General features: G+C 36.5%; 10 protein-coding genes across 27 annotated transcripts in view; 5 read left to right on the forward strand and 5 right to left on the reverse strand.

Annotated features, from left to right (window-relative positions):
• Positions 1 to 3,871, reverse strand: part of LOC127164253 (gastrula zinc finger protein XlCGF49.1-like) — a 30,531-nt gene extending 26,660 nt beyond the window's left edge. The window contains exon 1 of the mRNA XM_051108095.1: positions 3,850 to 3,871. The gene's annotated coding sequence lies outside the window, so the exon portion shown is untranslated. The remainder of the gene's footprint in view (positions 1 to 3,849) is intronic.
• LOC127164246 (gastrula zinc finger protein XlCGF7.1) overlaps positions 1 to 3,883 on the reverse strand; it is a 5,250-nt gene extending 1,367 nt beyond the window's left edge. Inside the window, exons 1-2 of the mRNA XM_051108081.1 lie at positions 3,742 to 3,883; positions 2,406 to 2,539 (exon numbers count right to left, since the gene is read on the reverse strand). Coding sequence (XP_050964038.1) covers positions 2,406 to 2,490 — 85 coding nt within the window. The 5' untranslated portion in view covers positions 2,491 to 2,539; positions 3,742 to 3,883. The remainder of the gene's footprint in view (positions 1 to 2,405; positions 2,540 to 3,741) is intronic.
• Positions 1 to 16,415, forward strand: part of LOC127164203 (gastrula zinc finger protein XlCGF7.1) — a 240,762-nt gene extending 224,347 nt beyond the window's left edge. For 2 of the 6 annotated variants that reach the window (XM_051107991.1, XM_051107990.1), the window contains exon 3: positions 7,786 to 12,395. In XM_051107991.1, the coding sequence (XP_050963948.1) occupies positions 7,786 to 8,861 (1,076 nt within the window). In that variant the 3' untranslated portion in view covers positions 8,862 to 12,395. Of the gene's footprint in view, positions 1 to 4,371; positions 4,447 to 5,779; positions 5,936 to 7,785; positions 12,396 to 12,728; positions 12,877 to 13,223; positions 13,502 to 14,739 lie in introns of those variants that run through there. The other 4 variants (XM_051107996.1, XM_051107992.1, XM_051107997.1 and 1 more) reach the window with 4 other exon arrangements.
• The window catches only part of LOC127164190 (gastrula zinc finger protein XlCGF57.1-like), a 93,598-nt gene extending 67,283 nt beyond the window's left edge, over positions 1 to 26,315 (reverse strand). Inside the window, exon 1 of the mRNA XM_051107972.1 lies at positions 26,311 to 26,315. The gene's annotated coding sequence lies outside the window, so the exon portion shown is untranslated. The remainder of the gene's footprint in view (positions 1 to 26,310) is intronic.
• LOC127164202 (zinc finger protein OZF) lies at positions 18,389 to 23,875 on the reverse strand. Its single transcript, XM_051107989.1, has 3 exons — positions 23,717 to 23,875; positions 23,015 to 23,252; positions 18,389 to 20,331 (listed from the first exon to the last, which is right to left on the reverse strand). Exons 2-3 carry the CDS (start codon positions 23,181 to 23,183, stop codon positions 19,250 to 19,252), a joined length of 1,251 nt encoding a protein of 416 aa, XP_050963946.1. The 5' UTR covers positions 23,184 to 23,252; positions 23,717 to 23,875; the 3' UTR covers positions 18,389 to 19,249.
• Positions 26,316 to 43,827: 17,512 nt separating the features above from the next.
• Positions 43,828 to 63,274, forward strand: LOC127164159 (NACHT, LRR and PYD domains-containing protein 12). Of its 2 annotated transcripts, none has more exons than XM_051107927.1 (12): positions 43,828 to 43,995; positions 47,127 to 47,249; positions 47,351 to 47,395; positions 47,965 to 48,018; positions 48,266 to 48,313; positions 49,807 to 51,628; positions 51,735 to 51,905; positions 55,593 to 55,766; positions 55,849 to 56,022; positions 56,783 to 56,956; positions 60,874 to 60,920; positions 61,006 to 63,274. In XM_051107927.1, exons 2-12 carry the CDS (start codon positions 47,147 to 47,149, stop codon positions 61,554 to 61,556), a joined length of 3,363 nt encoding a protein of 1,120 aa, XP_050963884.1. In that variant the 5' UTR covers positions 43,828 to 43,995; positions 47,127 to 47,146; the 3' UTR covers positions 61,557 to 63,274. The 2 variants fall into 2 exon arrangements, with proteins under 2 accessions (XP_050963884.1, XP_050963883.1); XM_051107926.1 differs by having other exon boundaries at positions 43,829 to 43,995; positions 47,965 to 48,090.
• Positions 63,275 to 65,069: 1,795 nt separating this feature from the next.
• On the forward strand, positions 65,070 to 69,556 carry LOC127164206 (gastrula zinc finger protein XlCGF8.2DB-like). Of its 2 annotated transcripts, none has more exons than XM_051108003.1 (3): positions 65,070 to 65,105; positions 65,806 to 65,946; positions 68,391 to 69,556. In XM_051108003.1, exons 2-3 carry the CDS (start codon positions 65,862 to 65,864, stop codon positions 69,482 to 69,484), a joined length of 1,179 nt encoding a protein of 392 aa, XP_050963960.1. In that variant the 5' UTR covers positions 65,070 to 65,105; positions 65,806 to 65,861; the 3' UTR covers positions 69,485 to 69,556. The 2 variants fall into 2 exon arrangements, with proteins under 2 accessions (XP_050963960.1, XP_050963959.1); XM_051108002.1 differs by having other exon boundaries at positions 65,075 to 65,260.
• A 10,601-nt stretch (positions 69,557 to 80,157) lies between these two features.
• Positions 80,158 to 85,369, forward strand: LOC127164164 (toll-like receptor 13). Its single transcript, XM_051107939.1, has 2 exons — positions 80,158 to 80,210; positions 80,743 to 85,369. Exons 1-2 carry the CDS (start codon positions 80,177 to 80,179, stop codon positions 83,607 to 83,609), a joined length of 2,901 nt encoding a protein of 966 aa, XP_050963896.1. The 5' UTR covers positions 80,158 to 80,176; the 3' UTR covers positions 83,610 to 85,369.
• A 2,123-nt stretch (positions 85,370 to 87,492) lies between these two features.
• On the reverse strand, positions 87,493 to 107,704 carry LOC127164157 (protein NLRC3). 11 transcript variants are annotated; one of them, XM_051107919.1, is made up of 12 exons: positions 107,242 to 107,704; positions 107,144 to 107,211; positions 107,046 to 107,113; positions 106,839 to 107,015; positions 101,259 to 101,429; positions 99,643 to 99,813; positions 98,325 to 98,495; positions 95,380 to 97,389; positions 94,953 to 95,126; positions 91,975 to 92,148; positions 89,751 to 89,797; positions 87,493 to 88,252 (listed from the first exon to the last, which is right to left on the reverse strand). In XM_051107919.1, exons 5-12 carry the CDS (start codon positions 101,414 to 101,416, stop codon positions 87,690 to 87,692), a joined length of 3,468 nt encoding a protein of 1,155 aa, XP_050963876.1. In that variant the 5' UTR covers positions 101,417 to 101,429; positions 106,839 to 107,015; positions 107,046 to 107,113; positions 107,144 to 107,211; positions 107,242 to 107,704; the 3' UTR covers positions 87,493 to 87,689. The 11 variants fall into 11 exon arrangements, with proteins under 11 accessions (XP_050963876.1, XP_050963877.1, XP_050963872.1 ...); XM_051107920.1 differs by having other exon boundaries at positions 106,834 to 107,015; XM_051107915.1 differs by having other exon boundaries at positions 106,812 to 107,015.
• Positions 107,705 to 120,213: 12,509 nt separating this feature from the next.
• Positions 120,214 to 136,554, forward strand: LOC127164170 (oocyte zinc finger protein XlCOF6). Its single transcript, XM_051107946.1, has 3 exons — positions 120,214 to 120,295; positions 120,896 to 121,047; positions 124,466 to 136,554. Exons 2-3 carry the CDS (start codon positions 120,957 to 120,959, stop codon positions 126,202 to 126,204), a joined length of 1,830 nt encoding a protein of 609 aa, XP_050963903.1. The 5' UTR covers positions 120,214 to 120,295; positions 120,896 to 120,956; the 3' UTR covers positions 126,205 to 136,554.
• The last annotated feature ends 7,625 nt before the right edge of the window (positions 136,555 to 144,179 follow it).

The following is a 144,179-nucleotide window of genomic DNA, read 5'->3' on the forward strand; positions in this document are numbered from 1 at the left end:
GTAATTAAAATTTGAGTGTTTACCGTTATCCCTTTGCATTATTGACACACTATTTTACTTTTTTTTTTTTTTTTTAGATTTATTTTTGGGCAGGACAGTGTAGATAAGACTGGAAAGCATTGGGTAAAGAAAGAGGGGAGTGGGATCGGCAAAGGACCATGAGCCTGGATTCGAACTCGGGTCGCCTCGAGTGCAACTGCATTGTACGCACTATTTTACTTTTTAAAGTGGCCCTATTATGGATTTCTATAAATTACCTTTCATGCAGTGTGTAACACAACTCTAAGTGAATGAAAACATCCCGCAAAATTTTTAATCTGAAATTGTTCTGTGTATAAAGTTTCTTTCTTTAAAAGTTGACGTCAACTTGAAACTCAAGCATATTGCCCGCCTATTTGTTGCGTGCACAGACCCGGAAAAATGTATTCCTCAGCTGGGATCGTTCAGAGCCCTTTGAAGCTACACTGAAACTGCATTTTTAACCTTCAATCCATTGAGCACCACTGAAATCCACTATATGGGGAAAAATCCTGAAATTTTTCCTCAAAACCTTAAATTCTTTGCGACTGAAGAAAGAAAGATATAAATATCTTGGATGACATGAGGGTGAATAAATCGTAAGAAAATTTTAATTATGAAAGTGGAGTAATCCTTTAAAAACTTTTGCTCTCATGTGCTCTGTAGCATGCAAAATATATATTTAGTTGTGTGTGTTGTGTTTACGCCGCGCAGCTTGTAGGTCTCTGGCTAACCGGCTAACAGCAATATCTATTCACTCGCAACTGTCTAAAAACGTGTCGATGAATAGTGAATGTCGCTATAATTTAGTAATCATAACTTAGGAGTTACGATAAAGAATAGGGCAATACGTTGGTGTACAAACTGCAGTGCTTTTTGCGTTGGGCTAACGCATATACCATGGCTATTTGGGTGTTTAACGTAATGGTGATAGGCGTTCTGTTTCTGAAATGCACTGCATGCAGTAGACCAATCACAACAGACTGGGTCATTGGACTGTAGGAACTAGTAACTAAGGCCATGTCCACACTAATACGTTTTCATTTGAAAACGCATCTTTTTCTCTCCGTTTTGTCCTTCTGTCCACACTGAGACAGTGTTTTTGGTCAAGGAAAATGGAGCTTTTTGAAAACGCTCTCCAAAGTGGATAAATTTGAAAACATAGTTTTTGCGTTGCAGTGTGGACTCTGAAAACGGAGGCTTTTGAAAATAATGATGCATGTTTAGTCATGTGACGCATATTGTACCAATAGATATCCATGTTTATATATTGTAATTGTGGCTATGTGCTAATCACTTTCACACTGCTGCTAAAGATATATTTGTACACTCTTCATATTACAGTCCTAAAGAGATGACAGAAAACGTACTCACAGTTGCTATCCTGACTCCTGCAGCTAAACGTGAGGGCAGCTGCTTTTTAGATCAAACATGAGAGTGCACGACATGGACGCATTAGTGAATGATGAATTGCATTAGAACTTACTATGTCTCTTCCGTCTGTATCATCTCAGTGAGTTTTTACGCATGCACAGTTTGGCGAATTTAACGTTTGCCTACGTTTCAGTGTGGATGAGAAACATTTGGAAAACGCTTGAAAACGCTAGTGTGGACGAGAACGTTTTAAAACAAAAACTCAGTTTTCAAATGTATCCGGATTAATGTAGACGTAGCCTAAATTAGGGGAACTAAATTAGCTCATACTTTAGAGTAGGGTCTAAACCAGCACAATAGGTACTACCAGTGACATAAATGTATGTTGATTGGCCAGATGCATACAAAACACTTGCTAGTTTGTCGACACTGGCAAATTGCAATCAAAATATAAAAGGTTTCAAACCTAAAATGATGCCACCTGACATTTTGAGAATTTAAGATAACAAAACAAAATAATATGCACTATTTATTATTTAAATGTATTAAAAATGAATTCAAACTAAATAGGGTTTTATAGAATAAAGTGATGTATGTAATGAACTTACCAAATTATTTTGAAAGGAAATAATACATATTTTTTAAATACCACTGCGGAAATATCTGATAGAATTTAGTGGTTTTCAATTCTGAAACTGATTTTAAATTTAATGTTACTAAGAATAATTGTTTTGTTTATGCTACTTCTGTATAATGTTTCCTAATTACTGCATGTCATAACAACAAAAGCCCAACTTGAAAGTCAGATCTTCTCAGGTTGAAGGCAGCATTAGTGTTTATCTGATCATGTGATCTTGTCTGTTCACACAAGATGACCCGCTCTGTGTCAAATAAAAGGCCCATAATTTAGACACTCATATGACATTCTATGAAAAATATCCTTCATTTCTGTAGAGTTGGACATTTGAATAAGGATCAAATGAGTACGTTCAGCTTTGATAATAAAAACCAACCTATTTGTTCCTCAGTATCTTCTTGTTTTACTCTGAATACTTCTACAATCTTTATGTCTTCACTCTCCTGTTTAATAAACGCCATCCTTATAATCGTGTCACGTGGATCTCACCAGGCTTCACCAAGAATTTTTCTGTGTTTGGAAAAAAATTAAATGCAAAGTAAATCTCTCCAGTCAGTAAACAAAAGAACACAAATACTACAAATACTTATTATAATTACTGTAAATTATTATAAAACATAATTGTAAACAAACATGCCATTTTTACCAAACGCAGGAATCATTTCAACAACAATGTACTGGTAAAACAATGTATGTGTAACAGAACGTAAAGTGGTGGCCAAAATTATTAGAATGCTAGTATTTTCACCAGCTAAAAAAAACAGTTTTAAGTTTTGTTTTCTATCTTTTGCTGTAGTGTGTCTGTAGCAAGTATCAGTTTACTCTTCCAAACATTCATTTTGCCATTAATTGTAATAATCTAGTGAGATTTTTGTTTGCACAAGGAGTCTGACAACAGCCAGTGCTCCACACAGAGGTCTGGGTCCGGTTGCATAAAAGGTTAAAACTAGTCTTAAAAACTAGTCAAAATTTGATTAGTCTGAAATTTGATTATTTGATAAGTTTATGCAACTGGCCCCCGATCTCATCATCATCCAGTCTGTCTGGAATTACATGAAGAAACAGAACAAACTGAGACAGACTAAATCTAATAAACTAAGACTCAGTGTGCAAACAAAAATCTCACTGGGTTATTACAATTAATGGCAAAATGAATGTTTGGAAATGTAAACTGATTATTTCCTACCGACACACTACAGCAAAACATAGAAATAACTGACTTAAAACCATTTTTAACTGGTAAAAATACTAGCGTTCTAATAAGTTTAGTCACAACTGTAAATACATAAAACAATAATGCATATTTGAACACCACATTGTCCTGCTATGAACAATCTGTCAGTAACTACACTTACTCAGATCTCACACTTACAGCATAACACACTATCAGTATGTGGTTCATAAATAATAATTAGTTTAGTAATTAATTAGATTAGTAATAGTATATTTTTATTTAATGCCATGTCAGCATCTTAGGCTATTTCCATGGCAAAAACAATTTAAAAAAAAAAACAAGTATAGCAAATACAATAAAAACCAGCAAACAAACAAAGTTATATTACACAAGATGTTTACCATTAACATAAGATTATCTTTAAAAAGCTCGGTTTCTATCATCACTAACGTTACTTGCCAGAGACCGAATGCTTGTTCAACATAAACTGATTCACAAATAATTATAAGCAAAATGAGACGCATCTTCTGTTACTTACGTGTGGATGCTCTTTATTTATAATAAATAACATTAAACAAAAAATACACAAACGTCTGAAGAGTTTGCATCGATTCTAATTTAAATGAGTAAAAAAACAAAACAAAACCTTTCTTCAGCCGAAAAACAACAGATGCAGAAGCTTGGCGCAGCCTTTTTACGTCACATCGCCAGACTGACATAAAAGTCATCTTATTCCTCTTGTAGATTTTCAGGTGTTGTAGACGCTACTATGCGTATTAACACTTAGAAGAAACTAACCATTTTCATTAAAGATTTCCATTCAGACAGTCAAAACGGTCAATTTAATATCTTAATATAATTCACTTTAACCAAAAGAAGGTGAAATTTGATGTATTGCCTTTATATTCTGGGGTGAAACTGAGATGGAATAAGATGAATACACTGACATAAAGATTTAGTTTAAGTTAATAAATTAAACAGTTGAATCTCTCTGCAACCACAAAATTAATTTTGATTACAATTTCTTCGATTCTTAGTAGTTTGAAATATCTTTAAGTTTTTTTCCAATCCTGTAATTTGAAGACCCGGATCACAGCTTTTGATAGCTCCTTCAATTCAGCCTATATGTGCTATCTACTGTAAAATTCTATGATTTTAGCGAAAAAGACTTTTATTGAGGTCTGGCGATGTGACGTCATAAGGCTGCACCGCGCTCCTGAGCCTGTGATTCAGCTGAAGAAAGGTGTGTGCTTTCAATCATTTAAAGTCTTTAAATCAATATAACTCGTTTAGAAAATTGTATATAAAGCTGTAAAATAAATGATTAATTAATGTAACACTGTAATGCTTTGTCTGTAATGTAATATTTATCTATTGACATCCATAAAGGTTATTTTGTGCGTGTAAAACGCATTCACACATTAGTAAGGTGCGTCTCATTTCGCTCAATATTTTATGAATCAGTTTATCATAAACACGAATTCGGCCACTGTCAAGCAGTGATCTGAATCAATTGCACTGCAAAATTATTCACTGATTTCAAGTGTTCGAAACACCTGCTGCTCAAAACACTTTATATGCAACGAGAACAAAAAACACAAACATGTTTAATGACAACTTTTATACAACCAGCTGCCAATATTTCATTAAAGTGAAATCTATTAAATATAACCTACAAATCAGTAAATACTAAATATAAATCTTAATAGAAATCTGAACCTTTGTATAATTAGTTTCCTTTTATTAATTTGAGTGCTAGTTTTGGTTGGGCTTTTTGTGTCAGGTTTAAAGGCGCAGTATGAGATGTTTAAAATTAACAAACAAAGGCATATTTTGATGATGCTGTGATTGAGTGTGGAATCATGGGAGTTGTCTTCATCTCCACAGCCTGTGTAATGCAATCCGACAGGACTCGAGCAGAAATCATGTTCATGGATGAGCTAATTAATTAGAGGTTTTTTAACATCACTGTAGTATGAAGCAGGGAGGGGTTAAAATCCGTGGAAGCTAAACTAGCCCGCTGGAGTGATTGCTAATGAGAGACGCCACAGTTGACTGCTTCTGCTCTTTCCTGTCATACGTATGTGGGGTTGAGTAGCACTGTTTTATCATGCTAGGGTACATTTGAGTGTGTTGAACGTTCTATTGTAATGCTATTCATTGTAATGCTTTTGTTTTATGTTGTGATTGTATTGCATTGTGTTCTGGGACCCCCTCGAAAACGAGATGGTACATCTCAAGGGGTTAATCCTAATAATAAATACCTAAATACCTAATTCATAACATATCAAAGTGTTTTTGATGTTTCTAATTACAAGAAACTTGACAGTAGTTAAAATGGCTTATTTGTTTGGGTTTAAACGTTCTTGGAAACATTTTGAATAATGTAAGTACACAAGTAAACAAAATATGACACTGTTGTAGTGTTTTTCGGATTTTACATATTGTGCTTTTAACTCTCACTCTGACTGACTTCCTAAAATACCGACTACTGAATTCGGGAGCTGATTGAGACGCGCTCAGAGATTTAATTTGGTTTTATTTGTCTTTCTGTTAATTATTGTTATCTTATACAGGACAAAGTGTCCAAACACACAGAAAAATTCTGGTGAATCAACGGAGATCCACGTGACACCCTGTTATAAAGATGGCATTCATTAAAGAGGAGAGTGAAGACACGAAGGTTGAAGAAACATTCCGAGTCAAACAAGAAGATGCTGAGGAACAAACAGGTTGGTTTTCATTCTCAAAGCTGAACTCACTCATTTGATCCTTATTAAAATGTTGAGAAATAGTGATATAAAAATAATACAGATATAGCCTAAACAAAACAATTATTCTGTGTAATATTAAACACTATATTTTTGAATAAAAACAATGAAAGCGATATAAAGCAAAAACTTTAGTTTGCATGAAGCAAACAGTGACAGTAGTGTTTTTGACTTGACATTTGTTATTTGTTGTCTTTATTTTCCATTGCCCCTGGGGAGGGAGAGAGAGACATAAAATGCTGTTCTTTTTAAAAACAAGCAAATATGAAGGCATCGTTTTATAAACTAAGGCCCAGTTCCATGGACAGGGCTTAGCCTGAGCCAGGATTAGGCCATAGATCAATTAAGACATATAAGTAATTTTTTATAAATGTGCCTTAGTTAAAAACACTACTGGTGTGGATCTTGAGACAAAACAAAGTTTCTTTCAGTTAAAACACCTCAGACTTACATTTTAGTGTAGGACTAGGTTTAAGCTTTGTCTGTGAAACTGGGGGTTAATGTTTTAAAGTTGGGGAAAGGTCCACGAGGCGGAATTCGATCTCGGGACACCCGAGGCGCAACTGCACCACAAGGCTATTGGCGCTTACCTCCTGCCTCATTCTTATTAGAAACTGAGAACAATAATTGCAACATCATAAATAATGATAGCGGCATGAACATTAAGTTTCATATTATTCATAAAGACGACATGAAAAAATGTCTTTTCACGGAAAACAACGTCTTTTTAAGATGTAAATGACATGAAATTACCAGAAGATTGCAGCAGAGGATCACTCATTGGCTGCAGCTGCCATTTCAACTCCCTAGTTTTTTCAAGTCTTTTCAATTTATTATAAAATTACTAGTATAACAAAATTCAGTGCTTTTACCTCATTTAAGTGTATAGTATAGCAAGTGCAGAAAGTCATTAAAATAAATGAATAAATAAATAAGCTCACACAAACAGCCTATAAGGGTGAATTATTCAAATAGCCTCCTCATTTATAGTTCACTACAAATTAGCCTAAGTTAAATATTAATGATATAAGAATTAAATAATCCATTTAATATGAATCAATATGATTTTGAAATGTTTTGTATTTCATTTAATAACTACATCTTTTAAGTTTGATCTTGAACTGTAAAAGCTATTAAATAGCCTATATTCAACCAACACAAATTTGTTACTGCTGTAGTCTTGTTACTCTGAATTTAGTTTGAACCATGTAATGCACAGCTCTATTTTTGACATTGGCTTGTCAGAGGTTTCGTTCGGTTATTACTGTCAATCATAGCTGTGACTTGCGCATATTTAGTGGATTTACTCGCCTAATTTTTTACACTTGCATTTGTCATTCTTGGAACCGTGTACACTTTTTAACTTTTGTGGCATGAATACAGATTAATCATGTATATACAAATTATAATTTATGTGAAGATTAAGTTCAATATTTTGTTTTAAAAGCCTATTGAATGCCTTTCAATTGTACTGTAATGTTGAATGGGTGTAATAGCTACAATTGATGATGTACAGATTTACAACTACAACTGAAATGCATTTAATAGAGACAAATCAGTAGCAGTATTGATATCAATGGTACCGACCTTCATTAATAATAGGCAACTTTGTAAAAAGATTTAAACCACATATTTTAAATAAACAGTCTTTATGCTGTTTCTAAATTAATTTGGACATGTAAATATATTAATATGCAATTAATTACTAATTAATTGCACATTTTCAGTTCGATTGACAGCAGATGTTTTGATGTTTGTTGCTTTGTACCATTACTCTGGTGTTAACTTGTATTTTTCTTATTTCACTGTAGACCTGATGGCACTGAAATTGGAGAGTCAAGAAATGAATGAAATGGAAGAGAAAAGTCTAAATAAGAAACAATCTGATTTCGAGACTGAAGGAAAATCAACTAGTTGCTCCCCGAATGAAAAGACTACCTCACAAATAGAAGCTCGAAAAACACGAACTACAAACGTAATTTCCTACTTAATAATTCATACCGGAGAGAGCTCTTTCACCTGTCAACAGTGTGGAGAAACTTTCAGTCAAAAAGAATGCCTTAAAGTTCACAAGAAAATTCACACTGAGAAGAAGCAGTTCATATGCTCTCAGTGTGAAAAAAGGTTCACGGAGAAAAAAAACCTTAATGCCCACATGAGAACTCACACTGGAGAAAGACCTCACACCTGCAAACTGTGTGGGAAGAGTTTCACACGTAACGGAAACCTTAAAACTCACATGAGAATTCACACTGGAGAGAATCCGTTTGTGTGTGATCAGTGTGGAAAGGGTTTCAAACAGAAAAAAATCCTCAGTACCCACATGAGAATTCACACTGGAGAGAGGCCTTTCACCTGCCCTCAGTGTGGAAAGAGTTTCACACGTAAAGAAAAACTTCAGACTCACATTAGAAGTCACACTGGAGAGAAGCCGTTCACATGCGATCAGTGTGGAAACAGTTTCAGATATAAAGAAAACCTTAATATTCACATGAAGATTCATTCAAGAGAGAGTCGCTTTAACTGTCGTCAGTGCGAAAAGAGTTTCACAGACCGGAAACATCTTGAGAATCATGTAGTAATTCACATTGGAGAAAAGCCTTTTATGTGCCACCTCTGTGGAAAGAGTTGCTCAAGAGAAGGACATCTTAAGGTTCACATCAGAGTTCACACTGGAGAGAAACCGTACACCTGCCCTCAGTGTGGAAAGTGTTTCAGGTTTAAAGGAAACCTAAAGACTCACATTAGAAGTCACACTGGAGAGAAGCCGTTCAAATGTCTTCAGTGCGAAATGAGTTTCTCGCATAGCGCAGACCTGAAACGTCATTTGCAAATGCATTCTGAAAAGAACATCTCGAACAGAACATCCCAAGGAGCAATTTCTTGAGGGGTTCAGGACAAAAAAAATGTTTTTTTAAGTTTAGAAACATTTTGTGAAACTCTTGCCTCACAGTGGTTTGATCCTCTGCCTGCTTTCCCTTTTTACCTCACCTGCACACATACGTCCGGTGGGAGAGAACAAAGCTCTTTAGTAGTTGTGGAGCTCCAGTAAATAGACTATCAAGGCTGGTCTTTTCTCTTTAATACAGATATTGTGGAGTCATTAATAAATTATTCATGACAAAAAAAAATTATGACAACCAATACATTTCACTGTGTTAGCAATTATAACTTGAACTAGTTTTTCTGGTAGCTTGTTTAATACAGTAGCATGTTGGACAGTATGTTCTACCTTTGTTTTGGGTTTTGCTCAATATGATGGTAAGTGGCATACCAGTGGGCTTGCTGCAGTTGAATATCTAAGTAAGAGACATCCTCTGTCCCAGATGAAAATTAAAATACTATGTGGAGGACACAAGATGATTTAATGACCACATAGTAAACCTATGAACCTAACTTATATTTAAACAACTATCGCTTTGTGTTTTTGGCCAGATAATATGACAGGGAAAAAAAATATAAGATCATTTTTTACTAGGGGTGTAACGGTACATGTATTCGTACCGAACCGTCACGGGCATCTCAGTTTGGTGTAAGAAGCCTTACAACGAATACAGGCAAGTCACCCTCAATCCAGAAGGGGGTGCCTGCAGTAATGCAACTCTGTTTGATAACTGCCGACAGAAGAACAGCGAATGCCAGGAGTTGCGCACTTGAAAACAAAGACCACTAGACAGTGACAAAGGAGTATGACGTTACTTTAAAGGCTTGCGCACTCAACTGTCTGCGAAATGGAGCTTTGTGCTCTTGTATCCTACCTCTCTCATTCGGCACAAATCCAAATATTCCATAATAGTTCCATATTTGCAATGCATCCAAATGCTAAATTATTATTTATTATGTAAATTATAGACTTTGTACTTCAGTCATGTTCTAATGGTGACACAGTGAGGCGGGTGCGCTGATGTTTGATTCACTGTATTTTCTTTTGATAAAGTACCAACTGCACTGTCAAGTTACCAATGCTAGAAGCCTGGAACTGATATGTTTTGTGTTTGTGTGCGCCAGCGCAATTACTTCAACTTTCTTCTTACCAGCAAAATCAACTTAAACAAAAAACAAATAGAATGTCACTTTCTGCCATTTGAGTTTCCTTCCTGTTACAAAACTGAACTGAAACTCAAGAAAATATAGGCTACGTTATGTGTCGCACAGTTTTTTTTCCCCTTGTCTATCGGTTAACTAAATGAAATATATTACAAGTATTTATTCCTTGTGTGTGTATATGTACTGCAGATTTTATAGCCTATATATGAGATTAATTTGATATAATATTTAGTATTTTCACATCTATGTGGAAAAAACTAATTTGTACTACTGTCCATTTAAAATAAATGAAAAGAAACCTAGCATAGTAGTTTTTTTTTTCTATTGTATCAAAATCATATTGAACCGTGACCCTTGAACCGAGGTACTTACCGTACCGTTACACCCCTTTTTTTTTTAATGCACCAAAATGCCGAGTATTTACAAAATGTCACAATATACAGGCAATTTGGCTTTAATTAAGGCAGAACATCTTTGTGTCCCCTTCAAAAATGACTCTTGATAAATTTTGTGTTTATTGTTTCCCCCAGCTGTTAGATGACTGTGTTCTTTGCTGTAGTTTCACATATAGAGCAGTTGCGGTAGATGTGTGTTTATTCCTCTGAATGAAAATGTAAGTCAAACTTCTACCTTGCTGGGAAATGCAATAATGTAACTGGAAGACAGAGCTAAGTAGTAACTGGTTACATGTAATCTAAATTATGTAATCAGATTCCAAAAATTAAGTACTTGTAATTAAGAGTAAGTTACATTTTAAATGTTCATAATCAGACTACAGTTACTTTTTTGTTGGTTACATGATTATTCACACAATAGCAATACATTATTTATCATTTATTGATTCTCTCTAATTCTTCTTTTTTTATTTTTGAAATGTTCTTTTCTAAAATCTCAGAAAGTCTAGTTTTGTGGACATTCACACATACACTCTTTAAAATAAAGGTGCTTCACGATGCCATAGAAGAACACTTTTTGTCTGAATGGTTCCATAAAGAACCTTTAACATCTGAAGGACTTTTCTGTTTCACAAAAGGTTCTTTGTGGCAGAAGAAGGTTCTTCAGATTATAAAAACGTAAAAAGAGATGGTTCTTTAAAGAACCTTTGACTGAATGGTTCTTTGTGGAACTAAAAATGGTTCTTATATGGCATCACTGTGAAGAACCCTTTAAACACCTTTATTTTTAAGAGTGTAGACTAGTCATTAGTCGGGTGGTGACAGCATTTTGTCAATGGATTTACAAAAATCATTTTGGGTTTAAGAAGTGTTTCAACAGTGCATCAACTACTGATGAACACATTCATTTTTATTTAAATTATCACTCTGCAGGTTATTTATCCATGTATAATTATGTATTATTAAAACGCTTTTGTCTTTTTAACTCATTAAACTGCACAAAATAAGAAATCGCTATTCCTTATTTGCAGACATTTTTGTCATCTGAACCTCTTTCACCTAATATATACTGTAAAGGGGTAGGTGTAGTCAATCAGTCAATTCTGTAAAAGACAATATCTCCCTTTCTATTGAACTTTGAGCGTTGTAACTTTTACACATTACACATGAACTAAAGGTAAAAAGTGAAATCATAATCAGTCCCTTGAAGTACCCCTGAGATTTTAAAATAAATGTTTTAATAGTCGAGTATCACATTTGCATTTTCACGGTTCTCTGACTTTGGTCAATGGTCATATGGCGTGTAGGTAAACAAAATATTTCATTTTTTTCAGTAATTGAATGATTTTGATTGTTATTTTAAAAAGATTTATTTTAATGTTACCTCAATTTGGGAAACCTTGATTTAATTTAATGTTTAATGCACTTCATGTTGATAATTACAATGAAAGGAATATATTTTGTATTTTTACATCATTATGCTACAAGATTATCCTGTTTAAATCAATGCAAAAAAGTTACATCAAAAGTAATCTAAAAGTAATCTGATTATATTTCCTAAAATGTGTAATGTAATGGATTATGTTACTGACTACAATGTAACGAGTCATGTAATTTGGAATTAGTAACGGAGTACAATTTGTAAATATTCTACCCAGCTCTGCTGGAACATTAAAAATAAATAAACAAACTTAACAAAATTACTTGTTTCCAGTTTCTAGGTTTTTTTAGTTTGTTTGTTTTTTGTTTTTTTGGTTTTTTTTTTTAGTTTATTGTTTAGTCAAGTAGATTTCGATTTAATGTTGTTATATCTGGATAAATTCACTGATTGTGGAACCTTATAAATACCAGGCACCTTTAAATTTATGATCAGGGAAAGCATGGAAATATATTCTATTTATCTTCAGCTCTGAACTATTTTTTTTATCAGCTCAGTTCATTCTTTGTTGTTTTTCTAGTATACTGTATGTACATATACTTACCGTTTCCTTTCTAATTAATTTGCTGCAATAAACAATCCTAAGCAGTTGGTTCCTTTATTGTCTTGTATGTTAATTATGCTTTAGAGAAAGAATTTTAAATTTTAATTGTGTGTATACACACACACACATTTAAATTTCACATAATTGTACAATATGTACTTTATTATGTATTTCACCAAGAACTGAACTCCGATTTCCTCTACTATAAACGTATTTTGTAATTTTAAACAGGACTTTTATTTTGGTTTAGTGATGTGACGTCATACGTCTGAGCCGCGCTCCTATATTTGTTGTGATTCGGCTGAAGAAAGGTTTGTGTTTATTAGCATTTATAGTGTTTACGTTAATACAGTTTTATAGTTTGCACAAGCGGTGTACAGTGGCTTTATTATTATTGAATTTAACATTGTAATACTTTAGATATCATTTATGAGCGTTAGATTGTGTAAATAAAGTGCATCCACACGTGAGTAAAAAGGTGCATCTCATTTCGCTCCCTATATCGTGCATTAGTTTGTCGTAAGAAGCCAATTCGTTTGCTTGCTTGTAGTGTTGAGGGTAACGGAGCTTTTCGAAACTCAGAGGTAACTGAATCAGTTGCATCACTAAATGATTCAGTGATTCGAAGCGCTCGAATCTCCGCAGTGTAAATGCAACCAGATTAATAAACACAAACCCGCGAAATGACAATTTTTACAAAACTGCAAATGTTTTCATTAAAAATACAATCTGTTAAATATAAGTACCAAATATTATTCATAAGAAATGTGTGCATGTAGGAAATATTAATTTGCAGCTCTAATTTTGTGTTGTTTTTTTTCTCAGGCCATTTAAGTCCATTCCCTCTGACTGACTTCCTTACTGAGCTGACTACTGAACTAGGGAGCTGACTGAAACACACCCAGAGATTTAGTTTGGGGAGTTTTGGGGTATTTTTGGTATTATTCTCATCTTAAACAGGGCAGAGTATTAAAACACACAGAAGAGATCCACGTTACACACTATTATAAAGTCAAAGATGCTGTTCGTTAAAGAGGAGAGTGAAGACATTAAGATTGAGGACACATTCAGAGTCAAACATGAAGGTACTGAGGAACAAACAGGTTGGTTTTCATACTTAAAGCTGAACTCATACATTTGATACATAAAATGTCCAGCTCTACAGTAATGAATGATCATTTAGAAGAATGGCACATTGGTATCTTAATTAAAGCTTTGTTTTTTTACACTAAGATCACATGACCAGACAAATACTATTGCTGCCTTCTAGTGAACCTAAGTAGATCATACTTCCTACTTTCCAGGTTTGCTGTTGTTAGATTTTGCTGTATTTGGCTGAGCAGTCATTTGGGTGGCTCTCCAATTTATTAGACTGTCAGATTGAATGAGTTTCATGAACAATATTATCAAAGATACCATAAATAATATTAAATCGGATATCACAAACAAGATTATACGAATGCTTAGCTGAAAATATGCATCTTTGGTCTGTATAATTAGCAAAGCTTTTTGTGTAATTGTGTGTAATTAATGTAAAGAGTTAAGAAATTAAAAAAAAAGATTATTTAAATTATGCAAATAATACTGTCCTTTTGGGGGAAGCATATGCAAGAGGAAAAGCAGAGGACCTAATACTGAGCCCTGTGGCACTCTGTACTTGTGTATGATAAAACGTCTCTTCATTGACAGTTTCTGTACGATGATGGGTATGGGATAAAATTTATCTCAAAATTACACACACAAAAAATAATCCATGCACAGTTATCCATGAACCTGATAAAAGTTGCAAATGTATCTTATTATCCACAACTAAAAGTCTTTCAACGTGTGTTTGTGAAAATTCAGGATTATATGAATGTGCAGTGTTTTTTACAAATAGTAACAACAATAGTAAAAACTGCTGTACTTCTGTATAATTCTGAATTTCACAGACACACATTGAAAGGCAGAAAAGGTGTTTGGTTGTGGATAGTAAGATACAACTTTTATCAAGGGCATGGGTAACAGTGCATGCATTTGTTAGTAAGTCAGACTGTTTTCATCCCATAGTGGGGCTTAAATTAGTTACTATGCAAAAATTTAACATAGTTCACAGGACACTATTTGTAATATTTTTAAAGTAAAAGGCAGATTTGAGATTGGTCTATAATTAACATCCTGTTTGAGGTTTAATAATTACCAATTTTGGAACATGTCCCCAGGAATCTAAAGAGTTAATGATAATTGTGACTATATTTAATACCTCTTTTAGTAGCTTACTCTTTTTAGTAGCTGTACAATCTAATTTTGATGTTTGTTGCTTTGTGCCATTTTAACTTGCATTTGTGTTGTTTTGCTTTAGACTTGATGCCACTGAAAAAGGAGAGTCAAGAACTCAATATAAAGGAAGACAGAGATCAGCATGATTTTAAAACGGGAGGAAAATCATTCAGTTGCTCACAGACTGAAAAGACACAAAAACGAGCTCAAAAGACAGCAATTAGATATAATTTCACCTGCCAACACTGTGGAAAAAGTTTCAGCAGATTAGGAAATTTTCATTGCCACATGAGAACTCACACTGGAGAGAAGCCTTACACATGTCCTCAATGTGGAATGAGTTTTACTCTTAAAGAAACCCTTAGAATGCACTTGAAAATCCACACCGGAGAGAAGCCGTTCACCTGCAAACTGTGTGGAAAAAGCTTCGTTCGAAAATCAAGCCTTAAAAACCACATGAGAATTCACACGGGAGAGAAGCCTTACACGTGCTCTCAATGTGGAAAGAGTTTTAGACATAAACAAAACCTTGATGTCCACATGAAAATTCACACCGAAGAGAAGCCTTACACCTGCAAACTGTGTGGAAAGGGTTTCATTCGAAAATCAAACGTTGAAAACCACATGAGAACTCACAGTGGAGAGAAGCCTTACACATGCTCTCAGTGTGGAAAATGTTTTACACATAAACAAAACCTTGATATCCACATGAGAATTCATACCGGAGAGAAACCTTTCACCTGCCAACAATGTGGAAAGCGTTTTACTGAAAAAGCAAACCTTAATGTTCACATGAGAATTCACACCGGAGAAAGCCCTTTCACCTGCCAACAGTGTGGAAGGCGTTTCACTCAAAAAGGAAACCTTAAAAAACACATGAACATTCACACTGGTGAGAAGCCATTGACGTGATGAGAGTTTTGGATGTAAAGTTGCCCTTTGACGTATATGATCACAGAACATTTGGTGAATAACCACAAATTTCTTAAAATGTGTAAATATTTGTATGAACAAAAGCAGGACTCTGTATTTTGTGTGTCCAGCAGCTGCTTTAAGTGCCACAGAGCATCTCTTCCTCATGGACTGAACCAGGTTTGCCGGTTCTTGCTGTGAGATGTTGCTCCACTATGGTCACAGCAGGCCTCTCGGAAATTTTCATGAAATGAAAAATGCATTTTTTTTAATCCTGAAATTGGTGTTAATGCCTTTTTAGTGGGGCCAAAATATAGGAACTGAACAGTTGTGGTTTTCTGAACAACTTCTTGGTTTTAATTGCAGGATTGTATGCTGCTGAAGTCCCAAAATATAGTTTTGCATGTTGCACTACACTGTTTTTTGTGTTCATTTTGAAATCTAAAATAAATGTTGAAATGTTAATTAAAATTTATTAGATTTTTTTTTTTAAGTTATATTTTTTGGCTTTTGTTTCTTTATTATTAAGATAGGACAATGGAGAGATGACAGGAAAGTATTAGGTAGAGAGAGGGGAGCGGGATTGACAAAGGACCTCGAGACGGGAATCGAACTCGGGTTCGCGTGAGCGCAGTTGCACTGTATATGTCGGCACACTAACCACCTGGTAACCTGGTTACGTTTCTCAATGTTGTAAACTCTAGAAGCCAGGCTTGAAAATCGGGGTGTTTTTAGGGCCCTGACATTTAAATGATGATTGTTTTCATCCCCCACATTTATCAACTTCTGATCATTCATATGATGAGATTGGTGACATATGAATGTTTCATGAATCACATTAAGCTGATTTATGCACTTGGATCTGTGCTCGTTTATAAATTAGATTGATAAATGAGGGCCAGTATTCTTTGAGCTTTGTTAGTTTTTATTTCTTGCATTATAGCTTTCAAAGGCTGTCAATTTTACAAAGAAATTCAAATTGTGAACAATGGGTTTCATTCACTAAGCATGCGTATTTGGGTGGTCCTTATTTTTGGACTTTTGAAATCTTCTGCTCTCACCCGACCAGTCAATGCCCCTTCATGAAAAATGGGAACAAACCAAATTTTGCTGAGATTTGACTATGTTTGGGGTGTACTCAACAAAACTGAAATTCTATCTTAATGACAATAGTGTGGAAATAATTATTCTAGACAAGACCAACAGTAAAATGTAAATTAGGTTAAAACAAGAAGACAGAAAAGTCTTCTTAGTCTTAAAACGTTAAATTATGTTGACATGTAGCACCACTGCACTTCAGATGTCCAGAGTTCAAATTCTGGCTTTCGGACCTCTTCTGATCCCATCCCATCCCCCTTTCTCTCTTTCTCCCACTTTGATAAATAAAGGCATAAAACAGTAAAGTAAAATAAATAAAACAAATTACAACACTGCTGATGAGAACTTATCTTTGAAAATCTCACTGCTGTGTGTGTACTTGGATGGGACTTCATACTTCATGTCACGTCACTGTCGCTTTCACTTGCTTCCAAGCAGGTACACTTCATCCAGGTTACACAAAGTGGCCATGCATCTGATATCAGAAACACTCATAAGTTTATCAGTGAACAAAACCTTTGCTAATATCACCATACATATATCTGATAAAAAGATACATTCTTCGAGCATTGCCTAAATAACAATCTGGATGGTATTTTGCATTCATCCTAATGCATATACAAAAACTTGTGTGTGAAATGCGCTACATTTTTCAGGAAGTAAGTGGTAGGACGAGGTCCACAAAGCGGGATTCGACTCCGGGACACCCAAGGCGCAACTGCCCACAAGGCTATTGGTGCCGACATGAAAGGTGTTTTTTTTGAGGACTGGTGAGAATGATACACTTGACACTGCTTAAGGATTGGGCAAGAATGGAAGCTTGTTTCCGCCCCAGAATAAAACATTAAGAGAAAGAACTGCTACTTTTTAATTTTCGAGTTACATCTTACAAGTGAGAAATGTAAACTCACGATTGTGTGATAAATCAATTAAAAGTCAATTATTTTTTCAAATATTTTATTCTGTGGCAGAAACAAGCTTCTATGTGCGGGAGCTTGACAAGAGTGATGAAAGGCTGTAAGGAAAACTGTGAGTCACATCCATTATATTTTAACCCTTTGTCTTCATTTTTTAATTTATTACAGCCACTGTTTAAATGTTTGTTTCAACAAGTACAGTAGAAAAAATATATATTAAAGAAATCTATTTACAAAACAAAGATTCACATATAATGTACTCACCCCCTAGTCATTTTAAGATTTTTGACATTTTAGATTTTTTAAGTTTTTTTTTAAGATTTTTGACATACTCTAACTGTCTTGAGCGTTCAGGGAGAGCGAGACAAGACGAGCGTTTGAGATTAAAAAGTATTTAAATAGTATTTTTTTTAATGAAAATAACCGATCGTTTCGCTAGATAAGACACTTCTTCCTCGACTGGGATTGTTTACAACCACATTTGGGATCGTTTGAAGCCGCATTTAAACTACATTTTAGAAGTTCAAAATCAGGGCACCATATCAGTCCATTATATGGAGAAAAATCCTGAAATGTTTTCCTCAAAAAACAATTTCTTTACGACTGAAGAAAATAAGACATGAACATCTTGGATGACAAGCGGGTGAGTACATTATATGTGAATCTTTGTTTTGGAAATGGACTTCTCCCTTAAAGAAAAGTAAAAAAAAAAAACATCCCTTAAAAAAAAAAAAAAAAAAAAAAAGTACTTATGTGCAATTTAGATTATCAGTCGATTGATTGATTAAATACCCTGTATGTGTGGTTTCAGTTTTTGACCAAATGAAAATTTTAATTGCAGTTTTAGTGAAAATTAATTTTGGTACATCACTATTACCAGGAAATGCAGAGCTTAGACATGGCTAAATTACCATGCTAACAGTGTCATGCAGCAGTATCATATTACAGTAATACAGTTTTATTACTGTTATTTATTGTTTTCTTAAGGCAGGATAGCTTAATGTAGCACTATTTTTTTTGTAGCAGTATTTTTTTATTAATTTCATTGTACATTCTTACCACTTGTTTTTATATGCAGGGATGCAGATGTGATTAATTGTTTTTGTAAATATGACTTATACATTGTGTACAGTCGTCTTTTTAACTTTTCCCCATCATCTAGTGTTACAAAAGCAAATTACATTAACAAATTACAACAAAATTAAAGCCCATGAAACAAAAGTCAAGACTGACTGAAACATTTTTGACATTTTAATAACTCCTTGTTGTGATTAATGACTTCATTTCTCCAAAAAGATTACTGCAATTTCAGTTGACAAAACTTTCTATTGCAGAACTCTTTGAAACACTTTCCACGCATGCAGCACTTTTCAGGTGTATTTGTGTGATGTGAAAATAAAATATTACACTGATCATAATTAAATCACACTCTTTCAGAGTGAATGTTTAGGTCATTTTTACAATAGCTCCCTTTTGTAAACTTGTTACACTGAGGAGCATGGCAATGTCTTTCCAGAATGACTTTGTAAATGATGATTGAGGTCTTTTTGATATGTGAAACATCTCGCGCACTGTACATGGACCCTCGCTTATGTGTAAAAACAAAATATGCTTTTGCCTTGAGGTTTAGTTTTGTTGTAAAGTTCTTCCACACAGTTTGCATGGTTAATGCTCCTCGCTGGTGTGAATTCTCATGTGCCTGTTAAAGCTCGACTGTTGAGTGAAACTGTTTCCACACTGAGGGCATTTGTAAGGCCTCTCGCCAGTGTGAATTCTCATGTGCCTTTTAAGACTTTCTGCTTTAATGAAACTATTTCCACACAGATTGCAGGGGTAAGGCCTCTCTCCGGTGTGAACCCTCATGTGGACTTTAAGGTTTCCCGGTTGACTGAAACATTTTCCACACTGTTGGCAGATGAAGGGCTTCTCTCCGGTGTGAATCCTCATGTGGACTTTAAGGTTTCCTTGTTGATCGAAACTCTTTCCACACTGTTTGCAGGAGAAAGGCCTCTCTCCTCTGTGAATCATCATGTGGTTTTTAAGGTTCTTTTTTTGAATGAAACCATTTCCACACAGTTGGCAGGTGAAAGGCTTCTTTCCTGTGTGAATTGTCAAGTGGGTATTAAAAGTGTTTTTATGTGTAAAACTCTTTCCACATTGAGTGCATGTGTAAGGCTGCTCCCCAGTATGAATTCTCAGGTGCCTCATATAGTTTCCTTTTTCAGTGAAACCATTTCCACATATTTTGCAGGTGTAAGGTTTCTCTCTGGTGTGAACTCGCATATGTTTTTTAAGGTTTCCTTTTAGAGGGAAACTACTTCCACACTGTTGGCAGGTGTAAGGCTTCTCTCCGGTGTGAACTCTCATGTGTTTTTTAAGGTTTCCTTTTTCAGTGAAAGAATTTCCACAGAGTTGGCAGACGAAAGGCCTCTCTCCGGTGTGAATTCTTGTATGTCTTTTAAGGTTGGCTTTGTCAGGGAAACTCTTTCCACACTGTTGGCAGTTGTAGGGCTTCTCTCCGGTGTGAATTCTCATGTGGACTTTAAGTTTTTCTTGTCGACTCAAACTCTTTCCACACTGCTGGCAGGTGAAACGACTTCTAGTTCCAGTCTTTTGAGCTCTTTTTTGTGAGCAATTCTTTGCAGTCTGTGAGCAACTAAATGATTTTTGTCCAGTTATGAAGTCATGTTTCTGACACTGATCTTCATCTTGCATTTCATTCAGTACTTCCCGCTCCTCTTTCAGGTCTAGGGTAAAAAAAAGAGACAAATACAAGTTGGTTAATCATCCATTTAAAACCAGCATTGCACTAAACTAAACAATGACTAAATCTGCCATTTATATCTACAAAGAAGTGTCAAACTTTGCTCCTTGAGATTCACAGTTTTGCATAGTTTAGCTAAATTCTAAAGGGCTGTGGTCCTCCTGAAACTGAATTTGACATCCCTGGTATAAAATATTAGAAAAATATTATCCTTACCCAACAAACAAACTATGTTTTAAAGGAGAAGTCCACTTCCTGAACAACAATTTACAGATAATGTACTCACCTCCTTGTCATCCAGGATGTTCAAGTCTTTCTTTCTTCAGTCATAAAGAAATTATGCTTTTTGAGGAAAACATTTCAGGACTTTTCTCCATATAATGGACTGATATGATGCCCCGAGTTTGAACTTCCAGAATGCAGTTTAAATGTGGCTTCAAACGATCGCAAACGCAGTTGTAAACAATCCCAGCCGAGGAAGAAGAGTCTTTAAAATGTTCAGTGTTAAAAATACTTTTTAATGTCAAATGCTCGTCTTGTCTTGCTCTCCCTGAACTGTGTGTATTCTGGCTCAAGACAGTTAGGGTATGTCAAAAAAACTCATATTTTCTCCCTCAACTTCAAAATCATCCTACATCGTTGTTTTAACTTTTTTCGTTAAGGTTGTTTGATCTTCTTTGCATGTTCACTTTGCATAGACTAAGTCAGTACTTCTGCAGCGATGTAGAATGATTTTGAAATGATTTTTGAAGTTGAGAAAGAAAATACGATTGGAGTTTTTCGACATACTCTGTCTTGAGTCAGAATACACAAGAATTCAGGGAGAGCAAGACAAGACGAGCGTTTGAAATTAAAAAGTATTTAAATTGTATTTTTTTTAATGAAAATATCCGATCATTTTGCTAGATAATACCCTTCTTCCTCGGCTGGGATCGTTTACAACCGCATTTGGGATCGTTTGAAGCCGCATTTAAACTACATTTTAGAATTTCAAACTCGGGGCACCTTATCAGTCCATTACATGGAGAAAAATCCTGAAATGTTTTCTTTAAAAGACACAATTTCTTTACGACTGAAGAAAGAAAGACATGAACATCTTGGATGACAAGGGGGTGAGTACATTATCTGTACATTATCTGTAAATTGTTGTTCTGGAAGTGAACTTCTCCTTTAAGAGTTATTTGAACTGCCCACAAACTAACAACCAGGCAGACTCAAGCCTCTGGTTATAGTGACAACAAAAACATGGCATCAAGATCAGCCTGGTTTACAACTCAAAACAATGTAGAGTTTCACTCTATAAGTACTTTGAAACACACAAACGTACCCTTATAGTATACATTACATCCTAATCTTTTACCCTTTATAATCACTTACACAATAAAGCAATACGACTTAAGAAGCCATGGTACAGTACATTTATAACTGCTAAAGGGCGTTGTTAGGCACAACACAGATATTTCTGTAGTCAGATATTTCCTTCTGACCTTTCGATCCAGTTAGTCCCAGAGCAGTTCAATAGAATTTAGGTCAGGTGACTGGGAAGGCTATTCTATGATAGAAAATAATAACACACAGCATTTATATATCACTTCTCTTAATACTTAAAACGATTGATATATAAAGGGTGGAATCTTCTCAGCCACCACCAGTATGCAGGTACAGACTTCAACATACCAACCCACACTTCTTACAAGGATGTGTCAAACTGATATATTACAGCCATCTTTATCTGTTCCATTTTATCTGTTCTAAACAATTCTGCATAGGCAACTTTATTTTTGAAGTGTGATTTTTTTAATGCACATTAACTTGTTACACATCTACCGGTTAAGATTTACAGCTAAAATTTGGTCCAATTTACGCATTGGTCTGAAAAGTAGGTGGTACTTATGGAAGAGCAAAAGCAGAGCTTTTTCCATGGTAACCTCTGTAAACAAAGCAGCACTGTGCTTATAAACACCACTGTATTACCTTAAATTTTACAAAATTATTTACATTTTATGATTTAATTAAAATGTAATTAATTAAAACCTTTTCATCAACTCATGAACCCCCTTAAATTCATTCCTAAAGCTCCATTTGGGAAACCCTTCTTTATACAAAAACTCGCGTGCCCCTCTCATTCTGCACCAACACAAATGTGATTGCAGTTTGTTGCAATTTATACACCTACAATTAGAACAACTCTGATATCTATTGTTATTTTGCAGCTTTCCTATAGCACAACATCTGGATTAGGACTATTTGTTAGCTTTCTTGTTCTGGTTTTTGGATAATCAAAATCAATATATTGACAAACTTCACTCTTGTAGGGCAGTGGGTTAATCTGCATAATGCTACTTAAAGTGTTCGGGGTACAGGAATAAGTCTAAAAAATAAAATGCTAAGTTGTGACAAATAAGAAGTGTTTAGAAGAATGAACACATTGTTCAGAATGCCAATAAAAAACGTCAAAAGTGAAACCACCTGCTGTTCACCTGAATGAAGACTCTTCAATCCATTTGGTAAAGTATTAACATTTTTTAGAACTTACTGTATCTACTCCTGATCTGCTGCTAATTGTTTCTTTTTGTATTTAACGTTTTTAGGATGTTGAACATAGCTCAGCTGGACATTTCAATAAGGATCAAATGACTAATTCAGCTTTGAGAATGAAAACCAACCTGTTTGTTCCTCAGTATCTTCATGGTTGACTCTGAACACTTCTTCAATCGTCATGTCTTCACTCTCCTCTTTAATAATCACAATCCTTATTTGTTCCTCAGTATCTTCATGTTTGATTCTGAATCCCCCTTCAATAATGTCTTCACTCTCCTCTTTAATAAACGCCATATTTATAGTGTGTCACGTGGATCTCAGTTGCTTCACCAGGAGCTTATCTGTGCGTTTGAACACTTTGTCCTGTTTAGGATAAAAAATAATTAACAGAGAGAAAAGTAAATCCAAACTAAATCTTTGGGTGCGTCTCAAACCGCTCCCTAGTTCAGTAGTAAGCTCACTGGTAAGGGAGTCAGACAGGGTGAGAGTTAATATTAAATCAACTTATAAGACAAAAAAAACAACCAAAGCTGGCACTACAGATTAATAAAAGAACTCTGTAGACGATCATGTTTTATGTTTAGTTATAATTAACATTTAATATTTGTATATTATATTTATTAGACTTCACTTTAATGAAAAAAAAATATTGGAGTTGGTTTGTAAAAGTTAACATTACACGTTTGTGTTTGTTCTCGTTCCAGCTGCACTATTTTGCAGCAGGTGATTTGAGCGCTTTAAATTAGTGCATCATTTTGCGAAGTTTCGAAAGCTGTTTATTAACAGGATAAACTGACTAATGATATAGGAAGCGAAATGAGACGCACCTTTTCTGTTACTTACGTGTGGATGCGCTTTAATCATAACACTGTGTAATGTTACTAGATAAAGATTACAGTGCTACATTCTGTAATAATTAACTCATTTCGCCGTTCTCTATCAATTTTAAAAGGTTGTATTAATTTACACACTGAAAATGACTAGAAACAAACCTCCAGCCGAATCACAGACGCAGGAGCACGGCGCAGCCTTCATGACGTCATTGTCGCCAGGCCAAAATAAAAGCCTTGTTCACACACTGAACTGACAGAAAACCCATACAAATGTTAAGATCAGGGGTCCCTGGTGAAAAAACCAGGGACCCCCTGATTTTGATAGGTAGGTTTTGATGCTGGTTTAAGCTGGTCCTTTGCTGGTTTATGCTGGTCATGTTGCTGGTCAAGGACCAAATTTTTTTCGCCAGGGGTGCCCAACCCTGTTCCTGGAGATCGACATTCCTGCAGAGTTTAGTTCCAGCCCTAATCAAACACACCTGTCTGTAATTATCAAGTGCTCCTTCAGATCCAATTAGCTGGTTCAGGTGTGTTTGGTCAGGGTTGGAGCTGAACTCCGCAGGAAAGTCGATCTCCAGGACCAAGGTTGAGCACCCCTGGTTAAGATAATCGATTAATTTACCACAGAGACCAAAAACTATCAATACTACTGAGATTTTTAAAGCTTCTGGCTTATATCTATATAGGGGTTTTATAGGATATATTTCTCATAAATGAGAACAAATATGTGGTTGCAAAGAGATCTATATAATTTATTGATTAAAACTGAATCACATTTTTATATACAGCTATATATAACACATACATACATACACAAATTCCATTTCAGTTTCTCCACAGATATTTAGAAAAATGAAACTTAGAAAAAATTAAGTTATAAACATATAGTCATATGGTATGTCTTTTTGATCTTGTTGATTTCAGTGGCAATATTCTTTTAAAGAGTTTCGTTTATAATGCACTATTTTTGCAATTATTGTTTAACTATTAAAGCCATTCCTTTTTTTAACTGACAAAAACATGACAACTCAGACATGAAAAGCAGTAGACTGTGTCAATCTTCACCTGATTCTTGATTGAGATGGTACTGTGATGGCTGCAGTCATCAAGACTGACTAAAGCAATGAATCACTGTAGTTTTATACAGATTTCCGAGGCAGCAGTCAAATCATGAGCTTCACGTACAGTATGCAAATTATGTGAGCAATTATAGTTGTCTCTCAGACTCTAGCATTTCAGCAGCTGTAATCCAATCGGCAGAACTGTAGCGCTCATTATCAGAGAGATCAGGGAAACTCCAATTCGCATGTAATTCTGGTGTTTATCAGTGTGAACAATGACACCAATTAAAGCAATGAGGCAGAAGCAGCAAGAGCATCTAATACCAAAGATTTTACATGTGTATTCATAAAACCTATAGCAAAAAAGATTCATTTTGAAATGTGAACAACATCTGACTGTTTCTATTTTTACTGTTGTGTCAGCCTACAACAACTGAGTAGAATTTATTCATTTGTCATGCAAAAGATTGTTCAGATGTGTTCATTATGTTTGCGTTCTACACAGCAACATGGGAGGAATGGATGCATCTGTTGCCCTCAATGGATACTATTCAGTCTGTCCAAAAAAACAGTGGTACTGCTGCATTTTCTCACTCTCTGAACATTGCGGTGGTAAATGCTTTCATAATCCACCAACAGCTGGTTGCACCGCAGGACAAAAGGGCAACCCTGGTGAAAAAACCAGCATATGCTGGTAGGTATGTTTTGATGCTGGTTTAAGCTGGTCCTTTGCTGGTTTTTGCTGGTCATGTTACTGGTCAAGGACCAGCATGAACCAGCAAAGGACCAGCATAAACCAGCTAAGGACCAGCTTAAACCAGCAAAGGACCAGCTTAAACCAGCATCAAAACCTACCTAACCAGCATCCCAGCATTAAAACATACCTACCAGCATATGCTGGTTTTTTCACCAGGGAAGTAAAAAAACAAGAGGGAATTCTGGGAAGCTCTAGTACAGGAGCTCGCTGATTAGGAGCCTCCTGCTCCTAGACCTGTTTCTCACCATTGAGCAGAACACACACAAAAGCACATCACACCTACCAGTAAATTCAGAAGATGCACAATGTGCCACCAGAAAACCCTTGTGATCTGCCATGTGTGACATGCAAGATTTCCTGGCATAAAGGTGACCATTTGTAGTGCTTAGTACTGAATAGTTTTAAGTAGACTGGGGCTTGAATGTGTCATGTCTCCTTCAGTCAAAGAAGTTGAAGACGTGCATTACCGGCACCCTCTTATACTTAGGGGTGCCCCACTAATGATGTCTTGGGCTGCATGGCCCAACTGGATTGAAGTGTTTTCACACGTGCTTCAGACACCGGTCATGCTGATTGCATTACCCAAAGTGTCCATAGTGTCTTGGCGAACCATGGTTACATGCGTATCCCGAGAAGTTTGTTAGATATTGTTGCATAATTAAGTTTTGTTTATGCTACTTCTGCATTTTTTATATATCTCTATTTCTGTAGAGGTCAACATTTTAATTAGGATCAGATGACTGAATTCAGCTTTGAGAATGAAAACCAACCTGTTTGTTCCTTGGCATCTTCATGTTTAACTCTGAATGCTTCTTCAATTTTTGTGTCTTCACTCTCCTTTTTAATAAGCACCATTTTATGTGGATCTCAGTTGCTTCACCAGAAGTTTTGTCTGTGTGCTTGGACACTTTGTCTCATTTAAGATGAGAATAATTAACAGAAAGAAATAAATCCGAAGTAAATCTCTGGGTACATCCTAGTCATCTCCTTAGTTCAGCAGTCAGTGCACTGGTAAGGGAGTTGGTTGAGAGTTAATGGCCTTAAATCACCTGATAAGAAAAACTACAAACACAAACTATACATACATTTAATGTTTACTTATGATTAACATTTAGCATTTATTGATTTGCAGTTCAAGTTTAACAGATCTCACTTTCATGAAAACATTTGCAGTTGCTTGCAGACATTGTCATTACAGTTTTGTTGTTCTTGCTGTATTTACACTGTTTGAGCAGCAGATGTTGTCAGCGTGTGTGAATTTGAGGGATTTCAAACAGTGAATCATTTAGAGAAGTAAATGACTCAAGTTTACAAAAGCTTCTTTTCTCCATCACTAGTTGCCAGTGACTGAATTAGTGTTTATGATAAACTGATTCACGATATAGGGAGTAAAATGAGATTCACCTTTTGTTACTCACACAAAACAATGTTCAGTGTTATATAAAGTTATATAAAGCATTAAAATATTAACATTAAATATTCAATATTAATACAGCAATTTTACACTGCTTATAAAATAGTGTCTGAACAGGTTGCTTTGATTTAAACCCTTTAAATTATTCTAAACACAAACCTTTCTTCAGTCAACTTTCTTCAGCCGAATCACAGAAGCTAGAGCAGGGTGCGCCACAACCTAATGGCATAATATCTTCAAATCAAATAAAATGTTTTGTGAGCATGCTAAAAATAATTGAAATTAGCATACAGAAAGCACATTCGAACAATATGATAAAGGATTAACTTGAGGGATGAATCCCAGATTCCCAAAGCAATTACCACTCTGCCTAACCACTGATATTCTGTAATTAGTAATGCTTTTGTAGGGGAATGTACAGTTAAAACCCAAGGACCAGATATGATGAACGAAGACCAGGAGTCGGAGATGTAGTTAACTTAAGAATAATTTACTGAAGAAAAAAGTTTGCAGTTTCATCAGCAGTCAGCTTCAACGCACTTGATGGAGTTTGTAGGCCGCTCTACGTACACTCTTAATACAATAGCAATTATACTCTAACAGAGGTCACTAACTACGTCATTACTTGAGTAAAAAGGATTCTGGTTGTTGTTGTTGTTTGGCATTTTTGCATTTTTCTGGATAGGACAGTGGAGATATGACAGGAAACAAGATGGAGAGAGAGAGAGATGGAGGCATGATCGGGAAAGGTCCACGAGGTGGGAGTCGAACTTGGGACACTCGAAGAATGATTATGCCACATGTCAGCACGCTGTCCACATGTCCATCCATCGACAGGATTCTGGTTGGTTAAAACAGATAAACTCCACACATGGACAGAGTTCAAAGCATATCTCCAGTGATTATTAGGTGGCAACCGAGATCTAGTCTTAGGACAGATGTGGCCCACTGAGAGCATATATCTGAATTTCTTCCGCCACACTGTCTGACGACGTCCATTCTGTCCTGGAGTCAGTTATTCACGCACATAAAGAGTACAAAATTCCTTCAAGATTGAGTGGCTCAGATTTGTACTCTTATCAGGTCTTTTCCAAAGCATACAGATAATGAGTGCAGTTTCTCAGAGTGAGAAACTCAGCTATTAAGATACTCTAAGATATTACAAGTTAATAACTTAACATCTTAACACATTTGTCTCTCCTCCCAGAGGCCTGTTGCAGTAAGGAGGTCATGTAGAAATTCTGAGTATGTGAACCCTAAAATGAGGGGAAGTCTGGAAAATTTGGAAAACAATAAGGGTTCTGTCTACAGAAGTCTATGGAACCCAAAAACTTTGAAGCTTAGTATCTCAGAACTGCTCACAATGCAAATAGAACGTTATAATTCCAAGGCGGTGAAATATTTTTCTTACTGTGTTTTTGTCTTATTTCACGTAAAAATATCAAAAAATTCTTAAATCAAGATAAATTGTATAAGAAAAAATGGCGTGTAGTCTTATTATGTATTGATTTTTTTTTTTTGCTATTAGTTTTCTGTATAATATCGGCATGCAGAGCAGTAATGAAAGTGTGCCTTGCTTTTGAGAATTTGTGTTGTTTCCTGACACAGACCCATCAAACAGGAGTTTCACATGACTGCAGCTCAGTGGTGTAGAAATCTGTTTAAATGAAGCTAATCTAATAGATGGCATTCACTTGATAACATCTTGATTAATAAAAATAAGAATCTTTTAAAATCGAGAAGTGTTGTTGTTTTTTACCCAGCCCTGGCATGATTTGTTGTTTTTAGTGGCATTCGGCTGTCACTGCTGCTTGTGGTGTTGAACATGAGAAGTGACGCACAATCTCTGTTCAGCTGTTCTCTTCAAAGTAAATGCATAAAGCTATGTCGTCCTGTAGGTTCAAAGCAATTTAATGTGTTATAATTAAAATAAGAAAATTAAATTGACGGGTAATAACTGATTATGACAGAATTTTTTACGACCCTGTCCGTCAAAATGATGGACATGTCAGGATATCTGAAGGAGGACTCAAAAGCAGAAAGAGTGTTATCAGGTTTATTGACAAATAACTGATGGGACAAGAGAGGTGGTGAGATGGGGAGTGGTGAACACAATCCAAACAGTAGGTAACAAGCAGGCACAGGGGCTCGCAGGCTGAGGGAAAGCGGCCACTGAGTCCAGCCCAGGGTGGCAGAAGGCTAGAGAGCAGAGAAGGCAGCGCAGCTGGAGGCCTGAAGTTAGCAGCGATGTCCTGACAGGAACACAGGGCTCAACCACTCCACACACGTGCTCTCACAGCTCAGGTCTAGCAGTGTGGCAGATAAGGGAGCAGACCAGGAGCTCAGTCTGCAAGACAGGATTGGGCAGGACAGGACAGGACAGGACAGGACAGGACAGTACAGGTCAAAACACAGGGGTGCAAAGCGACGAATACAAAGCACTACTGACTATTAGAAAGACAAACTAGCAAACACGGTGAAGTTGTACAATGAACTGGCAAAACAAGAAGGAAGGGGAGAACAATATAAAGGAGTAGAGAACATGAGGAACAGGTGAGAACAATCAGATAGACAAGGACCAAACAAGAGGGGAACAGGTGACAACATTTAAGGTGTGTTCGACTTCATCCACGGCTACAGACGGCGATCAACGACTGCACATATTAACAAGAATAATGATCAACATAAACATATACTGTTTAAATACTAATAAAGTGGGGTTATTTATGCTTTTATCAGTGTTTTATGATGAATCTCATAATAACATTGTGACTCAATATAATGACTCAATATAACATTGCGACTACAGTAAAAACACTTATTGTTTCAAAAACACAGATTGGTCAGCATTATCGGACTTGAGGATGTTAGAATAAACCCAAAACACACGTGATCATTGTCATGCGGTGAGTCAGCCAGTTGCTCTCGAATCGCTATTGTGGTACTTTGATGCCACACGTGACAGTCATAAGGCGTCGGTGCCGCCTCAAGTCGGACAAAATTTCTAACCGGCATGCACTGCTTCAAGTCAGAATTTGATCGAGCTGCCCAGCGCTGCGTTAAGTCAAACACACCTTTAGACAAATGAGGACTAAACAAGAGGGTGTGGTGACAAGAAACAAGGAGGCAGGACAAGAGGAGCACATGGCAGACAACAACAAAGATAAAGCCATGTGCTCAGACACAACACAAACATAGAAACGTGAAACAAAGACAATGCAGACAAGACTGTCAGGGGTGATCCCTGACAGGACAATGTTAAAGTCTAACGCAACCTCTGGTGTCAGCATACAGAGTTTATTGAAGTCAGTTCAGCTGTTCTGAAACCAAAAACTCTTGAGTTTCCCATCTCAGGGTAAGTCAGAGTTGGTGCAAAGGCAAAAAAGCCATAACTTCGTTTTTGGTTGAATATTTGCTATTGATATCTTTGAGACATTCTAGAGCTCCTTTATCATGTGGCTAAGTATCTTGAGTCAGTTTTGTTGTTTTGTCAAGAAAATAGCTGGTTGTTTTAACAGTGACTTCCAAAAGGCCAGGAAAAACAAAGACAGAACACGTAACACCAGTTACTGCTTTTTGACTGTTTTAGACCACTCAAATTGAGTTACGGCAGTCTGCCTTTGTTTAGCCGTGCATCAGTATGAAGTTACTTTGCCGGGATGGAGTTATATAGTGTTCTGCCTTCGTTTTACTGCCCATTAACACTAGAACCGCCAGAGGTCGCTGTATACCTAAAACCGCCATGCGGGTAAATTTTACCCACGTGCAAACAAGTGTTTTGATATGGCTAAAGAAGATTTCATTTCACTGTATTATGCCACTGTCTTGATATAAAGAAGTATCTAGTGTCATAAAAAAATGATTGTCTAGTCATCAACTTATATTTTTGCCATGATGTTTTATGTTTATAGATTTTCATGCAGGCTACAGTCCATTTTCATATCAGTCAATTTAACATAAACAAGACTGTGCTGACAAAGGGAATTACAAGGAAGTAACTACATAATTGTGTGGTGTAATATTAGAATTCATTTTCACTGTCAATAAATTAAGAGAATTCATGTTATTTAAATTACTAAAATAGCCCACAGACAACATGTAATAATAACTTGCGCACACTGCATAGGATGATGCGATGTCAAATTCAAGTGCAGAGCTTCACCTAATGAATGATTAATTTGTTTATTTATAATTTTAAAAAGAGAACAACCAAATAAACTTAGGGTAATCCAAAAAAAGGTTGTATTCATTACATAGGAATATGTAATAGCAACACAGAAGCGAACAATAAACAACAGAAATTGCAAAACAAAAATTAAATAAATAATCCAAAGTTTTAACAATATGTGTAACGTTAGGTTAAAACATCTGAATATGAGATCGCTGTCAGATGCTAAGCCGACCCAGGATGCATAACAGACTCTCCAATAATCATGGTACTTAGTGCTTCTAATACCACTTAAGCATCAATGAACTTTTACTCATATTGACTTTATTTTTGAAACTGATAACCACTAATTTAGTGAGTAAAAGGCGCTGCCTAGCAATGTACAATGTAAAAACATAACCGGCAAGATTATGACAGTGTGAAAATACAGGCATTATATAGTGGGTAAATTTGACCCACGCTGGCGCTTTCAGGTACAAATGCTCAGTTTTTCGATCTGGTATTATCTAAACACTTTTTAACACCAGGGGATTTTAAATTACAATATAATCAGCTCAATATAACAAAGCACTGTAAACAAGCAAAGACTAAATAACTTGCCAGCAATAAGTAATCATAAATAATCTCAAAGGGTTTTTTCCATAATGCAGATTATTCACTCAGTGATAGTCTGGGGCTGCCCACTTGTTGCACAAGTGTGGATTCGATTGCAGTGACAGCATAGCATGTAGCATGGATACACATAAAATCAGTATTAACAGTTTACAATTGAATCCACATCCTACCTTTTCTTGTAGCCCGATAAAATCCATGGAAATTAACGTCATTGGTGATGTAATTTACAAGCATTCTCAGCATTATTCCTACTTGTTGGCACAGACATCAATCTACAAGTTGTCCAATTACGCTAGGATATTTTCATTCAATTCGATGTAAAAGCAATTAGGCTATGTCTTGTATCCTTTTACAGTTGTAAACTTTGCCAACCTTATGGTTTTGGAACCAATTTAGTTATTGTAATGTCATGGACTGCTTGCAGGTCGGAGGTGGCATGGGCATAAAGATTCTGCCGTGCAGAGCAAGATCACATTCCAGGCTGATGCGGAGAAGGACTGGCCAAAAGATATATTAGTAAAGAGTGTGGATTTTCAAAAAATAGTCATGTTGCCTCATATAGTTGGTCTGAAAATGGCAATCTTCACAAAGCGTATCGAGGCATTCCATGAGACCTTTGCCTCTGTAGGCCAGAAGAAAAATAAAAATTAAAAAACACACCAACCCTGTGGTCTAGAATGAGGATACAACAGTGCGACGTGCAGCAGAGATCACCTCAGCCTATGTGACTGCACTAGAGGTCTTCAACCCTGCTCCTGGGGACTCATTCTCCTGGAAAATTTATTTCCAACCTGCTTCAGCACACCTGCCTGCAATTTTCAAGCAGTCTTAAGGAGCTTGATTGGCCACTTCAGGTGTGTTTGATTAGGGTTGTAGCTAAACTCTTCAGGAAAGTGCGTCCCCAGTAACAGGGTTGAAGATCTCTGCACTAGAGAGCACGGGGGACATAAGCCACACCATCTTCTAGGACAACTGTCCTGCCCAAAACAAGAATTGGTGCCTGCTATTCTCCCTGGTCTGCCTTGTTAATGGTGATACCACCTATATGAAGGATTTTACTCTAAAATACTTTAAGAAGGGACACACTCTTATGAGTAATAAAAGTTTTCACCACAGTGTTGAACAGGACATGAGAAAAAGTCATGGAAGAGTGGTGTATGCCTTTGAGGATTTGTTGTGTCATGCTCAAAATCCAGGAAAGTAGAAGTGGTCGAAATGAAAAATGCTGATGTGCTGAATTGAAAGGATGGCCACTTAAACCAAGGACTAACCAAATACGCAGAAGCAGCCACTTGCATTGTGTTCCTAACCATGAAAATATGTTGAAACACTATGAAAGCCATAGAAGCCAAAAACTAGACACAAGAACAAATGCAATAGCAGAAAATAATGTACACACCACCTGCTGTCAGAAAACTAATCTACATTTTTGGCATACTTTCTAGTGATGGGAAGTTCGGATCATTTTACCGACTCGGATCTTTGAGTCTCGTTCAGCAAAATGAATGAATCTTTTTTCGAGTCATTTCGTTCATTTCAGCAAAATTTAATTAAAATGTTACCTGTTACCTCCCTAACACATCTACTGCTTACACAAACGTTGATCACACTTCAAACAAAACAAAAGTATAATGCTATAAGAAACAGAAAATATTAATTCATTGTTTACCTGGGTCTTTAGTCTGTGATTCGCTCACCTTGCCTCTTATCTGACAAGTTTTCGGCTTCGAGTCAGCTAACCAACGCAGTCTGAGCCGGAAAGAGAATTGATTAGTTCATCTCTCGAGTCTTCGGGTTTGAGTCGTTCGTTCATCACGTGACAGCCCCATAAGCTTAACCTATGCAGTCTGAGCCGGAAAGAGAATTAATTAGTTCATCTCTCGAGTCTTCGGGTTCGAGTCGTTCGTTCATCATGTGACAGCCCCATAAGGTAAACGAACGGCTCTAAAAACCCAAAGACTCGAAACAGGTGAACTAATTCCAGTACAGAACCTAATAGGATGTTGCACATGCGCGACTGAACGAATCACTCCCCGAGACGACTCGTTCGTCCCGAGTCACATTAAAGATTTGTTCAAAATGAACGAAATGGTCAAGAACGACCCATCACTAATACTTTCACAAAGTCAAACCAATGCATTAAACTGATAAATTATACAATATATTTTTTAATATTTAAAAATTATTTAAGATTATAAAATGTAGTGCATGTGTCTAATTTCAAATGGCTACGAGTTTGTATTCCTAAACACAAGGTTACCTTGCCATCAAGTTTATCCTTAATTCATGATTTATTAAATGTATGCCACTTCCAAAACCACAACTACTAGAAAATTCAATCAACCCACAATATATTCATATTCCCCAAAAAACAGCATATTTTCAACAAAAAGGTACATTTAAGTACTATACACAAGACACAAACAAGAAATCAATACTTAACTTAATAATTACTATATATAATAATTAATTATAGTAATTACAACTGCTCCCCAGGCGCCGGAGCGATAGCAATATGGCTGCCCACTGCTCCGGGTGTGTGTTCACGGTGTGTGTGCGTGTTTGTTCACTACTCACTACTGTGTGTGTGCACTTGGATGGGTTAAATGCAGAGCACAAATTCCGAGTATGGGTCACCATACTTGGCCTCACGTCACGTCCTTTCCTTCCTTTCCTTACTATATTATATTAACTCTAAAATATAACATTATTTCAGAGTTCGTTTACTTATATATAAGGTATTAGTGGTAATCTCATTGAGGTGGTACTATAAAGTGGTACTATAAAGTGGTACTATAAAACATGTTTTGAATGGAACTCAAACAAATAGTTACACAAAACTTTAAACATAACAAGCTTTTTAGTTTCCAAATTGCAGTTAAAGGGTTAGTTCACCCAAAAATGAAAATTAGCCCATGATTTATCCACCAGTTAATACATTTTAGATGTATATGACTTTCTTTTTTCAGATAAATCCAACTGGAGTCATGTTAAAAATCGTGCTGGCTGTTCTAAGCTTTATAATGGCAGTGGGAAGGTGTTTTTGTTCAACAGTCCAAAATAAGTCCAATGATAAGTCCTTGCGCTAATTATCATACATGTAAGCTGTTCCGGGTGGATGACATAGGACGTATGCGTAGCACACAAACACCCCGCAAATGACCTGGTGCTGAGGTTTGAGATCTTGTAGGTGCACCTCATAACTATTGAGCCAACCTGGTCCTCTTACAACTGAATTTTCATGTCTCCAGTCTGTTCCTGGATATGCCGAGTGTATGGTCAGTAAACCCCTCCCTTCCATAAGCCAACTCTGCTCTGATTGGTCAGCTGGCCAAGCCTGTTGTGTTTGGTACAGAGAGAAATACTCGAGCAAGTTAACACTGACAAAACATGCACCAAAACATTAATATAGTGCTCTAGTCCATTCTTAAAATAATGACATAAAAGCATTTGAACACTTGAACACCACAGCTAAAGTTTGGCTGCTCAACTGTAAACACTTAACAAAACAATAACGGTGGATACGTTAGCTGAATGCTAATGTGGCTAACTGATGAAACAACAGTCTGTAAACCAAAATATGTCTACATTCTTTATTATTACATGAAGTAATTAGAATGACAGTTTACATTAATCAGCACATTCTTATGGAATATTGGGTTCACAGCAAATGATCAGAACTACTTCAGTAAGACGTAATATCTTTCGGCAATGAAAATGAAACAAACTCACCTTGACAGTGTAAAGCACAGAGTCTTCTTGACATGTTGCAAACACAATAACTAACGGAGGCATTTGTGGGCATATTTTGCAGGCAGACAGGGATTATGGAAATATGTTACCTAGTGACGTAAATTAAGGCGATTCGCTAAGGCGATTCAGAGCCGGCTCTTTCTTTTGACAGAGAATATCTTTATCATACACTTTTTTGACAACTCTGCAGACTGTTTACATTGAAGGATAGCTACGTTACATAATGCTAAAAATATATTTTTCGAAAACCTATATGACCTGCTCTTTAAAGGGGATGGAAAATTCACTTTTATATGTGTGTTGGCAGTGTGTGTGTACACAACCATCCTACAAAAATTCACTTAGTGTTTTTTTTAAATCCCCACTACATTTACATTTACATTTACATTTAAACACTATCATTGAAAGCAACTGGCAAAAAAGGACAATGGAAGCAATCACAATCAACAAAAGAACAATAACATGCAAGTGTTATTACAAGTCTCAGTTAGCCTAACGCAGTACACGTACCAAATTAAATTGTTTTATAATATTTATAATATTATATAATTTTTTAAATTATATAATAAATAAAATAAAAAACAATATAATAAAAGAAAAAAGAAAAAGCAAGATAGTGTTAGAGGCCTTCTATTTTAGCTTTTTGTTAATTCTATAATAAACAAAGAGAAAAAATAGCTAGAATACAAAAAGAACAGAGAAGCTAGTGTTATTTTTTTTCTAAAGAAAACAAATAGTAAGTAAATGAGTATAAGTCTAAAAGGACAAGTTTTTTTTTTAATAAAGAATAGAATTAGAATAGATAGTGCTAGAGTTAGAGGGTCAAATAAAGATGTGTTTTTATTATTCATATGTTTTTATTTATTATTCCATTATTCATAAGCCCTTTCTCAGATCGAGCCCCTGTTTTTTACTTTACACGCATAGGCGTGAGTTTCGTTAAAACTTCTCTTCTCCTTTATAGTGTCGACCTCGACCTTCACGCCAAGATCCTCAGAAATTTTACTTAATTGTGCAGTAAAACTGATAGTGACTTTGTGATTCAATATTGCTTTCTTGCGGTGCTCCAATGTCAATACTAAATCAAATTTGGCAACTATTACCAACCTATCAATAGTATTTAGCAACTTTATGGAATTTGTATATTCATTTGTGAGAAATACCTGATTTGTTTCTCAGCTTAGAGAACCAAGACCATTTACGGCGCCATCTTGGAGCTCCCCCCTTTTTTACAGATTTTTGGCCAAGTGACATCACATAGGCACAGGCCCCTCTTGCAACTGTAGACTGACAGTAGAATGTCTCCTATGCAACTGAGCTGTTTTGTTGTTGGATGTACTGTAATAATGAACATGGCACTCACTTTACTCCCTACATCTGAGCTGCTGAAGACCCAGTGGATTACGCTACTTTTGTTTTTGACTTTTGACACCCTAAATAATCATACCAACTTTTGGAAAATGGGCATATGATGTCCTTTTTAACTAACACTCTTGTTGCATATAAACTTTTTTTTATATTCTTTCACGCTTCAATTAATAACTTATTTGAAACTATTACTTTTTCCTCAGTTTCTTGCTGGCTTTTGTCCAGACTATACTTTTCAATGTTTACCAATTATATTTGCATTAAAATGAATATAATACAAACAATGTTTTTAAATTAATCAATAAATAAATTGCACATACATTTATCACTTGAATTTAAACCATTTGAAAACATTTTTACTACCAGACATTGAAAACCAACTACATAGAACCGCCCTAAATTTACTAACAGTGCTTTTAGCTGATTTACAGTCATGGGAAAAAAAATACTTTCTTGCATAGTGTGAAACAAACATGCAACAAAGGAAGGGCTGTGGTTATGCTATATGCAAAGCGAGTCGGACTGTGAATGCTTAACTGTGGAAACTTGAAGACAGACTGAGTACGTCAAAGACAGGAAGTCCTTTCATAGACTGATGTCAGATAATTGCAATGTAGAAAGCAAGCCAAAATGGCTTGAAAAAAGGTAAGGCTTGAATAACTGCAAGTTTCTGAATTGACAGCCAAGTTAATATTTATTTAGGGTGTAACAAGACATTTAGCTTGTGAGTTTCAAGATAATGAGACAAGATGAGTTTTTATACAGCATTTTAAGAAAGCCTCAGTGATGAAATACATGACTGGAAAGTTAGTCTGCAGGTGCATTTTAAAATGTTTTAACTAATCATCTGGAAATGAATATCATTTCAGTACTTTCTGAGTATGAATTATAAAATGCAGTAAAAGACAACAATATACAAGCAATGTAAAAGGTAGAAATAAAAGTATTTTTATAGAAATAAAAACAGTATAAATAAAAATAAAAAAGTTAAAAAAGTGTTATTAAGAGCAAACAAGAAGTGCAAACATAACCAAAGTACTCTGTCCTGCACAGTACTCTGTCATGTGATCAGTGAACTCTGATTCCTGTTGCACTTTGCGTGACCCTGCAGCTTGTGCACAGATGCTTTCAGTTTAGAATTGAAGCGACCGTTAACTGTATTATATGTATGGAGAATACAAACACACAGCAATTGGCCAATGCATAGATGTGACAATAATAGTTGCGTTTTGGTTGTTCTACTATATAATGTGCTGTTGTTGTAAAGACAGGTGCATTTTTGATTTCATAGATCTGTCAAGAGAATGAGATGTGAGAATATTTTGAAGTGAGGAACCCACATAACTGTTAGTCTCACCCAGTTCCACATCCTGTGGTGTATTCGTTTGCAAAGAAAGATATTTTTTATCTATTCTTTTTCACAACAGTGAAGTGCACAGCTGCTGACTTATGTCAGTTACATAGACTCAATTGCCATCATTAAGGATTTTTTTTTATTTTTTAGTTAAGAACTAAAAGAAAGTATGACGGGCAAATATTTTTTACTGCTGGATTGAATCAATAATAGCCAAGGGCTTTCAGTGGGAAATCTGTATTCCTATTTACTGACGGAAAGACTGCAATGACAGGCAAGAAAAGCAGTCTTGTTGCTTGAGTAAGGGAGGTTGCCATCAGCTACTTTTACCTACTGTTTTTTTACATCGAGTAACTCTTGCCAATAAAAAACAGCACACGGAAATAAGTCTGGAAGACAAACAATACCAAAAATTTACTAAATTAGAGCATTAATGAATTAAAGGAGTCCTATTATGCTCTTTTACAAAATCTTGATTTTGTTTTGGGGGTGTACTAGAACATGCTCTCATGCTTGGTGATTCGAAAAACGCATTATTTTTCACATAATTTACATTATTACAATACCTTTCTCCCCAGTCTGGCACAAATGACTGGATTAGCTCCGGGTTTGATAAAGGCCCACCTTCCAAAAACAAAATGTGTTGTGATTGGTTAGCTGTTCCAGTGCGTTGTGATTGGTGAACAGCTTAGACGGTGTTTCAGTACTGCCACGTCCCTTGCCAAAGCAACAATTTCAATGTACAACTGTTAGCACAAGCTAGATTAAAGTGATTTTTACGCTTTATGTCTTACACTCGTTGAAGCATCCCAGAAGTGGCTCACTGCGCTGCATTGCTAAAGTTAGGCTAATCCCTCACCTCGTCCCTAGCTGCCCCACAACCATTTGAATTTCAGTGGGCGGGATCTTTTTTAATGGTATTCTAATGTGCACTGGTTATGACATCGCAACATACGGAAAACAAATGCTGTAGTTTAAAGGAGCCGTTCGTTGTAGTTCCTGAAAATGAATTAAAAAAAAAATCAAATATCTCCCTTTGGAATGGACCCCATGGTAGGCAAAGCTCTGCAGCCATCCATGCTAAGATGTTAAAAACTTCTTTGTCAGCTTTTCGGCATTACCACGGTTAAACAAGCACTATCATTTTATTTATTAAATCATTTTAAGTCTCCCATTGTCTGCAATCTCATGAACTATCTTTCTTTTGGTGTAACGATAAAAGACCTCTGTTACTGCTGTTATGAATAGTGTATGACAGAACTGTAATGGAGATGTAGCCTGTTCACAAAGAGGGTGCAATAGGTTATTCTCTAATTATTCAACAAACAGAACGGATTAGTAAATCATGTGCATGTGACAGCATATACATCAACGACTGACCAAGAACTAGGGGAACACAAACGGTAACAAGCTGACAAGCAGGGGAATAGTTCTCAATTTTTTGCTGCAATTTCTTTAGAAATCAGTTAAGGCAGTACGTTGAAAATAGTCATTAAGTTGATGTATTGACATTTTATTGGTCATCATAATCTTACCATAGGTCTATAGGTATTTAATTGAAAAAAAAAAAGATAATAATAAAATGTTTCCAAATGAACCAAGAAATGATGTGGGATCATTTTTATCATGTACCATCAAAATGTGTGCAGTAGGGTTAAGCCAGTTCACCAATCCGACTGAACCATCTGCAACAGCTTGCAGCTTGAGTCAACTGAGATAAACAAGTTATTCAATGAAAACTCACAGATGTTCTTAACAGTTACTTCTGCTTTAATCACAAATGCAAAAATATGCAGGAAATACTTTTAGCTCACATACTGTACATCAATGAACAGCTGTTAAACTTTTTCTTGTGTTACTTTAAATGTCTTAAACACAAGTTTTATCCCTAAAGACTGATGAATTATGGTAAGAAAACTGTTGGTAGCACTTTATTTTACAGTGTGTGTACTTCCCTGGTACATACATGGTAAATATCTTGTGCTGTACCTACAGGCATATGAGTGGTAACAATGTACTTGTTACGGAATGACAAAGACGTAATCAGTAAACACAAGCAAAAGTCCAGGCTGGGGCAAACAGTATACAAAACAAGGTGAGGCAAACCGGAAATCCAAACACACAGGCGAGAATCACAGGACCAGATAACAGGCAAGGCAAAACTAGACTAAGGCTAGGGAAACTAAGACAGGCTCCATAAAGTAGCTATCAGCTATCACAGTGATAAGTGCTAAACTCAGCGTTGAATCAGTTGAGACTGATTTTTATAGTGTGTGTAATTGGCTGCAGGTGTAAATGTGATCAGTGAAAAGGAGCATGGGAAATGTAGTCTGTGGTGACATGTGGAAGTTGTGTAGTACAAGAGTTAATATAGTGAGGCAACATCTGGTGGTGAGTGGACGGAAAGCCACGGACCAGATTCGTGACAGTACTTAACTGAAGTGTATGTACATGGTAACAAATAAGAAACACGGCTGTACTTAATAGTCATACATGCAAGGTAATTAGTTTGTACATACAGATAAGTGTTGGTAATAATGGTCACTTACAGGTAGGGCCCATACATGGTAACTAGATACTTTACTGCACTTACTAATGTATATACATGGTAAATATGTAGTACTTACAGACAAGTGGGCATGTCCTTACATTATCCGTATATGGTAACTAATAAGACACATTATTGTACATACTAATGGTATGTACATGGTAATATGTATCATCTATGGCAGGCATGAGGAACCTTGATCCTGGAGCGCTGGTGTCCCTGCAGAATTTATAGTTTCAACCCTGAAAAAAAAAAAATACCAACCTGTATCCTGAAGACGTTGATTAACTTGTTCAGTTGTGTTTGATTAGAGTTGGAGCTAAACTCTGTAGGGAAACCGTCCCTCGAGGATCAACATTCCCCACCCCTGATCTATGGAAAAATGTGGTATTATGTGGTAACAAAAAAGACACATACTGTACTTGGTATACACATAGTAAATATGTAGTATTTAGAAACAAGTGTGTTATAACGGTCACTTACATGTAGTGTCAGTATATGGTAACTAATAAGACACTATAGAGACACAGTATACTTACTTATGGTATATGCATGGTAAATATGTAGTACTTATGGATAAGCGTGGATACAAACAGGCACATCCTTATCAGAATATGGTAACTAATAAGACACATTACTGGACATACCTCGCCTGGACTATTCATGTTTATGAATTATGGATTATGTACGCGACTGTTTGACACACGCCTGTCTCTGGATTACTCTCTCATTTTGCCCTGTCTGTATCTGTTTGCTGGTGTCGACTCTTGCCTGTTTTGACCATGTCTTTCAATAAAAGCTTGCAGATGGATCTGCATGCCTCACGCCTCTGTCAGTAACACGTGATGCTCCTGTACTGTGTATTTAGACACACCTGTGGCAAATAACGTGTGGGCAATATCACTCTTGCAACCAGTTAAAATGGAGAAAAGATGACTCAACCTTTGTGTTGTGTGTCACATGGAGAAAAAAAGAAGTGTGAAGAGTTGTCTGTGGATTTGAGAGAAAAAACTGTGATAAAATAGATCTCTCGAAAGAGAGATATTCAAAAATATAACGACTCGTTAAGGTGATTCAGAGCTGAAATCTTTGTTTACCATGGACTTTTTTGATTAACAACTTTGCAGACCATTTACATTAAAGGATAGCTATGTTACAGACTGCAAAAAAGATATTTTCTGAAAACCCATATGACCTGCTTTTTAAAAGGGACATTAAATGCTAAATTCACTTTTATATGGCGTTTACACTTAAAAGTGTGGTGGCAGTGTGTGTACACAACCACCTTACACTGATAAAAATCCATAAGCCCTTTCTCAGATCAGAGCCACTTACAGATTCTTGGAAAAAAAAGTGACATCACATAGGCACAGGCCCCTCCTACAACTATAGACTGACACTCCCTTTTATCATAAACCCGCCCTGAGTGAACTGTAAACAATCCGCCATTGTTTTGATGGTGAAGCAGAAGTAGACAATACCGTCTCCACTGCAACTAAGCTGTTTTGTTGTTGGATGTTATCATGAACATAGCACTTATCAATTACTCCCGACATCTGAACTACTTTTGTTTTTGACTTTTGACATCTTAAATAATCATACCAACTTGTGGAAAATGGGCATATGATGTCCCCTTTAACTAACACTCTTTTTTGCATATAAACTTTAAGAATTCTTTCATACTTCAATTAATTATGTATTTGAAACAATTACTTTTCCCGAGAGACAGACAAGGTTAAGCTCCGGTGAGCAAACCTTCACCTCGGGTACTTTTGCTTGCGTGTTCCAAGCTAAGGACCTTCAGCACCTACTCCAGGGCCACATCTGTGTGTTCCAGATCTTAGGACCCTTTGGTGCTTCAGGAGATCAGCATCCTACAGCACTTCATCTTCAAGGCTGTTGAAACAGATTCCTGCTCCTTCCCCCACTGTACTGCCACCAGCACAACCAGTGGAAGTCGTCACCGCCACCGGACTGCTCACTCAACTACAGCGAATGTAAATATCACTTCCAAACCTCTTCCAGAGACTTTGGCATTGTTGTGTATTATCATTATATGATTTTCTAATTTACATTAGATATTATATACCTGATTGCAGTTGATAACAAATCTTACACATATTTGTTTGATGCATAATAAGGTTCTTCACCTTATTTGATTCAGAGTAGCAACATTTGATCCTTCCAGATAATGTAGCTCTGACATAGCAACACCCAACATAATCACTTGCATTTTATGTATTTTTTTTGCTTAGCATTTTTGTCAGTTTATATTTTCTGTTATGGATGACTCCGGCCATCCTCATCCTCCTGCTGGAGCAGGGGGACCACTCTCTCAAGGACCACACCATTACCCAGACAGCCTCGTTCTACCACACGGGACTTAACACCGCTACACGAGTGCAGCTGTTAATCACAGTGCCATTTAACTGTAAAATTATACAATTTTTGTTAGGAGGCTTTCATTCTGTTAGCAAGGCGTTAAAATTAAATTTTTTATTATTTTTTTCCTAGATGGTGCCTTTTTTTTTTTTTTCAGGTTTGGCCTATAAAGCAAAATTGCTTTATTCCTGTTTTTTGCTTCTGCATATTATAGAGCCAGTTGGATAAATAATGCAGCTATAATTGTGTGGGTGTGTTGGTATGGATGAGTGTGTGTTCTTGTAATATTTAAGAGAGAAAAACTCTACTGCAAATCACAAATCCAACCACTTTGTGCACCAGCAGAGGTTTGCTGGCATCTTATGGGGAAAAATTTGACACTGCGCCCAAACAAAATCTTACTGAATGCTCATTTTTTGAGATATCAACTTTACATTTGGAACACAGCTTGTTGAGATTTATGGCTTTGATTTTCTAGCAGGTTTATAGTTCAACATGTTTCATAAACTATATATTTTATGTAAAATGTAAAATATGCTTTATATAAAAGCATTTTCATAAACTTAAACCTAGTTTAAGTAGTTGAAATTACTGTGCAACTACATTTGTGCAACCACAGCAATATAGTTTACTGAGAACTAATCTTTCTGAACAAAACAACCCAGATCAGAGTGAGTGTTGATGTTTGGCTGTAATTCTTCTGATTCTCATGTCTCTTCCTGGAAGAAAACAAGAGGCAGGTTTCACTTTCACCCAAGTGAAAGACATTTCAGAGCTGCTGTTTAATGGTTTCATTAAACGGGTGGAAGAAATGAGGAGGGAATTAAAAAAAACCCTGCAAAAATCATTTGAGGTGGGTGATTCATCTTTCTTTCTTTCTTTAGTTTTTTTTTTCATGTATTTGTGTGATCTTATTGTCTGTCATTGGTTACTTTAATGCTGTGTTGAAGTCACTGAGCTTTTTGATTTTATTTGAGGATCTTTATGTTGTGATCAAACATGATCAGGTGTTTCTTTGTCAGTGAATCAAATCAGTGAAATATTCTTTAATTCTCTGTGGTCTGAGTGGGTTTTGGGGCCCTGGAGAAGTTTTGACATGCCCTTTTTTCAGTATCTTAAAAAGATTTTAATGGTTAAAGTCTGATTATACTGTATTCACAACACAAACTGGACTATAATAATATTTAATCTGTATGTATGTACACATTTCTATTTTTATTTCTGAAAATAAGTTTTATTCATGGTTAGTGAAAAACTAAAATGTTTATGTCACTGAAATAAGACCATAAAACATACAGAAAATTTGTTGACAAGACTTTTGAGAAGTGGATGTGGTAAACTAGAGTTTTTGCTATAAAATAATGTAAATTATTTGTTTAATCATTCACAGAAAACAATATATTTATGTAACTTTTGTAAGACATGCTTTTTGTGAGAAAGACCGTGTGCAAGTGAGTAACAATGGGCATGAATATTTATGATTGACCCATCACCATGACTGTGACTGTGTCAGGGTGTGCCACTGTGAGGGAGCGAGGAACAAGGAGATGATGATTAATAACAAACAACAGTCTTTAATGAACATCCAAAGGAATACAGGGCAGGCAGGAACACACACGTAGCACAACATGGACGATCAAGATGTTCAACACAGGACAGGAAACAAGGGGCAGAATACACTTTAAATACAGAGCTAAGCGAGATAATAAATGAGACACAACTGAAATCACTGAATGGGAGGGTGAGCGCCTTGGAGTCCCATCAGGACAGGGCTCTAGGCTGAATTCAGAAGTCCTCCCTGGGCTGCAATTGGGAACAGAAGCCCTCTCCGGAGTCCGGACTGCACTCTGGATCTGAGGCCCTCACTGGGCCAGATGTGGGAACAACAGCCCTCCCTGGGCTAGACCCTGGATCTGTGGCCCTCTCCAGCGCCAGTTGTGGGAACAACAGCCCTTCCTGGGCTTGACTCAGGATCTGTGGCCCTCCCTGGGCCAGATGTGGGGATGATAACCCTCCCTGGGCTTGACTTGGGATCTGTGGCCCTCTCTGGGCTGGACATGGAAAGAGGAGCCCTCTCTGGGCCGGACTTGGGAACAGGAGCCCTCTCTGGGCTGGTTGTGGGAACAGGAGCCCTGTCTTTGTTAATGTAAATGTGTTAATTCTGTTCACATCTAATTGATCAAAACATTTCTGCAATTTATTCAGCTACAGCAAAAGCCAGATGCCTTTGTAAAGAGATTTACTGTAAAGTCATTTGTTTTAATACTCCTTTCAGTCTACTTGGGGACTTTCAGTGTGAGTCTGCCCTCTGGTGTTGAGTATAAGTGAAACATAAATTACCAGGGCACCAGTGCGACCTCAACAAACTTTAGTCACGTGCAGGAAAAAAAGGAAGCAAAATGCAACCATTCTGCAGCTTCATTTTGCAACCATTTTATTTTTTTACATTTTTTTTTGTGTGACCACATACGAGGCCAATTTAATAGTGAAAGTAAGATCCAGAAGTGGTTTACAACTAATATAGTAGAAAACAATCAAAGATCAACACTTTTGTGCACTTACACTTCTTTTGCAAGCCTTCCTGGCACACTTTTGAGCAAGGCAGTCATGCAATCTGGATTTAAATCTCTGCCTCAGGGTTTCATAATATTCACTGCATGATGCTGTGAAACGATGATTACTTTTGGAAAAAAAAACATTGAAGGCAAGGCAAGGCAAGTTTATTTATATAGCACATTTCATACACAGAGGTAATTCAAAGTGCTTTACATAAAAGGAAGTAGAATAATCATAAAACAATAATAAAAACAATAATCTCAAAAAAGGAAGTAGAACAATCATAAAAACAATGATCACAACAATAAAACAAAAAATGTAAAATGTAAAAACTGAATAAGTAAACTGAATAAACTTATCAAGTTCAGATGGTTTACACTCTTTCTCAGACATCATTTTTAGCTGAAACCGTGGTCCTTGGTGATTCATAAAAGACACATATTGAGACCTTATGAAGCAATACTAATGTTCTGTTTCTTGCACAGACCGATTTTTACACTATTACCTGTAATCCAGAGCCTTAGGTAAACGGTCTAGAGTGATGTCTGGTTCACAAACTTCTTTTGAACCATTTTTTTTTAATTAAAGGGTAAGTTCACCCAAAAATGATAATAGCCCATGATTTGTATATGACTTTCTTCCTTCAGACGAATCCAGTCAGACTTATATTAAAAAATGGTCCTGGCTCTTCAAAGCTTTATAATGCCACTGGGTGGGTGTTTCTGTTCAACAGTCCAAAAGAAGTCCAATAAAGCGCAACCATCCATCATAAAAGGTGCCTCACACAGCTCTGGGGGGTGAATAAAGGCCTCCTGTAGCAAATCAATATGTTTTTGTAAAGAAAACATTGGTATTTAAAACATAATAATCACTTTAGCTGTTACTAATTGTCATAGGTGCAAGCTGTTCCAGGCAGATGACATAGGACATATGCGTAGTTAATGTGCCGCTGAGTTCGCGAAAACCAACGTTTGTTTACAGGAGCAAGGGATGCAAAGTTTCCTTACTTTAGCAAAGGAAAACCAGTCTCCTCTTGGCTTATATCGAAATCCTCCAACATTCTTCTTTACAAATCCTCGTTTTGTATTTGTAATTCGTGACCGTTGTTTTATTTGGCGCTCTCCTCTGTGGGTCCGCATTCATAAAATTATCTGCCAGTGGGGTAAGGAAAATTCTTATTTTTTATTATTATTATTTTTCCTACCCCTTATCTAGCAAATATATCTTGATTTAAGAATTTTAATACTAAGAATTAAAATTTAAGAAATTTAATACTCATGTGAAAGTGTAGAAATTTTTAACTAATAGACATTAATAATAGCCTAAATGAAATACTTCTACAGTAAAGTGCAAGGCCATCACCCTGTTTGTAGAACTGCTGTTTTCAGTGTTGTACTAGTTTAGTAACCTTTTCTTCTTGTCCTGCAGAAGTGAGTCAGTGACTAAAGATGACGTCAGAGCAGAATCCGGATACACTGGATGAGAGTCAAAACAGAAACACTGTTTACAGATGCTGTTACTGTTACGCACGACTGGCATCCAGAACATCTAGTTGAGACACTTTTTAGTGCTACGAAACAGTATCTTACTTAATATTTATCTTTAACTTCTGTTTTTATTTTAACATTCTTTATTTATCTATTTATTCACAGATCATGAATGCTCAGAAAGAGAAGAGAAACAGAGAAAAAAACAAGGTGCAGCAACTTTAACATAACAATAAGACTCAGACAGAGCCAGGGTCACGAATCCATGTCCAGAAGTTTATTATCAAACATGGTATAAACAATAAGATAAGCAAAGATACAAAAACTGAAGTACAAAAAAGACAAAACACTTAAGTTTTGTTGTTTAAGTGTTGTACTGTAGCCAGTGCCATACTCAAGGGTCTCACCTCAGTCGTGGTATTGAAGGTGGAAGAGAGTGCTGGTCAGTCGCTCCCTCCACCTACAATCCCTGCCGGTACCGAGACTCAAACCTGTGACCTTTGTGTTACAAGTCCTACAAGTCCAAGCCATTAGGGCATGACTCCCCAGAATTTTAGGTCAAAGATGGTTGATAGTTTTGTGGATTCCAGGTAATGTGTTCATTGAACACCTTACTAACAGAGTCAGAAAGAATAAAAATATTAATGTTTATATTATATAGTATGCTTAAAAGTGTGTATGGAAACTGACCTCTTAATAAAGGAATAAATATTGCAATTATATATGTTTTAATGCAAGTAAATCTTTTTTTTAATCATAAACTAATCTCTCTTATTCAGCCCCAATTAGAAATTACTGGACTGCAGAAAGGATGGATATAAATGCTGAAACAGGTGCATATGTAAATGCTCCTTTATGGTCTAGAAATGTCTTCAATGGACCAGTACACTTTTATGGCCAACATGGTACATTTACATTACTATGATAAGACACACTACTAATACTACAACCTTACAGAAGTTTTAATAGGACTTATGTGATTTAACACTATTCTAGTGCTATGTAGTAATATATGTCTTAATATTTATCTGCTGCTTCTATTTATCTTGTTATTTATGCATCTTTTCTTTTACCCCACAGATCAACAGAAATCAGATGAGTCAGATGAGAAAGACAGAGAAAAACAAGGTAAATCTACAACGTATAGCATATAGTGTTCTTCTACTGCGTGGTCCCCTGTTGTAGAAATTGTGATCTGAGGGGGTCCCCCACAGTAGAAATTGCATTTCCTGCTTCGGCCGAGAGGGCTAAAATCAGAGTAGAAAATGTACAGAGCCCCAGACATGGCAGCAAGAAAAAAAATTAAATTGTGCACACAAAATAGTAATTTGTTCCCTCTTACTAAATCGTATGCATGTACAGGTCTCCGTAGAAAATGCTCTTTAATTTCCAAATTATCGTAATTTTTGATGTAAAAATTAGGAATGCACCGAATTTTCGCATTAGGGATACACCAAATTTTTGAAAGAGAAAAACGGCCAAAAATATATATGTATATAATATATAGGGCTATATGCAGAACCTGATTTTACCAAGTGCGACTTGTTTCTGGATCAGCATCTTTGTTGACCCTGGAACAACATTGTGATTAACCAATCAGATGTATAAAAAAAAAAAAAAAACAGTTTATAGTTTAGGGATGTGGTCAAGATTAAATTTTTGGATTTAACAAAATTTGTTGACCCAGGAACACATCTAACACAGCACGCAGGTTTCACTCTGCTCTAGCCACCATCACTGCACGGTGTGATGCTCCGCTCAATATTCTGGTCTATGAATCTGGTTTTTCGCTCGTGTACAGGGTTGCCAGGTTTTCATAACAAAACCTGCCCAACCGCTACTCAAAACTAGCCCAGAAGTAGCACAATCCAGTTATGAGGGAGGTCAATCCTGTTACAGGGTTTGTTTGTTTTTTGTTCCCCTGGTAAAATTACCATTCCAGGGGCTAAATATTATGTTACTGGGGTTGCTTGACTTAAATCTTACATCTTATGTAAATCTTACAAAATTACTTTATATTATTGAATAAAATAGTATATAATTATTACAGAGCATTTTCAGGTCCAGTTTTCGGCCAAGTGCATCCAGAATTTTCGGTTTTGGCCCATTTTTACAAGGGATGCATTTCGGTACATCCCTAGTAAAAATCAAGCTAACACTATAATTCATAATTCAACTATAGTTCATAGTTCATGAACCCTGGGTAGTAACTGATTGTATGTGTAACCTGGATTACGTGGTCATATTCCAAAAATCATGTCACACCAATGATTTTAAAATGTGAAAAAATCTTTCAGTGCAGTAAGACAAAATACTTATACATAATAAAACTGTATTGCTTTCATTAAAGCAGTGTTGTTTCTCAAGTGTTAAAGGTTCCAAAGGAATATCAGAAAACAGAAACTTTGCCTGTATAAAATAGCTTTTCTCTAAAAATAGTCCAATAACACGTGAAGGCAGCATTTTTCTCATCCTTACAGTAAGCTCAAATTACTTTGACATGTTGGTTTTGCTTTTGATCCCAGTGCAGGACACAAGTTAACAACTTTGTCCATTTTTTATGCATTTTTTTAAATCAAAATTGCCATTTATGTTTTGTAAATTTTATTTATAAATTACAGATTTGAGGTTGCAAGAGTTCTTGACGACTCACAAAACTAACATGAAGAAGAAAGCAGAATATATTTTTGAGTGCAAAAAAGAAAATGAAGCACAACTCAAGGCTGTTTACACAGAACTGTTCATCACAGAGGGAGATATGAAAGAAGTCAATCAGGAACATGAGATTATGAAAATTGATGATGCTTTCAACAACAAAAAATCACAGGGCAAACCAGTCAAGTGCAATGATATATTTACTGGATTGAGGACAAACCATAAGAAAAAGACTGTGTTGACTAAGGGGATCGCTGGCATTGGAAAAACTTTCTCTGTGTACAAGTTTATCCTGGACTGGGCAGAAGGCGATGCCAATCAGGATATAGACTGTGTGTTCCTGCTTCCATTCAGAGAGATAAATTTAATGACAAATGAAGATTTCAGTTTCCACGCGACTAAAGACAGACAGGTCAATATCCATGAATTTCTGCTGGAATTTCATCCTGACCTGAAGGACCTGGAGAAATCAAAGTTATACAAGGAATGTAAGCTAGCATTTATATTTGATGGACTTGATGAAAGTCGTCTGCCTCTAAATTTTAAAAGTATGTCTTTGAAAACTTTTGAGAGAAGATCATCTGTAGATGTGCTGTTTACAAGTCTGGTCAAAGGGGAACTGCTTTCATCAGCACTTGTGTGGGTGACGTCACGACCAGCAGCAGCCAATCAGATCCCTCCTGAGTATGTGGGTTTGTTCACAGAAGTGAGAGGATTCACTGACCAACAGAAAGAGGAGTACTTCAGAAAGAGAATCAAAGATGAGAATCATCCAGAATTGTCCTCCAGAATCATCTCACACATTAAGACGTCTCGTAGTCTCTACATCATGTGCCACATTCCTGTGTTCTGCTGGATCACAGCCACAGTACTTCAGGAAATTCTCAGTGAGGACGATGCAGAGAACATCAGCACATCACTAACTGAAATGTATATTAATTTCCTGCTGATACAGATGAACATTAAGAACCAGAAGTACGACGAAACAGAAGAAAGGCAATGTAAAAACCTCTTATGTTCAAACAAAGAAATGATTTTAAAATTAGCCAAACTAGCGTTCAAACAGCTGAAGATGGAAAACATTGTATTCTATGAGGAAGATCTGGAAGACTGTGGTATTAAGGTGGATGTAGCCACTGAGTTTACAGGAATGATTGCTGAGATCTTTAAGACGGAACGTGTAATTCATGAGACAAAAGTCTTCTGCTTTGTGCATCTGAGTGTTCAAGAGTTTCTCGCTGCAGTGCACGTGTTTATATGCTACCTGGACAAGAACATGCAGGAGCTTCAGTTTTTCTTTGATGAGGAAAAACAAAATGTCACATTGCAAGAGCTACTACAGAAGGCTGTTGATAAAGCCATGAAGAGTCAAAGAGGACATCTGGACTTGTTCCTACGGTTTCTGATGGGCATTTCACTGAAATCTAGTCAAGAACTGCTCAAAGGCCTGCTCACACGCACTGAAGACACAGCAGAAAGCATCACACAAACAGCTAAATACATTAAACTAGTACCAGATGAATACAGTATCTCAGATGAAACTTCAGTCAACCTATTTTACTGCTTACTTGAGCTCAAGGATAATTCATTATATGAGGAAATCCAGAGTTACCTCAGTTCAGATAAGCATCCAGGAAGAAAACTCTCATCTTCAATGTGCACGTTGCTGATTTATGTACTGCTGACTTCAAAGAAGGTGCTGGATGAATTCAACCCGAAAAGGTTTACATCATCACAAGCAGACTACAAGAGACTCATCGAAGCTGTGAGATGCTGCAGAAAAGCACTGTAAGCAGTTTCATTGACTTATTTAATTAAACGTTTTGTACTACATAACTACACAATTAAATTGAACTTTAAAAAAATAATCTGGCTAAAAGTTTTGCTTTGGCAGGTTTGACGACTGTGGCCTTGATGAAACATGCTGTGAAACTATGTCTTCTGCTTTAAAATCAAATTCCCATCTGACAGAGCTGCACCTAAATAGCAATTACCTGCAGGATTCAGGAGTGAATTTGCTTCATGATGGACTGAAGAGTTCACAGTGTCAATTGAACGTACTGAGGTTTGACTTTCATATTCACATTCACTGAATCACTAGGTTTAAATATGTGGATAAATATGTGTTTCACAACTATAGCTAGCAGATATTTTCCCATGTCCATACTGTAGTACAGTGGTTCTCAAACTTGTCTGGACTACCCCCAGCCCTGACTGAAAGACCTGAAGTGGGTATGTCAGACATAGGCAGGCATGCAAAATGTGCAGTGCTGGGGGTACTTCATGGAGAGGTTTGAGAAGCACTGCTGTAGCATGATTGTATTAATGTGAATAGGGATGCACAATATTATCGGACTGATATCAGAATCAGCCAATAATGACTTTAAATGTAAATATTGGCATCAGCCCGATATGAAAAATTATGCCAATATGTCTTGCCGATAAGAGGAATATCCCAGCAAACACAACGTTGTAAAAACGTTTTTTTTTTTTTTTCACGTTGTGAAAAGGCTGTAATAACGTTTTTTTCGACTTATTTAATATGACAAATGTCAGGTTTTTTTGCAAAAACGTTGGAAGGAGACGTAAAAACGTTTTTGCAACGTTGTGAAAAAACATATTTATAACGTACTTACCACGTCCAAACTGGTACTTCACATGCTGCCATCAAAATGTTTTCTTTACAGTGTTAAATCTGACTATTGATCCTATGACCTCCTCGGTTTTATAAGCCTAGGTTAACATATGTAGGCCTAATAATTTATACTACACAAAAATTGTCACTCATCGTATTTATTCACAAAATATAAAAAGTAATGTGATATGGGTAGTTCACAAAAATAAATAACCCAATATACAACACACATGCATAAATATATCCCAATAAAACAAAATGGTTTCAAATAAAGTACAACATATGAAAATTATGCAATGATTGGCAAATTTGAATATGAGTACAAAGTCCAAGAAATTTCAATGCATATTTTTACAGAAAAAAGCAACATTAATTTGTAAAATGTTTTCAATTTCAGCTAGTTACAAATTATTTTATTGCAGGTATAATAATAATCACATTGCAATCTTATAACTCGTTTGCACTAAAACTAATGATTATATTGTTAGAGATTTATTAGCACAAATTACAGGTATATGGCATCCAATTTAGAACTTGTTCAAATAATATATAATACATAGTTTATAATGGCTATTGTTGTTCAATTAATAATATTTTGTAATACTGGAATACCTGAGATTTTGAAAAATGTATGTAGCGATTATTCAGTGCTGTCATTGTAGGTTACATTGTTATGCCACTAGGTGGCAGCAAGAGACCATCTTAATGACTTAGTTCGAAAACCATTCTTTCAGTGCTGATTCATTCAGTTGCTGAATTCTGTGACCCACCAAATTATATGACTCTAGTGCTGAGGGTAGTTTATGAATAATATGTATATATATATATATATATATATATATATAGCAATGTTATGGTAACCACAAATTAAAAATGGTTTTGCTACGAAAACATACTTTTAACTATGGTTATACAAATGGTAATCAATACGGCAAAAAATGGTAGGACTAGAGGGTTGGGTTTAGAACTAGGTCAGATTAGCTCAATGCAGTGCCTAGGTTCACAAAATTTGGTGGGTTACAGAATTCAGTACAACCCCAAAAAGAAACAATGTTGTAAAGAAGTGAATTATCAAAACCAGGGGTTTTCAACTCTGACTCGTGAGATCCACTTTCCTTTTTTCCAGGGCTGCCGCCTATCATGTAAAATCCCTTTAACCACTGAAAGAATACTTTGACAAATTGGTTATTGATTATACAGCAAATGTGGGAGGAATTATGCTTCACACTGGTGTACTTAACATACACCTAACATACAGCATTATGGTCAGTTCACACTGGTTGAGTCAGTGTGTTCCCCCAGTTGGGAGTACGGCAGTGTGAATTGGCTTATAGGTGCTTTGGGAAAAAACAGAGAAAATAATTTTTTTAATGCTTAAGAGCAATTAACATTCATATCTGAAATACGGCACATTCCCTATTCTTGGAATATTCGTGTTCATGTTCCTGAATAATGTCTGCATGCACTAAATTCTGAGGAGAACAAATAATATGCTAGTAGACAGCAATCCATATGAGAAGTCTTGTGTGGAAGGTGGATCTAAAACTGACTTCTGTCCAGGTTGACACAGCATGTCTTGTTTATCTGTCTTCACAAACTGCCCTGAAATACAATTTTAACATCAACAATGATTGTTATAAATATAAAATGTGTTTCTTACATTCACAGTGCTCAGTATTTTTTTATTATTATTATTATTATCTGTGTCTGGTTTTCTTGTTATGTTGGGCCCCTCTGTAGGTTGCTGTATAACAAGTGTCCTCAATGCAGAGTTAAACGAGATGGCCTTGTAGGACATACAAGATAAAAAAGGATATTTAATTGATATATACTTTAAAAAAAACTTAATAAATGGAAATGTATGTTTGAGGTTTTACTTTCTAGTCAGATTGTTCATAGCACCTTGGAGATGCTCTTTAACTCCAACTCTACTGCAGTACTGCCATCAGCATGGAAGAACCTAATGTTAGAAACAATACAAGGTCAGCATTGTATATTTCATTAGCGTGATCAAAACATGTTTAAAATTATTTGAGCTAATTTTCACACTCCATGTAAGTGACGTCACCAATTAACAGTACAGCCCATACATTTAGGTTAAATAGTTTACTTCCGTTCATCCACTTACAAACTGCCAGCAATATTTAAAAAAACTATAAAAAAAACTGTCATCTACACATAATATGTGATTAAAAGCAAAAGCTTTATGAAATAAGAGCTAAACTCTACAGTTAGCCTGCATCTTATAGTTAGCCTAACGGTTGAGATGCTAACAAACTTTTTCCGAAGACACTAAACCATTTCTGTAAAGTAAATATTTAGCAGAAACGTGTCTATTACATGTAAGAAAGAGTTAGGAACCATTGTATGTATGACGGAGACTCGCCGCTTGCCAGTTAAGCTGCTTCCCCGTTTCCATGGTAACTCTCTCTCCGCTCCAGTTTAAATGCAACTCAAATGTTCAAAGCGCATGCCCGTTTAAATCGGATATCGGCAAAAATCCAATATTGTGCATCCCTAGATGTGAATATGTTGAATGTGTCGATTTTTAAATATTGATAGGAGAATAGCTAGACAGGAAGCAAGGTGGGAGAGAGAGAGGTACAGAATCGGGAAAGGTCCATAAACTGGGACTTGGGATGCTTGAAGAGCGATGGCGCTATATGTCGGTGTGCTGCCCACAAGGCTATTCACGCCAACATATTATAAAATATATAATCTATGTGATAATGTTTTTCCTGCAGCATTTTTGAAAAAAGTTGCCAGCCAATGCCAACATTTTTGGTCATTTTCACTAAAATATTATGGCCCCCAGAACATTTTCTTATATGAATATCTGAACATGCAATACATCAAAATAAAGAACAGAGCCTTTACCTTTAAACATAATCTGTTTTATTTTAACTTCAAACATTTGTTTTTTAACACTTAAGTGTAGGTACGTTTCATTAAAAAAGCTACTTTTTAAGCAAAAAGTTGAGAAAATTGTGTTTTTAATCTAACACAAGCCCTGAAAAAATTCTGTTTGGCAGGGAACCGTTGTCCCATAAATAATGGAAAATTCCATTTTTGACAAGGAAAGAGTAAACATGGCTGTTTGTTTTGTTGTCTGCACAGGTTGTGTGGGTGTAATCTCACTGCTCAGTCCTGTGAAAGTTTGTCTTCAGCTCTACACCTGTCAAACTCCGTCTTGAGAGAGCTGGACTTGAGTAATAATGACCTGCAGGATTTGGGAGTGAAGTTTCTTTCTGATGGACTGAAAAGTTCAAACTGTCAGCTGGAGATACTAAGGTTTGAGTTTGAAATACTTGGTGCATTTTTTTGCAGGTAAATTACTATGCAATCTGTATGCAATAACTGTGTTTTTCTTCAGATTTTCCATATGCAATCTCACTGCTCAGGCTTGTGAGAATTTGTCATCAGTTTTACTGTCATCAAACTCTGTCCTGAGAGAGCTGGATCTGAGCAATAATGAACTGCAGGATTCAGGAGTGAGTCTTCTTTCTGAAGGACTGAAGAGTCCAAACTGTCAACTGGAGATACTGAGGTAAATGGTTTTCCATAAAGTAATTAACAAAATGCTACCACAATTAAAATTTCCATTTAATTTTGTCACTAAATTTTGCATCTACTCTCAATGGAATGCCAGAACAAAAGACAAAAACAACATTTGCAGGTCTTTTTTTTTATATTTATACAGATATCTATAGATTGGACTGTATTGACATTGAAATGGCCAAATTACCAGAAACAATTACTAAATTGCTGTTGTTGTTTTTTAAAAGATAGTTTTTGGCAGCACTGCATGAGCTAGCAGCACTATCTAGCAGAATGCACTAAGTATCTTAGCTAGGGTCCAAAATTAATATGGCTTTGGTAATTATATGAAAAAGGTGTTACATGCCAGATGGCCTTTTTATAAATTCTAACAATGCATGGTTATGAGAATGTGATATGGCTTAGTATGATTATGAGATTGGGAAGTTTGTGATGTAATTATAGAAGTGTATGATTATATACATATACAACATACAAATGAAGTATGACACTATATTCATTAACACACAAGAAACTCACGTCTCAGAGCAACTTAGTTTGCAGTAAGTGCTGCTCGCATTAACTAATTTCTGCAGGAAGAATGTTAAATAATGGGGGGACAGTTTGCCATATCTGATTATTGGTAAGGATGTGTGCTGCTCAGTGTCTTTGGTGGTTATGGTTCTGGATCTAAGTGAAATAAACATGTCTTAAATTAATTAAAGGAAACAAGATAACGTGACATGGACTGTTGCTGTATGTTTTTATAGATTGTCTGGCTGTATGGTGACAGAGGAAGGCTGCCATTATTTGTCTTTAGCTCTGACTTCAAACTCCTCATACCTGAAAGAGCTGGATCTGAGCTACAATCACCCGGGAGATTCAGGTGTCAAGCTGCTCTTGGAAAAACAGGAGGATCCAAACTGCAAACTGGACAACCTCAAGTATGTCAATAAAAAATAGTTGTAAGATTTTATTATTTAAACAGTTCAGTATGTATATAGACATCTAGGTGTTTATAAAGAATGTTCAATATAAAGAATTTGAAAATCACCAATCTGAGGCATACAATCTGCTAAGATAAACTGTGGAGACAAATCAAATTAACAAAGTAGTACTTTAACTCAAATTGTTCAGAAAACAGGAGCAAACAATGAAAATACAAAAAATGTACACCAGTGCACCACAAAATATGCCAAGTCAAGTCACATTTATTTCTATAGCACTTTATACAATTTACTTCAATACCAGTTTCAATGTTGCAGAATGTGATTCAGTTGTAAAGCAGCTCTTTAGAACATGATAGTGCAGCTTAATTCCCCACCTTGTCTACCATAAAACTGCCATTTCTTTTTCAAGTTTTCAAAGCATTCAAAACAAGTTATTTAAAAATGTTGTGTGAACACATGATACTGTGGTGGCTGTTGATGACTATTTGTGATGCAAGCTACCCAAAACATGGTGAAATTTTACCTTTTTTAGGTTTTGATACCATATGAAAGCCCTTTCCAAAACTTAACAAAAGTTATTGCTAACTTAAATTGGCTTTTAGCTATGATTTTCAGGAATGAAATTGTGAGAAAAACGGGTTTAAAAAGAGACAGCTTTCACTTTCACTTAAACAAACAGACCAGTGTCTGTTTTCCGTTGTTTATCATGGGCATAGTCTTCAAACTTTTGGTTCCCCCTTGTACTGTATGTTCAGATAGCACAAATAGTGTACCTTGTTTACATTTAGAAAAGCGAGTGCAGCACGACTGTTTGCACGCTGTACAGAACACTCCATCATCGGACTCCTCCTCTTTAGTAACTTCACCATCCGATCCTTCATCTCTGGATGTGAAATAGTCCTTTATAACTTTGTATAGGGCACTAACATCACCAAGATCATGACATAAAAAAATACACTGACCAAAATTATAAGCGCGACACTTTTGTTTTTGCCCCCATTTTTCATGAGCTGAACTCAAAGATCTGCGACTTTTTATGTACACAAAGGCCCTATTTCTCTCAAATATTGTTCACAAATCTGTCTAAATCTGTGTTAGTGAGCACTTCTCCTTTGCTGAAATAATCCATCCACCTCACAGGTGTGGCATCAAGATGCTGATTAGACAGCATGATTATCGCACAGGTGTGCCTCTGTGCGAAGGAGATGTGTTGCACTGCGTGAGGCAAATGGTGGTCAGACCAGATACTGACTGGTTTTCGGACCCCCCAGAACTCCCCAATACAATAAAACTGCACATTTTAGAGTGGCCTTTTATTGTGGCCAGCCCAAGGCACACCTGTGCAACAATCATGCCGTCTAATCAGCATCTTGATAAGCTACACCTGTGAGGTGGATGGATTATCTCAGCAAAGGAGAAGTGTCACGGTTTTGTCAGATAGAGGTAAACGAAGACGAAATATAGTAAACAGTCTTTAATATAATCCAAAACAAGGGAAAACAGGAACAGCAGGACGACGCACCAAACTTACAACAAGGTCCAACAACAAACACTGAACTGAATACAAATTATAAAGGGGTGCAAACGATACATGGACAGGTGTGGGTAATTAACCAATAAAGACTTAACAAGAAACGGAACAGGAAAACCATGTAAGGACACAAGGGAGAAACCAACATAAGTCTAACGGGGGTGTGACAAGGGCAAAACCAACACAGAACGGTGCAAGGGGTCTGACAAGAAGTGCTCACCAACACAGATTTACACAGGTTTCTGAACAATATTTAAGAGAAATAGGCCTTGTGTGTACATAGAAAAAGTCTTAGATCTTTGAGTTCAGCTCATTAAATGGAAGCAAAAACAAAGTGTTGCATTTATACTTTTGATCAGTGTAAATAAAAAAAACTGGTGGGGAATGTGAATTGATATACCTTTAGCAAATATATTATGTGGTTTATTTTGATAGGTTAACTGTTTTTGTGGTGTTAAGCGAAAGCAGCATGTTCTTAGCATGAGAGAAAGACAGTCATTTCTGCCTGCTGGAATAAACAGCAATTTTTCAAAGCAAGCAAATTTTGCCAAGATATTTTCAGAGATAATAGACAAGATGCTATAGAATAATAATTTAATGAAAACATGGTTTTGACAAAAAAATTGACATTCAACCTATTTAGCAAATTTTCTGTCCAAGCACAACATCCAATGTTTTTTCTCCAGATCACATTTAAATCTAGCGGATTTGGTGTCTTCTGTTGCAATTCCAGTGACACTAGTAGTGACGATTCTCTCTGATCAATCAGTGATCTGCAATGTTTACACGTCGCATTTTAATATCGGTACAGCTTGCTTAGAACCTAAAACAAAAACAAAAATAAGTTTATTCAATGATTTCTTCTCTGCTGGTCCACCGTTACAGCGTACCATGAATCATTTGCTTTAAAAATCATGAAAATATTGTGGAAAATAGTGTTGAGTTTTCTTTTGTTATTTGATCAAATAGGAACGCAAAAAAACACATTTGTGGTTATCTCCCATTGACTGCTCTAGAAGTTTACCCAACTATGATGACTTCTGGTACTGAGAAACCCGGAAATGTGAAAATGTCAATTCTAAAGCAATTCTAGCAACATGAATATAACCTTAGCAACTGCACAGCAAGACCCTAGCATCCACCCCATGTACCCTAGCAACTGCACAACACCATCCTTAGCTGGTCAAGAGCTGGTCCTGAGCAGGAGTTTGTTGTTAAGGACCAGCTTAAACCAGCTTATTAGTAGCACATGGCCAGCATACGACCATCTTAAACCAGCTCATGACCAGCTAAGGACCAGCCCAAACCAGCTCAAACCAGCAGCTATGTTTCAAATCATACCTAACCAGCATATGCTGGAACCACACAACAACAACACAGCAACCACCTCAAGTACCCTAGCAACCACCAGTGTTGGGCATGTTACTTTAAAAAAGTAATTAGTTATAGTTACTAGTTACTTCTCACAAATAGTAACTGAGTTAGTAACTGAGTTACATCATTATAAAAGTAACTAACTACCAGGGAAAGTAACTACTGTTTCTTAAAAAAGCTCAAATATGTCAAATAACTTGGATGTCCCCAATATTAAATATATTAAATGCATAAAAATGGACACTAAATAGAATAAATTATTACTATAAAACTGTACACTAATCAACTATAATGCGTTTTAATGTTGCTGTGGGACAATGTGAGAGGCACCTATCAAATTCAAAAAATGATAAATATTATCAACCTTCTATGAACACCTTGGCAATAGAAGCCATCGGACAATAATAGGTGAGCACCAGCCAATGAGATGGCCATTTGTGCATTGGTTCCACCTACTACTGGAGAAACTGGCAATTCGTAAAAGCTGAAGAATTCCAAAGGAACTCTGTTATTTTGACAGGAAAATACAACAAAGAATATCATTTACACATAGCTCCTCAATTCTGCATGGTATATAAGACTCTCTCACTCTGTATCTTGTTTTGCATGTGTGTGAGACAAAGCAATGGCTAGTCGTGTGCCTTCACACTAGAGTTTACGTTAATCAAATACAGGTAACGTTACACTTTGCATCCATTCAGATGAACTGCAAAATAAATAAGTTATAATAAATTATATTAATACCACATTTCATTATCAGTAACGGGAGAAACAGTAATTTGTTTGATTACTCATTACTTAAAAAAATATCTCTTTTTTTTTTTATTAGAAATGCAGTTACAATAATGCCATTATTCCCATCACTGGCAACCACATCACAACAACACCCTAGAAATCACCTAGAGCACATTATCAACTGCAAAGCAACCTCCCTGAGTACCTTGGCAAGTACATAGCAACAGCCATTGTGTTACGTGACTCAAGTGACCCTGTGCTTGTTTTCTAGTGTGGCTCATGGAGGAGAATCCAGGATTACAGCAGGACTGAGGAAATGTATGTCTAAACACACACACACACACACACACACACACAGCTCTGGTGATTGTTGCGTTATAAATGTCTCTGTTCTTGTGTTCAGATGCCTGTTTTCTCACACTGGATCCAAACACCGCAAACAATCAACTCAATCTGCCTGAGGAGAACAGAGTGACGTGTGATGGCAACAAACAGCAATATTCTGATCATCCAGACAGATTCGAATTGTATCCTCAGGTGTTGTGTAGAGAGAGTGTGTGTGGACGCTGTTATTGGGAGATTGAGTGGAGTGGTGATGATGGTGTGTATATATCAGTGTCATATAAGAGCATCAACAGGAAGGGAGAGGGTGATGAGTGTTGGTTTGGATGTAATGATCAGTCATGGACTTTGATCTGCTGTCCTGACAGATACTCATTCAAACACAATAAGATAGTGACTTATCTCTCTGTAAAGCCCATCAGCTATCGTAGGGTAAGAGTGGATGAATATATTGGTAGAATAGGCGTTTATGTGGATGAGAGTGCAGGAACTCTGTCCTTCTACAACATCTCTGACACAGTGAGCCTCATCCACACAGTCCAGACCACATTCACTCAGCCGCTCTATCCTGGGTTTAAGGTTTATTATAAATCATCAGTGAAACTGTGTTGATTAATCAAAATAGATTGACTAGAGATTATCCCCATAATGCTTTAAGCTGCATGAAAAATCAGTAAGGGTGACATGTTATAGAGTCTCTTCTTTTCTCTTCATTACATTAATACTGCAGCTGAACTTCTGTCAGTAAAATATCAAAATAAATGAACAAAATGTGTAAAATAAATTCTCCTATAGACAGTAAGATCAGTGTGTGTGTGTGTGTGTGTGTGTGTGTTTTTTGTGACATATCAGGACACAAATTTGTATAATGACATGGGTATGACATAGGTATTACAAGGAGAAGGTGAATTATGAAGACATTCAGGGTGAAAAATGATGAAGTTTGGGAACCACTAAACAAGGCAGCAGCAAGGGAAATAAGTGATCATTAGTGGAGGATAATTAACAGGAGAGCAACCATACATTTGTGTTGTGCTTTATTTTATATTCATTCATTTATAATTATTTTACATTTAAACATTATTGCATTTATTATTCCATTTAATCATATGACTTAAAAAACTCATTTTAACCATTTATATAGTCATTTCATTGATTAGTCATTTATATTACTATTGTTTTTAAATATAATTTTTCCATTGTTGTTTAGTTATATCACTGTGTGTTTCAAGGGATGAATATCATACCATAAACCTTGAATTTCCATAAACATTCCCTCTCTTATTCATAAGAGACAGGAGGGAATGTTTATGGAAGTTCAAGCTTCATGGGAAGATATTGTGAACTAGTAATTTTCCATTGCTATTGATTTTGGTATAATAATACTTGTTGGATTTGTGTTACACAAAACATACACAAGTAATATTATTCGATAAACTCTGCTTCTTTTTATCATCATTACTTCGTCTCCTGCTTCTGCTCTTTTCTGGCTTTACTCAGTCACTTAGTTCGTGGCTGATAGAAGCTCAAAGCAGTTTTGGTTACCAGACTTGCTGTTAATGGGTTTTGGGTTTTGATGACTCTGATGATAAGTTGTTCTGTTATCAGACATAACAGTTATTTTCTGACAGGATCTGTTGTCAGAGGGTGGATCTGATAATTCTGGCGTGGAGGCATGATTTAACACAATGATCAGAGTTTAGCTCCAACCCTGATTAAACTCATGTAAACATTTAAACATTAAACCTGTGATTTTCAAATGATCCTGAAGACACTGATTAATATTCCCAGGTGTGTTTGATTAGGGTTGGAGCTAAAGTCTGCCCGAATGTGGATCTTGCGAGCCAGATTTGAGGATCCCTGATCTAACAGAATACATATAATACACAAAGAGTTCAGATGCAAAACCAGCTAAAAAGCTTCTCAGTCAAAAATGAGATAATGATACTGAGTGAATGCTCCTGACACATAGTATATGTTTATTAAATACTTTTACTAAAAAAATTCACTAAATTCCAGCCTCAGCCCAATCAGAAGTACCAGTATTTACATAGAAACCTATACAAAGTAGCCAGAAAGAAATGTTAATTTTAAAGAAATACGTGATTGATTTAGAGGCTTTTGCATCTAAACTCTTCACGTACAAACATAAAGCCACACATAATTCAAGATCAGGGGACATTTTGGAATAATAGGTTTGTATTAAAATTGTGATTAAAATATATCACATCTGCAACTTATCAGCATAACACCACAGACTAATAAAGTATGACACATGAAATCGTCAGAAATTTAGCTAATTTAAAAAAAAAAAAAAAAAAAAAGAAGAATGTACTCACCATGCACCCCTCAGATAAACCAGCACCTGCAATGACCTATACAAACAGGAAGTAGTCCAATTAGATTTTTCCCTTGTCTTAACGGGGTGACATCCATTGTTGTAAGACCACAGATATGAATTTGGGGGACACTACCTTTTTCTTAGATATAACAAAATATGTATTTTTTTCAACAATTTAATAAATTTTACACGTTAAAATCTCTATTCACAATATAGCCACTTTTTTGTTAAAAATGTTATATTGTTGCAATTACATTTCATGATACCTCTCTGAGGTATGGCGGGAACATATTTTGTTACAAATGCAATGTCTCAAACTCAATTAAATATATATTTTAAAACTAAAATGTAACTATTAACAGTGCACAAACTGTGTTTACCCTACAGAATACAAACATGCAAACATTTTATCATTTATTGGTATACAAAGTTTATTGGTATACAAAAGTTTATTTTTCAGCTGTTGTAGAGGCCACCACAAATGAAGAATGACCCTTTTATCTCCTACTTGTTCTTGTTCTTCTTCATCTTCACCCATCTCACCCTCCTTATGTGAGTCAACAGCTCCAGATGTCCTGCAATAAAATTAAGATAAATTAAAATGTGATGTTTCTTTTAAGGAAAACTGCAGAGCTTCTTTCAGCAGTTGTAAATTATGACTGTTCACTCATTAGTGAGCTTTTTGCATCACTACATAGACAGCAACTCGCACAAATGACCCTTGAGATTGAAGGTTTACTATTGATTTTTATAAAAAAATCTGTGAAACAGATTATTATATATATTATTATATTAATTATATAACAGAATTGTCTTATTCTTGAAAGATAATTGTGATAGATTTCATTCCATTTATCAGCCATTTTTAGATTAACATGATTAACTTTATATGTCAATATTTTTAATTTTAGAAGAAAAACATATTCTTATATATAATTTACACTGCTTCACTTGATTAATCTATGTCTGGTATAAATGCTTTCTGCATCCAAATTTACAGTTGAGCCTTTTAGACAGAATCTCACACTCTTTTATTCTTTTTCTTCTCATTATTTCACAACATGTATTTAAAGATGTACCTGTATTTCGCAAAGAATTCACCTCTGAATTCCTCTGCCATATACTTTTCATAGTTGGTCTGTTTGAGCAGGACTTCTATTTTGTACTGTGGGAAGTTCGGATCATTTTACCGACTCGGACCTTTGAGTCTCGTTCAGCAAAATTAACGAATCTTTTTTCGAGTCATTTCCGTTCATTTTAGCAAAATATAATTAAATGTTACCTGTTACCTCCCTAACACATCTACCGCTTACACAAACGTTAATCACACTTAAAACAAAACTATAATGCTATAAGAAACAGAAAATATTAATTCATTGTTTTCCTGGGCCTATAGTCTATGATTCTCTCACCTCGCCTCTTATCTGACATGTTTTCGGGTTTGAGTCGTTCGTTCATCACCTGACAGCCCAATTAGCTAACCAATGCAGTCTGAGCCGGGAAGAGAATTGATTAGTTCATCTCTCGAGTCTTCGGGTTCGAGTCGTTCGTTCATCACGTGACAGCCCCATAAGGTGAACAAACGACTCTTAAAACCCGAAGACTCGAAACAGGTAAACTAATTCCAGTACAGAACCTAATAAGATGTTGCGCATGCGCGACTGAACGAATCACTCCCCGAGACGACTCGTTCGTCCAGAGTCACATTAAAGATTCGTTCAAAATGAACGAATCGTTCATCACTACTATTTTGGTCTGGCGATGTGACGTCATAATGCGGCGCCGCCGCGTTTCTGTGCCTGTGATTCGGCTGAAGAAAGGTTTGCGCTTTTAATCATTTAATGTTTAAATCAATACAGTTCGTTTAGAGAAGTGTTTATACAACTGTAGAATTAATTATGATCGAATTAAGCACTGTAATGTTTTATCTTGTGACATAAATGAAGATTTTGTGTGAGTATAAGCGCCACCACGGGTAAGTAACAGAAAATTTGCGTCTAATTTTGCACCTTATATCGTGAATCAGTTTATCATACACAAGAATGCAGTCAATGGCAAGTAGGGATGAGAGAAGCGGCTTTCCGAAACTTTTTTTTTTCGAGTCAACTGCATTAATTGTTTCTCTAAATGATTCACTATTTTGAATCGCTCGAATCACCGCACGCTGACGACACCTGCTGATCACCACTGTGTAAATGCAACAAGAACAACAAACATCAACATGTGTAACGACAACTTTGACAAGCCAACTTCAAATGTTTCTTTAAAGTGTAATCTGCAATCTACAATTCAGAAAATGCCCAATATAAATCTTAATACAAATATGAACCTTGTCTTTAATTTGTCTCCTTTTAGTATTTTGACTGCTAGTTTTGTTGTTTTTGTCTTATCTAGGCTTTTAAGCTCTTTAACTCTCTTACCAGTGTGCTGACTACTAAACTAGGGAGCTGATTGAGACACACTCAGAGATTTTAGTTTGGATTTATTTTTCTTTTTGTTAATTATTCTCATCTTAACCAGGACAAAGTGTCAAAACAGAAAAACAACCGAGCAATCCATGTGACACTATTATAAAGATGGCTTTTATTAAAGAAGAGAGTGAAGACATGAAGATTGAAGAAGCATTCAGAGTCAAACAGGAAGATTCTGAGGAACAAACAGGTTGGTTTTCATGCTCGAAGCTGAACTCATTGTCCGGCGGCCTCATGTGAGCATGAAAGTTTTCAGATTTATAAAACTTATGTGTATGCCAGAAGTTGCACACAATTCCCTTTGTAAAACTCAATCTGTGGAAGACTCTATGTACATGTATCTAGTTTTTAGTTTTAATGGAAGAAGACCTATACCTAAATATTTTTTTCAGTATTAATAGTTGTCTAATTCAGCGTGTTACTGACTAAACATTTAAAAAAAAAAGTGCATATCTTACCGTTTCCTTCCAGTTTTACAATGATATATTTGTAACATGATTTTTCTATTTAGAACACAATTTAAGCAGAATTATTATGCACCAGATGCCACAGGAAAGTGTTAAAAAGCATTCACTACAAAAACATCTATTTATTTATTTTTTACTTTTTGTGTAATGTGTAAAAAACATTTGAGATAAAAATATTCAGCCTTACAGAATTCAGAGCGTGAAAAATGTTTATGAACACATAGAATAAATAACAGTAAATGATGATTTAATCATAACTTGCATAGTTTTTAATTATACTAACATTAGTTCCTTTTTTTATATTCAGTAGCAATTTTTTAATCCAAATTAAGATTTTGCTGTTTGTTTTTAAAGCTCTTAAATGATCAAGCTTTTTATTTTCTTAAAGGGTTACTCCACCACAAAATGAAAATTTTGTAATTCATCACTTACCCCCATGTCGTTCCAAACCCGTAAAAGTGTAATTCCTCTTCGGAACACAATTTAAGATATTTTGGATGAAAACCAGGAGGCTTGTGACTGTCCCATTGACTACCAAGTAAGTACCACTGACAAGACCAAGAAAAGTATGAAAGGCATCATCAAAATACTCCATCTGCCATCAGTGGTTCAATCAGAATTTTCTTAAGTGACAAGAATACTTTTTGTATGCAAAGAAAATAAAAGTAACGACTTTATTCAACAATTCGGCTCATCTGCTTCACCATTTTGGAGAATGTGGTATTTACTAGGCAGTCAATGGGACAGTCACAAACCTCCCCGTTTTCGTCCAAAATATTTTAAATTGTGTTCCAAAGATGAACAAAGCTTTTATGGGTTTAGAACAACATGGGATAAGTGATTGTTGGCAAAATTTTAATTTTGGGGTCGAGTAAGCCTTTAAAGATTGTTTTATTCCCTAATCATCTAGTAGACATTTAAGATCCTCTGACAAGGCTGTTCTATATGTCCCTCGTTTTCATTAAAAAACTAAGTGTGATAGAGCCTTTTCAGTTGCTGCCTCTTTTTTTTTTTTTGTAATCAATTGCCACTAGACATTTGTCTTGTACCTTCTATTATCATCTTTAAAAATAGTCTGCAAACTTATTACATGCAGCTGTTCTAAGGTTTTTATATATATATATATATATATATATATATATATATAGGGTAGCTTACCTACCCTGATACCTTGAATAAAAAAAGTAGCTCAACTTGGAGATGAGTTTTGTAGGACAAAGTCTGTAATATTCTGATCCCAGTGGTTTAAGCAACAGTAAACAGCCTTGGCAACAGTGTTCAAGTGTGTTAACGCCAATTGACTCTCTGTCGTTTATAAAGTTGCACCAAATGCCAGTTCCTCTTGAACGTTTTTCGGACAGTTGTCTTGATACCATCTGAACAAGCCCAACAGAAGATTCTAGCCATAGAAACATCTCTTGTTAATCTACTGCTGATGGGCTGCTCCAGGCTCTCTGCATGGGACTTGCAAGATGTCCCTCTTACAACAGAGGATGTGCTATGTGCAGGCAGAGGAACTGCAAGGAAGACCCCAAGCAAGTGATCCACTTTAGACTCGCTTGTAGTCAGCATTTTAGAGCAGCATTCACATTTGCATCAGACAGAGTTGCCCTTCCCCTTTCACACATCATAGGACTGGCTGATCATCTGAACCATCTGAAGTTTGAGAAAAGTTGGATAGATAAGACCTAAATACGAATGCTTGGCCACCAGTGGAAACATAATTAAGTTATCCAAGAGAATATTGTCAAAAGAGCTAATATGGACTATTTGTGGTCTCAGTGGTATTAGTCATTAACAACAAACCACTGAGTTAACCCCTGTGGTGTAAAGTAGCAGCAGCACAGCATACTGGGAGAGCAATAAAGCAGACACAAAAAGTCAGAGTACTACCAAAGCGTTCTCAACTGTATTAAAAAAGCTAGATCATATTATACAATACAGATTCAAGCAATAACAGACAGGAAGTGCTGTGTGCAAGTGTGTATGTTTGTGTGTGTATGTTCTGTTTTGTCATACGGGTGTGCCAGTGTGACCAAGGTCTAGTTCTTGTTTTGTCTGGGTGTGTACATGATGTGCAATTTTGCTGGCCCTCATGCTTTAATGCGTTCAGGTTGCTTTGTGCCATTAAGCTGGTGTTAATTTGTATCTGTTTTTTCTGCCTTAGACCTAGTAGCACTGAAAGAGGAGAGTCAAGAAGTGAATGAAGTGGACGTGAAAGATTGGAGTATGAAACATAATGATTTTATGAATGGAGAAAAATCCACACCGACTGAAAAGACTTCCTCAGGAGACAGAGCTCGGAAAAACAAATCAAGCAGCTGTTTTACCTGCCATCATTGTGGAAAGAGGTTCTCTCAAAAACAAAACTTGGCAGTCCACATGAGAATTCACACTGGAGAAAAGCCTTTCACTTGTCCTCAGTGTGGACAGAGCTTTACACGTAAAGAAACCCTTAATAGCCACGTGAGAATTCACACTAGAGAGAAGCCCTTCAAATGCCAAGAGTGTGGACAGAATTTTACACAAAAAGGACACCTTAGTGCCCACATGAGAGGTCACACTGGACAGAAGCCTTTTACTTGCACTCAGTGTGGACAGGGTTTTACACGTAAAGAATCCCTTAATGCCCACGTGAGAATTCACACTGGAGAGAAGCCTTTCATCTGCCAACAATGTGGACAGAGTTTTACACAAAAAGGAAACCTCAGTGCCCACATGAGAATTCACACTGGAGAGAAGCCTTATCCTTGCAAACTGTGTGGGAAGAGTTACTCACGAAAAGACTGTCTTAAGATTCATTTGAGAGTACACATTGGAGAGAAGCCATTCACATGTGGCGGGTGTGGAAAGAATTTCATAAGTAAAGTAAACCTTTATCAGCACATGAGAATTCATACAAGAGAGAACTGTTTTGTATGTCATCAGTGTGGAATGAGTTTCATAGATGGGAAACAACTTAAGGATCATGTTAAAATTCACATCGGAGAGAAGCCTTTCATGTGCCATCACTGTGGAAAGACGTGCATAAACAAATCAATTCTTAAGGTTCACGTTAGGGTTCACACTGGAGAGAAACCTTTCTCCTGCCCTCAGTGTGGAAAGCATTTTACTCAAAAACAAAACATTAAAGTCCACATGAGGGTTCACACTGGAGAGAGGCCTTTCAAATGTCTTTGCTGTGAAGAAAGTTTTACATATCAAAGAGACCTGAAGCATCATTTGCAAACTCATTCTGAAAACCCATTGCAGTGTTCCTGAGTGTGGTAAGAGGGTACAGAATACAGCAGTTTCTGAAAAAACCTGCCTATTCACTCTGTTGGAGGACATCTAATTAAGTCTAATAATAATAAAAAAAAAAATCATCACACTTATAGTATATTTGCATCACTGGAGTGGCAGCTGTTTACCCCATTGCTATTTTTGTTCTTTAGATTTTTGATAATTTTGATTCATTTCCAAAGCGGAAACACAGAGAAGGACATGTGGCTATTTGTCCCAACTGTAATTCAAAGGTTCAAAAAACACGGGAGTCATCTTTTGCGAGGAGAAATGATAACGTGTTGCAGCACCTCAGTCCGTATGTCATTAAGGCCCTGTTTACACTCAAGGAGAAGTTCACTTCCAGAACAAAAAATACAGATAATTTACTCACCCCCTTGTCATCCAAGATGTTCATGTCTTTTTTTCTTCAGTCAATAAGAAATTTATGTTTCTTGGAATGTTCTCCATATAATGGACTTCAATGGTGCCCCACAAGTTTGAACTTTCAAAATGCAGTTTAAATGCAGCCTCAAAGATCTCGAAATGATCCCAGCCGAGGAAGAAGGGTCTTATCTAGCAAAACAATCTGTCATTTTTTGAACAAATTGACTTTTTATATGCTTTTTAACCTCAAATGTTTGTCCTGTCTCATCTCTGAGATGCGCATACGTAGTCTGTGTAATCCAAGTTAGGTTATGTTGAAAAACTCCCATCTCATTTTCTTCTTCAGCGTCAAAATCGCCCTACATTGCTGTTTTACCTTTTTTTTTTTTTTTTTTTTTTTGTAAAGGGCATTTGATCTTTGCACATTCATTTTGTAAACACTGGGTCGTACTTCTGTAGCGATGTAGGATGATTTTAAAGCTTGGGAGGAAAACGAGATGGGAGTTCACGCACACTTCACAAGTGTGTGTGAAATGTTTTCCTCAAGAAACATAATTTCTTTACGACTGAAGAAAGAAAGAAAGACATGAACATCTTGGATGACAAGGGAGTGAGTAAGTTATCTGTAACTTTTTTGTTCTGGAAGTGAAATACTTCCGTAAAGGAGAAGTCCACTTCCAACGTAACAATTCACAAATAATTTACTCACGCCCTTGTCATCCAAGATGTTCATGTCTTTCTGTCTTCAGTTATAAAGAAATGATAGTTTTTGAGGAAAACATTTCAGGATTTCTCTTCATATAATGGACTTCAATTTTGCCCCCGATTTTGAACTTCCGAAATGTAGTTTAAATGCAGCTTCAAAGGACTCTGAGCGATCCCAGCTAAGGAAGAAAGGTCTTATCTAGCGAAATGATCTGTCATTTCTTTTGAAAAAATAAAAAATTGTATAATTTTTAACGTCACGTGACGCTGATTTTGCTAAAATTAACGAAATGACTCAAAAAGATTTGTGGATTTTGCTGAACGAGACTCAAAATCGGTAAAATGATCCGAACTTCCCATCACTACTACGAATCACATCCAAGTTCATCATCTGTGTACGCCGGCTAAAAAATCTTATTTTTTCTTTCAGACTTCAGAATTGTCTGACACGTTGTACCTTTTTGTTTGTAAACAATGTTTGACTTACTTGCACTTTCTTAGTTTTTGCGCGTTCACTTTGTAAACCCTGGGTCTGTAGATCTGCCTACGTTCCACGTGACCTTTCGACATGATTCAATAGTACATCGTGAACACGCATGCCAGAACCTGTCCTACACAAGTTTTTGTGCTTAAAAAGTATACAATATATATATATATATATATATATTTTTTTTTTTTTTTAAATGACAGATCGTTTCGCTAGATAAGACCCTTCTTCCTTGGCTGGGAGTCCTTTGAAGCTGCATTTAAATATTTAAATATTTTGGAAGTTCAAATTTGAAGTCCATTATATGAAGAAAAATCCTGAAATGCTTTCCTCAAAAACCATGATTTCTTTATGAGTGAAGAGAGAAAAACATGAACATCTTGGATGACAAGGGGGTGAGTAAATTATTTGTAAATTGTTGTTTTGGAAGTGAACTTCTCCTTTAAAGTAACATGAGTTACTCTGCAAAAATGTTATCTTTGGAAGACCAACTCACAACCAGTGGCAGAGCCAGAAGGATTTCCAAGGTGGCAAATCAGCCCAGGTGCTTTGTATTCACTACTGGTAGTTCTATGCTGATTGACAATTTGATTCATCTCTTGTTGAAAGAGCATTTTTTTTCCAAGTGTACCTTCATTCGTCTTCGGTACATAAATTAAGATATTTTTGATTAAATCCGAGAGCTCTCTGACCCTCCATAGACAGCAAGAGTCCTACCAAATGAGAGTAACAGCACACATAAAGAAGAAATACACTGAGGTAAACATTCAAAATGTGAAGTTTATTCATAACAGTTCAGTAACATAGCAAGGGGGCTATTTTGCTGAATATTCTTATGATTGCAATTGTTACATTGATTTTAATTTAATAAACAAGTACACTGTAAAAAATAAAACACAATTTGCTGAGTCAGCTTAAAATAATTTGTTACCCTGCTGCCTTAAAATTTTAAGTTCAGTCAACTAAAATAAGTTTAGTCAACCTGAAATGTTAAGTTGTACTAAGTAACAACTTAGATATTTGTGTTTGCTAAACTTAACAGATGGATAAGTAACCCAAATGCCTTAAAATTTTAAGTTGATTCAACTCAAATATCCAAGTTGTCACTTAGTATAATTTAACATTTCAAGTTGAATAACTTGAAATGTTAACTTTTTTTAATAACTTTTTTTTGAGTTGACTGAACTTAAAATTTTGAGGCAGCACATTACAAATTATTTTAAGTTGACTCAACAATTTTTTTTTTTTTTTTTTTTTTACAGTGTAGTTAGTCAAGTAGTTATGTTACTTACATTTTAGATGAAATATTTACTGTTTTGTTCTGTTTTACCACCAAAAAAGTTCCAAACAAGGATCACAGCAAAAGTATCGCACATTCTCCAAGCAAAACTCTGTGGTATTTTGCTAATGAATGGTTCAGCATTTTGAATGAATCAATAAATAACTCATTGACTCATTAAGTGACTTACTGCCACATATTGGTTGTTTAGTGTGTTTAAAAGTATGCATTTTCACCCCAAATTTTTGACACATTTCACCTGTTTTTACACAGGTTTCTATTTGCTCAGTGTTTTCTGCAAAACTCTACACAAAAACGGCATAATTTTATACAGGTTTAACCATGTTCTCATTCAGAAAAAAACAGACACACAATATAATTATTTCAAGAATCACAATATGAACTCAAATAGCACACATTTATCCATGTCTGAAAATTAAGTAACAAAATTGATGACACAAAATTGATGATGATTCAGAATCTAAGGATCATATAAACAGGAGCATAGGTGATTTTGTGTTTTGGAGAATGAATCCTAGTAGCACGAGACAACGAGGAATAGGAGAGGAGGAGAGGAAAATAAAAATTAAGTGGATGGGGCCAAAGGAGATTTGTTGTCTATGAAATACAAAGCACTATAGTTGACCATGTTGCACGTACCGTATAATTACAGTACAGAGTAGCAGTACTTTAGATGAGAAAACTTTCATTATTCTGTGTGCAGTAAGTACTGTAGCACATGTTGTACACCCTTGAACTTGTAACTGTTGAACTGATTTGTAGCCTAGCACTTTTTACATGTGCTCTATTTTTGCAGAACTGAGAGTCGACTGTCTAGGGGAAGTCTTTTGTTGAAAAATTAAGAAACTTGATATGACAAATAAGGATATTACCCATACTGTAATGCATTTTGGCAGAGGAGGCTGAATTATTTATTGCTGTACAATAACTGACAGTATATTCTAATGTGTTTATATTCAGTTTTTTGGTTTTTGAACTTTTCTCTGCTAGTTTTTCTTGATTGCCTACACACAAAACTGGTTTCTTTAGCACAAAAGATCATACCCTTATATCTTTCACGAACACACATTTCCCATAACTGTAAGCACTTAAATTTTCAAAAGTCACTCTGTACAAACTTATACAAAAGTGGCCAAATAAATCATTATTTGCACTATAAGGGCCCGTCCAGACGCATTTACTGTATAAATAAATATTTTGAATTGTATCAGCATTTCATCGTTTGGCACACTATTTTTTTGAAACCGGGTACTGGAGTGGATAAATTTGAAAGCGATACCCCTGCGTCTTCATATGTACAGCCAATGAACAAACAATGAACAACTGTATTTTTATTAACTAACATTAATACTCACACCAAGCAATGCTGGATGCCTGTGGAGATGTGTCTGTGGAGTCTATCCAGTCTTATATAAGGCACACAATGGCATTTTCCCATGCCTGGCAAGAGCAAACATAATGTGTGATGTTCATGAGATACTATGGCCTGAACCAGACCTGAGATGATGATGAGAATGTTGATGCTCATGCTGAGTAACCTGTACATTTGCTGCCTTTGGAAATCAAGCTTTTGAAAATTTAAGTATAATACTGTGCATGGACTCTTCCTTACATGTTTTGTCTGTGTGACATTTCAAAGGTCAGTTTATTGTTCAAAACAGCATGTACAGTATTATAATGTTATCCACTTATGTAAGCAGTATTTATGACCATACCATTTTGCATTTATTTTGTCAGGGTTGTCTCTGAAAGAGTTATCAGTCAGTGCTGTGATTTCACAAAGTTCCAAATTATTTATCTAAAAACGTATTGTAAAGTATTTAGTCCCTGCTGAAAAATCCAGCACTGCTGATCACCAGTATGTTTTGCATGCTGGATCCCAGCATGGGATGTAGGTTGCTGGTTTGCTGGTGTCCAGCATGGTAAGTAGGTGTGCTGGTGGACCAGCATAAAGTATGTCTTACATGCTGGATCCCAGCATGGAATGCGGGTTGCTGGCTCGCTGGTACCCAGCATGGAATGATGGTTGCTGGTTTGCTGGTCCACAGCTTGGGATGCTGGTTGTTGGTTTGCTGGTCCACAGCATGGAATGATGGTTGCTGGTCCACAGCTTGGGATGCTAGTTGCTGGTTTGCTGGTCCACAGCTTGGGATGCTAGCTGCTGGTTTGCTGGTCTCCAGCACGGCAAGTGGACCGGCCTAAAGAATGTCTTGCATGCTGGATCCCAGCATGGGATGGGGGTTGCTGGTTCACAGCATGGAACAATGTTTGCTGGTTTGCTGGTCCACAGCTTGGGATGCTTGTTGCTGGTTTGCTGGTCCACAGCTTGGGATGCTGGTTGTTGGTTTGCTGGTCCACAGCATGGAATGATGGTTGCTGGTCCACAGCTTTGGGATGCTAGTTGCTGGTTTGCTGGTCCACAGCTTGGGATGCTAGTTGCTGGTTTGCTGGTCTCCAGCACGGCAAGTGGACCGGCATAAAGTATGTTTTAAATGCTGGATCCCAGCATGGGATGGGGGTTGCTGGTTCACAGCATGGAACAATGTTTGCTGGTTTGCTGGTCCACAGCTTGGGATGCTTGTTGCTGGTTTGCTGGTCTACAGCTGGGGATGCTGGTTGCTGGTTTGCTGGTCCATAGCATGGAATGATGGTTGCTGGTTTGCTGGTCCACAGCTTAGGATGCTAGTTGCTGGTTTGCTGGTCTCCAGCACGGTAAGTAGGTGTACTGTTGGACCAGCATAAAGTACGTCTTGCATGCTAGATCCCTGCATGGGATGCAGGTTGCTGGCTTGCTGGTAACCAGCATGGAATGATGGTTTGCTGGTCCACAGCTTGGGATGCTGGATTGCTGGTCTCCAGCAAGGTGTGCTGGTGGACCAGCATAAGGTATGTTTTGCATGCTAGGTACCAGCATAGGATGCAGGTGTGCTAGTGGACATGCATTTGTTGTCTTTTGGTTGCTGGTATGATCCCAGCAAGATACGTGTTACATATCACATTTCTTTTAAAAGTGGTTTGTGTTTGTACAATTTTCCAAATTAATTTAATTTTTAAATTATTTAATAAGGAAAAACACATGTTGCTGGTTACATGTTAACACAGTAAAATCCCCAGTGTTAAACAAACACTGCTCAGTTTTCACATGGTCTTGATCTATAGAGAGTAGCATAGTGTTGTAGTTAGTGAAATAAAGCAGAATCACTCTACAAATGATTATTGAGCAGTAGTGATGACACCTACGGTTAACAAGCAAAAAAGACAATACTGACAATAACTGACAATATACTGACAATAAGAGGAACAACAACAACAAAAAAAAGAAGTTAAGAGGTGAGCAGAAACACATCCACTATTTACAGCAACACAGCCTTTAGATGAAATCGGTATCTCACCAGATGATGATTAAACAACTGCAAAAATGATCATATTCACTTACTGCAAACCAGCCTGACTTTATTTCTTTCATATGGTACATGTACAAAGGTTGCTGAAGTCTGTTACTATTATGGTTATTAGTGTATTATGGTAAGTTGGGCACTTGGCCATTGACTTAACTCAGAAAGTTCATGCTATCACTATTTTTAATAATATTTCATGGTCCTCACTGCACTGACATACCTTTTACTATATGTACTTTTTGAAATCAGTGACAGACAGCTGGATTTGGACATATGTGACTTCCCAGATAAATATGAAAGTCTCTGGTTGTGTTGTGTTTTTTCGAATCCTCATAATTTTTTGTGTTTTTTTTTTTTTCCCTTAGTCACACTTGTGGTGTTCCCGGTCAACAATGACTAGACTCCAAACAACTGCTTATAAATCTGTCATTATGCTATACAAAATTGTCACAATCATCAAAAATGGCCAGCCACTGAAATTGAATGGGGAAGACCACAAAAAACAGGATCTCTATTTTTAAGTAATTTTATTTTCTGAAAAGGGGTAACAAAGTAACACTTATGCTGTTCTTGTTAAATCTGACCATTGTGACATACAAGAAAGAACACATTAAGATTATTTAAAGTATAACATTTCATGGAACAACAAACCAAAACTGTTATATTTTAGTTATATATATCCTGCACACTGACACCGTCAAAGAGAGACAACATCATGAAACAACAAGCTGAAGCTCTCTCTGTGCTAAAGCATTTATTTGAAAACTTTTGTCTACTCTGTGAGAACATGAAAGCCTCAAAACCTCTAAAGACAAGGCAGTTTGAGCATGTGAGTGAGAGGTTTATCACAGAGAGAGTTATCATAAAGGCATATTGCATGCAGTTCAAGGTAGGATAAAATAGGTATAATACTCACAGTAGTTTATGTGGGTGTAAGATAGCGTGAGTATACATGTATATATATGTATGTATATGTGCATCCATACACGCACAGGTCCAAGGCCTTTATGTCTGTAAGCACAAAATGCTCCTGAACACTAGTTGTTTCTCCTACTTTCATTCTTCCTCATTCACTTTTAGTGGCCAGTGTAACTTTGTGCAACTTTGTGCAGTTTTTTGTACAGTTTTGCCTACTTTTGGATAAATGAGGCCTATGATTAATCAGATGCAAATAGAAACAAAAAAACAGTCCTAAATGAAACAAGAACGAATCCAATCATTAGTGATATAGCATAATGACAGATTTATAAGCAATTGTTTGGAGTCTGGTCATTTTTGACTGGGAACACCACAAGTGTGACAGGAATCCAAACACAACCAGAGGGTTAAAAACAACAGTTTTCAGTTTTAAACTTGCATTATCAAGTTATTATTAACTGTCCCCTTGAAAGAGTTCTTCTGTTATTGAACAGTTATTACCTGTAATTGAATGAACTGCTTATGATTAAGCTTCTATAAGCTTTTATTTTTTGTTTTTCATATGTCTAAATGAACTTGTTATGCAATGTGCTCAAGCTCACTTTAACTGATTTTACCCGTTTTTTATACAGATCTTATGAAACAGGAGACAATTCCTTTGATGCTTTGAAACGTTTTACCAGTTTACCAGTGACATTGATTAATGTAATCATAACTAAAGCTATAACATTTTTCAGTTCTACTTTCAGCAGAGCGAGCAAATGAAAAAAAGTTATCATATAATTCAGTATATCATGTTTTAATCTTATATTGGGTTAAATAGAGAAATATCCAAGCAAAAACTATGTTTGACCCCAAAACCAAGAAAACAGGCCTACTGACACTCAACCCTGCAAGACCACCATGTTGGTGATCCATCATCACCAGCTCCATGTTGCTTGCGAACAACATGGATATAATGGTCCACTAGCTAGACCAGTGCTATACCAGCATAAACCAGCTTGGACCAGCTCTATACCAGCACTAACCAGCATAAACCAGACTGGACCATCACTAACCAGCTTGGAATCTGTGCTGGTTTATGCTTGATTAGTTTTGGCCCATTAGTATGTTGCTGGGGTACAGCAAGAAACCAATGTTGATTGGTCTTTTCTGTGGCAACTCTACACCAAAGTTTTTGTCAGAGTATTTGCAACATCAGGTGAGTGAATTAAAAACGTACACTGGGCCTGTTGTCCTGAAAGTCGTGTTGAAGTCTCAAATTTATGTTTTTTTTTTGGGGTGTTTTTTTTTTTTATGTGTACATTTTAGTTAGTTCAGGATACCATTGGAGGATGAATGATCTGGTTGATTCTATTTTGTTGTAGTTTGTCAAATATTTTGCCCAGCTTTAACAGCCAGACATATACAGAATTTTCATCGTTTGGTGCATCTTTGAGAAAATGCTAACATCCATGGCAATTTGGATTTATTTTCATCTCTTCCATTTGAGAATTCCTTGGATCAGTTAAAAAAACTGTCTAGAGGCCCATGTAATCCTTTGACATAAGTGATCCACAAATGAAGAAGCCAGTTCTAACTGAAGTCTTTATTCAGGGACATCTAAAGATTATGAATCAGAACATATGGAAGAACCAGTACCACAGATTTTCATGGATTATCCATGGATGGTGTGCTTTAAAAATACTCAAAAAGAGATTCCTGATTTTGGAATAATTCTTTGAATACACACTAGGGAGTTGGGAATCTTCATGGGTTCTAATTTGTTCTGACTGTGAAGAATTTTCAGGTAGTGGAGAGTGTGCAAAAGTATGTAAAACTCCCATTTCATGACAAGTTTGTTATACCCTTGCTGCCTTCAAACACACTGCAATCATTAATTAACGTGGTACACTTTGTATAAGATGTAAACTTTTTGTACATTTAGTTTATTAAAAATAGTGTCTTCAAATAAGTGTTTACAGTGTATTTTAAAAAGTTTTTGTTTGGTTTTTGAGTTGACAAATGAAGTTGAAATGGTGCCATCGATTTGGGTCAGGAATAATGAATGCATGTAGCCACCAAATAAAACTGAAAAAGATGGACTTCACACAGGGTCAGAATTATATTTACATTAAAAAAGTATAGTTATATAGATTGTTTTATGCTGACATTTCTAATAAGTTGGCCTTTCATACATAAAATTTTATCTTGGAATTTTATCTTGAGATATTTATTAAATTTGTTTTAGCATTTTCTCAGGTTGATGCTTGTTGGATGTGAATAAAAGGAATCAAAAATGAATTTTAAATAGATAAATATGTAGATAGTTACAATGAGGCTAGCTTAAAACTACCAGAAACTAAATGAAGATGGGTGTTAGTTGTCTATTTCTGACCCTGGACCACAAAACCAGTCATGAGTGGCAGAGTATATTTGTAGCTAAAAATACATTGTATAGGTCAAAATGATCCATTTTTCTTTTATGGTAAAACACATTCAAATTTTAAATAATGATCATGTTCCACGAAGATATTTTGTGAATTTTCTACCATAAACATATCAAAACATAATTTTTGATTAGTAATATTCATTGCTAACAACTTAATTTGGACAATTTTAAAGGCGATTTTCTCAGTATTTAGAATTTTTGCACCCTCAGATTCTAGATTTTCAAACAGTTGTATCTCGGCCAAATATTGTCGGCGATACATCAATGGAAAGATTATTTATTCAACTTTGAGATGATGTATAAATCTCAGTTTCAAAAATTGACCCATATGACTGGTTTTGTGGTCCATGGTCACATTTATAGTTTATGATAATATATATTTAATGCAGTATATCCAATGACAAAGTGATTCTTCAGGGCCAAAAAAATACTTTGAAGATGAGAATGATGAAACTATTGATGTCAGAAGTGAATGCAAAGAAAACAAACAAAAAAATATTTCTAGTTTTAGTTTTGTTAAATTTGAAATAATAACCATAGACCCAGATCCAGTAAACAGTTTTAATATTGTTTTAAACAATTATAATGTCTGTTTATAAAAGTTTTAGCCTACTGTATATTATATTTAATACATATTCGGCATATCTATTTAAAATCAACTTTGCTATATGCATCTTTATGTACACTTTTGCTAGTACCAAATATGTTAGTCTTAAAATCTTTATGACCCTTCCTGGAATATTTAGGACATCTTTGCGTATTTATTGCAGCATAAAGCATACTAAAGCAAAAATTACCTGACCAAACGTAATTATTGAGTTTACTTCTTCTCAAAGATATATTCAGAATAATTCTGTTTACTCTTATTACAACATCTTCGTTTCACATCCTTCTTCCTTCTTGACCTCTAGTGAATTTCTTTCAGAGGACAATTTATGGCAAAAAGAAGTGAAAAGGACACAGAAGCAAAAGGGTTTCAGTTCCTGAAAATGTAAGAACTTTAAAATGAGAAGTAAGGCAAAATGTCATTACTGTGTTGAATCAACATTATAGATGACCCTGCTTTATGATTATTTGGTCAGCGTTGGAATTATTTAAAGGTAAGTGTTTAAACAATCAAAATTAATCACTGTAAAAGACTAGGTACTCTAACCTTATTTATACAAGTTCATCTGACTTAATTCATTCTGCTTTGTTGACATTCCCCATTTTATCCTTTCTCTTCATACTCTCTGCTGCTTTACACATTTCGAAAATGTTTTTTTCTGAATTTAGTGATTTGAGCTTCTCTGGAAATAATGATGTATTTTAGAGAGTTTTAAATCAAGACCGAAATTCTTTCTGAAGAAAAGTGTCAACTTTGTCTATTTATGTTTTTTTTTAAGGGATTAAAAGTATTTCATTTTCTCACTTTTCGTAAATATGGAGTCACCTTATTACATTTTAAAAGGATATTTCATACTGTCCAGTGAGCATACAGTATATTTTAAAGTGTTTACAATGCATGGGTTTCAACAGCCTTAAATTCTGTGTTTTCTGCCCAGTGACTCAATGGTTTACTAACCGATGCATCAGCATTACCTTTACTGCTGCATAACACCATTATCTCATCATTATTATTCTCTTTCTTAGGAAACCTGAAGCTAAGAAAGGTCAAGAAATCCAACTGGATAATTTATTCAATTCAAGTGATCATTACAGAGAACATGTCTAAGAGAGAACATGGTTTGTGCTTCCTTAAATACTGCAGTTGGACATCATGGCTGCTTTACTGCTGTGTTTTCATGAATGTTGTAAATGGATACTCAGTAAAGAACTGTACTGTTAGAGGGTCTTTGAAATATGCACAAAACATTAATGTGCTTTGTGATAAGAGGTCCCTGCATTTCGTACCGGGGAATATACCGGACAAAGCCACATATTTGGACATTTCTTACAATGTCATACAGAAGATAATCAAGGAGTATTTCTCTCACCTGTCTAACCTTAGAAGTCTCAACGCACTACACAACAAGATCCGGGAAGTGGAGGAAGGAGCGTTCAGCAGTTTGGTCGCTTTGCAAGAGTTAAATCTGGCCAACAACAAACTGACAGATATCTTGGAAGGAATGTTTCAGAATCTGGGAAATCTCTCTGTGCTACATCTAAATGATAACTTGATCACAAATATCAGCTTCTCTGCATTTTCACCCCTGATCAGTTTAAGTAAAGTAAATCTGTCCAGAAATCATCTGATGAAATTAAGCCAAGTTCAGCCGCTCTTTTTATTACCACAATTAAAGGAAGTGCACATCGGGAGTAATGGCTTTACCTCTTTTCAGACATCGGAGGTTTCCAACGTATCTTTGACACTAAACGTCTTGGATTTATGTAAAAATCCTTTGAAAGTGTTCAGAATCACTTCAGATATTTTCCCTCACCTTGATAATCTGGATTTGGCTTTTATTAATGAAAGCATGACATGGGATGTGCAGGACAAAAGTTATCTACAAAGTGTGCAACATCTAAATCTAAGTGGAATACAATTGCCCCTGGAGAAGATCAAGGATCTCCTACAAACCTTCAACTCTTCTTTGGCCAGCCTGAGGCTACACTTTCTGGGGGATGTAAAAGTGAGAGCTTTGTTGAGGAACGTCTGTCTGATTTCTTCTTTGAGATTTCTGGGCTTGCAGAGGAACAACATTACATCCATATCAAAAGACGAGATGCAATTCTGCACACACTTAACTCAGCTTGATCTCTCCAATAACAGACTATGCAGCATCCCTGCTGTCATCAGCAGCCTATCAAGTCTAGAGTTTTTGGACCTCACCTTCAACAATATAAAGAACATAAGTAGTGTTGATTTTGCCAAATTAACCCAATTACGGACCCTTCAGATTTACGGTAATGAGATATCTATTATTGAGAAATGTGCTTTTAAAGATCTGAAAAACTTAACAACTGTAATGATTGGATCTAACAGATTGTCTTTCAATGGATATTTTAAAAATGATCTTCAAAAACTTGAGATTTTGGATCTATCAAATAACAAGCTGGACTCTGTCCGTAGCGGAGATCTTGACTCCTTAAAATCACTGAAGAATTTGTCTTTACCAGACAATCAAATATTATTTATTGAAGAGGGTTCCTTCAGTGGACTAAAAAATTTAATTTTCTTGAATCTGCAATCAAACAAGCTCTCTCGGGTTTCAATAAAAGCTTCCGTGTTCTCCGGAATCCTAAACCTGAGAACACTTCTGTTGAACAATAACTATATTTCATTTGACAGTCAAGAGGCTCTTGCACAGCCACCATTTAAATATCTGAGAAAGCTAAAGATTCTGAACATTTTTAGCCAAGGTCATAAAGGAATGGTTTACTTGCCCTCAAACCTTTTCAAGGGAATGTGGTCTTTGGAAGAACTTCAAGCAGAAAATCTTAATATAAATTCTTTACATCCAGACACATTTACTTACACTCCTTATCTGTGGGTACTGGATCTCAGCAGAAATGATTTTACTTCACTCACAACAAAAATATTTCTGCCACTCCGGGTCCTCAAGACACTCCACCTGTCCAAAACTGGCTTGCAATCTTTGGACTTTCTCATTAACGCAAATCTTAGTAAACTACACCTGTTGCACGTAAGCAAGAATTCTCTATCGGTCATTAATGAAACTGTGATCCAGTCTTTTCCCACACTGATTTACCTTGATCTACGAGGAAATTATCTCTCATGTGACTGTACCAATGCCTGGTTCGTCAACTGGACCATAAGTAGCAATGACACAGAAGTCGAGAGTGCTTATGACCTCACATGCAATTACCCAGACAAACTCAAAGGACATAAACTCCTGGATCTTGATGTAGGTTCATGTAATGTGGATGTTGGGTTTTTCTGTTTCCTTTCCACAACCACACTGGTCTTAGTAACCCTTCTTGGCTCTTTTCTTTTTCACTTCCTCAAATGGCAGGTCATTTATGCTTACTACCTTCTCCTTGCTTTTATTCATGATAACAAACAGCAGAGAAAGCCCAAAGGTTTGCAGTATGATTCTTTTATTTCCTATAATGTTCATGATGAATTGTGGGTAATGAGGGAACTGTTACCTCAGCTGGAAGACGAACAAGGCTGGAAGTTGTGTTTGCATCACAGAGACTTTGAACCAGGCAAACCTATCATGGAAAATATTGTTGATGGGATTTACAATAGTCGCAAAACCATCTGTGTGATTAGTCGTCACTACCTGGAAAGTGAGTGGTGTTCCAGAGAGATCCAAATTGCTAGTTTCCGTCTTTTTGATGAGAAAAAAGATGTTCTCATCCTGGTATTCCTGGAGAATATTCCAAGTCATCAACTGTCTCCGTACTACAGAATGAAGAGACTAATCCAGAAGAAGACGTATCTCAGCTGGCCTAAACCAGGAGAGGACACCAGGGTCTTCTGGCAGAAACTGAGAGTAGCTCTGGAAACCAAAGGCACCCCAGAAATGGAGCATCCATTGGCTGGGATTTAGGGGTCATCTTACTGTATCTAACTGAAGAAAATATTCTGCAACTTTGTTGTTTAATTACTTGTTTTTTTTATGTATACTCTTTTCTCTTTCTTTCCTAGAGCATGATTGATTGTAAGTACTTCCTATTTTACACAAATACACATTTATTTCTGGTTAATATATACATATTTCTTGCTTTCTTTAGTTTATATAGTTTTTCATTAATACAAAAACAGAACAAAAATTTACAGATAATTTACTCACTTGTCATCCAAGATGTTCATGTCTTTCTTTCTTCAATCGATAAGACATTATGAGGAATTCTTGAGGAAAAAAATTCAGGAATTATCTCCATATAATGGACTTCAATATTTCCCCCAAGTTTGATGCTCCAAAATGCAGTTTAAATGCAGCCTCAAATGGCTTTAAATGATAAAGCCAAAGAAGAAGGGTCTTATCTAGCAAAACGATTTTCATTTTTTTTGTAATTTTTTAAACAAATTGACAATGTCTATACTTTTTAACCTCAAATGCTCATCTTGTCTAAGTCTGTGTGAATTCTGTTTTTTCCCGGTTCAATATGGTCAATACAGTTAGGGTATGTACAGCTCATCCCCAACTTCAAAATCGCCCTACATCGCTGCAGAGGTACCGACCCAGTGTTTACAAAATGAACATGGAAAGAAGATCAAATGCCCTTTACAAAAAAGGTAAAACAGTGATGTAGGATGATTTTGACGTTGAAGAACAAAATGAGATGGGAGTTTTTCGACATACCCTGACTGTTTTGACCTAGATTACACAGACTGCGCATTGCAGAGATGAGACATGACTAGCATTTCAGGTTAAAAAGTATATAAATTGTCAATTTGTTTCACTAGATAAGACCCCTCTTCCTCAGCTGGATCATTTAGAGCCATCTGAAGCTGCATTTAAACTGCATTTTGGAAGGGGACCATTGAATTCCACTATATGGAGAACATTGCTGAAATGTTTTCCTCAAGAAACATAATTTCTTATCGACTGAGGAAAGGAAGACATGAACATCCTGGATGACAAGTAGGTGAGTAAATTATCTGTAAATTTTTGTTCTGGAAGTGAACTTCTCCTTTAATGAGTGTTGACTTGTTTTTAGGCTGTATACAATCTGGGTCACTTCAAGTCATATGACTAATGTATTGTTAAAACTGTATATATGGCAGAAGTCTTTGATGCAGAAAAAGCATGTTGAATTACTCTACTGAAAATAAAAACACTTTGCATTAAAATGTCTTACATTATTGGTGGCTGCAGTTTAACTTTGTTGAACATTTAAGCACTACATGGTGCAGTGTGTAAATTTTAGTGCCATCTAGCAGTGAGGTTGCAAATTGCACAAGGAGAACCTTCGGTGGCTGACACAGAACAAAGATGCCATCATCTGAGACAGCAGAGAGTAGGCGGTGATAAATTAAGGAATTATTTCCACTTATTTATTCAGTAAACTGATGTGTAATTGCAAATATTATTGTTACTTGTTAATCATTGTGTCAGTATTTCATTCACAAGAACGACATACTGATGAAATACGTCAGTTTGTCCATTTAGGGCTACTTTAGAAACATGGTGGCACAAAATAGTGACTTCCATGTAAGGGGACCCACAATGTACATTATGTAAGGTCTTCATACACTTCTGAAAACATAGTTGTGTATATTATATTGCATTTCTGTCAATAGGTCCTCCTAAATATTATACACTGCTCTTTGTAGCAGTTAAACATTCCATCAGTTTTGTTCTTATATGCATATACAGTTGAGGTAAAAAGTTTACATACCTTGCAGAATCTGCAAAATGTTATTTAATTTACCAAAATAAGAGGGATCATACAAAATGTGTTATTTTTTTATTTAGTACTGACCTGAATAAGATATTTCACATAAAAGACGTTCACATATAGTCCACAAAAGAAAATAATACTTGAATTTATAAAAATGACCCCATTCAAAAGTTTACATACGCTTGGTTCTTAATACATACTGTGTTGTTACCTGAATGACCCATATTAAGGCAAAATAAGAAAAATGTACACATTTTTATTCTGTTCAAAAGTTTACACCCCTGGCTTCAAAGTATTTTTGGGATCTGAGGATTTTTCTGAAGAAAAGGCAGTTTTAACTGTTCAGGACAAACAAGGGACTCATGAACAACTATCACCAAACAAAACAAAACAAACAAAGAAAAGAAAGGAAAAACAGCTGTGGATCATTCATGTAACAACACAATATTAAGAATCATGTATATGTAAACTTTTGAACACGGTCAATTTTATAAACTCAGCTATTATTTTCACTTGTGGACTATATATACCGTGAAATATCTTATTCAGGTTAGTACTAAATAAAAAGTAACTGAAATTTGTATTATTTTTCTTATTTGGGTAAAATAATTAACATTTTACAGATTCTGCAAAGTAATCTTTTGACCTCAACTGTATATGCTCTGGTTGAATGTAGTGGATACATCAAATGAGGACATCAAATGGTCTTTCGGTACCAACTGATTGTTAGAGTACTCCTACAACTGTTTCTGTTCCCGCTGTGGACTCCAATATCTATGCAGGTTCTCTGTGAGAGGTGAGTTATGTGGCAATATTAATAATCTTAATGCCTTACCGTAATTTAATTAATATTAGTATATTATTTTTTTCTTGAGTGTTTTTTTGTGCAATTTCACAATATGGATAAAGTCATGTAGTATTATGGTACATACATGACACATCTTAAAAATGTTATACTTTAGATGCATCTAGCAAGCCTTTCAGAAAACAACCAAAAACAGAGGGTTTCAAGGGCTATCTCAAAGTGAGGTAGGTAACTTATGCTCAGAGTCAGTTACCATGATAACTTACTCTGTGTACTACCCAGATAGCAAGCAACCACTGAAACGTTAAATGTTAAGTCAGTGTTGTAAATGTTACAAAGCGGTGTTGGTTTAACATCACTTTTGTAACTACTGTACAATTAATGTTAAAACAAAGTTGAGATTTCAACAAAAAATCCATGGAAATGTAATTGAATCAACATCACTTATTCACCCTTCAGTTAATGTTGACCTTTCCAAAACAAAAAAAAAAAGTGTAACAGCAGTGCCATTGAATTGTTACACCATGATGTTGATTGTACAGTACATCACTGTTGCATAAATATTGAAATTAGCAAAAAAAAAAAAAAAATTGTTTTGGATCGTTTCAATGTGATTTTGATTCTAAATCACTTTTGCTGTAACACTGAAAATACAACTGAAAAGTTCACATAAAACAAATGTTGCTATCTTCTGACCATTTCAAAGTTTGGAGGAAACCTTTTAAAATAAAAACAACATATTTCCAGCCACTGAATCACTATTAATTTAAACAGTGTAACACAATCGATCACAAAAAGATATAGAAGATCATTAAAATTAAAAAAAAAGAAAGAAAGTAAAGTGTGACAAAAAAGTATAAAATGACAAAAGCATTACAACTTTTAAAGTAAGTATAGTTTCAGGAGTCTGATGCCAGGCTACTGTCAGAGATCTGTGTGCCATTTGGACTGTTTATGTTTGTTTTTCCCGTTGTGCCCATATTTGGTTCTTCCTGTCCTCATTTTGTCCTGATTAGTTAATTTGCTCCACCTGTCTGTGTCTTAATTACCACCCTTTATAAGTTGTTCTCAGTTCTGTTTCTGTTGTCTGATCTCAAGGTTATTTTGGTTGTGTGTTCGCCTGCCCTTGTTGGAATTACCAGTTTGGATTTGATTAAAGATTCCTTTTCGTGTTACTCTCGTCGTCGTTAGTTTCCTTGCCACACGCAACCCGTGACAGCTACAAGTGGTCCAATGGTTTAAGTTTTAAAAAGCTGGCTTACTTTTGTTGTTATTTTTCCTTTGGGTTCTCTAAAATCTGAAAAAGTCATACCAACAAGAAACTGAGAATGGCTTGATTACAAAGAGTTTTGCATCCGATGACCCCTTTAAAGACACTTCAAGATAAAACTGCCTTAGGAAGCAATTTTTAAACATAACAGGTAATGGAGGGAGGATTCCAAATGGAGAAAGACCAAATACATTTACCTTCTGGCATTTAGTCAGGCATGGGTATGTTGTCACAAACAGAAATCTGACACAGAGACACTGAGGTGAGGAAATAAAGCCCAAATCCAGCATAGAGAGGTTTAGTGAACGTGGAGGTGAATGTATGCAAGTGCGTGAGAATGCGTGTGTCAGAGACTCTGTAGAAGGACAGCGTGCCAGCTGGCACGTCCACATACACTCCTACTCTCCTACAGGAACCTGAAGCGACACGTATGTCAGTTTTCTTATTATTGTGACGTGCAGTAAATCTGTCATTAGAGCAGAACAGACTCCAAGAGTTTTTATTGCATCCAAACAGACAGTCATCACTCTCTCCTTTCCTGCTGATTCCTTTATATGCCACTGATATATCAGCATCTCCACTCCATTCAGCCTCCCAGTAACTGCGACCAGACAGACTCTCTTTACACAGAACCTGGGTGTGATTGTCAAATCTCTCTTGATGATAAGGATATGACTGCTCATCTCTCATGTATGTCACCACCTTGTTCTTCTCAGACAGAGCGAGATAAGTGTGAGCTGTATTTGGTTCCATTATGAGATCATAGGCATCTGTAGACAGGAAGAGAGAACATTTATAATAAAAAAACTCAGAATGAGTGTTTAGACCTAAGTTTAGTGTTAAATGGTGTCACTAAAGATTTACTACATTTGTGTTCTCAGATGGAGCCCTAAGAAGTTATTACCCTGATAGCACACATAAATCTCGGAGACGTCTATTTGACGTCTACATTTACATCTGCAAAACGTATTTTTTTTTACATACTTTGCTCATCTGCAATATGTCTATTGGACGTTTCCTATCAGATGTCAAACAGACGTCTATTAGATGTCTTTAAGATGTTTATGATTTAGAATGTATGTAAAACTGACATCTTACAGATGTCTGCCAGAGATCTTATTAACAGATCAAGAGATCTTTAACAGACATCTTGCAGACGTACATGTGCTATCTGGGAAGGAATTTAAAGATAATTTACATACTTATAGCCAGAGGTCCTACTTGACATGCTCACCATTAAATTTGAATAAAATTGTTAAATAAGACCAGTCTGATTTATCAAAGTTTTGGTAACTTTTAAACCTCTATGGTTTGATGACACAAGTCAGATTTCATAAAGACCGGTCAAATTATTGATAGGAGTTCGCATTTCAATTCAAAATGGCAAAAAAAATGAAAATTAATTAGCATAAATTTCAACCAGGCTTACTATTAAATTATGATATCTATTTGAATCTTAGTGGAAATTTTTATTACCTTTTTTTAATAAGACTCAATGTTATCAGCATTAACATAAGTGAAACATTTGGGCTGTTGGTGGCACTAGAGGGTTTGAGAAAAATATTCAAAATTTGCCGGTATATGTCTGGTTTGTGTGCATAAAACTACTAATTAAGAGATTCCCCTGATATTAATTGTGGCCAAGTACTTTAAATTTGTGCTCTGCATTTAATCTATCCAAGTGCACACACACAGCAGTGAGTAGAGAACAAACATGCCAGAGCAGAGTGTTGGGCAGCCAATGCTGTGGCGCCCAGGGTGCAGTTGTGGGTTAGTTCCCTTGCTCAAGGGTCTCACCTCAGTCGTGGTATTGAGGGTAGAGAGAGTGTTGGTAATTCATTCCCCCCACCTACAATTAACTTTAGTTACCAGACCTGAGACTCAAACCTTTGTGTAACAAGTCCAACTCTAACCATTAAGCCATGACTGCCCCCAACTCCATGCTTCTTTCTGACGCCAATGAGTTAAGCATGCGGACGAGAAGATCCCTGCAAATTTAAACTTTAGTAACTATAGTTTAGTTATTGATTGGGTTACAATGATTGTGTGTACTATAATCAATAATTACAGTATAAGTTTTGGAATATCCCTTAACGGGTTACTTCGGCCCGTTTTGCATTTCTCTTTTTGTAATCATTTAAAGTTTCTGTAATCATTTAAACACATAAATGACTTAGAACAGTCCTCCCAACTGATAGCTGTACAGAATTTCTACTGCTTCTGAAATTGATAATTCTGCCATAGCACAATATACATTCCCATACATACATTTTCGTGGTCCAGGTACAATCCTGATCTCTCCTCCATGATTTATACTGCAAAACACATGAAAAAAACAAACATGTTATATTCTGTTCATATCATAGAGTATTTATGTATTTGCAAACAAATTAATTACATAACGCACAAAGCAATTTTCTAGGTTTCTATAAATGGTGATACATGGTTTCCCAACTCCTTATTGAGACGCAGTCTTGCTCACACTATTTAAATACAACTTTATGGAAGTAGAAGATCCTCTTCTCCTCTCCTTCTACAGTAATTTATATTAAACTTAAAATAAAATTTCCATTTTGGAATATTTCATGAGTATTCAGTAGCCTGACGTCCCTATGTCACACTGGTAAACAAACTTGGTACGATACAGCTTTATGGTCAGTTTAAACTTAAATTCATTGTTGCTCATGAACCTTTCTTGTTTTCAAGTTAAGTAAAATATGACAAGAATCTCTTTGAATTAATCCCTTATGTATATCTCACAACATGGTTAAAACAATCAAACTGCAAAGACAGATAGTTGGGGACAGAGAAGGCAAAACAGTGCGTACACTTGATCAGTGGCTTGCAGTGCTGTGGCCACTTTAGACATTCTGCTGACTATGAGTAATTTTGCAAATAAAGTAGGTAGTCAATCAGAATACCTATTACTGCCATGGCAAATACAAATCAGTATTGTTGTAACAGATTTAGTAAGCTATTACCCGACTTCTGTTTAAAGTAAGTTGTAATTTTACTTGAAACTCTGGTGACAAGGGATAATCTCAAACAACCGTCTTTAATAAACATCCAAAGGAACACAGGGTATGCAGGGACACATACGTAACACAATGTTGACATTTAACACCCTGGCAGTGAAACCAGGAACAGACAACACTATAAATACTAAACCAAACGAAGGATAATTAACAGGTAACAGGAGAATCAAATGACTAATCAACAAGAGAGAAAAACTAGAGTCAAGTTCAACGTGCAACGGCTTTGAGATACGTTTTCTCTTGTTTGGTGGGTGTGTCAACAATGTCAGCCCAATCAGCAGCAATGGGTATATACAGTTTCCACAAACCCCTTCATTCGATTGGGATGTTCTCTTTTTTCTGGATGGTAAGGGCAGTGACTGTAACATCAGCGTATTTTGCAGTATTAAATGTATTTATACCGATTTCATCAGGCTCAGAAAATTCTTCAAAAAGAACACACAGAATGGCCTTCTCAGGTGCCATAGTTGCAACTCTTGCGTCATCAGAACACGTTGTTCATTGCACCACTGTTTCCATTTGAAAAACGTTTTGCAACATTTTGTCGGGGCTGAACGCAAGGCTGGTCACGGGAAGAAAAACACACAGACAATCCATGGGCATGGCATATGTAATCTACAGCTGTGCATTAAGTTATTTAATTCATGATAGAGGCAAAGAACCACCCGGCGCGGAGATCTAGCATTCTGCTCACTTCAAATCAAACACAGAGATGAAGTAGTGCAGGGGATTACATTTATATGAATGCAGAGAGAGAGAGAAAAACTGAATATATGAAAGTTGCGTGAGTTAATTGCGTCTGCGTGTCTCATTCTGCAAAAGTGAAGCTGTGAGTTTTGTTGCTTCAAAACATCAGTTTTACCCCCTAGTTACTGAGAAATGTAATGATTCAGTATCAAAGTTATTATACTAATAAAACATGCATGGCAGCATTGACAACAATGTCCATACACAAGAATATTTCTGTGTGTACACCAAAAGGACTGAGGTCACTTTCCGCTGGTTCACTTTAATATTTGAAAACACCCTTTATGTCTCATCCTTATCCCAAGGTTACCATAGTCAGATGGATCCAGTCTCTATCCAGAACAGATAACATATGGATACACAGCCTTTCACAGTCAGTGAAGACCTTGATGAGATGATTGTAGCACTTCAGAGCAAATCAGACTATAACGATGTGATCACTGACTTGGTCAATCAACAATGTTAAAAACTTATGACTCGATTGAATCATGGGTCAAGAAATCTAATCCAGGAACACAAAGTCAACCATCTAACTACTTCTATCAAATTTTCTGTTCTATGGAGAGTCTTGTTGTCTCAGTTAAGTTTTGCCGCAAAGCAGCATTTCCAACTTTGATCTTTGCCCTCTCAAACTTCAACCATCCTAAGACACTCTGCTTCAATTCAGCAAATGCTGAAGAACAACAAACCTGAAAATTGTAAGTACATACTTGAGCATCTTCAACGTGCAGTTAGGATTGTTCATTGTATTGGAGAGCATCTTGATTCCTGATTCTCCTGGGTGATTGTAGCTCAGATCCAGCTCTCTCAGATGTGAGGGGTTTGAACTCAGAGCTGAAGCCAGATAATAACAGCTCTCCTCTGTCAACATACAGCCAGACAACCTACAAAACACATTTAAAAAAAACAGTTAAATAATTCACAAACATACATAAACAGTCAGATAATCAGCAGGCACAAATCAAGTCAGATAATTTACAGCAAGGTTAACCAACCCTACTCCTGAAGGGCTATCACCCTGCAGAATTTAGCTCTGACCATACTTAAACATGAAAATAACATCCAGGTGTGTTGGAGCAAGATTGGAAATGAAGTCTGCAGGATGTTAGATTTCTAGGAGCCAGGTTGGCTACCCATGACCAACAGACACAAACACATTAACAGTTAGATAATCTAGACACATCAATTGTCATATAATTACAAATACACATTAACAGTCAGATCATTTACAGACAAACATCAACATTAAAATATTCCTCAGAGAAAGATCAACAGTCAGATAATCCACATAAATATCAACAGTCAAATAATCTACAAGCAAGCATCAACAGTCAGATAATCTAAAGCACTAAAGCAGGCATCTCTAATTTCAGTCCTGGAGGGCCAGTGTCCTGCAGACTTTAGCACCAATCCAAATTTAATTTACCTGTCTGCAATTAGCAAGTCATTCTGAAAATCTTGATTAGCTTGTTTAAGATTGGTGCTAATCTCAGCAAGGCATTGGCCTATACAAATAGGATATTTTTAATAAAAAAGGGAAAAACAGCTGCTGTACGGTCCGTTGGATAGTGGAGATGGAGGAAACTGCTTTTTGAGTTTTTGTAGTAACACTGTATAATATGTCGAACACGTACCACAAGGAGTAAGAGAAGCTCTGGGGTGAAACTGTCTCAGTTTTGAACAAACTGGGTGAGTGCATAAAGCTGCTAGCACGCTAGCTAACATATGTAAATATTTGTTGCTGAAATGATGAACTGTTGCATAAGATCACATGAGGCGATCCCTCTGGCATGATAATCTTAACCCCCTGGGGTCGACGATCATGCCGGCGTGATCAGTTTTTTAAGATCAGTGCAAAAGACACTAAAAATACTCCGTCAATTTTGGTCACACAAATAAGTGTTATACATCATTAGAAACCATTAAGTGTATACTTTTTTTTGAGCACACTCACAATAAAAACTGAACTATGTGCTGCTTTAAATTAAAGAAAATAAACAGGGTGCTTTCTCAGTCTTCACTGTCTCCGCGAACGGCTTTTAGAAATGCGTCAATAAAATGAACCTAAACTCAGTGAACATTCGACACACAGACAGGAGAGATATATCTATAGAAAGCTTGATATCTCTACTTTTAAATAAATCAAGTCTTATCAAAAACAAATATTCTGTGCTAAAGTAATCCGCGTGAAACCAACGTGATGCCTAGTTTTTCCCTCAGAGCTAATTATTTTTAATGAGATCACGCCCACAAGCTGCTTTTGCTTTTGATATGATAAATAGCCACGTGCGCAGTGCCGCGTGTTAGCGCCCACATCATCGTAAACAAAGCTTGACAATTCATCAAGTTCATATCGGCTAATGTTCGTTTCTGGAAGACGCGCTGAAAGAAACAGCAGAATTTAGCTTCAGGAAAAAAAAAGACGCGCTGAGAGGAAAAACACAGAATTCACCTCAGATGAAGAACACAACGCGACGCGTGGCTGATCCAGAGGAAGAGATCAGTCTGATGAGTAAGTGATGTTTCTTTTTTGCATTAGTTAACGTTTTATTTTGACATAAGTTTGAACACATTTACTAGCTTGGGTTTTCCTAAACTATGATTCCTGGCTAAAATGTTTGAAATCGAGTGAAATATTTTGAAAATGATAGGTAGCTCATTGTATCTAAATTTCTTACGACGCGATGAAGTTTTCATGTTCTATATAATATAAAACAAAATACTCTGTGACTGTTTTTTTTTTTTTTAATCTTGAATCCATGGAAAGAAGCAGCAAACACTTAAACATCAGATATGGTTTACTAGTTTCACTTGCTGAACAGGAATGACACAAGGTCTGTTCACATCTCTGTGGTTATGTCAGTGAGTACAATAATAATCTTTGACCATCATTATGTATGTTTTGATTATATTGTGTTGTAAATAAAATACAAACAACCAAAACCCCCCCATTATCTTACTTTCCTCTCATTCTTTGTTACCTGCCTCATAGTGACAGTCACACTGATGGGCCATTAGGGGACGGCCTTTTGTCTCTCAGGTGTGAATCACTAAATATTCATGGCCATTATCCCTCCTTCGCATATGGCTTTCTATCACAAAACATGTCTTAGAAAATTTACATCAATATATTGTTTTCTGTGAAAGAGTAAGCACGATCATTTTCACATCATTTTAAAGTAAATATTCTAGCCTACAAGAGTGATTACTCAAAAGCCTTGTACAGGACTATTCAATATGAGTTTTATGGCCTTATTTCAGCTACATTTATTTTCCCAAAACTTACTAACCATGCATAATATTTTTTTTTCTAAAAAATGCAAACATGTACATCCATCTTGCTCAAATATTATTGTAGCACTGTTTGTGCTGAATACAAAAAAATTATATGTTGGCCAGTAGTATGTTATAAGTAGTTGAAATAAGCACAAATGTCAGGGCATGTCTAAACATCTAAAGGGCCCCAAAATCACCTCAGACCCCAGAGGGTTAATAATATCTTGTAGTGTGTGATGCACCACAATTTTCAAATCTTGTAGTGTGTGCATGTTTAAGATTTGAGGGAATTTTAAAAATCCTGTAGTGTGAGCCTGGCTTAAGGTGATACATTCTAAACCTCTGGTCTCCTTAAAAAAATATGTGTGCTCAGTTAGAATATTTTAAACATACATGTGAAAGGGTTAAATACCTTAGTGTCTCCAGTTTACAGTTTGGACTTTTCAGTCCAGTAGAGAGCAGCTTCACTCCTGAGTCCTGTAGGTCATTGTTACTCAGATCCAGCTCTCTCAGACAGGAGTTTGATGACTGTAGAGCTGATGCTACAGTTTCACAACACTGATCAGTAAGGTTACAGCTTGCAAATCTGAAAAAGATATCAAAAAAAAAAAAAAAAAGAAAGAAAGATATGTCTGTATCAAAGTTGTCTACCACAGATTATTTCATCATATAAAATTTCACATTAATGAAATCTGAAAATTTGTATGGAAGCTTCACTGAACTTTGTTTACTCTTTTATTTCGTAGCACATTTCAAAAAAAGAAAAGTTAATCTATGTGTATGTATATTATTGTATATGTACAATACTTTTAAAAATACTTTTCAATATTTGCACTCACAGAGCTTTTCTACAGTTCTTAACAGCAGGTAGCAGCCTCTGTTGACCATCTCTTGATTTTATGTTATACTTTCTAAGATCTAACTCATCCATTATCTCCTCTGACATCAGGATCATGTTTGCCAAAGTTGAACATTGTAGAAGTGAAAGGGGTTTTTTATTTGGTTCAGATTTCAAGAAACTCTTGATTTCTTCAAAAAGAGAACTGTCTTTCATTTCAAGCAAGCAGTGTGAGAGATTCATCCATCGTTCAGGACTGACATTCTTTTTTTGGACTTGCTTGATGTGTTGGATCACTTTCTTAATGGTATCTGAGCTGTTTTCTGTGTGCGTCAGTAGATCCTGTAAGAGTCTCTGATTGGAATCCAGTGAGATTCCCATTAGAAACCGCAAAAAAAGATCCAGTTGTCCATTTTTACTTGCCAGGGCTTTATTTATTGCTCCTTTCAGAATTATATCCAGATGAAGATTCCTAGACAGAGCTTTGGATTTTCCTCTCAGAAACCATTTCAGAACATCCCTGTTATTGTGTAAAAATGAGACAAACATGAAAAATGCTGCAAAAAACTCTTGAAAGCTCAGATGTATGAAACAGTAGACTCTTCTCTGATGAATCACAGATTCCTCCTTAAAGATCTCAGTGCAAATCCCAGAATACACTGAGGCATCATTGATGTCTATGCTGCTCTCTCTCAGGTCCTCCTCACAGAACATGACATTACCTTTCATCAGCTGATTGAAAGCCAGTTCAGCAAGTTTTACAATCACTTCTCTGTTGGACTGAACAGGTTTCTCTCTATCACTGTCTTCATACTTCTGATTCCTCATGTTTATCTGAATGAGCAAAAAGTGGATATACATTTCAGTAAGAGTTTGAGGGATTTCTGTACAGAGAGCTTTATTTAGAATGTTTTCAAGCACAGTGGCTGAGATCCAGCAGAAGACTGGTATGTGGCACATGATGTAGAGGCTTTTGGATCTTTTAATGTGTGTGATGATTCTATTGGCTTGCTGCTCATCAGTGATTCTCTTCCTGAAATATTCTTCCTTTTGGGGGTCAGTGAATCCCTGAATGTCTGTCACACGGTCAATGTATTTGGATGGGATCAATTTGGCTGCTGCTGGTCTGGAGGTAATCCAGATGAGAGCAGAGGGAAGCAGCTCTCCTTTCATGAGGTATGACATCAACACATCCACTGATGAAGTCTTAGTCACATCAGAAAATGTCTCACTGTCTGAAAACTTCAGTGTTATTCTGCTTTCATCCAGACCATCACAGATAAATAAAACTTTACATTCATCATAAATTTTTAAGTCAAGATCTTGAAGTTCAGGATAAAAGTCAAGAAGAAGCGTATGAAGACTGTACTGGTGATCTTTAATCAAGTTAAGCTCTCGAAATGGAAGCACAAACATGAAATCTACATCCTGATTGGCTTTCCCCTCTGCCCAGTCTAGAATGAACTTCTGCACAGAGACAGTTTTACCAATTCCAGCAATCCCTTTAGTAAGAACGGTTTTAATTTGGTCTTTTTCTTCATATCCTTGTTTATGTGAGGGTTTAAAGATGTCATTGCACAAGACTGGAGTGTCTTGTGCTCTGTGTGTTGTCTCCATCTGCAAAATCTCATGTTCTTCATTCACCCCTTCACTCTCTCCCTCTATGATGTAAAGTTGTGTGTAGATCCTGTTCAGTAGGGTTTGATTCTCTTGTAGTTTGATTCCCTCAAATAGCCTCTCATAATTGTTCTTCATGCTGGTTTTGTGTTGGTTTTTGACTCTTTGCAGTTTATCATCTACTGGTTGATGTGTTTTCAGAACAGGTCGTGTTCTAGATCTCTTTCTACATTGAGGACACTTAAATTCTTCAGATGAACTGAACTGATCCCAGTAGCTCCCTATGCAGTTTCTGCAAAAACAGTGTTCACAGTTGATGTAGACTGGATCTCTCAGAACCTGCTGACAAACTCCACATTTTAACTGATGCTGGACGGGAACATTCTTTTTCTCACTGCAAATATAAGACAGTGATAGAGCAACAAAGAGAGAGAGAGAAACAAACAAATTAATTTTGAATAATTCTTAAAAACATTACAGTGGCTCCAGCAAACCAAATGCATAAACAATTTGTTGATTGCCATTTCTGGTTATTTTCAGTAGAAACACTGTAGAACATATAACGTCTTAAAACATCTTGGGTTACATTCTTAACCCATGTTCTCTGAATAGGGAATAAGACGAGTGGTGTTGATTGTCTGAAACCCATATGAAATCACACCAATTTATATGCCAATGGCTTCCGCGGCTCCTCAGTGGCGCTGTCACTCACCTAATAATACTGAGCGCCATCAACTCCTCAGAAGAAGCCTCTTCAGCAGCACGAGGAGCTTGGCAGCAAACGCAATGTCTCGTTCCCTATTCGGGAACATGGTTTATGCATATAACCTTTTCATGGGTTCACTCAACACTGCATAGTGATGATGCAATGGGAACAATATACCACACACTACAAGCTAAGTGCTGCAGTGTCTCAAACTAAACTCAAAAATGTTTCTGGAGAAGACCACCCTGCCGCAACACAAATATCCTCCAAAGGGACCACTTTAAAAAGAGTTCAGGAGGACAGCAGAGTGAGCTCTGAGGCATATAGGTGAAAGGAGACTCCACATCTCACAAGCTAGAGAGAATCTCACCTAATGAAACCTCATTAAAGCTTACTAAGATAACACAGACGGAACACAATAAGTAACACGAAATATGAGAGCGGGACCCAAAATAGGCGAGAGACCCTTTCGGGGTATGGGCATGTTTTTTTTGGTGATTTCAAAATTTGAACATTGGCTACCAGAAATGACTTACCCTACCTTTAAGTAATTATGTAATTGCAGTGCATAGGCAGCAAACAAGAAAAAAGACAATTTTAATGAATGTGCAGAAACATCACACCTGAGGCCATCACTGAAAACAGGAGGTGGATTTATGGATCTTTCACTCTTCATGGACACACAGCTGGGCTCTGGAGATGGTGCTCTCTGGTTCTGGCAGTGAACAACAACAGCATACTCCTCCTTTCTCTCCTTATCAGTGCTCTTCTGTCTCTCCATAAAACTTTTAGTTCTGCATTTGGAAACATGAAGTACATAAATGATACATAACACAAAAATAATAAACAACTACAATTAACACTGTTACTTTACACATAATATAATATATAATATACATAAGGCATAATCAACGTAGGATTTTAAATGCACGACATGGAGGCAAAAAACCACCCAACACAAAGTGCATTTAAAATCCTTTAATGCACGACAAGCCATTGATTATCCTGCTTATTCCATGGTCATTTGCCAAGTTATAGAAAAGTTAAAACTAGTATTGCTCTGTTGGCGCGATAGCCTTGTGGGCAGTGCGCCAACATACAGCATTGCTGTGGTACAGGTGTCTGGCCCAAAGAGTGCAAACCAAACTAAACTCAGATGGCAGGTTCATGCAGAAAGGACCCATGAACCTGCCAAAAACGTTTCTGGAGAAGACCACCCTGCTGCAACACAAATATCCTCCAAAGGGACCACTTTAAAAAGAGCTCAGGAGGACAGCAGAGTGAGCTCTGAGGCCTATAGGTGAAAGGAGACTCCACATCTCACAAGCTAGAGAGAGTCTCACCCAATGAGAAATCCTGTGTTTGGAGGTGGCAAACCCTTTGTGGCCAGGACCAAAGCACACTAGCAATTGGTCCACATAAATCTTTGGGGTTCAAACAGGGCAAAGTAGATGAAGCCTTCACAAGACACAATCCTAACATAATGGTGTTGTTTATGCAACTAGCCCATTATGTATATAATAGACATTGGCTGCATCCAAAAGTGTAGGCTATGTCTACATTCATCTGGATACATTTGAAAGTTTCAGTTTTTCTTAAAAAAAAAAAAAAAATTCTGTACACATTAGCGTTTTCAAATGTTTTCCAAAAACTTCTCATTCACACAGTAAAACAACCGAAAACTGCATATGTGTAAAACCACATTAAAGCTCACTAAGATAACACAGACGGAACACAGCAAGTAACACGAAATATGAGAGGGGGACCCAAAATAGGCGAGAGACCCTTTCAGGGTATGGGTATGTATATTTTGGTGATTTCAAATATGAACATTGGCTACCAGAAATTACTTATCCTACCTTTAAGTAATTATGTAATTGCACTGCATAGGCAGCAAACAAGAAAAAAGACAATTTTAATGAATGTGCAGAAACATCACACCTGAGGCCATCACTGAAAACAGGAGGCGGATTTATGGATCTATCACTCTTCATGGACACACAGCTGGGCTCTGGAGATGGTGCTCTCTGGTTCTGGCAGTGAACAACAACAGCATCCTCCTCCTTTCTCTCCTTATCAGTGCTCTTCTGTCTCTCCATAAAACTTTCAGTTCTGCATTTGGAAACATGAAGTACATAAATGATACATAACACAAAAATAATAAACAACTACAATTAACACTATTACTTTACACATAATATATAATATACATAAGGCATAATCGACATAGGATTTTAAATGCACGACATGAAGGCAAAAAAACACCCAACACAAAGTGCATTTAAAATCCTTTAATGCACGGCAAGCCATTGATTATCCTGCTTATTCCATGGTCATTTGCCAAGTCATAGAAAAGTTAAAACTAGTATTACTCTGTTGGTGAGATAGCCTTGTGGGCAGTGCGCCAACATACAGCACTGCTGCGCTACAGGTGTCTGGCCCAAAGAGTGTGAACCAAACTAAACTCAGATGGCAGATTCATGCAGAAAGGACCCATGAACTTGCCAAAAACATTTCTGGAGAAGACCACCCTGCTGCAACGCAAATATCCTCCAAAGGGACCACTTTAAAAAGAGCTCAGGAGGACAGCAGAGTGAGCTCTGAGGCCTACAGGTGAAAGGAGACTCCACATCTCACAAGCTAGAGAGAGTCTCACCCAATGAGAAATCCTGTGTTTGAAGGTGGCAAACCCTTTGGGGCCAGGACCAAAGCACACTAGCAATTGGTCCACATAAACCTTTGGGGCTCAAACAGGGCAAAGTAGATGAAGCCTGCACAAGACACAATCCTAACATAATGGTGTTGTTTATGCAACTAGCCCATTATGTATATAATAGACATTTGCTGCATCCAAAAGCGTAGGCTATGTCTACATTCATCTGAATACATTTGAAAGTTTGAGTTTGTCTTACAAAAAAACACCTCTGTACACATTAGCGTATTCAAATGTTTTTCAAAAAATTTTCATTCACACAGTAAAACATTCGAAAACTTTAAATTTGCCTTACTGCATATGTGTAAAACCTCATTAAAGCTCACTAAGATAATACAGACGGAACACAATAAGTTTTCATGTAATCCTTCTGACAGGATCATTTTATTTACAGAAGTATCTCATCATTCATTGACGTTTTTATGTTTGATCTAAAAAGCAGCTGCCCTCATGTTTTGCCACAGGACAGCAATTGTGAGAAAGAGTTCTTTGTAGGACTGTATTATGAAGAGTGTACAAAGTAAGTATCTTTAGCAACAGTATGAAACTAGACAGAACATAACAGGCACAGTTAACGGTATAAACATAGATTGACTAAACATGACTAAACAAGCATCATAGTTTTCAAAAGCCTCTGTTTTCACTGTCCACTGTCCATGAGAGCGGGACCCAAAATAGACAAGAGACCCTTTCAGGGTATGGGCATGTATATTTTGGTGATTTCAAATATGAACATTGGCTACCAGAAATTACTTACCCTACCTTTAAGTAATTATGTAATTGCACTGCATAGGCAGCAAACAAGAAAGACAACAATTTTAATAATTGTGCAGAAACATCACACCTGAGGCCATCACTGAAAACAGGAGGCGGATTTATGGATCTATCACTCTTCATGGACACACAGCTGGGCTCTGGAGGTGGTGCTCTCTGGTTCTGGCAGTGGACAACAACAGCATCCTCCTCCTCTCTCTCCTCATCAGTGCTCTTCTGTCTCTCCATAAAACTTTAAGTTCTGCATTTGGAAACATGAAGTACATAAATGATACATAACACAAAAATAATAAACAACTACAATTAACACTATTACTTTACACATAATATAATATATAATATACATTGTTGTGAAGGTTACTTTGGAAATGTAATAGGTTACAGATTACAAGTTACTCGATTTAAAATGTAATAAGTAGTGTAACTTTTCAATTACTTTATTAAAGTAATGTAACTTATTACTTTTAATTACTTTTTGATTACTTTTCTAAATTTCTAACATTTCCAACTGTTAATGATTTTGAAACTTTTAAACCAGGCAGGGTGGACCTTACAGTAGCACTCAAAACTGATTACTGTCAGACTTTCACAATCCTTTATCACTTGAATTAAGATTATAATAAGTAAGAGATAATATACATCTTTATTTTGTGATAACAACTGGCTGAATGTACATTATCTCACTTATTACACAGCTGCTTGATAGATTATTTAGATGTTTCATGTCAAAATTATTTGACACGAAACACTGATCTGAGCTGAAATGTTTAAACGCAAAGCTTCCATGAAGAAATCAGTTGCTAGCAAACAGTTCAAACTAGACATTTTAGGGATACAGTGAGTCCACAATACCAGGATGACAGAATTAAGAAATTGTCCACATATTATTGAATTAAGCTTTATAATAAAAATATTTTTTTAAATATATTTTATTAGCTAACCCAACGCAATGCTTCCGCCAAGAAAAATGATCAAGCATATAGCACTGACTTAAGTTGCCCCGAGAGAGTCTGAGCTGTGTAATAATTTAAAGCACAGCCACCACAAATTCAGACTTTTTTTTTTTTTTTTTTTAACTTTTTTTGGGGGCTTTTTATGCCTTTTACTGTGATAGGACAGTACAGAGATGACAGGAAAGAGGGGAGCGGGATCGCAAAGGACCTCGAGACGGGAATCGAACTCGGGTCACCGTGAGCGCAGTTGCGTTATATGTCATAACAAGATCATAACATAAATAACATCATAACAAGAAATAGTTTAATAGCTATGATACTGGGTTTGAAATCAAATGTTTGCATAGTTATGACAGAAAATACTAGCATCTAACAATGCCTTGGAAAAAACATTTTAAATCTTAAAAAATAAAGTTTTTTATGCATAAACCCAAATAGGAAATAAAACAGTTATGAAATAAGCATGTGTCCTATTCTGTGTCCTAAACTCCTGAAACATTGGTGTCTCATTTTAGAGCAGTCAATGCAATTTAAAAGAAGTCAATTAAATCTGTAAGTGGGTGTGTGAAAAAGTTCAGATGTAATCCCCTTTGTAATCACTGGCATTTTTCAAAAGTAACTGTAATTTAATTACACATTTTTCTCAGTAACTGTAACTAATTACAATTACATTTATTTTGTAATTAAATTACGTAATTCCGTTACATGTAGTTAGTTACTTCCCAACACTGATAATATACATAAGGCATAATCAACATAGGATTTTACATGCACGACATGGAGGCAATAAACCACCCGACACGAAGTGAAGGGTTGTTGCCTCCGTAAAGTGCATTTAAAATCCTTTAATGCACGGCAAGCCATTGATTATCCCATTTATTCCATGGTCATTTGCCAAGTCATAGAAAACTTAAAACTAGTATTGCTCTGTTGGCGCTACAGCCTTGTGGGCAGTGCGCCGACATACAGCAGTGTCCTGTAGTGAGATTTTTATACTTGTTGACAACAACTCTATATGTGTGCACAGCGCAATCTGTGATCTTTTTCTCTCTCTGTAGCTGTTTCCATTACCCTGTTTTATGCACATTTTGAAGTACTGATTTAAAAATGAGTGATGGAACACCACATTTCGAATAAAATTCCTTAATTTACAATAAAGTTTTTACGCTCAAAAGAGGTGATTTTTGACTTGTGCGGAAAAGCTTTAATGCGAATAACAGGAGATGGAAACACATCTTCCTAATAAATTTCTCCATACTTATCAAAAACGTCATGTGACTTTGCGCTATGGGATGGCAAAACCTGTCCAACCAGTGGACTGATCTCGCAGCATCTGAAATGTTGTTATGGTCATTCTGATCATTCTGAAATACCTGAGCAAAGTCTGATGTTAAGTATTTCTGTATAATTGCCTCCCAGAACTGTCTTCACAACTGCATTCCCAAACAACAGGCATCCACCTCCGAAAGAAATGATCATATTTATCACCGTCGAAGCACCCAGGGGAACTCTAACAACACTTGTTAGTGAAGCTGTGTTAGTGAAGGGAGAGACCGTTGCCTGTGCCATAGATCCAATGACGAAGAGGTAAATGATGGCACTTCTCACACAGAGACACTGCATTTGCCCACTGAGTGAATGGACTTAACTGACATACGTCATGGAGACATCTATTTACACAGTAGATGCCTTCCAGATCAAGTGGCCTTTAACAGACATCTTGTATGTGTGCTATCTAGGTCCTCTCCTTACTTAATTTAAATGCAATACATGTAGTTCATTCCAAGCGTGTTACTTTTTTTGATTCAGTTCAAGTTGGCAAAATAGTCTGAATTGGTTTTTAAAATGATTTTAGTTCCCTGCAGGCACTGAATTGTCTAAAGCAGTTTCTCATACCAGGAAATTTAAGAACACAGAAAACACAAAGAGGATTGGATGAAGTGGACATGAACCTATCCACCTTTTTCCTAAAAAAAACTGGTGAGTGCTGCCATGATGGATTCTAACTTCCATTAGTATGCTTTCCTGTTCCAGTCTCCATAAAAATCCATGTTAAAGCAGGGTAAACAGATCGACCGAATTAATTAAACTCAAACTTTATATAACCAGTGTAACCAAATATAAAAATGTGTGCAGGGTTAAAGGGTCATGAAACCCCCCCTGTTTCAGCACTGGTTAGTTCTCACCATAGTTTTGAAAAATGCTGCAAATATGGGCGTGGTGCGCTGCGGAAGGGGGGACGAGGGGAGAGAGTCAACTTCGGGTTCAGACCGTTTAATTCAGTGTTGCCAGATTGGGCTTCTTTTGATCGGCTTGGACCGGAGAATAACGCATTGGGCGGGTAGACAAAATTTGGGCTGCTTTAACACAATTAAAAGCCGCCCAATCAGCTGCTTTTTTCTTCGCTTTTATCTTTAGTCATGTTATTTTAATATGTTCGAGCTCAAAGTATCACAGTGAAAAAATGTGTAGTACAGTCATCATCATTTAACAGAGACCTGTCAATCAATTTACCATATTTTATGTTGGTGAGATGTGATGACTCGTGAGTGACGGGGTTTTGGCGCTATAAAGGGCAAGATTTTGAATGTGCAGCTATATATTCATTCATTCATTTTAGAGTGACTTAAATCTCACAACATGGATTACACGTAGTGAGAAATGAATTGAAGATTTCTAAGTATAATTGTAACTGAAATAAGAGAACAGTTGAATGATTTAATAAAAATCAAAACTGAATATGGGGACTATACGATGCTGTTCTGCATCAGAACATCTTTTAAACAGTCCAGACTACTCTGGTATACTTGGCATTGACAGGTGCTGGACTTGAACAGTTTTAACTGTGCAAAGTTCTGCATGATGTTCTAAAATGTGTACTTTATGAAATATGTGCTGTAGTTCTGTCTGAAGATAAAGCACAAGACAATGGTAAGCACATTATTGTTGTTAATTGTTATTATTATTATTATTAAAATATTTCTGGGCATTTTAAGCATATTTTCTGACTCCCTTTAATGCATTTGCCCTGTTTTGATCCATATTCCTGTGGAACTGATTTATCTTTATTTTATTTTGTCATCTTTATTTTTTTTAAGGAGATAAAAATGGTCCTTATCAACCTTGATTGACATGGCAATAAAATTCCATCACATTATTTTGGCAGTAAAAATTTTGGGCTGGTTTTTGTTGAAGTGGGCGGGTTTTGGTGAGCTTTTGGGCTGGAAATCGTCAACCTGATCTGGCAACACTGGTTTCATTTCGCTCCCGTTGAGTTAACAACACAAATAAATACACAGGCATTTGCCCTCTGAATTGAAAACATATATATGAACGTGCTGTTGCAACTCTATTAACTTTTAATGCTTATTTTGCGGCTTTTATAATCCTTTAGAAAGGTTGCGTTAAGGAGTTGTAAAAATCGCTATTACACTCACCTTATGAATGAATCGCGTTTATGCCGAACTCTACTTACAAAGCAAACAGAAACAAACCGTCTCCTTCGATCCATTAAGGTTCCTCTCAGTTATTGTACGCAATCTCACAGTCTGAGCTGTTGTTATATTTATATCTGTATTTCTATATATTATATAGGCTATCTCTTGCTTTTAATTGAGTACGGAATTTGGATACTTTACACACCTCTTAATTAATCATTCCTAATATTATTTTCAATAAGATATTAATATTAACTATAGATAAACCTCTGTTTATTCTCAATAGCCGATTACCTTTAGTAGATATGACAGCAATAAAGTCAAACTGTTTAAGTGAAGCTTTTAATCCTGCCGTCTCAAATATCATGTCTTCTTTTTTGTGCAGTTGTTCACTAGCTTGACAGAAAGCAAAGTGTGTGAGAGGGGCGGGATCGGGCAAGGTCCGATCCCGCCCGAAGCCCAAGCGCAATGGCGCTGAATGTTGGCGCGGTTCCTACGAGGCTATTGGCGCGACTTATTTTTTCTTCTTTTGAGAGGTTATAGAAGAAATCTGCACACCATCTGACATCTGCAACTAACGTTACATGACATTACTTCCATTTTATTAACGTCTTTATTTGTTGTTCTTTTATTTGTACATTCATTAGCAGTTATTCACATCTTTGTTGTTAATTTGTTTTTACTTTTATTTTGCAATAAGGAATTGGATTATAGTGAAATGTATAAACACATTATATTAATTGTGTCTGACTGCTCAGTAAAATCCTGTTTCATCAGTAAATATACCAAACATACACATGCATCTAATGTCGAGAAATGTATATGATAACCTTACTGAAGTTATGAGAAGGATGTGACTGGACTTACCAATAAATATGATAGAACATGTAAGCTTTGGTTTACACCAATGTGAAATGGCTTCTTATCAGACACTAAGGTTCTAAAGTTCAGTTTTAATTTGTCTTCTTCTACTGCTTTTTAGGCACACTGGATTCTAGTGATGGGAAGTTCGGATCATTTTACCGACTCGGATCTTTGAGTCTCGTTCAGCAAAATGAACGAATCTTTTTTCGAGTCATTTCGTTCATTTCGTTCATTTTAGCAAAAGGCCATTAAAATGTTATGTGATACTTCCCTAACACATCTATATACACAAACGTGAATCACACTACAAACAAGACAATACTATAATGCTATAAGAACAATAAAATAGTTATATATTACTTAGCCTACCTGGGTCTTTAGTCTAGCTCACCTCACCTCTGATCTGACAAGTCGTCGGGTTTAAGTCTCGTTGTGGTTCAACACATTACCGCTCCCTGACGTTAACCAATGCAGTCTGAGCCGGAAAGAGAAAAGATTAGTTCATCTCTCGAGTCCTCCGAGTCCTTTCGTTCTTTTGTCACGTGACCGCTCCCTAACGTTAACCAATGCAGCCTGAGCCGGAAAGAGAAAAGATTAGTTCACCTCTCGAGTCCTCCGAGTCCTTTCGTTCTTTTGTCACGTGACCGCTCCCTAACGTTAACCAATGCAGCCTGAGCCGGAAAGAGAAAAGATTAGTTCACCTCTCGAGTCCTCCGAGTCCTTTCGTTCTTTTGTCACGTGACCGCTCCCTAACGTTAACCAATGCAGCCTGAGCCGGAAAGAGAAAAGATTAGTTCACCTCTCGAGTCCTCCGAGTCCTTTCGTTCTTTTGTCACGTGACCGCTCCCTAACGTTAACCAATGCAGTCTGAGCCGGAAAAGAAAAGATTAGTTCATTTCTCGAGTCCTCCGAGTCCTTTCGTTCTTTTGTCACGTGACCTTATCCCGCATCAGTATCTTAGTTAGTAATACTAATGTAAAGATGAATAGGCCTAATAAGTAAAGAAATAAAAAAAAGGTGTGCCCATTTCTGTCACTGTGATTGTTTCTGGTTTTTGAGGATCTGTGATGTAGTTCATAAATAAACAAATCCCTTCTATATTTTTTTTATTTGTCCTTTTACTGTCTTCAGAACAATGAACTGTATAATAAAATAATCCAAGCCTACAAATACAAAGTAGCTACTTATATCTTGTTTGTTTGTTTTTATTCCAATTTTCAAATTGCTTGTATAATAATTGTTTTTCTTAGGCAGAACTGACATTTTAGTTTAATATTTGCATATAAAAGTTTTTTCAAAAAGAACATAATGTCAAAGTAAAAGAAAACAACATTTTGGAAAATAAATGTTGGGTAAAAATATTAAGGTTTTGATAACAAAAATTGTCAAGTTGTAATTGAAATAAAATTGGAGAATTAAAGTGATTTATTTAGAATTATAATGTGCTTGGATCACACAAGGGTTAAACCAATGGTTCAGCTGAAGGACAACTGTCCATCAAGGTTGTCACCAAGGGAACCATTCCACACCCATCCCCCGTGTATTTTACAGTAGGTAAGGGGCGGTGAGGAGCCTAGGTCACTCAGATTTTAGCACCTCAGGAGAAGAATGAGCACCAGAAAAAGGAGTGACATTTGGACGCATTTTGGAGAAACTTCAGCCACTGAAGCAAAATGCATGATCTGCAAGAAAAATTTTTCAACAAAAGGAGGAAGCACTTCTAATTTGAGGAGGCACCTTAAAACATCTCATCCAACTGTGCTGTTAGCACAAGTAAGAACAGAGACTGAAGATGGTAGCCCTGCAGCAGCTGGAGCTGTTTCTACCACCAGCACTTTTGCTGGACCTTCGACAGCATCTACAGCATCCAGTACACCAGCAGCATCCACCACCATCCAAGGAGCAGTTAGGCCACGAAGACCACAACAACAAACTACAATGAGCAGTTTTGTTACAAGGCCAATGGATCCTTTAAGACAGAACAAGCTTGATGAAGCTCTGGTGAGAATGATCGCTTGTGACTTTCAGCCATTTTCTATCGTGGAGGATAAGGGCTTTAAGGAATATTCGCATCTTCTCGACCCATCATACAGTCTACCTAGCAGAAAAACATTATCAAAAACTGTAATGCCTAGGCTGTATGACAAGTTAAGAAGTGACATTATGGAAAAAATCAGGAATGTCTCTGCTGTGTGTCTCACAACAGACTGCTGGACGTCTATTACAACAACCAGCTACATGAGTGTGACATGTCATTTCATTGAGGACTTTCAGATGACCTCGTATCTTCTGGACTGCTTTCATTTCAGTGACAGACACACTGCTGCTCACCTGGCAAGGGAGCTGACAAGGGTCACAGATGAATGGGGGTTGGGTGACAAAATTGTAGCCTGTGTCTCAGACAATGCCAGCAACATTGTTTCAGCCGTGAGAGATCATCTTCACTGGGACCACATATCTTGTTTTGCACATATGTTGAACCTAATTGTCAAAGCTGCACTAAAGGAGGTACAACATATAGTGCAGAAGGTCAAGACAATTGTGGAATACTTTCACAGAAGTACAGTTGCTTCAGAGAAACTCGGGGCCACACAAAAACAGATGGGTCAAGAGCCATTGCGGTTAAAACAGGATGTGGCTACAAGGTGGAATTCAACATATTACATGTTGAAAAGATTTACTGAAGTAAAAGATCCAATAATCTCCACACTGGCACTAATTAATCCATCTCTGCCAACCTTGTTACCAGAAGAATGGGAAATTTCCAGAGAAATTTTGGAAATTATTAAACCATTTGAGGAGGTCACCACTGAAGTGAGTGCAGAAAAGTAAGTAATTCAACATTTTTTTTTTTTAAATATTATTATTCATTTTAAAACCACCATTTTAACCCCTGTCTGTTAATGATCCATGCTTCTCTGTAACCTCAATTTTAACAGAGAATTATGTGCAGCACTGATTTTGTTATAATTAATTTATAAACCATTTTTAATCTTTATAGGTTTGTGACTGTCTCCAAAGTCATTTTGATGACAAGAGGTCTTCAGAGGATTGTTGCCTGATTTCAAAGAAATCCTTCAAAGTTTGACCCTGTCAAAAAGCTTGTGGATTCTCTGATGTCAGAAATGACTAAAAGGTTTGGCAGAGTAGAACACAATGAGAAGCTTGCTGATGCTACTTGCCTGGACCCAAGGTTCAAGAAGCAAGCTTTTGTCAGTCACCAGGCAGCAGAAGACACAGTGAAAAGGGTTACAGCAGCTGCAGCAGCTATTAACCCAGTTCAACATGAGGAGGAGGATACTTCAGAATCTGCTGCAAGTGCCAGTGCAGGGGCCATGTTTTGGGAGGATTTCGATGAGAGGGTAGCAAGCTTGAGGGCTTCGGCAGCCTCTTCCAAAACATCAGATTCTATGATGGAAATGCGGGCCTACCTTGCAGAGCCACTCTTACCCCGCACATCAGACCCCCTGGCCTGGTGGAAGAGATGTTCTCCTGTATACAAAACCCTTTCAGAGGTCATGAAGGCAAGACTTTGCATTGTGGCCACATCTGTGCCATCTGAAAGAATTTTTTCAAAAACTGGGCAGATTATCTCTGAGAGAAGAAACAGACTTAGCCCATCCAAGGTCCGGGAGCTTGTTTTTTTGAATGCAAACATGCCTTAAAGCAAGTTCTGAAAATATAGCCACAGTGTGTTATTTATTTTAAGTTATTTATTTATTTATTTATTTCCTAAACTTGCTAATTGTGCAATATTTTGTTTGTTATATTGTGATTTTAATGTTAATATGTTAATGTTATTTAGGATCTTTTGATTTTCATTTATTTTTATTTAAATAGTTTTAATTGGTTTAGTAATAATTATACTTTTTGTTGTATAGCTCTTTTGGCACAAAATTGTTAATTATTTTAAAGCTTATTTATTTTTCTTTATTTAAAAAGTCTAGCTTGTTGTGCAATTTAAATGTCCTCTGTGGCTTTAGTATATTTTAATTTACTTTTTTATTTTACATTATATTAAAAACAAAAAAAACAAAACAATAAACAACAATTCAAGAGTGTGTATACAGTGTTTATAATGTCTGAAACATCACGTTACAAACAATACACTGACAATCTGATTTATTAAATAACTGCATAATTAAATTATCAAGTATAAAAGTTATTTAGTTAAAAGTTATTACGTACCATTGGTAAGTGACTTTACAATTAAATGACAACTTGTAAATACTGCAGGTAATTTATTATGCACTAAAAATAAAGTGACTCAAAAATGCTTCATGAATCGTAGGCTATGTAACACTGCAGTTCTATAGTCCATGAAATAGGTCCGTTGTGTGGACCCTTCAGATTATACTATTATTTTACAGTTCAAAATATTGCATTTTATACATACTATACATCAAGGTGTTGTATAATGAATATTAGAATACACTTTAAAACACACCAAAATACAACAAACACAAATACCCTATCTCTGAAAGTGATTTTATGAACAATTTAACAAAAGAACGAAAGGACTCGGAGGACTCGAGAAATGAACTAATCTTTTCTCTTTCCGGCTCAGACTGCATTGGTTAACGTCAGGGAGCGGTCACGTGACAAAAGAACGAAAGGACTCGGAGGACTCGAGAGATGAACTAATCTTTTCTCTTTCCGGCTCAGACTGCGTTGAAACCTGGTTGAAACTCGAAAGAGTGAGGAACCAGAAGACTCGAAACATCTGAACTGACCTGTAGGATTCTGCGCATGCGCAACTGAACGAATCCCTCCCCGAGACGATTCGTTCTTCCCGAGTCACATTAAAGATTCGTTCAAAATGAACGAATCGTTCAAGAACGACCCATCACTACTGGATTCTGTGTGCATATCACAACCTAGTGTGCTGTTGTGCATCTGCACACTTTTCTGCACACTGCACACACTTTTCTTAGTTCTCCTTTTTTCTTTAAAACAAATCAAATACTACTTGACACTCTGTAAAAGAATGTACTTGATCTCAAACTCATATCTCAATAAATATTAAAACACTCACATACAAACATGCAGCTTTACTATAGAGCTCATGCTGGTCAGCCAGTCACAGCAAATTTTATGAATAAATGTGGGTTAAAATAAAACTTAAATCAATGATTATCAAACAAGCGTGAAAATGTAATGAGAACAACCACATATTTTCACAGAATAACCCTGACAGGGCAGTTTTAGCAGAAGGATACTAAGGAAATCTAAGGTTATTATATTAAATCAACTGAATAAATTAAAACATTAAATATGTCAACAAAGTTTGATTAAACTCCACAAACAGCATTACCAGATTCACGATTATTAAAAACCTGTCTGCCTTTATTTCTATCCTCTGTTTGAAGTGTTTAGTTAAGTTCAATAATTGCAATACCATTTAATAAAAAGCACCTGTAGTTATACTGAAGCATTACTGAACTGTAAATGTTGTTCTGATAGAAAAAATGTACTGTAATATATCTGTAATATAATGTATCTGCGCTATGATAAGATGAACAGAGATCAACTCTCAAAATTTTATACAACAGCATAATTTTGCAAAAGGTTTTTTTCCTCATTTTGGTTCACTTAAACATTAACACTTAAAACAAATAGATCAACTCAGAACATCAAACAACAAACTACTATAAGGTCACAAAAAAAAAAAAAACCAACAACAGCAAAATAAAAGCAAATAGTAACAATAACATAAAAAATTAAGACAATTCAGCTTCATTATATAGTTGGTTCACCATATTAGTGTGATTATTAATTATTAGAATTAGTGCATTATTTTGTTTTTGAAAATGATTTTTCCTCCATTTGAGTTGTTACTCCAAGACCTTAATAAGTGGGATTCTGTTGGAGAATGTGAGAGAGAACAGAAGATGAGAAAGCAATTGGCACACTGATGAACACAGAATGTTAGTAAGTGTAAGGGAAATCAGATCAATTTGACCCAAATAGCATAAATGATTTGCAGTTATTCGAAATTGAACTTTAATGAATGAAAGTATCAATACTTTATAAACTTTTTTTAATCATTTTTTTTTTGAATGATTAATGCAATCATTTAAATAGTATAAAAAAGTCAAGTATTTTTTTTAAATGTTTTAAAACATAATTAATAGATAATTAATGTCCCCAAGAAGCCTATATCTAGATACATTTAAATAGGCCAACTGAAACACAAAATGATAATTTGCCTTTGAATATATTATTGTGTTGATTTTATTATTTTAATGAATAAAGATTTTTGAACACACTTTATGGGTTACTACATTTATTAGAATCAATGTAACAAATGAACCAATATCTACAAATAAGCTCTTTAATTTGACGTACAGGAATGCAAATCAGAAATGCAAGAGCAACAAAGCTCTGTAACAGCTGTACACAAACTGAACACAAATTTAACAGTATATTAAGCATGCCACTTAATCTTGAAGAATGGACATAAAAGCTGAAATCATCCTTCAAGCTGGCAGTGTGGCACATAATTACATGTCAGAAATCTAACTGACATCAGTCCATATTCAGACATCCTGCTGCTAATGATGTGAAGTTCCTGAATCAAGGTAGGTGTAACGATGTGAGTGAGACGAGAGGTGAGCAGATCCATTTGCGTGCTTTTATTGAAACGACAAGACAAAGGCATGGTCAGGCAGGCAGGGTCAGAACAATAACAAACAAGTATATTAGGGCGATGCACAATAGAAGTCCGTGAAGCAGACGTGGGTCGATCCATGGCGAACGTAATCCGTAAAGGGAGGTGAGACGAGAGAATAATCCTTATAACGAGCTAGAGTCCAGTAGGCAGGTGGCGAAACAGTCGAGACGAGATGGCCAGGTGAGAAAGCTAAACAAAGGGAACTCGGGAACCAGGGAACAAGGGAACTAGAAACTAGGAAATGCTAACAATGATAATAACAACAACAATACTAATCACAACACTCCGTGGCTTGCATGGGGAAAAACCGGGGCTTTTATAGTGCCGCTGATTGGTCACAGGTGTTGACCCAATCAGCACGCTGAATGACGGGGAATGTAGTCCGGGGTGTGGTGCAACAGTCTGTGTGTAATAATGGAGCGAGAGCGACATCTGGTGGTCAGCGGTCCGCAGAACACCGACCAGATTCGTGACAGTAGGGACTCTTGGGTTGAAGTGAAGATGGGTGGTGTTTGTCTTCTCCACTTTTGTGCCCTTCTCTGTGTTGATGGAGTAAAAACACCTTGGGAAAGAAGAAAAGCAGGTGACTATTAGTCATAATAAATCTTTGTTATGAGCATACAATCAACTTGACTATCTTTTTTTATTTTAAGCTTTTAATTATTACATTTAAAGGTTAATATATTACAATAAGGCCTCCGATCCACACACAACATTAACTGCTTTGAGGAAAACTATAGTAATAATAATTTGAAAAAAATTATAAAAACATATTAGAGTATTGTTACACTCACACCGTTTGGACTTTGTTTTCAGTTTGCACCATTTCCCTTTGATTGTTAAATGATTTGTCATTTGGTTCAGCTGTGTTCACTTAATTATCACCAGTACTTAAGTTTCGGTTCAGTTTGTCCTGCCATGTTGATGCTTTGTATGGATTCAGTGTTATATTAACGTACCATTGTTTCTTTGTTATCTTTATGTTTGTATTTGAGGTGCTACAAACCATGAGAAGTATAAAAAAATACCAGAGAAATTGAAAGAAAGGGGAAAAAATATTGACTAATCACACACAACAATGGTGGGAGCCCAATGAACTTGGTCCATCTCTACTTCTTTGAGATGCAGAAGCTGACTAGATCCTGGCCCAGCTGAAAGAGATGCTGGAGACATCTGATGTCTTTTAGATAATGTTAGGCAGATGTTTTTAAAGTTTTTTTAAATGCCTGGCACGTCTCTTAGTAGCTGTGTTTGCTTTTGAAACTCATTTTCCATAAACTAATTGTAACTAATTGTAATTTTTTAACGTGGTGAGAGAGATGAGAGGCGAGCGGATTCATATGCAAGCTTTTATTTACAGGACGAGAGAAAGACATGGTCAAGCAGGCAGAGTCAAACAATGGCAAACAGGTATGTAGGGGCGAGACACAAGAATAGTCCGTGAACCAGGCATGGGTCGATCCGTGGCGAGCGTAATCCAAAAGGAGCAAGGTAGAAGGGTAGTCCAAACTAACAAGCGAGTAGTCCAAGGGCAGGCGGCGAGACAAATGAGACGAAATGGCCAGGCGAGAAAGCTAAACACAGGGAACTCGGGAACTAGGGAGCTTGGAAACTAGAGAACATAGAAACTCGGGAAATATGCGTAACAATGAAATAACCACAACTATACTCAGTGAGTATCAGAGGGAAAGTTCAGGGCTTATATAGGGCGCCTGATTGGCCACAAGTGCTGACGCAATCAGCGCGATGGGTGACGGGATACGTAGTCCGGAGTGTAGTGTAACAGTCTGTGTGAAGTGACAGTGAGAGCGACATCTGGTGGTGAGCGGACCGAAGGTCACCGACCAGATTCATGACACTAATCAAGGGGCCAACTTTAAAATTTAGTGCTAGATAGTGCAGTAAGAAGTGATGAAAATTTCAAATGTGAGCCACTGCTTCTTTTTAACAAAATGCTTCAAGTACACCGCAGCATCACAGGCTCAGACACCTTAAAAATGTCATGGCCTAAACACGGTGGGAGACCAGGCTGGCAAACATGAAAAGATTTCAAAGTATTGAAAACAGTTTACCTCACTTCAGTTTGTAGATCATGAACAGCAGAATCGTAACCACAAAACCATGTACCACAAAACCCTATGGTCATTACTTTAAAACTCACTTTGTTCGATTTCAACAGTACCTGCAAAAAGTATCAAGAATGACTGAAATTTTCAGTAAACCCACCAATGCTGTGTGAACCCAAATTATCTCCAGCAATGCCATACAGAACACCTTTGACTGTTTCACCACCTAAAGTTATTACGTTTTCCTCTAAATCTTGTAAATCCACTAACAGTGCTTAGAAAAACTTCAGCACTTTCAAACTCTTTTAGATCATTCTCTCCACACAACAAAACGAGGGACATGTCTCCACACATGAGCAGGTAAATTAGCCACAGAAAGACAGGCTGCAACTACTTTGTGCTTTTTCTTAGCAGAACCAAGTGCATTGACAGTTTTGAAAGCATCCTGGTAAAGAATTAGTTTCAAGCATTCTGGATTTTCAAGGAAGAACTGGTTGGACCTATGTCACCAAAATCATCTGAGAACTTTTGTATCACAGGTGTGTAGTAAAGTCTAATGTTGTCCCAACTCATGTACATTTTGCATCTTTTCAACAGCCATCTGTATTGTTGAAGCTGGAATAAGAAGCTGCCCTTGCCATTTTATATACAATAAACACACATTTCTAAGAAAAGGACTCAGTAACGACCTGTTACTGGACATGCCACAGGTCACCCCTCCATTATATGCTGTGTGAAACTGACAGTCTGCTACTTTGTATCTTATCCATGATACTCTGCAAAAGGTTATGATGCCTATCCACAGCAATGAATAAACATTACCCCTAATAGCACACATACATCTCAGAGACATCTATCTGACGTATACATTTACATCTGCAAGATGTAGTTTGCTCATCTGCAATACGTCTATTGGACGTTTCCTATCAGATGTCAAACAGACATCTATTAGATGTCTTTAAGATGTTTATGATTTAGAATGTATGTAAAACTGACATCTTACAGACTTCTGCCAGATGTATGTACACAGCAGATGCTTTCCGAGATATCTTTAATAGACATCTTGCTATCTGGGATCTTTTGTTTATCAAGATAAAATCAAACTATATTTTGGGGGAAAAAACAATATTAGTTACCTGCCCTGACAGCACACATACATCTTGGAGACATCCATTTGACGTCTGCATTTACATCTGCAAAACGTAGTTTGCTCATCTGCAATACATCTATTGGACATTTCCTATCAGATGTCAAATAGATGTAAAACTGACATCTTACAGACGTCTGCCAGATGTTTGCACACAGCAGAAGCTTTCCAGATAAAGAGATCTTTAACAGACATCTTACAGACGTGTTGGGTGCTATCTGGGTCTAAACCTTAATGTAGGGTGAACCTTTTATTCATGAATTACAGATTTTATTAACCTGTGAAATGAACCTTAATGTAAAATGAACACCTGTAAACCCATTTATTAATAATTTATTAATGATAATAAGCTGCAAGGGAAGATTAATGTTAAATGAACACATGTGTACCATTTATTATTGAGTTATACACATCAATAACCTCTGGAGATGCACCTGTAAATTAAACACACATCATTTACTTTATTTTAAAAATGCATTTTTATTTATTATATTTAAGCTACTACTACTAATAAAAATTGCATACAATACTTATTCATTATACTCTTTAAGGCATAGCTTCTTATTGTAGTTGCCTGTAAGTCTCCAAAGCCTGTAGTTGGCAATAGTGAGCATCCAGTATACAACAGTTGTAATTGAATATTGAGCTGCAGCCATGCTCATTTGCATCTGAACAATCCATTAATATTATGATGTCATTTATTAGAACACAGAGTTGTTGTAGTCTGTAGTCTTTAGTTCTTGTGTACAACTAAGGTGAACAAAGTCTTCTCATAAAGGTAAATCTCTATAGAAATGCAAGAAATAATCATTAACTTTTAAATGAAACACAAAAACATATTTTTTGGATTTCTGCAAAAAAATCTGAATGTATTTTGTTTGAACACACCATAAAATCTATGTTCTGATACTGGTCTTCTATGTTTCTTTCTATGTTTGAATGTTTATGCCTACAAGCTACTGTTTAACCCATTACCATGGTAAATGTGGTCAGATGACAACATGAAATTAACAAGGTAAGTTCAGTAACCAAAATGTTTTTACAATATAAAATCAGAATGTTTTCTTTTTTATTATTTGTATACATATTAATGTATTTGTGATACTGGTCTTCTGTGTATCTTTTTATGCTTGACGTTCTTCATCTACATGCCACTGTTTGAGCCCTTACCATGGTAAATGTGGTTAGTTGACAACATGAAATTAACAATGTAAATTCAGTAACCAAAATGTTTATTATTATATAAATCTAGAATATTTTTCAGTTGTATACATATCAATTTATTTCTGATACTGGTCTTGTGTGTTTCTTTCTATGCTTGAATCTCTTAATCTACGTGCTACTGTTTAACCTGTTACCATGGTAAATATGGGTCAGATGACAACATGAAACTAACAAAGTAAATTCAGTAACCAAAATGTTTATTACAATATATAATCAGAAATCTGTTCATTTGTATACACCGTAAAATCACTGTACTTCTGATACTGGTCTTCTGTGTTTCTTTCTATGCTTGACTCTACATCTACATACTACTGTTTGAGCCCTAACCATGGTAAATGTGGGTCAGATGACAACATTAAAAAAACAAGGTAAGTTCAGTAACAAAAATGTTTATTACAATATAAAATCATATAAAATCTATACACCATAAAATCAATGTATTTCTGATACTGGTCTTTTGTTTCTTTCTATGCTTGACTCTCTTCATCGACATGGTACTGTTTGAGACCTTACCATGGTAAATGTAGACCATGAGACAACATTAAATTAACAGGGCAAGTTTAATAATTTATATATTTATTACAATATAAATCAGAATGTTTTTCATCTGCATTTGAGCTCTTACCATGGTAAATGTGTCTCATGTGAATTAACAAGGCAAGTTCAGTAACCAAAATGTTTATTACAGTGTATAATCATAAAGTTTTTTCATTTGTATACACCATAAAATCAGCGAATTTCTGATACTGGTCTTTTGTTTCTTTCTGTGCTTGACTCCCTTCATCTACATGGTACTGTTTGAGCCCTTACCATGTGACAACAATTGACAAGGTATGTTTAATAACTTAAATGTTTATTACAATATCTTTTTTTTTTTTTTTTTGCATTTGTACATATCAATGCATTTGTGATACTGGTCTGCATTTCTGTGCTTGACTCTCTTCATCTACATGCCACTGTTTAAGCCCCTACCATGGTAAATGTTGGTCAGGTGACAAAATCAACAAGGTTTGTTAAATTACCCAAATTTTTATTACAATATAAAACCAGAACATTTTTTTCATCTGTATACATATATCAATCTATTTCTGATACTTGTCTTCTGTGTGTCTTTCTATGCTTGACTTTCTTCATCTATATGCCACTGTTTGAGCCCCTACCATGGTAAATGTGGGTCACGTGACAACATTAAATTAACAAGGTATGTTCAATAACCCAAATATTCAGTACAATAAAAAAACCTCAATGTTTTTCATTTGTCTAATATTTATCCTGATTGGGCACTCAACATATTTTTTGCAGTACACTCTCTGATAACTGTACTGTGGACCACAAAATACTTGCCACAGTGAAAGTCTCTCCCTTTCTTCCCAAAGATTGTTTTGCTTGGGTTGAACACATAATTTTTTGCTTTGTTTGGAACAGCAGCTACTCTAATATTTGCTTCTCTGTTTCTGCCATGGGATGAGCATCACAAGGTAACTAGAATGTACACAACCTTCAGTCTGGATCCAACCCTTACGAAGACCTAAGATGATCAAACACCTAAGAGGAGATGATGCCAACCCCTCAGAGGACCTCAGATGATGCCAACCCTGGCCTGAACCAACATACAAAACTACTAAATTTTGCTACAAGTTTAATCCCAGTATATAATCATTGCTGTTAATAGTGTTTGTCATTTGTTTGAATATATGTCATTAACTAACTGCATGATTTTTTTTACTGTACACATTTGCCATAGTCACCACTGATAAACAGCTCCTAAATATAATGTAGAAACTTTAATTTTCTGTGAAGCTGCTTTGCAAGGATTTGTATTGTGAAAATTGCTATATAAATAAATGTGAATTGAAATGAATTTAGTGGGTTTAAGTATTTTAATTGTTGTTTCATTGAATTGTTTTTGTTCTTGTTTCTGTATTATCACCAATTTTAGGCTGATTTTATCTTACCTTTTTGTATTATGATTTTATAAAATGAAATTGTCAAACAGACTATTTTAAAAATGTCCGTAGTACCTTTCTGTGCCTTAAACAACATAGTCTGTGGTAGAGAAGGCTCTCAAATTTTCTCAAAAATATCTTAATTTGTGTTTTTTTTTTCTTTTTATGTGGTACCATATAACCCAGGGGTGCTCAACTCTGTTCCTAGAGATCTACCTTTCTGCAGAGTTCAGCTCCAACCCTGATTAAACACAGCTGAACCAACTAATTAGGATCTGAATGAGCCTTTGATAATTATAGAACAGATGTGTTTGATCAGGGTTGGAACTAAACTCTGCAGGAAGGTAGATCTCCAGGAACAGGGTCGGGCACCCCTGATATAACACATAAGGAAATAACACATTTATTGTAAGGACATAATTTATTGTAAGGTCATATTTATTGTATGGACACATACTGTAACGATGTGATCTGTCTAGAGCCACTAAAAATAACTGGTAAAACTCTACATGTGTCAGAATGCTAGATATATAGTTTCTTAACTACATATTAAAGAGGGAATCTCACACTCTTTTAGTAGTAGTTCTTACTATTTTAAACACATTAATGCACAACATATATTTAAATATGTATTTCACCAAGAAATCATCTTTAAACTCCTCTGATATAACTTTTTTCTGTGCACTTTTGTTATTTTAGACACTAGCATGTAGACGAGACTTTTATTTTATCCAAGTGAAATGACGTCATAAGACTGTGCCGCACTCCAGCATCTGTTGTGACTCGGATGAAGACAGGTTTGTGTTTTTAAGAATGTTTGTGTTTGTATCAATGTAACCAGTTCTGGCAATTTTGTAGCTGTTACAAGCGATATAAAATGGCTTGATTATTGTAGAATTAAACATTGTAATACTTTATGTAACATTAATAAACGTTATCTTTATGAGTAAAGCGCATCCGTTTATGAAAAGATGTGTTTCATATCGCTCCCTATACCATGAATCATTTTATCGTGAAGACGAATTCGGTCACTGGCAAGTAGTGATGGAGAAACTGAGATTTATGAACTCCGAGTCCATCGTTTCATTGTTCGCAAAATGATTCAGTGATTCGAAGCGCAAATGGAACAAACACAAACGTGTAATGATAACTTTTACAGACGTAATGAATGATAGTGATAGTGATAATGATAATGATAATGATGATAATAATAATAATAATAATGTAAAGCATAGATGACTAAATATGAAATGCCTGGGTAATGTGTATTCATGTAGTGCTAGTTTTGGTTTGTTTTTGTTTTTGTCTAATCAGAGTTCACTCTTACTCCCTTACCAGTGCACAAACAGAGATTTCGTTTTATTTTTCTTTCTGTTAATTATTCTCATTTTAAACAGGAAAGTGTGCAAAGACACAGAAAAACGTGTGATGAAGCTGAGATCTACGTGACATACTATTATGAAGATGGCATTTATTAAAGAGGAGAGTGAAGACATGAAGATTGAAGAAGCATTTAGTGTGAAACAAGAGGAAACTGAGGAACAAACAGGTTGGTTTTCATTCTTAAAGCTGAACTCACTCATTTGAGCCATATTAAAACATCCAGCTTTACAGAAATGAATGGTATTTATGAAGAATGTCATATGAGCATCTGAATTAAAGCAGTTTTATTTGACATAGAATGGACCTTATGTTGCGATCACATGAACAAACATATATATATGAAGAGTTTGGTTGCAAAACGCGATAAACGCCATTTTTTGACATTTGGATTTTATTATTGGAAATCACTGTTCAGATGTACCTTAATCTATGTGTGAATTGCTGCCATTAATACAATTCAAGAATGTACATTTCAGGCCTACTATAAAATGTATTTTTTCACAAAACGCGATATCCGCCAGACCAGTTTCTTTACAAAGTGCGATATAACCAGGGTTCGAAATTAACACCCGCCAACCCGCCAAATGCGGGTTAAAAATCATTTTGGCGGGTATTGATAAAAACTTACCAGCCAGTTTGGCCGGTGAAGCATGAGCCAATCATGCAAATCATGTCAGAGACGCTCTGGGTCGTTTGTCCCCTCCGTCCTACATTTCACATGAACACTACACTACGGGTGACGTTTTAGATACCTATTGGCAGCAGCGCGCAGATACTGTACGCTTCGGTTTGCGGGTCCAATCAACGACGACAAGAGCGCGAAAATACAAACAAGAAATAGGAAATATCGGATGAGCAAAGAGGACTGAGCTGCACAGCGAAATAAGCTAAAATCAAAATGCTGCGGTGGTTAGGACAGACGTCAGGATCACGCGAGCGCAGCATCCCCTGGGAAGAGAGTCAATGCCGGTGAAGTGCTCCGAGTTTGCTCATTGATTTAACGATAATATCAAAACAAAAAACATATATTTTTAAAAAGAGGATTCAATAGGCTAACTAAAAAACGTTTACCATTTACTTGTTTATACTGTAGGCGAGCTGTCAGTCACGTAGGCTACGTTTATAGCGTTTTGCAAAAAAAAAAAATAAAAAATAAAAAGTTATGTTATGTTGTGTATGTTCTGGCCAAAACTAACTCAGAATCTTATTATTATTAATCAATCTTTGTATATACTATTCCATATATTTATGATGTATTGTTTTTTTTAACCAATTTAAGATGTTTGACAATGTTAAGATAAATATGTTGCATTTTGGCATGGTTTTTGACTTATTTATGAACTATTTATGGACATAAAATTAAATAAAAAATATCCTGGATTTGAAAAATATTGTGTCCCTGGCCTTCACTGAGCTCAAGTAATAGTTTAATGTACAAAAATTGTGAATGAACTTGACTGTTGATGTCTTAAATAATAATGTCAAATAACCAACATTTCTCAAAATGGATATATCTCGTTTTGCAACGAAACTCTTCATATATATATATATATATATATATATATATACACACACACACACACACACACATACAGATACAAAATTAGTTAATTAAGTACTGGCGCTGTCTGTGAACCAGCAGTACACGTCACGTACACATGTTCCCAGTGTTTAACATTTTTATGTAAATTATGGCAAAAGCAGAAAATAATAAATCCTGCTGTTCGTTTTGAAAACAGTTTATGAAAAGGAAAAATTAAATTAGCTCCACACTATGCTCGTTGAAGGCAGTGACGTCAAATTATGCAGTCTGATGTAAATACTAGGGATGTGCGCAACGACTAATTTGCTAGTCGTTTGAAGGAAAGTTTTGTATCCGACTAGTCAACTAGTCTAAAGGCAAGATACCACCAAAAGATGGTAAGAAAAATTCATCCAGCATATTAAAACACAAGTCAAAAACAAAAGGAACATTTATCAAGGAATAGCATTAAAACAGCTTTTAAAAACTTGCGTCATGTAGGCTATGTCGTTTAAAAAAAATACAACGCCCATTTGACTGACTCGAGCATGCGTTTTTGTTCAGTAAGTTATCGACGTGGTCTGGTACCCTATGAAAAAATGCGCTTGGCAGGAACTGAAGTTGCACGCACACAGAGATAAATTAAAAAGCAAGCCGATAGAGTTTGAAAAAGTGCCTGGACATCCCACCCCACCACCGAAGTGGATCTTCATTTAGAGGAATAGATGCGCGAATGGGATCGCAGTGGTGACAGATTGTCTGAATGCCGTGATTGACATTTCGTAGCCTTGGCTATCCTCTAAGCTAACGCCTACGACGTACATCGCTCCAGTAGAGCTATTGTAAGCCAGTTTGATATTACAGTTTACACAAAACTTTTCAGATTCCTTTAAAAATAATCCCACACCTTGCTAGTCTTTCGCGTGGTCTTGAGGTCTCTATACGGGCATTCAAGGTCTGCAGTAAAAACATAGTTTTCACCCAGAACCACTTTTAGAAACAATATATTATTTTTCAAACGTCTAATTTGAACTTATTTAAATGTTTTAAATGTAACATTAAAATTATGCCATTTTTAATGATAAAATCATGTTTTTTCTGTCGTGTAGTCGACTATTGTTTTCAGTGTCGACTAGTAGGAGCTGTACTGTTTAGTCGACTAGTCGACTAGACCCGCACATCTCTAGTAAATACAAAAAACAAATAAAATAAAGAGAGAAATCATTCATTGCTCAATGATTAACTTTTGTAGCTTTATTAATATAGTATAGTTTATATAGTTTATGCATACAAAATAATACTTCATGTGATGATCGTTTTTAAGTTCACTATTTTTTTAACGTCTATTAAATGATAAAAAATCAATGTAATGTTGAATAATTAATGGCTAAATTTGAGGGGAAATGCATTTAAAAGGGATAATTCACCCAAAAATGAAAATTCTACCCTCATGTCAAACACATAAGACCATCGTTCCTGCTCGGAACACAAATTAAGATATTTTTGATGAAATCTGAAAGCTTTTTGATTGTGCATGGACAGCATCACAACTGAAATGTTCACTGGTGATTATTTTCATTATCGATTATTACAGAAAATCAGTAACACTCTGTACTAACTTGACAGTTTGTCGTGAGGAAATATAAAACTGAGTATCCTTGGCATAACATTGTGAACTCTATTGATAATGTCCCTTAGGGTCAGCATATTGTTTACACAAAGTATTAGTAGTCGCATAGATTTAAGGCCTAAACCGTGCTAATGCTTATTGACAAATGAAAACATACTTCTCAAACTATCCAAAACAGTTTTGTGATATGCCAAAAGAGCTAACAGCGCTAGAAATACTCTTAATGAAATGCCAAAACCAGGTGTAACTTTAATACTTGATAGTCCTTAAACCCTGACTAAAATTGTTCACAAGTACCACAAATATTCTGATATTTTAAACATGAATGGAGCTACTTGAAAAACACCAAGGTTTTTATATTTTTGTCTTGGTATTTATGTCTGTTGCTTTGAGCCATTCAACTGCCATTAACTTGTCTTTTTTTTGCTTTAGACCTGATGGCACCGAAAGAAGAGAGGCAAGAACTGACAAATAGAGGACAGAAAGATCAATATGAGAGACATGATTTCATGACTGTGGAAAAATCCATACAGACTGAAACAACTTCATCACGAATAAAAGTTCAGAAGACCGAACCTAACATTTGCTTCACCTGCCATCAGTGTGGAAAGAGTTTCAATCAAAAGCACAACCTTAAAAACCACATGAAAACTCACACTGGAGAGAAGCCTTTTACATGCCAACAGTGTGGAAAGTGTTTCTCCCACACAGGAAACCTTAATTCCCACATAAAAAGTCACACTGGAGAAAAGCCTTTCACCTGCCAACAGTGCGGAAAGAGTTTTGCACATAAAAAAACCCTTCATTCCCACATAAACGGTCACACTGGAGAGAAGCCATTCACATGTGATCAGTGTGGGAAGAGTTTCAGACATAAAGTAACCCTTAATTCCCACACAAAGAGAGAACACTCAGGAGAAAATGGTTTTGTATGTCAGCAGTGTGGAGATAGTTTCAGTTGTAAAGTAACCCTCAAAACACATGAGAGACTTCACACTGCAGAGAAGCCTTTTACCTGCACACAGTGTGGAAAGAGCTTCACACAGAAAGCACACCTTGATTACCACATGAGAATTCACACTGGAGAGAAGCCATTTCCATGTGATCAGTGTGGGAAAAGTTTCAGACATAAAGGACACCTTGATTCCCACATGAGAATTCACACTGGAGAGAAACCTTTTACCTGCACACTGTGTGGGAACAGCTTCTCACACAAAGGAAGTCTTACGTCGCACATGAGAATTCACACTGGAGAGAAGCCGTTTCCATGTGATCAGTGTGGGAAAAGTTTCAGATATAAAGCAACCCTTGATTCACATATGAAAAGTCACACTGGAGAGAGTGTTTATACCTGCAAACAGTGTGGAAATAGCTTCTCATGTAAAGCAACCTTTAATTCTCACATGAGAAGTCACACAGGAGAGAAGCCCTTCACTTGCAAACTGTGTGAGAAGAGCTTCTCACTAAAAGGAAATCTTACGGCTCACATGAAAACTCACACAGGAGAGAAGCCGTTCATGTGCGTTCAGTGTGGAAAATGTTTTAGACGTGAAATAACCCTTTCTAACCACATGAAGCTTCACTCAAGAGAGAACTGTTGTCATCAGTGTGGAAAGAGCTTCCCAGACAAGAGACGCCTTACCTGGCATTTAAAAAGTCACGCCCGAGAGACGTCTTTCACATGCCATGACTGTGGAAAGAGTTTCAGATTTAAAGGGAACCTCAAGACTCACATGAGAATTCACACTGGAGAGAAACCTTTCACCTGCGCTCACTGTGGAAAGAGTTTCAGTCAGAATGTAACCCTTCAGATTCACACGAGGCTTCACACTGGAGAGAAACCTTTCACGTGTCATCAATGTAAGAAGAGCTTCACATACAAAAGAGACCTGAGACGTCATTTCCAAACACATTCTGAGAAGAAATCGCAGTTCTCTGCGAGTGGAAAGAGACTTAGAAAAAGGAAAATTTTGAATAATCCACAGCACATTCGCTCTGGAGGAAAATTTATTTTGCCATCACATTTGAAGATACACCTAAAAAGTCAAGCAGATGTAAGACGTGTAAGATGTTTTTTATGTGGAAAGCTCTTCAGATGGCTCAGCAGTTTAAAATGGCACCAGAAAATACGCATCTGCCTGAAATTAAAGCAACGTTCACACCGCAGCTAAATGTGGATCAAATCTGACAGTCCACTTTCATGACAATTTGCTATAGTTCAGTTTATCTCTCATTTTTGTTTTGTCCTCTAAATATGAAATTCATCGTTGAAACTGTAGATTTTTGCATTCACAAATTAAAATTACACGTTGTTAAAGTTTCATTATTATTATTAGTTCTAAGTAAAAGTTCATTGTAACGTTCATCAATTATGAAACTCAATTTAGAAGGGAGAAAATAGTGTCGTTGTCCAGTTCAATTCAGTGTCAGTGTCAGTGTAGCCTAATTGATAAATTCAGAATATTATTTGTTTTTAAACCACAACTGAGCAGGCCGAAGGTGACAATGGTAAGGAACACGAACTCGGGTGACAGTAGTGGAGAAAAAACCTTGAGAGAACCCAGGCTCAGTTGGGAGGACCAGTTCTCCTCTTGCCTAAATGAACAAACACAGTTTAGCATTCAAGGCTCCATCTCAAGTCAGATTTTGTTGACTGATATCTAAAAATTATCATGACAGTTGGAGTTTTCCTTACTTAATGGGGTCATCGGATGCAAAGTTAAATTTTTCATGTTGTTTGAACGTTAATGTGTGTTGGCAGTGTATGTACAAATCTACCCTATAATGATAATAATCCAGGCAGTGGTTTTTAATTAATCTGTAAAAACAATATGCCATCCATCTCAGATGCCTGTCAGTGTGGCGTCACACTGACAGAGGCCACTCCCATGATAGTTGATTGACATGAGCGTCTTATCTCAGACCAGCTGTCACAGTCCAGTAACCTCCATTGTTTTGATGCCGGAGCAGGGATGTAAGTTAGATTGAGCGATTGAGGTGTTGTGTTGCTGGATGTAATAATGAACACAGTGGTCGTCATTTACTCCCGACATCTGAGCCGCTGAAGATGCAGTGGATTACATTTGTTTGTGAAGGGAATGCGGCTCCCGATCTACATATATCTGTCTATGTTAATGCAAAATTATTCGTGATCCAGCTTCACTTACAGCAGAAGTGAGTATAAGGTTTTTTTTATGAATCTTTGCGATCGCCTTTCCATATAACGTAGTAGTTAGGAAGTTTAGCGGCTAAATGTGGCTAAAGTAAAGAGGCTCGTCACTCCACAGAGAGAAGAGAGGGGCGGGGCGAGCAGAACTTATTTGCATTTAAAGAAACAACCCCTTAGAATGAGATGATTTTTGCAGAGCTCATTTTGACAAGGTAAAAATGGTGTTGTTTTACACTACCATTGAGAATTTTTAACAAAAGTATATTATAGACTTTTCATTAAGACCCTAAAGAATCATCAACTTGTGGAAAATGGGCATCCGATGACCCCTTTAAAGTTTGTATAACCAGGGGTTAATTTAGGTTTGAGTCCAGCAGAGCTGAGCTCCTCTCTAAATGTCCAAACAGGTATATCCTGATGGTGCTCAGATACTTGTTCTTCAGTATCACAGTGTAGGTAGTGTTCCCCTTCCATACTCAAACTGACCTAACAAATACTAAATATAACTAATTTATTTTATCTCAGTAAAAGCAGTGGCCACCAAACAGCAGCAGGGTCGATGTGTGTCCAAATATATAGGAAAGAACATTTTGCTCAGCTTACCCATATACAATATAGCAATACTTACTACCTTCTTCTGTGATATTACGATCTTACATAGCAAAAGATAAGATGAATAAGGTGTTTTCTACATTGATTTCAGCACTAAAGTAAAACAATGCTCTTGCATCGCACAAGTTGAGTCCATCTTTATAACATTGCACATTTTTGGCGTAATTGGTGTCAAAATAGTTTGATTTAAAAAGATTATAATTATATTGGTTAGATGTCATTTTCAGAATGTTCTCCGCATATTACAAGAGCTTGTCACCCAGCGATAAACACACATAAAGATAGTGGGACTATCTTACAGATCCAATATAGGGATGACATTTTTGTGGGCGGTTCAAGTAGCAGTCTATGGAGCCTTGGAATAAAAAAAATATAAAAAAGGTTCGTTTGATTTTATATTTTAAAATTCTGACTTTATACTCTCAATTTCGAGTTTATATCCCACACTTCTGGCTTTTTTCCCACTCAGAATTAACAAACTCACAAGTTTTGAGTTAAATCGAGTTATAAATTCTGAATTACAATACTTATAGATATAAACTTGCATTTGCAAGAAAAAAGCCAGAATTGTGAGGTTAAATAAATAAATGTTGTGTAAAATGTTAATAGCAATAAATAATATTTCACGCTGTAACTGTAGGGCTAATACAATACGTAATAATTATCTAGACCTATTGTTTAAATCAAATTTATACTTTAAAAGTAGAGTAATCATAGCAGTTTTCATCCATAGTATGTTTAAACGTCTGCGTTTGGCTTCAAATGGTGTCTTTGATGACAGTATTCTATACAAATTATTTGCATTCCGATTTTGATATCAGAAGGCACAAAAATATTTTCCTCTTATTCCATGTATTTTCCTGTTTACCTCCACTTGTTACCAGTGTTTTTCTGCAACTACTACACGCACACAGCTGCAAGTGATGCAACTGTGACGTCTACTCCAAATTTAGTCTTTAGGATATTAAAATGTAAAAAGTAAACTAATGTAAAATCAACACAAAGAGACTATATGTAATTCAAATACAAATGTTTATTAGAATTCTTTTCTTAATTTGGAAAACAGTTCTCTCCATTTAAGCAACATATTTCCTATAAACCATCAAGATCCTCAAAGCTAATTCTTGGCCTGAAAGGAAAGGCATATTTCTTACAGAAATTAAACAAAACAAAACAAAAAAAAAAAAAAAAACACACATGTCTATATGTTAAAGTGCCGTTTGAATTTCAAAACTACCGAAGCCAATAAAAAAAAACAAATGTCTTCCATGTTTAAGTGAATTGCAGAAAGGTCCACAATATAGGCATTGCAAATACGGAAAAAGAAATAATAACAATAACAAATAAATAACACATCCAGTTGTACTTAATATAAAATAATATTGCTGAGAGTTCAGAACATTAGCTAGAAAAGTAGAAACAATTCAGCTTAGTCCTCCCTCACATTCTGCCAGCTGCTGAGATAGACCTGTCTGTTGACATTATCAGGGGACAATTTAGCTCTCTTCTTTTGAATGATGTGACCCGAGAGCGAGAACAACCTCTCACAAGGCACTGTGGTTGCAGGGGTTGACAAATAGTTGAGTGCAATGGGTGCCAGCCTGGCATGTGTTGCTTCTCTTATTGCCCACCACTGTAGCAGACACCCCTCCATGTCCATTTTGGGCTCTGCTTTGTAGTGGTTCAGACATTGTTCTATGGACTTTTCATCTTCATCTGTCTCTCAATCAGAAGAAACCAGCAAGACAGACATCCTTCTCTTCATTGGTGGCTGTTGCTCTGGAGTCTCGTTAGACTGTTGTTTTCCAGGACTTGTTGTCATTACCTGGTTGCTTACTCAAGTCCACACCTCATTGCTTTCATCTGTGGGAAGACACTTCAGGTCTTTAAACCTTGGGTCAAGAGCAGTAGTGATCTTCAGGCATGTGAGGTTGGTGCTGTCCTTCCTTTTAGCTAGGTCTGTGGTAAAATTGTTTTGGAATTTAACTACGTAGACTGGATCATTGTCTGTGCATAATTTTGTAATTTTGAACAAGTGGCACAAGCCTGGCAACACCACTGAACAGGAAACATACTGCTCTCCACCCAGCAGTTGCCAGTAAATTGGTACTAATTGCACAGAAACGCACTACCATACAAACACACACACATACCTACAGGGGGAGAGTGATCTAGAACAAACACAGAAAACAATTTTTTCTATTATATATATATATGTATGTATTTCTTTAAGTCCTTAAAGTTGACAAAGAGAGTCCAAGCAAACAAACAAGACAAAAATATAGACTTTGTCATTTACTTTTTGAAAAAAAAAAATGATCCAGTGTTAAAAGGTGCAAAAGTATGTGAATCTTTGCTTTCAGAATCTGTTGTGACAGATTACAACGACTTGTAAGAATTTTAGCCCATTCTTTAGTACTGAAACACTTGAACCCTGTGATGTTGGTGGGTTTCCTCCTAAGAACTGCTTGCTTCAGGCCCTTCCACAACTTTTTAAATGGATTAAGGTCCGGACTTTGAAACGGCCGTTCCAGAACATTACCTTTGTTCTTGTTTTACCATTTTTTGCTAGAATGACTTGTGATTGGGGTCGTTGTCATGACGCATGACCCACTATGTCTTTAGATTTTAGTTCATGGACAGATGTCCTGACATTTTCCTTTAACATTTGCTGGTATAATTCAGAATTTATTGTTCCATCAATGATGGCAAGTCGTCCTTGCCCAGATGCAGCAAAACAGGCCCAAACCATGATACTACCACCACCATGTTTTACAGATGGGATAAGGATCTTCTTATGCTGGAATGCATAACACTTTTTATTTAAACCAAAAATTATATTTTGATCTCATCTGTCCACAAAACATTTCTCCAGTAGCCTTCTGATTAGTCCACATGATCTTTATTAAACTGCAGACAGGCAGCAGTGTTTTTTGAAGAGTTGTGGCTTTCTCCTTGCAACCCTACAATGCACACCATGGTTGTTCATTGCTCTCCTGATGATGGACTCATGAACTTCAACATTAACCAATGTGAGAAAGGCCTTTAGTTGCTTAGAAGTTATCCTGAGGTTCTTTGCAACCTCGAAAACTATTATACATCTTGCTTTGGAGTGATCTTTGTTGGTCCACCACTTCTGGGAAGGGTAACTGTGGTCTAGAATTTTACTCCATTTGTACACAGTCTGTCTGACTGTGGATTTGTGAAGTACAAAATCTTTAGAGATGGTTTTGTAACCTTTTCCAGCTTGATGAGCAACAACAACAACTGTTTTTCTGAGGTCCTCTGAGATCTCCTTTGTTTGTGCCACTATTTACTTTCACAAACATGATCAGACTTTAATAGATCCCAGTTCTTTAAATAAAACAGGGCATAAACTGACACCTAATTGTCATCCTATTGACTGAAAACACTTCTGAACAGATAGACTCTAATTTCATCTTCAAATTAACTGCTAATCCTAGAGGTTCACATACTTTTGCATCTCACGAATATTTAACGCTGGATAATTTTTCATAATAAATAAATGACAAAGTATATATTTTCATCTCATTTGTTTAACTGGGTTCTCTGGGTAAACTTTTTGGTCATATTTATGCAGAAATATGGAAAATTCTAAAGGGTTCACAAACTTTCAAGCAGCACTTTATATATATTATAATTTTTAAGTGTCAGTGGAGATTCAACATATCTACTTTACCCTGAATTTTGTAAAGCTTCTATCTGGAAGAAGGTATATGGTCCCCAAAGTTTTTAAAACATGTCTTGATTTTGTATGTGTGGAACTCCTGTGTTTTTTGAGAAGCCATAGGAGAATTTCCACACTGGATATTGAAGTTAGAATAGAGTATAGAGCGTCCAAAGCTATTCTGTCAGGACCAAACCAATAGAAGGTCAATGTGACAGTTTTAATGAAAGCATTGTTTAGTGTAAAGAAGCAATGTTCACAACACACACTGCATGGCATCCTGATTCATATGGACCTGTGTAGTGGCAGACTGGTGCCCCTACAGTGGGTGCATGTGCAATGAAACTGGACCTCTGAGCAGTGGAAAAAGTTGTCTGGTCTGAATAGTTGTGTTTTCTTTTACATTATCTTTAATGGGGGATGTACTGGCACCAGAATTCACTGCTGGAAGATGGCAAACCAGTGGAAGGAGTGTGATGCTCTGGGCAATGTTCTACTGGTAAACCATGGCCTGGCCATTTATTTGAACATAAATTTGACATGTGCAACTAACAAAGCATTGCTACACACCAGGTACACCCCTTCATGACAATGATGTTTTCTGGTGAAAGTCGACTCTCTCAGCAGAATAATGTACCCTGCCACATTGCACAAATTGTATAGGAATGGTTTGAAGAACATGAGGAAGTGTTCAAGGTGTTGCCCTGGCCTCCAAATTCCACAGACCTCAATCCAGTTGAGCATCTGTGAGATATTCTGGACCAACAAGTTTTGCACATTAACAAGCGAGTCTGGGAAATCTCTTTGAAGCCAAATCTCTGTATAAATCAGAAGGCATGACTCACAATGTTCCTATCGATGACAGCGTTAGTCTCACATAGCCAGACCTTCAGACTGACGGCAGACTGGGAGCCGCTTTGAATGGCCAAGGCTTACTCAAGAGGCCATATGACCAGTGTTAAATTTGTCAGCAAATTTTAATACAGTCTTAGTCATAGTCTTTTGACTAAAATGCCATTTAGTTTTAGTCATATTTTAGTAATTTGTTTTAGTTTTAGTCTATTTTTAAGTCGACAAAATCTACAGTAGATGTAGTAGGCTAAAATCTAATTTCTAAAATCTTGTTACAGTGTAATGCATTTATTAAGCATTTCTCTAAAATTACCAAACGTATAGATTTGATATTAAGGTTTTATCATAACAGACATAGATTTAACTGCTGTGACCCGCAACATGCCTATATATATATTAAAATAAAATGTAACCACTTCTCATAAAAAAAAAAAAAAACAAGAACATGGTCTTCTTTTCAACAGCTTTACCACATTCTTCATTTTTTCCAGCAGACATATTAATTTATCTAAATAAATTAAGATTAATCTTTATAAGGGCTACTAAAGTGATTCAGTCAAGAGCAGTGAGTGATTTTTCTGTCTTTATTTTGTTGCTTAACATCAATGCCACAGACCAGAGCCGATACTGACCTCCCTGGGGCACCTAAGCAAAATTATGCTAAGGGGCTCTCCTACCTCCTACCTTAACTTTGGCTCCCTCAACAGCCTGGGCATTTTCAGCATCAGCATGGGCACTAGTCTGTTTAGGCTGCCTAGAAGAAACTGAGAAAGTATGTCACATAGTTAGTTTAGCAGTCATTTACAAAAATGCAATCCTGCCATATAGTTGTACATATTACTAAATATGTAAACATTTGAATGTTTGAATTAAAATCTTGCCATCAAAATATTACTTTTCTGCACTTTCTTGGTCATTCATTTGGACATAAATTGGAATGGTGTTCCCTTGTGAAAATCGACTCTCTCAGCAGAATAATGCACCCTTTCACAGTGTGCAAATTGTATAGGAGTGGTTTGAAGAACATGATAAAGGTGTTGCCCTGGCCTCCAAATTCCCCAGTTGAGCACCTATGAGATACTGTAAGACATTTCTTGAGGCAAAATCATCAATGATGTCATCGTAGGACAGGTGTTTCCCTACGTCATGATTTATACTCATGCTGGCCAGTCCACTCAAACGACATGGAAGTCCTCAGGTAGCTTTTGATGAGCTTTAATTTTGAAAAACTCCTCTTTAAGATGCCACTGTTACTGGTAGTGTGGCTGCAATTCTTAAGGCTATCCAAAGATTAGGATAGAGCTCCTCCAGGTTTTTCTCACTGAGAAAAGCAAAGCAGCTCAAAGGCAGTCATCTTATCTGATGGCAGATCCGGTATATTCTGAATCTCAAGTGCCAGATCTATTACACTGATGTCACAGTCATCTTTGAAGGTTAGAGTGTTTTGAACTTCCATGCACTGAGTCTTTAAAGACTCACTGGACATCTGAGAGGCATTGCTGAGATTCAAGAGCACTTCATATTTGGTTTTCACCTGTTTGAGTGTTTCAAATCTCTCATCCATGGTTGTCAAAGCAGAGTCGACCACAATGTTAAAGAAGTTAACTTCCAGGTTTTTCAGTGCATTAGTTACTGGTTCATCAGAGCTTAAATGTCTCTTGCTGTTTCTCAGTGTCTTCTTTTTCAAAACGGCCTCTACATTCATGTCTTCACATATGCTTTTGACTGTTGTCTTGGCCTCAGAGAATCCAGCTTCTCTGTAGGTAGTGAGGGAGGCCTTTGCTTTTTTAAATTAAATTCACTGCAATATCCAACTGTATTGGGGAAAATTGGAGGAGCTTGTTCACCTTGTTTGTAACTTTCTCTGCAAGTGCTTGTGGCTTTGGCTACTGGATCGTTGATTGTCTGTCTGATTTCCAATAATGCTTCCCGAACCTCAGAAGCCTGATACCTGATTGCATGAACACATTAGTGCCTACTCTCCCATCTTGTGTCACTCCATTACTTCACAGTTACGTTTACGTGTTTCTTTAAAACACTCCATCTTTGTGTGTCAGTGGAAAAGAAGCTGAACAGCTTTTGCACATGCCCAAAAAACCCAGCTGCATCTTTTGAAGATTTGGCAGGTTTTTCTCTGGTACCAATATATCCACAAGCCGAAGGTTGTTTAACTGTATTCCTCTACCATGTCTCCACGATCTAGCCAAGACAATTTGTGATTTTGGCACATGCGAAGCAGGGTTGACATACTGCAGATAGGAGTTCCTTAACTCTAGAAGGTTTTCTAGTGAATATTGCTGGTCACTGTCACCAAAATGTAGACCATTTCTCACTCTAACCTGTAGGCCGGCTTGTTCCCCAAGCTTTCTGCTGCTGTGACGTTTCTTTCTATGATGCCCTAACAAGCACCACATATCTGCCGTTGTAAATGACATGGGTTGTAGTTGTGGACTGGACTACCACTCGTCCTGTATGCTTTGTTTCATGATCACTGTCCGCAAACTGAGTAAAGTATACCGATCGTATACTATGTGAGAACAGTCAATAAAATTAATTAAATAAACGCCTAGTAATAAAAAATAAATAAGAGACACAACACGGGAGTGACAACATGCCGACTGGTAACCATGCACCTTCTTGCTTTCCTACAATGAAAATGGGCAAACATGGCTCTGGGAAATTATTTTGAGCATTCTGGCTTGTACTCCTTGGTGCTTGCCCTTCATATTTGCCCCATTATCAAAAGCGTGCCCTCTACAGTCTTCAAATGGAACCTTCAGATCGTTCAGCTTATCTAAGATGACTGTGGGCAGATTCAAGCCTGTTGTAACCTCAACATTTACAAAGCCAAGGAAGTGTTCCTTGATTTCTGGCTTTCCCTTTAAATCCACACTTCTCAGAATAATGGACAGTTGCTCCTGATGACTAATGTCAGGTGTACAGTCCAAGATAAAAGAGAAGTACTTTGAGCCTCTTACTTGAGTCACTATTGCTTCTACAGGTGTGGGTCTGAGCAAGCTAGTGCTTGCTGAAGCTGACTGTACTTCACCTGGATCTGTACTAGCACTTGCTGAAGATGGCTAGTGCTAGTACTGCCTGAAGCTTACTGTACTGGGTCTGTGCTAGTACTGGCTGAGGCTGGATGTGGGTCAACTGAGTCTGTGCTGGTACTGGCTGATGATCCAGCATCTCCTCTGCTGACAAACTTAAGCTGGCTTCCTCAGATTACCTTCTATAGATTTTCAAATATAAATACTATTTATACTACGGCGTGGATATTGCAATATTTAGCTAACGAAAATGCAGTTGCTGATATCAAGAATTTACATATTAAGAAATTTAATTTCTGATAATATGACATCATTGTTGATTAGTTGATATCAAGAATTAATGTTTGTACTAGTGAAAATGTAATTCCTGTTATCAAGAATAGACACTGCTACTAGTAAAACTTTCTTTTTATTCTTATTCACATTTTAAATAAAATTAGATATTTAAAATTTTAAAATTAAATTCTTAATAGTCTATCAAAAATGCATATCCTGTGAATGAATAAAGGTCACTGAGTTTTATAGTATGCATGTTACGTGTTACGTGTTACTTGATGTTTATTATATCCTGGGATGTGCATCCATATTGACCAGAATGCCCAGCTAATCAACATTTTGAGTTTAACATATAAATCAATAGTCAATCTCACATAAGTGCAGAGTTGTAATCTTGACTGAAATACTTGCCTTGTCCAAATACCCACACTTACGGTCTTGGCCACTTGAAAGCGTTTGCACACGACAGGAAGTAAGTGTGCAAGACTGTCCCAGGTCTTAAACCTGTGCAGTGCAAACTAAATCCAAACTATGTTGAATACCGCTCAGGAGCAGTATTCTAGGCTTAGTGTATCCCATCATGTATCATGTTCTGGAAATAAATCGTGAGACTTTTTGCCAAGATCTTGCGAAAGGTCACAGAAACCTTTCCAATGTAAGTTAAATATTAATATAATACTTAGATATTACATCTAATTTGGTAGAAACACAAAGCGTTGCACGTTTTATTGGTGCAAAGATGAGTAGTGGTGATATTTATTTAGTACAACATTTGCAACTGCTTTTTATCACTTAATTAGAAGCACCACAAATTAAGTTGAGTCATCTGTTATAGGGACTACTGAACAGACACTTAGACGTTTATTTTAAAATAGAAAGTTAAAATAAATTTATAAAATAAAAATTGAAATTATTGAAAATAAAACTAAAGCTCTGAAAAAAAAAAAAAAAAAACTTGCATTTTTACAACACTATAAGTGTGTCCCTTCAGGTAATGAAAAGTTCGACACACACTTGTGGTCTTCATCCTCACTTGAAAACTTGGGCTAAATACAGGAAATACGTCATATAAGTGGTCAAGTGCAAAGACCGCAAATGTGAGTATTTGGACAAGGCAACTGTCAGTGTTTTGGGCCTATTTTGCCCCCATAGTCCTTCCTGTGTTTCCTTATTTGGTCATTTTCCTGTCCTTGTTTAGTTTGATTGATTTCAGGTGTCTCTAATTTATTTAACGTCTGTTGTTAAACGTTATCCTTGTGTATTTCATCCCATTCTGCATGTGTAGTATTCCTTTGGTTGATTTATTAAAAGTACTTTTCAAGTTATTCCAACGTTTCCACGAGTCCTCACTCCTACGCCTTGTGACACGTGACAGAACAGCGGACTCAATTACAAGATGAACTGGGCTGAGGACTACCTCCTGGAGATCCAGCAGGATGAGTGACCTTTGGAGCAGTATGTGGAGGAGTTCCTGAGCATGATCGATCTGATGAGATGGAGTGATCCCATGATCAATGTGTGCTTCTGGATGGGACTAAAATATACAATTTTTTGATTCCTTTTTTCTGACTCCTGACAATTTCCGCAGACCTGTAGCGGATATCATAAATTATGTCTTTGAGTTACTGTAAGTGGTTCCAACTTTGTTGATGCGGAGCATCATCAATCGGAAGCATGTGAAAGCTCCGTCTCACCACCAGCCAGCACTCTCCACATGCAGCTCCAATGAGCCCGCTCCCTCCATTCCTCCCATGCTTCCTTGAGTTCTACAAAGCCCCTCCTTAGACCTCGAGACAGATCAAGAGATGCACTGCACAACTAGTTTAGCAAGACAGACTAGAGAGAAATGTACATAAACTTAACTTCACTGTACACAAGTTTACCTGATTGCTGTTGCCGCAGTTCAGTCTCATGGTGAGTTTTTCCTCTTTTCGTGACCTGAAGGATAGTTCAGTTTTATTCTCTCATCTAAGTTGTAAACACTCACACGCAATTTGACACGAGGGAGGAGAGGCGGGGCCCTATGCACCTTGCGTATTGAGAATATAGGGGCGAAAGGGTCTGCCACAGAAAATAGCAACTAAATTAGGCTGTTGTCCCTTTAAAACCGAATGCACGGATGCAATGTACTGATACACGTCCAATATTCTATCAGCTGTTTATGCTCACCTAAGACATAACCAAGTGTGTTTACTTGAATACTCATCAAAATTCGAAATCATTTAGAATGTATTTCTCCATTCATGTGACGCGAAAGAGTAACTGTGTGCTGTGTGAGAGACGCTGCTTCAGTGTGTGCGCTCAGAAAACCAGTCCGAATTGAGTTCTCTTTTGTGTTGTCAAATTTATCCATACATCTGCTCTTCTCTTACTCCCAGACATTTGACATTTTTGAATGTTTTATGTGACGTGAAGCAAACGTATGCTAGCTTATGTCCTACCGGATAGATCAATAGGCTACGTTACAGTTCAAATGTGCACGTTTAACCTCTTAACCACGCAGCAGATTTGTTCTGAAAGAATCTCTTCCCAAATCATCCCTCCCTAACATTTGTCTCATTTTTATCGGTTGATGAAAATGTAGATCTTCGTCAGTTTTTGTCATTCAAAACGAGCTTTTGTTTCTCGTTTTTATTTGTGAAAAAATAACGTTGATAAAAATTCTGACAAAAATGAAATTAACAATGCATATGACTGACATGTAAAGCAACCAATCACATTTCATATTGTGCCGCATCATGTTTAGGGGTGTGGAAATGTCCCCACAGTTAAAGACCGGTGTGTAAAACTCTTGAACGTATTTTAAAGATTTTGTGACTTCAAATATTTCACGTATTTTTTAAAAAATCCATCGGTTAGTTGATTCAGCGCTCATTGTCACAGTTGTAAACACGATGGCTTGCTTCTTTTGTGAGGGGGTTTGGAATCACAGCATCTTTATTTACAGGCGGTATGTTAAAGAACGCAAGACACACATCTCCTGAAAATCGTGTATAATTCAACCAATCCGACTTTGAAAGTGTTACCAGTTTCGTGTGCCATGAGATGTTCTGCCAGCGGTCCATGGACGTGACATCTGAGACTGAGACTACATTTTTAGTAGAGTCAATGTTGAATACCATTCCTCCTCCTTCGTTTCTGCAGTGGACAGTCTCCATATCATCTCTGCTACTCCTTTGGAGCAGGTCTAGTTGACATATCCCCTTGAAAGCAGATGAACCCATTACAGTTGAGTATCAGGTGCACAGGGCCCGTAACTTGGATATCTTTAGGTTTCAGCATCACAGAGAAACATTGGAAGATCCAAAGCTTTCATCAGTTTGATGGTGTTTATGTTACAAAAATGGAAAAATGATGTGCCTGGGGTACTATAACACTTATTCCAGGTATCCTGAGAGGACAGGCAATGGAATTTATTTTATTCCATTTCCTAAACCCAACCAAAACCTAAAGCCGTCTAAAGCTGGGTGTAGCTGATGTGTGATGTGTGATTACGTCATATTTAAGTCACTTTGTGGAATTAATAAAGTGGCCAATATTTTGGTCTTATTCCAAAAATACAGCATTTCTGCTTTTTTACATTGATTTTGGGCTTATTTTGGATTCCTTTTCATAAATATTTGATGCAGCTACAGATACAGAAATGAATTTGTAGCTGAGATAAACAAACTGCCCATTGAATGAAATTTTCTAGTCCCACAACATCATCATGTATGGCCATCTGGAGACAAATGTTTTGGATTGAACCCCTGTCGAAATGCACACAATGACACAAAGGCTTTAAGAGAGAGCCAGTATCTGGGCCATTGGCACTCGCCCATTGAAGGGTACGTTCCGATAGGAGTGAGATGATGTAGCCAATTTTTCTCCGGTCATTGGAAAATAATTAAAGCTATATTTCAAAGAACAAGGAACAATGGAGCAAAAAACTGCTGCATTCTTCCGCCTCACCAAAGTATGTTGCTGGACAGGGACTGGCGGAGGTAGATAGTGAGGGAGAGGTAGACTGGCTGATGAAGTCATGGCAATTTAGCCTAAGGTTGTGGCCCTACCAAAGGCTTTGCTTCTCTTACCAATCACCAGCCATTTAGTAAAGCTGTTGGAGCCATTGATGGATGCTATGTGAGAGTAAAACCACTAGCTTGCCCTGATAGAGAGTGTTATAAAAACCAAAAGCTGTTTGCCTCCATCCTGCTTCAAGGGATATACGACCATCAAGGGGCATTTTTAGATATTTTTATAGGGTACCCAGGGAGTGTCCACAACTCACAGGTGCTAAAGAAAACATTTACAAACAGGCAAAGTATCCACTGGACTGCTTTTTCCTCCTTTGTGATGTTGGGTACCACCACACAGGGAAGCCAATCGCAACTATGACACCGTTTAAGAATCCAGCCTCACCATCTACAATTATTGAGCTTGCTTTTGAAATGATGAAGACAAGATTTAGAGGCATCTTCCTTCAGGCACTTCAAGAGCATCCACTGTTTGCTTTTTTACAAATTTTATGCTATATCTGACTTTTAATTAACACACAGCTTCAAAAAGAAAAGAATTTACAATGTAAGGTTGCAGAATGTTGTTTTCATATTTGGGTATACAGATGATAGTGGCATGCACCATGCTACACAACATCTGTCTTGGTGTTGGCAACATTATACAATGAGATGACAGCCAAGAGGAAGAGAAAGATGCCTGCCTTAAAGGATGTCACCATGACTCATACATAATTCATCCTAATTAAAAAAAGCAAGTGGAAACGATATACTGTTTTTGTTTTCATATTTTTTTCTTCTTAGGCTTACTAGGAAGTCAGCATGAGACCTCACACAACACTCAATCTCTTTCATGTTATCTTTTATTTTTGCTAATGTGTAACCAAAGATATTTATTCATTAAATATCTCCATTTAGAATGCATTCATTTACACATTTAGTCATATGTTGACAATATAAAAATACATTTTTAATTAATTAAAGAGCTTATCACTTATTGCCCTGTCTTTTGCATCTATACTTTCTTCCAACTCTTTCTGACATGCCATGTCTTCCTTCAGTAGCTCAAGAAGAGGATATGGTTTTTGTCTTTTTTGGCCATGCTGACTGCTCTATCCCTGCTCTCTCCTCCTGTTCACCTTCCTGGGTAAGCTCAACAGAACTACAACCTGGCTGTGGTTCATCATCAGGCAGTAAAGCCATGAGAACGGGGGGAAATGGAAGGCCTCTGACCCAACATCTCATCGATTAGAACAAACCACGACCAGGTTTCAGCAGTTGACTTTCCATTGCTCAGGGCCTCACCTCCCTGCTGAAAAAACAATAGAAACCATCACAGAATTTGTAATGGTTTACTGGTTATAATGGGAATTGTACTGGTTTTAATGGTAATGGTGCCTGTTGGTCTCTACTGGTATTTAGTCACCTTCTACTGGGGGCCTGTTAAAAGCACAAAATCCTAATGGAATATGTCCCAAAATGTAAAACGGAATGAAACGAAACCATTTTTAAAATAGTTTTATTGGTTAAAAGTTGATAGTTTGTAATATCTGTAATGGTATTTGTAGAGGGAACCATTAGAATTTCTGTGATGCAAACATCCTTACCCTGGATGTTTGCATTCCTAATCAAAAAAATGTTAATGGTGGCATAAATAGTATTAAATAATCTTAGTAGCATTAAAGATCTTAAGTTTGTAAAGATGTCAGTACAAGTTAAGACTAAAATGGTTGAGGTAATTATCAACATTTATTCTATAAGAAAAGGCGTTGAAGGTACAAAATCTACGCTTAAAGTCTTAGCTTACCTTGCTAGCTTACCTGTCTTGTGGAAACACACCTAAACAAGCTAATTATGGTTTTAAGGGTTACTGGAAAGCTACGGGCAGGTGAGTTTTTTTTATGAGGGTTGAAGCAAAAATCTGCAGGACTGGTCTAACATGTCCTTCTTGGCAGAACTTTAATTTTTCCTTGTGAAATCCCTTTAAGGCAAGAATGATTCTGCTCAAAAAGAAGAAAGAAGACTGACTGCCTTCTCCTTAATTCTAAGATCTTACCTTCAGCTATATAATGCTGTATTTTTAGCTCCAGTGAAGAGATCAGAATATTCTTTACTCAATCTAATAAATTTCTCTGTATTTTCCTTGCTTCCTATTCAAAAACAAAATTTAACATGACTCATTTCTACATGTAGTTATGACTGTCGATTTAGCCTTTTGGTCATTGTAGATGACCTGAATTTCAGATTTGAAATTTAATAATAATGCAAAAAAACTACTTAAGTATTTTGAACAAAAATCAAAATTTTGAAAAAAAATCTTTGATAATACTATAGATTATACACACACAAGCACACACCTATAATTATGAGCACATTCCATAGGTGCAATGCGTTTTACAATTTTTTCACTATATTCTATACCCCAAACCTACCCATTTCGTGAAAAGTTTCATATTATTAAAACATCTCGGTTACGTATGTAACCCTCATTCCCTGAGTCTCCGTTCCTTTCATCAGTGAACAAGGGTTACATACATAACCGAGACGTTCCCTATCCCTATGTTGAGACCCCTTTAGGGGTCTGCTCTGCCCAGTCTGACTGCTGGGGGTGCTGGAGGAACTCCACCAGGGTTCACCGTCTGGGGAACTGAACTGGAGGAGGACAAAGGAGCTCGTATCCCTGGGTGAGGGGGCATGGCGCAGCAAGCGTGATACTGGCCAGCTCTTCCTGTCACTTGTTACCCAACACACAGGAAGAGATTGGCTCAACGCGGAGACTGTAAAATCTTGCGGAAGTTTTCTCTGTTGCCCAACCTGCAGCTCAACCTGCAGCTCAACCTGCAGCTCTACAGATGTCTGCCAGAAAGGCGCCATGCACCATTGCATAGGAGAAGGCAACACTCTGTGTGGAGTGAGCCCTCAACTCCTCCACCTGGGGGATGTCCACATACCCCTTTGGCGGCCCCGCCATCGAGGGTAGTGAGGATGGAGAAGGAAGATGAGCGGCTTCTGGCCGTAAAAGGGGCCGTCCTCGACTTTGTCAGCTCCTCATGCACCTCCGGGAAGAAAGGCACTGGAGCAGTTCGCGGTTGTGAGCCACGCTCTGCTCAGAGAAATCAATCATCCAGCCAATCATCCAGCCGCAAGGACTTGGAACTGGGTGGTCTGTTGACCTCCAGCCCGATGCTTATATATGCACGGCTGCCCAGGCAAACATTGGCATCAACTCCGGGTCCGACTCGGTGGCGGCCACCGCAGCTTGTTGGATGCCCAGACACTGAAGACAACAATCGTGTCTATCCTCGGAGGTCCGGAAACATCCGCAACCAAGAGGACACGGACGGAACAGCATCTTTAAAAAGACGCGAGCCATCCGTGATTTGATCTTTTAGGAAATTTGCTCTCTTAGTTGAAGTGCCCAGGGGAATCGCTGCGACCAGGGACACCACTGAATAGCCCTTCATGCCAACCAGAACAAACAAAGATGAAAGGGCTTTATGGAGATCAAGCATCCACTTGGCTCCGAAGCAAATGTCTAATGAGTGAATGCACCTGTCGCTTCTTATACCCGTGCTCACGGGGAGTGGCGCATTAGACAAATCCACTAACCAATTTTCATTGGCATTTTCTCTTAATCAGAGATAATCAGGGCTCCCAAGTAATTCCCCTAATGTAGTCATGACATAACTCGTAGTGACCGACAGATAGGGAACTATTTTCTATACTTGATATAGAAAAAAAAGTGCATAATTTGTGTGAATATTAATAGTAATATAGTAATATTAAAAAAGTGTGTAACTTGTGTGAGTATTAATAGTAATACCGTAATATAGTAATATTAATAGTAATATATAGTAATATCTTATGTCAGTGAACTAAAATATTGAACATTACATTAAAGGTAGAAATCAGTTTATTATAAGAATATAATATTGTCTCTGGTCAGTTTCTAAAGTGACCATAAGTGGTAAACAAATTAAATGTTTCTTGCCTTGCTAGCAAAGTACTGTTCTAAATGTTTAAAAATCACTAAAACACTTGTCATCCTGTTTACCACACCTACCTACTGAGGTAATAGAATTTAAAAGAAGAAGAACTTGAAATTACCAACATTTAAACACCACATTTAACATGATCTAATAGACATGGTCAGTTTTACTCATTGAGAGATTTATTCATGAAGGAATAATTATCATTTTCGTGGAGTCATACCTGCAGTCTAAGCTCTGCATTAATGATGCACAAATAATTTCAACACAGTCATGTCTTAAGATGTATCTTATGGATTAAGAATCTTTAATCAGTGCTAGTCATGTATAACAAATCTTCTTCAAAATTTGATGAATTGCTAAGTATTCTTGACATAGAAAATATCAAAGCCTGTATAAAAATACAATGGTGAAAAATTATTTGGCATCATTCAGCAAACATTTTATTTAGCATTTTATTAATGATCCATGATCTTCAATATATATAATGTTATTCATAATATCATTATGTTGCT

The sequence above is a fragment of the Labeo rohita genome, chromosome 4, assembly GCF_022985175.1.
Source record: "Labeo rohita strain BAU-BD-2019 chromosome 4, IGBB_LRoh.1.0, whole genome shotgun sequence".
NCBI lineage: Eukaryota > Metazoa > Chordata > Actinopteri > Cypriniformes > Cyprinidae > Labeo > Labeo rohita.

Bases quoted from the DNA above. Each gene is read 5' to 3' on its own strand.
- LOC127164157 (XM_051107923.1), bottom strand. From the start codon at position 101,416: ATGGAGAGACAGAAGAGCACTGATGAGGAGAGAGAGGAGGAGGATGCT. The intron at 97,390-98,324 runs GTGTGATGTTTC...TTATATTTGCAG, and splicing joins GTTTTCAGTGATGGCCTCAG to TGAGAAAAAGAATGTTCCCG. The intron at 89,798-91,974 runs GTATGTACTTAC...TGTGTTTTGCAG, and splicing joins TGCACGTTGAAGATGCTCAA to TATAAATCATGGAGGAGAGA.
- LOC127164159 (XM_051107926.1), top strand. From the start codon at position 47,147: ATGACGTCAGAGCAGAATCCGGATACACTGGATGAGAGTCAAAACAGA. The intron at 55,767-55,848 runs GTTTGAGTTTGA...GTTTTTCTTCAG, and splicing joins TGTCAGCTGGAGATACTAAG to ATTTTCCATATGCAATCTCA. The intron at 56,023-56,782 runs GTAAATGGTTTT...ATGTTTTTATAG, and splicing joins TGTCAACTGGAGATACTGAG to ATTGTCTGGCTGTATGGTGA.
- LOC127164202 (XM_051107989.1), bottom strand. From the start codon at position 23,183: ATGGCGTTTATTAAAGAGGAGAGTGAAGACATTATTGAAGGGGGATTC. The intron at 20,332-23,014 runs GTTGGTTTTCAT...TTTTTACCCTAG, and splicing joins AGATACTGAGGAACAAACAG to ACCTGAAAGAGGAGCGGGAA.
- LOC127164206 (XM_051108003.1), top strand. From the start codon at position 65,862: ATGGCTTTTATTAAAGAAGAGAGTGAAGACATGAAGATTGAAGAAGCA. The intron at 65,947-68,390 runs GTTGGTTTTCAT...TTTCTGCCTTAG, and splicing joins AGATTCTGAGGAACAAACAG to ACCTAGTAGCACTGAAAGAG.
- LOC127164164 (XM_051107939.1), top strand. From the start codon at position 80,177: ATGATTATTTGGTCAGCGTTGGAATTATTTAAAG. The intron at 80,211-80,742 runs GTAAGTGTTTAA...TCTCTTTCTTAG, and splicing joins AGCGTTGGAATTATTTAAAG to GAAACCTGAAGCTAAGAAAG.
- LOC127164170 (XM_051107946.1), top strand. From the start codon at position 120,957: ATGAAGATGGCATTTATTAAAGAGGAGAGTGAAGACATGAAGATTGAA. The intron at 121,048-124,465 runs GTTGGTTTTCAT...TTTTTGCTTTAG, and splicing joins GGAAACTGAGGAACAAACAG to ACCTGATGGCACCGAAAGAA.